Source organism: Xyrauchen texanus, chromosome 8, assembly GCF_025860055.1.
Source record: "Xyrauchen texanus isolate HMW12.3.18 chromosome 8, RBS_HiC_50CHRs, whole genome shotgun sequence".
NCBI classification, from domain to species: Eukaryota; Metazoa; Chordata; class Actinopteri; order Cypriniformes; family Catostomidae; genus Xyrauchen; species Xyrauchen texanus.
In genome coordinates this window covers 28,079,646-28,183,807 of record NC_068283.1, presented here as the reverse complement: position 1 = coordinate 28,183,807, position 104,162 = coordinate 28,079,646, and the positions used below count along the sequence as shown (strand labels likewise).

The following is a 104,162-nucleotide window of genomic DNA, read 5'->3' as shown; positions in this document are numbered from 1 at the left end:
TTCTGACCCACCCAAGTTTTTCCATGTTTCCATTGGAAAACAATTGAAATGCAGCACAAAAGGGCGCAAAAACGTGTTCGGTGCAACGGCCCCTTACAGCACCAAGCAAACCTTTTTGGAAGAATTGTATTAAGTTTTGTAGTACAAAGCTTTAAATGTGTTTACAAATGGCATTTGTCAAAACATGGCACAGGCAAAAGAGGTATGATTATTGTGTTAATACACAGACTGGAAAATATGGCGAATATAAGATCAGTAGTAGTAAAGGACTTCAATAAGCATTACAGTTCTGCTTTCAAATAAAAGTCAAGTAAAACAATAGGCCTATTGTTTTACTTGACTTTATATATATATATATATATATATATATATATATATATATATATATATATATATATATAATTAAATATTTTGTTTACATTTTTTTATTATTATTTATTTATTTTATTATTATTATTTACATTTCTTTGTTGGTCTTATTGGTCTAGGGTCCTAATCTTTGTTGTTAATGTTGTGATGATAAAATATTGGCGTCAGTAAAGGAAAGTCCCCAGGACATTTTCACAGATATTGTTTTATTTGAAGTTAAACAAGAGTGTCATCATGTCAATTTCCAGGTTTTTAACACAGCTGCTCATAGCCCAAAGAAACTCCTCCTCCCGTGCCGATTTTAATCTTGCGCTCGATCACCTGCAGCAAACATTCATACAGGTAAAGGTGCGGTAAGCGTTTCCGCCTCTAGGCTCACAGGTGAGCAGTTGTGTCCTGGAGCACCGCTGCCATGGCCGAGTCTCAGTTGATATGCATGGACGATGAACACATTAATGTTAAGATACCAGAATCCAAACCGGAATTTTATTACAGCGAGGCGCAGCGGGCCGCGCTCGAGCAGCTCTTGAAGAACGGTGATGGCGCTTTTAAGATGTGTCTCAAAGAGGATGACGTCAAGGACTTTCTTTCGGCCAGGGAAATCAAATATATGCGGGACACCTTTCAGGAATATGACAGTGACTCAGACACCTATTGCTCGCAGTCGCCCCACGATACGAGTGAAGACTCGGGTGTTCACTCGACTTACTGGCCGACAATGTCTGACACGGAGATCCCTCCGCTGGACATCGGTTGGCCCAGCAACAGCTATTACAAAGGGGTGACCCGAGTGTCGGTTTACACACACCCACCCAAAACGAACGGCCCACATATTAAAGAGGTGGTGCGCAGACTCATTCAAGAATCTACAAAGGTAAGAGGCTTCGTCAGACTAACTGATGCTGATTACAACGGGTTTCTTGGTCCATAAGCATGCATATAATTATGCATAAAAAATTTTATATAGAGATTTAATTATGGTGTGTATAATGTCAATCTGTTGGCCAACAAATTATTACCATATTCAGTAATGTAATTTTAATGATGATGGTTAGAGCCAAGGTCCTTCAAAGGAACAAGAAGTTGTTTCATGTTTGTTGTTATGGCCTTGACCATCCGAAAAGTCTCACGTTGGTCCATGTTTATGATGTTTGTTGAAGTCAGTTGTCAGTCATGTGATCTTATGTGAAATTTCCCAGTTGATAAATTTATTGATTTCGACTGAGGATGGCTGTATATCATTTAACCTCTGACTCACACTAAACTTGATTATGTTTCTTTCTTCTAGCCATACATTTGTGGGAATATTTATAGAGAATAAGGGAACAATGTTAATTTGGCTACAAATAAGGATTACGTTTAAAAATATAAATTTTGTGAAAAACTTACACCTGATATTTCCTAATTATTGAATAGGCCTAGTCCTTGTGGCACAGGGTTTTTTAGGGTTTATTTGAGGACTAGTTGTACTCACTTACCTGGAATATAACCTTGTATGTTTGAACATTGAACTTTAATCATGCCATTGACATACAGCACAAACACCAGGCCTTCAGTGTTAAAACACCATGATTCTTAAAAAAAAGATGATAAATGAAAAAGAAAATGTCATTTTAATTGTTTTTAATAATAATAATTATTAATGTTATAACCAATAATAATGAGAATAATAATACTAAAATCATTGAACTTATAATATTGTTATTATTTATAAAGTTTTATAAATTGTTATTATTATAAACAATAATTATAAAATTATTATCAGTACAAATAATTATTATACATATCATTTGTATTATTTAAATAAAATAGATAGGTCGTGGTTAGAGAAACTGAGATTTCCTAAATGATTCTTTCTGTAAAAAGCATATAAAGCCAGGATCACATTAGCAGATTTTTCTGATGATATTCATGTGCGAGCTTCATTAACATAATCGCCGGCCAGTAAGTTAGAGGCGAAGTATGCATTAGCATCTGTCAGTGGGAGGTCGTTAAACACTTGACCGTTGGGACTCCCTGCTGAGTTAATGGTTCAAGCAACGAAAAAAAGGATCAAACATGACAGAATTTGTTTTCTATCGACGAGGTTGTCACTTGTGTTCTCTTCAAGTGGCCAGTGAGCTTCTTTTTTACTGAAGATCTGACAACAAGCTTATCTAAACATTTTCATTGCACTTAGCTGCATATCGTCACAAATATTGATTGTAATCCATTGTGTCACCAAGTGTTTTTCTCCTACACTAAAATTCTGAAAGAAATTAGAAAGTAGAGCCACAACAGTCTTTTTCTTGAATGTAATTTCTTTACTCACTAAAAGCTACATATGGATATACGTGTTCCATGGCAAGCCTCGAGGGGACAAATACACAATCACACACTTCCACAAGGTAAAGTTACTCCATGATTCTCATCCTCAATCACTCTTCCCAATTGTTTCTGCTCAAGCGGTACTCCTGTACATCATCCTGTTGTTATTTCAGCGAGCTCCACATATCTCAGAATCACAGAGAGAGTTGCGGTGAATCGGTATGTTTGTCACCACTCCAGTCACCTTTCTTAATCGGCAAGTGTGTCATGCCTCCGACTGAAGAGAGCAAGATCTCAGCAAAACAGTCTGCAGCCAAAATCGAGTTGTTTGGTCTCTGCTAGTGTGACGCCGGCTTAACTTATCACAGATCAGGTGCTGTGTAAATAAATGTAATTTCTAACTTTTTGTATCTATGTGATACATACGTGTGATTTTGGATGGGTTTGTGTATGAAAGAGGAAGAAATAATCAGTCAAGAAATCACCCCTGCACAGCCTTGGGCTTTGTTTGTAAGTGCCTGTCCCCTCCTCTATCTTGTTTCCTTGTCATTCACACCACCTGAAGCCTCAAGTCATACCTCTCTGCTACCGGGTTTGCACACATGACTTCCTTACAAGGCAAATCAGTTGTGCTGTGGCTCTGTCAGCCTCAATTATATTGACACAATCCAGGCACGCACGATTCAGGCACTCAGCTGGCTTCAACAGACCTCCATGTACTGGACACGAACCCTTAATTAATATTAAAGCTGTAATAAGGAGTCATAGATCATATATTTAACCTCAAGAACTGGAGTCCTACTAAATATCAGTCTACCTTGGTACACGTGCCATCTAAATCTGTCATTTCACACAAGCTGACTCTTTGGGACTGGCCATTGACATACCATTTCACTTAAATGATCATTCTCATCAGTGTTTAGTGTAATTTATTACAATCTTTGGACCTGAAAACTAATGATGTAATGGGCCAGTTGTGATTGAAATACTGTATAATACAGTATAAAATATTACTAGGTTTTCACCTCAACTTTCAATAATGTATGAAAAAAAAAGTTTCAACCTCATCTGGAGAATTTAAAAGTGGATTTAAACATTTTGGAACAAACACACTTTTAATTCCTCTGTGGGTCCTCAGAAAACCAAAAATCCTTCTGGATTTAACAAGAAACAAAAAGTCAAAAACTCAAATGATTATCACCAACAACTTCTGGATATGTGTTCCCATTACAGATGGGAATATGCATATCCACTGTGGAACCTCTGGAAATGAGCAAGCAGATAATGCTTTCAAAGAAGTATTATCTACAGAACTCAATACCTTCCAAAGATCTGAAACCAATCATACATTTGTATGTCAAAAGCAAGTGGCAATCAGAATGGGATCAGTGCTTAACAAACAAATTACATGAAATAAATCCTGCTGTTGTGACCAGAAGTTTCTTCTCTTTTAAGAACCGGTGGGACCAAGTCGCTTATACACGATGACCGATAGGCCACTCAAGACTACATTTTTTAAATTCCCCCATAGGTGCATCATGTCAGAGCCCACTGTCTATCAAACATATTTTATTAGATTGTAATATTTCTACTCCTGTGAGAAAACTATTTTATTCAGTTGACACACTTGAGATTTTTAACCAAATTTGTTCAAATTTAGTTTGAGTTTAAAAAAAAAGTTTTAGTTTTGCTTTTATTATTTTAACCTGGTTTTCGCCATGAAAATAGCCATAATAAATATTACTAGTTACTGTAATTTAAATTGTCAGGGTATTTTTAGGTACACTTTTTGTGTGTGTCTATATAGTATCTTCCCTCTTTGCATTACACAATACAGTTTGAAGACTTTTTTGTAATGGGTTAAGCTTAGACTTTGGTGACATGAACAACTTGCCAAAATGAGTTAATGGCTGTGTTGTTAAGGTTTGTAGCCAGCTACATTCCCATTTAAACATCATGTGAGCCTGTTTATTACTTCTTTTTTTCATTCTAAATCATGCTACATTCTAAGTTTACGTTTTTGCTCTTAATGCTTTTGAAAAATTCTTGACATGTTTTAAACTGCCTTTATATTAATTTGGATATATTTGTTTTATAAACTTAACATTCTGTGTACATTGAGTTATTGTGTCATATTCTTTCCATGGGTGATATTTAGGAGTGGCTTAAAGTGAATACAAATTAATGCTGACTTGTGTTTTATTTAGGTTTCAGTAAAATTTGTCAATGTTAGCATTAGATTATGCCCTCAGGACATCATATTAACTTATTATTCAGGTCGATCCTGATGTTTGCTGCCACACATGACTATGATGTAATTTGCACTTCTGAAGTGTAAGTTACAGTACTACCTCCTGATGAACTGATAAGAAACATATCTTTCTTAAGAAAAACATTTCCTTGTACTTTAATTTCTGTATGAAGTTGTTTTTATCAAATGTTCCTTTGACATTGATACATTATTTTACTGTCAATAAAGCAGGTCAGGCTTTACAGCCTTTTGGAAATATTCTGGATTGTTTCTTATAGAAGTTGAAGAACAGAATCCTATGTGTTATCAAAATTATAAAAGCAGGCACACCTGTACTTGTGTTATCTAAATTGTATATTACATATATCTTGTGCCTGATGTACACACTGACATACAAATAGCCTATATTTCAAAGTCAACAAGTGTTTTTTTTTTTTTTCCCGTAAGACATAAATAATTTGAGAATGATACCCTGTTAATATGTGTCAGTGTGATTCTTTTAACCAGCAAAACGTGTTTTGAGTGGTATTGAGCACAACAAAAAAGTACCTTCAATGATTTATTTTTTTCTCTAATGCACATCACTTCCTTCTTTATTTACCTAGTGTTTTATGAGTATAGTGTGAATAGGAAAGATATGGGTACAAGGCCTTAACAACAAATTAACCTTAAGACTGAGCTCTACAGAAGCTCTGAATTGGCTCATTAAATTTAAATACTTTTTTCCAGATTAGTGGAATTTTGGCCCAACTGATGGAACGTGCCCTGTCAGGCCAGTTTTCTGCAAACTTAACATTTTATTTTCTGTAATATATTGAACATTATTGTTGTGAATTCTGCTGATTTAAATGAAATTATACAGTTGCTAGCTACCATATACAGCCCTGGAAAAAAATTACTATTTATATGTATGTGTTTGAGTAAAATGAACATTTTTGTTTTATTCTATAAAGTGCTTTCAACATTTCTCCCAAATTCCAAATAAAAATATTGCCATTTAGAGCATTTATTGCAGAAAATGACAACTGGTCAAAATAACCAATAAGATACAGTGTTTTCAGACATCAGATAATGCAAAGAAAACAATTTCATATTCATTTGTAAACAACACAATACTAATGTTTTTACTTACGAAGAATTCAGAAATCAATATTTGGTGGAATAACCCTGATTTTCAATCACAGCTTTCATGCGTCTTGGCATGCTCTCTACCTTTATGCCACTCCTGCTGCAAAAATTCATGCAGCTCAGCTTTGTTTGTTGGTCTTCCTCTTGATCAAATTACAGAGGTTTTCAGTGGGGTTCAGGTCTAGGGATTGGGCTGGCCATGACAGTGTCTTGATCTAGTAGTCCTCCATCCACACATTGATTGACCTGGCAGTGTGGCATGGAGCATTGTCCTGGTGGAAAAAACAAGCCTCAGAGTTGGTGAACATTGTCATAGCAGAAGGAAGCAAGTTTACTTCCAGGATAACATTGTGCATGGCTTGAATCATGCATCCTTCACAAGGAAAAATCTGCCTGATTCAGTATATACTGTATATATATATATATATATATATATATATATATATATATATATATATATATATATATATACAGCCAAAGGTTTGGAATAATGTACAGATTTTGCTGTTTCAGAAGGAAATTGATACTTTAAGTCACCAAAGTGGCATTCAACTGATCACAAAGTACAGCAAGGACATTACTGATGTAAACTTATCCTTGAGTAATCATGCTAAATTGCTAATTTGGTACTAGAAAATCACTTGCCATTATATCAAACACAGCTGAAAGCTATTTGGTTCGTTAAATGAAGCTTAACATTGTCTTTCTGTTTGTTTTTGAGTTGCCACAGTATGCAATAGACTGACATGTCTTATGGTCAATATTTGGTAAAAAATGGCAAAAAGTACATCAGAGTCTCTAGTTTGAGATATAGATGCCTCACATGTCCTCAGCTGACAGCTTCATTGAATTCTACCCACTCAACACCAGTTTCACGTACAACAGTAAAGAGAAGACTCAGTGGTGTAGGCCTTATGGGAAGAATTGCAAAGAAAATGCCATTTTTGAAACTGAAAACATTAAAGTGGGCAAAGAAAAAGACATTGGACAACAGATCATTGGAAAAGGGTGTTATGTATCTTAACCCCATTGAGCTTTTGTGGGATCAGCTAGAATGTAAGGTGCATGAGAAGTGTCACATTTATGGCAAGTGCTACAGGAAGTGTGTGGTGAAATGTCACGTGGGTATCTGGACAAACTGACAGCTAGAATGCCAAGGATCTGCAAAGTCGTCATTGCTGCACGTGGAGGATTTTTTAATGAGAACTCTTTGAAATAGTTTAATATTTTAATATTTTTTTTTTCAAATTGCATTAGTAATTATTCACGTTATTAATGTCCTGACTATACATTGTGATCAGTTGAATGCTGCTTTGGTGAATAAAAGTACCAATTTCTTTCCTAAAACTTTTGACTGCCAGTGTATGATAGCCAGCTAGATATATAAATTTATTTTATTTACATATTTGCAAAATGAATAAATATATATTTTTTTCCCCAGGGAAAGAATCTTTATGAAAAAACTAAACAAAAAAAAACTTCACATTTAATGAAAAATAGGGCAATACTATAGCGTTGTTGGCTATTTTTTAACATTAGTTAGATTCATTAGTTCATGAACAAACAGTTAATAATTTTTCAGAATTAACCTTGGTTAATGTTTATTTCAACATATAGTAATATTTTTTTTCAAATTAGAAGAAGTTGTATATGTTAACATGTAATGCATTATGAACTAACATGAACTAACAATTAACAATTGCATTTTTTATGATAAATAGAGCATTTAATGTCAAGTTTTATCAAGTTTTTCTGCCACATGAATTTGGTGGGGCCAGTAAAAATGTTGTCAGTGCAAGTTAAAACTACTACTACTAGCCTGTCTGGCCAGCATATAAAGAATTATACTGCAGCAGCTGAAAAAGTCCGGAATCATCAAAAATGCCTGATTTTCACATAAACAGCTCAAAGGCAGATGTGTCATGTCAGTAAGCTCTGGATGAATAAGCTAAGCTCTAAACTTTGGTTTGGCTTCACTTGGTTTTCAGGTGGTTGCTGTGGTCATGGACATGTTGACAGACCTGTTGATCCTGCAGGATCTCTTTGATGCTGCAAGTAAGAGAGGGGTGGCTGTATACTTGCTGCTGGAGGAGCACGGCTTGCCACACTTCCTGGACATGAGCAGCAGACTACAGATTTCTGCACAACACATGAGGGTGAGTGAGCCACCAGCCCCAAGCAATTATGATACAGGGAGTTGCTGTTAACCATTACTGTTGAGACAGTATAGTTTAAAGGGATAGTTCACCCAAAAATAAAAATGATGTAATTGTTGAACAAAAAAGGAGACGATAGGTATAATTTGAGGGACTAATTACTTCAGTCACTATTCAATTTTATAAAAAAAAAAATGTCATACAATAAAAGTAAATGGTGACAGAGGCTGTCATTCTGCCTAACATCTCCTAAAAAAAGACTCCATAAAGTCATACATGTTTGGAACACCATGAGGGTTAGTAATATAATTTTTGGGTGAATCTTTAAGACAAACTTATATGCATATATACCAGATGAGTTGCCTCACTCTTCAATGTCTAAATAGACAGCTGCCTTCCAAGGCAGTGTCCTAACATCATAGAACGTCATGACTGACTGAGATCAGTGTCTTATCTTAAACCTCATTTGACATTAATACTTAACATCAAAAGTAAACCAACATGACCCCTTTTGCCCTCTTACTCCTTAACTCTGTTTCTGATCACTCATCCAAGTTAAAGTGGTGAACACAAATTATATCAATACATCACAATGTGTGTATGTTCAGAAAAGTACAACATGCTGCATCAGTGCTTTTATATAAAATAGGTCAAATACTAACATGCAACTTACCATCTCACACTTACCGGTAATTGCACATGTTACCAGAGTGTCAGCTGCTCTAGAAGGGACCTGTGTGAACTTGAAAATCTCAATGATTGTCTGTTGCCACAGGCTTCAACTCACTTCTTGGTCCACTGTATACACACATAAAAACTCTGGTAGAATAAAACCCAGAACTTTCTGTAAGCCTGCCCTAAATAGCACCAATCTCCTTAAAATACATTGCCAACAAGTCTGATCTCCTGTATGTGTATTGCTTTTTTAATAGGACACTGGGGCTTTTCATCTGAGCAGCAGTGTTAGATAATTCAATATTGTTATTTCTTGAAAGAGGATATTCAGATTTCAGCAGAACTGAGAAAAAAGGCAACTTGATCTTAGTTAGGATGTTTGTGTAGTGCTCTCATCTCTCACGATTCTGCTTTTTCTGTGTCCGCGCCAGCCGTGTACTCAAAGTCCCTTTCTTGCTGCTGTATTTCTATCAGTATTCCGTTTGTGTCTTCATTGTGCAAATGAAATAGCCACACCTCTGTGTGCAAGGATTTATTTTCCATTAACCTCACACTGCTGAATTCACATTGGATATTTGCCCAAGTCAGGCGTTTGCTCTGACACCTCAGCCTTTTGTTAAATTCTAATCACCTTCTCTACTATAACTGGCATTGTATTTTATGGTGAAATTTAAATGTTAGGTTCTTTAAAAAAAAGAGGTTTATAATACATGGAGAAAGCTATCGTTAGCATCATTATAAGATGTTGAGATATACAGTATATGAAAGGGAGAAATCATAATTTTCAATATGGCAGCTCTAGTCACGCCAGAATTAAAAGAGGCAATCGTGAGTTTTTCTAGAATGTCCTCACACATTAGCAACTTGGTTTCATAGAATCTCATTACTATACCTATATGTTGTGTACTGTTTGTATAAGCAGTGGTTGATTTGTAAAAACAAACAAAGAATTCAAGGGGATGGTGTAGTCAAAGTTTTTTTTTTTGGAGGGGGTGGGGGGTGGGTCTAATACTTATGGGTCATTGACAAATAAGGTTGTTAAAGGTGTTATAATGAGAAAACAAAAAAAAAAATATATATATATATATTTTTTTTTTTATTTATTTAAAAATATCAAGAAGTTTTTTCAGGGTTACACCACATGAACAAAATATGCCTTTTCATACAAATTGGCAAAATAAAGTCAGATGTTTCTTTAAAACTTCACGCTCAGTCTTGAGAGTCAAAAGGTGTCCACACAGTTTTATGCTTTTTTATGGTCAACATAAACAACAAAATAGCTAATTATATGTTGGTTACACCAAATGACTTTGCTTTGGTGGACAAAAAGTGCTTTTTAATCATATTTTAAAACACAATTGTTTCACTCCTGATTTTTTTTAAGAAATAACAATAAAAGATTATTCTGCACTAATCATGCCAACATTTATTTTTCAGCAATTTCAGCTTTTAATGAGACATTTCTCACTTTTAAGCCCCAGAAAAAAATATCAATCTGAATTTAAACTCAGCAATTGAAAAATTATCATCATAGAAGAGGTCTATTCAAGTAAATGGTTTGTGAGTAATGCATTTATTTACTTATTTTTCATTTAACAGATCTGGACAAAAATGTGCATCACTTCATTGACCCTTAGAACACATGACCATAGTATGCACCTGTTCGCCTCTGTTATTGTATTTTATGATGCATCTTGTGTAAAGAATCCACATTATGATCATGAAAAAGGTTTCCTAGATCACTCGCCCACTGCAGACATGCATCTTTTCTACTCCAATTTATTATTTACTACTTGACCATGTTTGAAAGTGTGTGAAACATTTGAAAACTTGTGGCGTAAAGTTTCAACACTAGGAAGGACAAGTCGACCCATCACAATCTCAGACATATCTGTTTTGAAGTGTTTTCAGAAAACCGGCATCTTTTTCGCAGTAGAGAGAGAACTCACGCTGTCCAAGGTTGTCAGATAGCATTATTAAAGCGTGAAACTGGCAGAATATATCCAAACTGTACAAGTGTCCAGATCTGATTTGGGTATTTCACCTACAGAAATCTGGCAACCTCACACATGTCAAAATCAAATTCTGACCGGCTAATCGCCCTTATATAAAGTCTGTTATTTATCAGGCATATTAAAATTAAATATTAAATATTTTACTTGCATGATGAAATAAAACATGACACAATTGATGTAAAGGGGACATTAAGTTTAACAAGGGGGATGCTTTTTTAGATTTCTTGCAACAAGGGGGTTGGCATTGCCTCGCATCCCCCCCAACTATAGCCCTGTGTATAAAATGAGTTATACGTGGCATGTTGCACGTATCACGGCAGTTTTCTGGTAACACTAGAGGCGCTACAACAACAATGACTTTTACTTTCACACATTCATGATTAAAAGTGCAGATTATCAGTTCATAAACAATTACTTTTCGCCCTATTCCTCACACAATGTTATGAAAGGTACTACCTTTTTTAATATTCGCATTAAATAACCAACTACATTTACAAGCTTATTCGACAGTGATTTTGTGGCATGGTAGCTCAATGGATAGAGCGTTGCACTTGCAACAGGAATGACTGTGGTACGAGTCCTTATAAACGAATGAGCCGAAAGAGTCAAAGAAGCATGACAAAATGACATGGTTGCTTTTGCAATTGCGTTTTTATCTCACATTTGCTATTACACTATTGGTTTTGTTTAGATTTGAGGTTTAGAGTACAGAGGAACTGCAGGTTTTGTAAATTTTTTTAATTTGAAGAGAGCATTAATCTTAAACTCATCTGTTTTTCATCTCATATTTGGTAATACACTATTGGTTATGTTTAAGGTTTAGGGTAGGAAGGTAGTTTTGTTGATAGAGCATTCAGCACTTTAGGGTGCATTTTACCGTGATCCGATTGCTTCATCAATGTGAGTACAAGTGGCAGCACTTTTCCACTGTAACAAGGTAACAACTAAAGAAGACATGTGTTATTAAAGTATTCAACACTTTGGATTTACACCAAAATTTTACATGCACACGTATGCAATGAACTTGCAGTGATGTGAAGAATGTTAGCGCTTGTCTGCCATGAGCCTGTGGATGCGTTGAAACGTGAAGGATGTGAGATGCTCTGTGAAGAAGGATAAACAGGTGTGAGAAATGCATTACTATTATCAGCGATTTGGTATGATTGCGTTCACATCAACAGGGAACCGGGTGCGCACCCGAGTTCGGAAGACAGCGTTTACATTATTCAAACAAACTGAACTTTGACATCATTCGAACCCGGGTGCGCACCAAAAGTGTGAGTGTGAAAGAACCCTGTAATGTAATTTTTTTTAAATGTCGCCAGATATGCAGTTTTCATTAGATTAGGCTGGACATTAGCTAGACCATGTGATTTAAGGTCTGCCACCTTTGCTTATGTAAACAACTAAGATTTTTCAGCAATCACCTGAGCTGTAAGGAAAATTATGTCTTGATGATGCTGATTGGCGAATTACACCACAAGTATTTTGCACAGTCCCAAGTGATTATCCTGAACTGTCCCTTTCAACCAGGGCCGGAGTGTGACTCATTTTCAGCCCTGGAGTTTCATGCCTTAGACCGGCCCACTTTAGTTCATGACTGACTATTAAAATAATATAATTAAAACCTCAGTATATAAGTCTGCAATAGTACACTGTCCTCTACAGCCTAAAAATCCAACATATAAGTTAGACTTGATTTAAGAGAATTTATCTTAAATATACAGTATGTATTTTGTGTATAAGTGTATTTTTTACTTGGTTATACTTCTGCAAGTGCAGTAAACACAACATATAATTATATTCAAGGTCTATTCTCTAAAAGCAAGTCTAAATATCTCATATGCTGCTTCTCAGGTGAATCAATCTTTTTTAAAAGGATTTTTTATATATTTTTAAATATTTTTTAAATTTTTTATATTATATTCAACATTATCAGATTAAAAAAAAATGTCTTCTGCAGTATAGTTCCTAAAGTAAATGTACATTGTTGTAAATTAGTTTTAGATCTTTTTATTGGAAAACAAGCCAAAACAAAACAAATCAAAAACTATCCTCTCTCACCTTTCTGTTCACTTTAGTCCATCTTTAATTCACAAAAAAACAAACTCTCTAGTGTTAAATAAAGCTGCGTATTTAAAATGTTCTTCACGATAAGAAATGCACAGTGACACATATTTTATGATTCAATAAGTCGTTAGCCATCGCGTTATAATATAGCTTTAGTAATTGCGGGCTCGAGGGACGAGCGTCCCTGTGACAGTGTGTCTCTCAGCCGGGTGCAGTTTCAATTTCTCCCCCTTAAATCGGGACATTCGCGCAGCTCATAGAAGAGGTGCTGACCGCACCGAGAAATGACAGTTTCTGAGTTTTTAGTTAACTACAAGACCTGCTTCCGTATTATTTGAACTTTAATAAAGCTATAAAGCATTAAATATATCTGCATTTAAGATGTAATGCCAGGGTGTTCCCTTTAAAGACATCCGGCTCCACTTATTCCACAATGAGTGAATGAATGAATTTGTATTTACTTATTGGATATTTTTGTATAATTCCCCAATACTTTGGGATCTACATCATCTGAAGCTGGTTGGAAAGTTTAGAGTGCATCTGGACAGTGATCTGTGTAATTCTTCCTCAGTAAGGCTCAGGCGCGAGCTGCAGTGCTGCTCTCGCGAGTCATCATTAAAGTTTATTGTGATCTCATTTTACGTTAAATGAGGTCAAACGACTGTTCGACAATGACAATTTTTGTCGCCAATGTTTTATTGTCGATGTTGTCGATAACGTCGACTAATCGTTTCAGCTCTACAACATACTCTTCATTAATATTAATTCTTCTAATTCTTATATTCACTCAGTGAGCAATAGAGGCTGCTGCTGCTGAAGAACTACAAGAAAACATGAATAGTGGTTTGCAGTCAACATTGTTTTGCACGGCTGCTAGCATCTTGCACTGCTCCTAACTAGCTTAACGTTAGCTTACCGGCCTTCTCATCGTCTTAATTCTGTGCGCTGGTGAAAAAGTTTCTCAGTTTTGTACATCTGGCTGCGTCTGTTTGAAGAGTTTCTTTTTTTTTATCTTGCCTTTTCAGCGCCGCGTTTGCGCTTTCTATTGTCAATTTTAGCCTATATCCTCCATCCACAACCACCACTGACTGAAGTTTACAAGTGACGTTTTTATTTTTAAGTAAGGTGCCGATGTCGGGGGAGTCAAAAGATAATTACATCATTAACCTGCAGGCTGCACTCTGCGAGTGAGCTGCGGAAAAATAAAAAAGAGTGGGGCTGAGGTAAAATTAAAAAGAGTGGGCTGCTGTGAGTGCAGGCAGCCTAGGGACAGTATCCATATTTCAACCCAGTGCCATGACAACACCGGCCCTTGCGGCCAATAAAACAGACCGGGCCCTGGTAAATCTACTATAAAATAATTTATATGAAAATTGAGGCCATCAAGTCGCTTTTTCCAATTAGACAGTGTAGTTACACATTTACCAGTTAAACCTTGAACCCTTTGTTTTAGACATTATTTTCTCTCACCCTGATTTAGAACCTGCGCGTGCGAACTGTGAAAGGCTCTGGATTGGCTCTGTCATTTGGTCGTCTGCCAGGATCGCTGTGCTCCAAATATATGTTGGTGGATGGAGATAAAGTGATGTTTGGATCATACAGGTTAGTATATAGACCAAATGTATCTTTCACACACATTGTTTGTATTATAACCCACAATTGTTCAAACAGGAAACCTTGTTCACACTTCATATTGTTTTTTCGTCCACAATTGTGATGCGATTGTTAACACACTCTTTCATCGACACATTTTATTTACCTTTCCATTCTATACAGCTTTACATGGAGCTCCTCCAGAATGAACCGGAACACAATCACTGTGATGTCAGGACAAGTTGTAGACTTCTTTGACAATGACTTCAGAGAGCTGTACGCTGTGTCTGACACAGTGGACCTATACCATGAGTTTCATGTCACTAAGCCATCCCTGATTGTTCCTGTGCTGAAAATGCCAGCACAACCCAACATACATGCAGTTCCCGTGTCCACCTCTCGCTTCCAAGTCTCTCTAGAGGACACCAAACAGACTTATCTTAAGGTGCCGGCACATAAATACCACAATCCAAAGTACTCTTTGGTTGTTGGCAACAGTCTGGGTATGACTGGCTCCTTGCAGGATCTTTCTACGCTAAGGGACTGTGTTGACCATGGCACTGTGAATAACATGGAAAAATTAATCTACACCAATGGGGGCAGTATATGCCCACAGTCCCCAGTGTCCCCAGATAGGACAGAGGACAGTAAAGGTGATGAGAGGAAGCTTTCAACTTCTATTTCTAAAAAGCAGAGTTCTTCGTTCCTTACTTTCCTAAAAGTCAGGGCAAACAACCAGAGTCTGGACTCGAACTCAACCAATCAAAGCAAAGATCCAAAACAGGTCAATCATAGCAAGGACACTAAGGTAACCAATAACTCCAAAGAAGCACCTTGGTTGTCCAGTCAGATCAAGGAAGTACAACAAGAGGATGCATCCAGACACATAACTCCCATATCAGCTTGCAAGATCTCAGAGACTGACAGCACTGGTGAACTTGAGGACAACTTTGAGATAATAGAGAGTCTACCAATGGTGAAGTTTAAAGGCAAAAAGAGCAAAATGGGTCAGAGGAGTATATCTCTTCATGCTATTTCTGCAGATGGTGAGGATGGTATGTATATTATACATCTACAACCATATATGATTCAGTGGTGCAATATTTAAAGGCATAGTTCACCCCAAAATAAAAATTTGGTTATAATTAACTCACCCTCACGTCTTGAATATCTCTCTTGAATATCGTCTGATTTTTTCAATTCAATGGCTGTGGATAGTGACTCACTTTAAAGCTTAAATAAGGACCCAAAAGTATCATAAAAGTAGTCAATGTGGGTTGCGCATCATAATCCAAGTGTTCTGAAGACATATTGAAATTTGAATTGAAATTTACGCGAGAACTAACAACCTGCAATCCAGTTTAACCAGGGACAAAATGTGCTGAAACAGCACTGTGCCATGAATACTTAAATTCAGTCATTGTCATTCTTTTCAGCGCAAACACGCCCCCTTTCTACAGTATGTAAATTAGGCTTATTTACAAAATTGGGTGATATTAGTGTAATGCAGATAATATTGTGCTATTACCGCCAGTGAAAAGCAGGTGGTAAACTGAATTTTATGAGATGTTTCTGGACACTTTTATTGATCATGGCAGCAGTAATTCATCATATGATGATCAAATTATGAAAAAGAGTGTTTAAATCCAGATTATTTCCAGAAGGACGGTGTAGTCACAGGGTGAACTTTCACCATTTTAAAGTGCCAATTCAGGTGACCTGATCACAGTGGTAGAGTGATGTTGTGTCCCAGTAGTGTTTCCAGATTGTAGTAATCTGCTTTATCCTCCACAGCCAAATACTTGGAACTGACCTGCGAGATCAGGAATTGTGCCGTGCATATTGCCTTCAGCACAAAATGTTTGCCTGTGTTTACAGCATTACTCGATTTGCATAATTTTGGTTAAGTGAATTGGATGCTAAAATTCATTCTTAGTCAATTCCCCACTGATAATGTTTGATTTCTTTTGTTTCTTTTCAGGCCTGAGAGGGCGGAGGCGTCACCAAAAGAAGACTTGTATTCAGTCCTGAGATATCCATTCTCAGCGAGAGGCATCGACATAAACATGTGCTTACAAACAAGGTCTTTAGATACTAAGACAGGTTAAACAGGAATATTAAAGGGACAGTTCACCCAAAAATTAAAATTGTCATTTACTCGCACATGTTGTTTCAAACCTGGATGACTTTCTTTCTTCCATGGAACAAAAACAGAAATGTTAGGCAGAATAACTGCCTCAGTCATCTTTCAATTTTATGGTATGAAAAAATTATGAAATAAATTAAATGGTAAGAGACTTAACATGACGGTGAGTGAATGATGACAGAATTTTCATTTTTGAGTGAATTATCCCTTTAACAATATACTGTTTACTGTAACTTTAAAGAGGGAATTTCCTCATTATGGTAACATCCAGAAATGAGTAAACAATATTGGACAAGATGGGGAAAGTGATTATCCCTAAAATAATATTGACTGAAATTTGAGAGGAATGTAAGTTTGTTAGAACAGCCTACAGAATGCTGAAATTGCAAGGAGCTGGTCTCACAAAGAATGACTGAAAGATAGTGCTCACACAGAGATCGTGTGACATCCTGTTGTAAGATATAGCTCATTTGTGGACAGCAGTGTGCACAGTTTGAAAATGTGAACATGTAAGCTTATTTCTTTCTGAATGTCAGAAGTATTTCCTGTTCAGTAGATGCTTGATATTTGCACTACAAATCCTTACTGTCCAAATCAGTTCCACTTACCCAATGTTCAATTTTGTGTCATAAAGGAATGAGGAAAAAGTTAAAGTTGAAAGATGAGCAACTAAAGAAAACAGTGCCTGATCACTAACCGTGACTGTGCAGCTTGTTTGTTCAAAATATTGAAAGACCAAACCCAGCTATGTAAAAACCCATGCCACTGTTGCTTGCATGGAATCATCTGTACAGGTTTGATGTATTTTAAACATTGTAATTGTCATAGATGGTTACTTGAGTTTGTGAATTATTTCTTGTATCCAGCTTAATATGCAGAGTCAGCCATTAGTAAACCATTTGTAGTTTAATTTCACCATAAGTGTTACACTGTGACTCTTTTGCACTATGATAACATTCCTCTGCAACCAGCCTCAGCACTGAAACATTGCCTCAAGTTTGGGGCAGGACTATCTGTTTGTATGGAAGGATGGGGAGTTTTCTGGTATCTGTTTGAAAACAATGATTATTTTTAAAATTCCATTTGGTGCTTCTAGTAGCAAGCAGCACAGAAATAAAAGTAAACAGTGGACTTAACGGTGAACATGAGGCTTTAGTTCTACAATGAGAAATATTTCGCCTCAATATCATGACTGTTTAGATATGATAATTCTCTCATGGACTCTGTTGAGTATGTGCGGTCATTTGCTCCTGTAACACAAAGATAACAACTGGTTTACTGTAGTAAGGTTTAAAGACTTCTAAAGGATCAGACAAGTACAGCACACAACAAGCATGCAGTTTTTGTTTTAGATTTGACTTGTGACAAAAGACTTTGTATCAGAAACTGTCTGTTATTTTTACAATTCCTGCAACACTCTGTTCTGTTCCTTGAAAGAATGTAATTGCCTTATGGCACCTTGAATCTATAGATGTAAAGCACTTTTTTTAGATAATGATGATTGCAAATAAATAAAGGTCCATGCCCTTAAATTCATTCTTCCTTTTTTTTTTTTTTTTATTGAACCACAGATGAATTGTGATTTTACACAGCTAACAGCTGCCTGTGAGAAAGACAATGAGCCTAATTTGGTAATTGTGTGTTTAATCAGATGTAATTGCAAAGTGGCTAATGGCTACTTTTACACAAATTATTCTGTTTGTTATTATAAGAGATGTGAGCGGTCAAACCTCACATCAGGTCTTGATACATGTTTAAAATTACATTTATTGAAAAAACAGTATTATTATTAAGTATTATTATATCCTTTAAAAATTTACACACACGCATATATATATATATATATATATATATATATATATATATATATATATATATATATATATATATAACGATCAGCCACAACATTAAAACCACCTGCCTAATATCGTGTTGGTTCCCCTCGTGCTGCCAAAACAGTTCTGACCCATTAAGGCATGGACTCCACAAGACCTCTGAAGGTGTCCTGTGGTATCTGGCACCTAGATATTAGCAACAGATCCTTATAAGTCCTGTAAGTTGCGAGGTGGGGCCTCCATGGATCAGAATTGTTGGTCCAGCACATCCCACAGATGCTCAATCAGATTGAGAACTGAGGAATTTGGAAACCAAGTCAACGCCTTGAACAATTTGTCATGTTCCTCAAACCATTCCTGAATTTTTTTTTCAGTGTGGCAGGGCGCATAATCCTGCTGAAAGAGGCCACTGCCATCAGGTAATAATGTTACCATGAATGGTTGTGCGTGGTACATGTCAAAGTAACATCCACATGAATGGCAGGACCTAAGGTTTCCCAGCAGAACATTGCCCAGAGCATCACACTGCCTCTGTCATCCAGCCTTCTTCCCATAGTGCATCCTTCTGCTATCACTTCCCCAGGTAAACAATGCAAACACACACCCCACCGTCTACTTGATCTAAAAGAAAACATGATTCATCAGACCAGGCCACCTTCTTCCATTGCTTCAAGGTCCAGTTCTGATGCTCACGTGCATGGTCTGCAGCTATGCATCCCCATATGCAGCAATCTGCGATGCACTGTGTGTTCTGACAACTTTCTATCAAGGCAGGCATTAAGTTTTTCAGTCATTTGTGCTACAGAAGCTCTTCTGTGGGATCGGACTAGACGGGCTAGCCTTCGCTACCCACATACATCAATGAGCCTTTAGGTAGGTACTAACCACTGCATACTGGGAACACCCCACAAGACCTGCCATTTTGGAGATGCTCTGACCCAGTCGTCTAGCCATCAAAATTTGTGTCTTGCCAAATTCAGTCTAACACTTGCCCATTTTTCCTGCTTCCAACACATGAAATTCAAGAACTGACTGTTCACTTGATCCTAATATATCCCACCCCTTGACAGGTGCCATTGTAATGAGATAATAATGCTATTCACTTCACCTGTCAATGGTTTTAATGTTGTGGCTGATCATAGTATATATATATATATATATATATATATATATATATATATATATATATATATACATATATACACACTGATCAGCCACAACATTAAAACCACCTGCCTAATATTGTGTAGGTCCGGCTCGTGCCGCCAAAACAGCATCCTGAAATTATATTCATCTCACCACAATTGTAGAGAATGGTAATCTGAGTTTCTGTTTACTTTGTCAATTCGAATCAGTCTGGCCATTCTCTGTTGACCTTTCTCATCAACAAGGCATTTCTGTCTGCAGAACTGGCTTTCCTTCTTCAAACAGGGGAAAGACACTACTGTTGCCCCCGCGCTGCGGCTTCTACTCACGGGTATGAGTCCGGCCCGGCTTGTGCTGGAGAAGTTTTGGAGAGTTCAATGGGTGCTGTTTCGCCAGGTAATTCCCCGCGGACCTCCCATTCTCCAGCGCGCTCATTTGCCCCCATCCGTTCCGCCACCTGGCGGGATCGTCCGGCACTCCCCTCCATGGCGTGTAGGACTAAGTCGTCTCAGGTGACCAAAGCCTACAGTGCTACTGGACAGGCTGCCTCCATCCTTAATGCCATGGCCCTCCTGCAGGTACACCAGGCCAAGGCACTAAAAGAACTGCACGTGGGTAGTTATTATCCCGATCGGTGACTGACCTCGCCCTCCAGGTGACGAAGGTCACAGCGTGTGCACTAGGGCAGGCGATGTCCACCTTGGATGGTCCAGGAGCTGAATCTGGTCAAGATGAGGGACGCAGACAAAGCACACTTTCTCAACGCAGCCATCCACTTACACCAACTTTTCGGTGACACTGTTGAGGACTTCGTCCAGCAGTTCTCGGCAGTGAAAAAGCAGACGGAGGCCATCCAGCACATCTTGCCCTGGCGTGGCTCAAGCTCCCACACCCTGTCTTCTCGCCGAGAGCATACCCCTAGCGCCGGAAAGGCAAAAGAGCCCAGGTGGCTCCACCTCAGCCCGAGCCCATTTCTCGGCACCAGCGTAGAGCCCCCCCCACAGGATACCCCGAACTGAGGGGTATATCCGGGGGAGTGGCATTCAAATTCCACTCGCCAATTCTCATTTGCCTTTTCTGAAAAATCCAAGGTGATCTGGACTCTCAAGATCGATCACTAGTGTCATACATCGACACAACTCTATCAGGAAATGAAGGTTACTTACTTCTCTGTCTGCTCGTATGAATGTAACACATCTTAAGAAAGTGTTTCACTGCTGTTCAAATGCTCTTTGGATCGCATAGTTTATATGTATAAATGTTTTACATCTGAAAGGACTAAATATGAAATTAATCAAATGACAATATTATGCTAAGTAATCTCTTCAGTTATCAAAATACATTTTGAATGTAACTGTAATCTAATTTGAAACTATTTAAATTGTAAGTAGTGGAATACAGTTACTTATATTTTGTATTTTAAATACGGAATCCCTTTACATGTATTACGTTACTCCCCAACACCGTTGGTGCCATATGGGCTGGTTTGAGTATTTCTGTAACTGCTTATCTCCCAGGATTTTCATCCACAACAGTCTATAGAATTTACAAGGTATGGTGCCAAAAACAAATAAAAAATAAAACACGGTTCGAACTGACAAAGTCTACAGAAACTTCTAATAACCGACCTGTACAATTGTAGTGAGAAGAATATCATCTTAGAATGCTATTACACAATATTAGGCAGGTGGTTGAAATGTTGAGGCTGATCGATTTATAATATATATATATATATATATATATATGTATATCAATTCCAAATGAGGACATCCCCAGATATCTCTAAAGGGAGATTTTGTCTTAATTATTTAAATTGTGGGAAAACATTTGTCCCCATACTAATGCTATATACATAAGACAAGTTTGTTTCACTATATTAATGAGGACATCTCATAGACGCAATAGTTTTTATACAGAGGTAATGGTTTGCTATACCTTAACCCTGAACCCAATCCTCACCAATAGCAGTTCATTTCAGGTATTAAAGAAAAACATGATTTGAATGATTTATAAGCTATAAGTTATAAGTTTATTAGTTTATAATATAGTTTTAAGTAGTTGATTTTAATCATGTTCCATTATATTAGTGAGGACATTGTCACAAGTATGGCTTTCACAAGTATAGCCAAGCCTGAACACACATCCTTTGTCTAATGTAGCAGCTGTTAGGCTACCAGCGGAAAAGCAACAACACCTGCTTGATACCATTTAATGCTGAACTTGTATCGCAGAAAGAGACATCACAAACACAATTGGGAGAAATTGGGCCATGCATTGACAGTCATATCATTGTCAAAAAGTGGCCCAATATACCTGAATTCACCCTATGTTTATCTACTGTTGGAGGAGCTTTACATGCAATACAGTTATATTGAACATAATATTATTACTTTGCAAAAAATATATAATTTCTAAACATTCCCTTCACACTCATTCCATTCAAATGACAAATTTGACCACTGAAAATACGACCTAGTCTTGACTACATGGACAAGGCAGAATGGTCAAGAAGTACAATTGTTTATTGTTTTCCTTATTTTGAAGGTAACACTTCCACCCACAGAGAATACAAAAGTGCTTGATGAATAGTGCCTTGATCACAAACAGCAAAAAAAAGCAAATACAGAGCTGTGCCAGTGTGCTTACACTAGCATCCAAAATGTCAATCTGACATCAGAGAGATGAGTCAACAGCTCTGTTTGGCTAACGTAGGTGTCACTCACCCTCCCATGTTTGTTAAGAGTAATATGATTTGTGCTGCTAAGCATATAAAGTTAAAACATAATAAGAGAAATTCAGACTTGATGGAAGAGTATTTTTAAATATGAGCCAGACTCATGTTACTTGTCAACCAAATAGCACTCAACGGGAAAAGTATTGTATTATATGTTGCTTTTGAACTTGACCTAAAGTTTAATTCTTACAGTAAGTACCAGTGAGAGGATTTCTGTAATCTTGCTGGGGATAAGTATTGAAATAAAAAAGGGATGAACAGATGTTGAGTGAATTGAGAGAGATAAAGGAAATGATACACAGGAAGAGGGGAGTTTGCACTTGTAGACCACAAGTGCAATGTAGATTTTGCAGAGGAAACCACTTATGTATTTTCAATTAAAAAAAATTACATCTCAGGTGTATTAGTAAAAGTATGTAATGTTTCATGTATAACAAACTTGTAACTATACACTCCAATTAATTTAACATGGAGTGCAACCATTTACAATTATAAGTATAACATTACTAATAATAAAATAAACTAAAGTAATAAGATTATTTATAGCTTTTTATAAGAATATTTTAATACTGTATAATTTTTTAATATGGATGAATTTCTTGTAGCTCTTATGCATTCTGATGCCGTTCAAGGATGTTACTTTAGGAAAGATTGGCAAACAGCGCCATCTGCTGGACAAATATGTGTGATGCTTGATGAAAACAAGGCCTATAAAGTGCATCATAATGATTTTTTAATCATTAGTCAGTTAGTACCAAGGTAACACTTTACAATAAGGTTCTTTTTATTAACATAAGTAAATGCATTTGGTATCATGAACTAACAATGTATAGTATTGGTTTATCAATCTTGGTTAATTCTTTATTAGATCATGTTATTTCATAATTTATTAACTAATGTTTATGTATATAATATTTTTTATTTTTTTTTATATGTTTACATTAATATGAAAAGTTGTGCATGAGTGCTGTAATAGTATTTTTCAATATTACTATTACTAATTTTAATAAATACAACCTTATTGTTAAGTGCAACTGATTATTAAATGTTCTTAAATTACAAAATATCACAATCAAATAATGATACATTCATTAAATAAACCATTTATTATGTACAAAATATGGACAATTTCCACCTGATGAGCATTAATGCATCATTCGTTGGCATCAGAATTCTACAATATTTACAAGATAAACACAATATTTATTTGTTCTTTTTTTTTTCTTTTTGACTAATCATAGAATTAGGAAAAAATACGTATTTTAATTGAGTTAAATAGAAAAAACAAACAAACAAACAAACAAAACAGGCCAAATGATCCATCAAAAGACAACTAGCTTAGTAAATGTTTAGAAAATTAGCTTAATTGAAAGGTTGTTCATAGATGCTACAGATAAACTTTGTGTTTTAATCTCTCACTTAAACAGGAAAAGAACATTTATACAGTTATATATCCAATGGCCACTTACAAGTGATTTTTACTGTAACAATTCTCGTAAGTTAGAATAAATATAAAAATAGCTTCACACTGAACTCCTGACCACAACCAAGCCTTGAGGCTGCATATGTAGCAGCAATGACCAATGCGTGGTGAGAGGGAGGCGTGAGAATGACTGTAGCACCCTGAGGAACATCATTCATCATTTCCTGCTACTCACACGGTCCCCTGGTCCAAACTCTTGTAATGGCTCTAGTCTGTGAGCAGCATTTTTTAATATAATCAGACCTCCTTACTTCAAACTTTCATTAATCTGCCAGTCCTTTAAGTCTGCCTCACTCATGGTGTTCAGTGTGGTTTATGACCTTCTTCCTGCGTGCTGATACCAGGTCATAAAATGGGTCTTTTGTGATGCAGGCTCTGAGAACAAGAGAGGAAGCAGTTAGATTGAGAGATGCTGTTTTCTCAGTTCCTCTGTAAATGAACGGCTATTTTGAAAACATTGCATGATTAATTGAGTTTGCACACAGTTACTGCAATTGTTTTAAACATGCACATGCATGCACATGAATTCCTCTTTCCTCTTGACCTAGTTCTATACATTGCTACCCCCATGGAAGGTTTTCTGTACATACTGTACAGGCATGGTATAAAAAACAAGACTATATAGGGGAGAGCGGGGCTAGTTGTCACATGGGGAAGTTGTCATAAGGTTTTGAATCAAATGGCGAATTACACAACATTTTCTCAAGCAGAGATGGTGGTTTTAAATACCTAATTATAAATCCACTTATATTAAAATATTACTTATATTACTCTAAACTAAAATATTTATGTAATTATATTTGTGCCAAAGCTGTTGGGTATACAGTACAAGTAAGCACAATAAAACCAGACTAGCATATATTAAGGCATGTGTCATCTATATTGTAAAAGTAGTTTTTAACCAAAAGGTTGAAGTGTGTTGTCGGAATAACGTCTAGGTTACGGATGTAACCTCCATTCCCTGATGGAGGTAACGAGACGTTGTGTCGGAGAAGCGACACTAGGGGTCTATCTTGAGCACCGAATATATCTCTGATCTATGAAAAAAGGCCAATGAGAAGTTGGCAGCTAGTATTTGCATACCCCCCCACCCGGACATACGGATATAAAGGCGAGGAAATACTAGAGTTCATTCAGGATTTTTCTGAGGAGCCGGAAATGGTCCGGCCACTACAGCGGCTCGGCTCAGCGACGTGGCCGGGAAGACACAACGTCTCGTTCCCTCCATCAGGGAACGGAGGTTACAACCGTAACCTAGACGTTCCCCGTCTGTCGCTCTCTTCGACGTTGTGTCGGAGGAGCGACACTAGGGGTCCAATTTAAATCACGCCATGCGCTGAGCCGTGTACGTGTTCTGCTGACACAGGAGCGGGCAGGTGTTTTACGTGCCAACACAATCGGCTGTATCAGACTGCACGTACCCTTCCCCAATGCCCCAAAAAAGTCGACAGAGTCCTTCTGGTTACCCATACAGGGGAACAAGGCGACGCTTGCCAACCTGGGAACGGGCCAAGCCTGGCTGGAGGAGGGGCTCTGGCTTGATTGATCGTGTCTACGACGGTAGGTGGTAGACCAGCTAGATCTTCCGTGTCCCATCCAGGGACCAGACGTTGAGTTTCCAAAGGTCTGGATGCGGATGCCAGAGCGTGCCTTGCCCCTGAAAAAGAAGGTCCTTCCTCAGGGGAATTTGCCAGGGAGGGGCTGTCGCGAGGAGTATGAGGTCAGAGAACCAGGACCGGGTGGGCCAATAGGGAGCCACTAGTGTGACTTGTTCCTCGTCCTCCCTGACCTTGCACAGCACCTGTCGTGACATGTGGCATGAGCGTAAGCCACCTTGGTGATTTATGTACGCTACCGCAGTGGTGCTGTCTGACCTGATTAGGACATGTTTGTCTCGAATTAATGGGAGAAACTTCCGCAGGGCAAAGAAAACAGTCCTCCACTCTAGGCAATTGATATGCCAGCGCAGCGGGGCCCCTCTCCAAAGGCCTGCAGCTTCTTCGCAGGGGGACGCTCTCGGCGAGCAGACGGGGCATGGCCCATGGTGGCGGGGCAGGATGTGAGAGATCGCCTCTGTCTGTTTCTTCACTGTGGAGAACTGCTGGGTAAAGTCTTCGACGGTGTTGCCAAAGAGGCCGAACTGGGAGACTGGGACCCCAGGAACCAGTTATCCAGCCGCGATGGCTGTGGGGAGGACTTCAGCTTGGGCGTGCTGGCCCGAATTGCTGTCTTCCCGGCCACGTCGCTGAGCCGAGCCACTGTAGTGGCCGGACCATTTCCGGCTCCTCAGAAAAATCCTGAATGAACTCTAGTATTTCCTCGCCTTTATACCCGTATGTCCGAGGGCAGGGTATGCAAATACTAGCTTCCAACTTCTCATTGGCCTTTTTTCATAGATCAGAGGTATATTCGGTGCTCAAGAGAGACCCCCAGTGTCGCTTCTCCGACACAACGTCGAAGAGAGCGACAGACAGGGAACAGTATTTTTCATGAATGTTGTCACATTTTTTCAGGGCGGGTTGTCATATCTTTTTTAAATGCTATTAGAAATGTAAAGCATTTAATATAATATTATTAGGTGTCATGATTGTTTTACTTTTCCTTAAAAGCACACAATAGGCATTGGCAGGTCTAAATGTGACAACTTCCCCAGTAATAATGGTGGACATGTTCAATACATTTTTATTGTAGCCAAAGCTTTAAAAGTGTGTGCTTATCCAGAAATGTACTTTCAAAAATAAATCTACAATGAGAAATATTCACTGGATTAAAGAACTAGCCCTGGTGTCCCCTATTTCAGTATTTTCCATTGAACTAAAATGCCTGGCTGTGCTGTATGGTGTTGTTGATGGGTGAGTTGGCTGGTACCTGATGGCTTGGATCCATTCTGCTTGTTCCTCAGCAGAAGCAGCACAAAGCCTGTAGGATTGGTGTTTCCCCATCACAACTTTCCCGTCTGTCTCTGTTTTACATGCTTTTATTGTCTCCCCTTTACGATGAGGGCTAAATAGCTCTAAACAGAACTACACACACACACACACACACACACACACATAAGTTTCATAAGAGGAAATGTATTCATGTTACATTAAAAACTAAAAGCTGACTAGGTTTACGCCTCAAACATTTTTTTACTTTTTAAATGTCACTCTGAGATGCTGACTCAAAAAGGAACTGACAGAAATCAGGATCAGAGCAGTGACATTCTTCAAAGCAAATCTAGATTCAGCTCACAGAGGTACAGTTATAAGTCATGGTTGATGTATAAAAACTTAAAATCTAATTGGGCTAAGAGAAACATGCTATCTATTTCATCATTTATAACCTTTGGTAAATACAATATCATGAAAAAGTACCTGTTTTTGTGTGTTCTCCACCTCTCTAACACTTAAGTTCTCTAGAGGGATGATTCCTTTGGGCTCTTGGTCCTGAAGAGTGGAAAAAGACCCATTTATGTTTAATTATAATACTTTTATTTATCCAAATTGGAAAAACTATCTTTTTAAACTGATTTAAAAGACCCCATGAAATCAAAAATAGAGTTTTGTTGTTTTTGGTCAATGTGTGTTTGCTTTGAGGCCATCGACGGTATATGCTAGGGCACTCCTAGTCCTAATTGTTGACAAAGCTCACTTTAAGCACATATAACCAATTCAAATGAAAGGCGCACTCAGTAACTTATTGCTCATGTCATCTTGGACTTACAGTGACACCTAGTGGTGTGGACACAGAATCTTTTAAAATCAATAGTTTTCAGTTACAGATGACATTGTAAGAATTTACTATTCACAATCAGCAATGATTCCTTTAATCCAAGAGTGAAAAGGTGTGTCCCAAACCACTCACTTCTGCACTATTTGACGTAATTTTGAAGTGCACTGTAAGTAGTGCGAGTAGAATTTTTGCACTGAAAACGCAACAAAAAGAAGTGTACTACATGCAGTGTTGGGTACGTTACTAAAAAATAATTAATTAACTACTATTTAGATCTTCTACAGTGTAATTAGATTACTGTACTAACTACTCTGTCTGAAAAGTAATTTCATTACTTATTACTAATTCATTTCTAAAACCCTTATCAACCTCGACCAGATGAAAAATACAAGGATAGACATGAAACTGTTCTATTTATTCTTTCAAACAACTAATCTAAAATCAATATATTATTCATAAAATGGCCAAAGAATTTAAGGGGGCAACGTTAAATTAGAAAACATATATTTTAACATTAGATGTTACATTTATATTTTAAATTCACTATTGTTTTATATAGAATTGTTCTATAGTCTATACAGTATTTAACACAATTACATAAGAAGTAACTGTAATTAAATTACAGAACAATTAAGAGTAATCCTTTATTTTTTTAAATGAAAATTAACTGACTACGAGTACCCGGATGATGCACTTTTTCAACAGTCAAAATGGAGTGTGGAAAGTTGGACTCTTCTTACACTCAGCCTTACATAGCGGAAGGGGCGGATTTACTGGCAGCTATGGTGATCTGGCAAAACAATTGTGAATAATGGAGAATGTGACAACTAGCGAAACTTCTGTGAAGACAGCACCTTACAAAAGTGAGTTAAGGGTTAACTATGCTGTGTGAATATGTATATTATTGAGATAAACAGTAAGTAGTGTTGCAACCCATCCAGTAAAATATGGGATAGTCCCATATTTAAAGATAAAATTATGCATCCCGTATTGAATCCATATGGGCCGTGATTTGTCCCGTATTTAATCTGGTCAGGTGGCATCACGGTGAAATCGTTCCAGTTCGCCAATTTAACATTGATATAAGTTGGAAAATTTGCCTATGGTGGGTAAGGGACTGTCTGAAAAGTCCACAAATGGTGGTAAAACTGTGGAGTTTTTTATATATAAATGTTCAATAAGCTCAAACAATGTATAAATACAATCATAAAGACAAGTACAGGAAAAAATAAACAAATCAAATAAATACAAATTATTATAAAAAATACATATATTATTTTTTATGTAAGTCATGGGTCGGGAAAGTATATATTAAAAACGCATTTATTGCTAAAACTGTGGAGGATGTGGTTAGGGGCCGTGATACCCCCATTTAAGTGTCACTTATTTTAAAACTTCAAAAGTGGCAACCCTAACAGTAAGTGTTGAACTGAACAACTAGCTAGTGAGAAGCTAGTGGCAACACAGCTTTCAGTCAAAAAACTTCACTTCCGTCAGCTGTTAAACTGCGAACGCTTCCGTGTAGTAAAAAAACGTTAAGTGTTCCATTTAGGATGATTCTACACTTTGAAAATCCATGCACTACATGGCTGAGTGCATAGTACATTTTGTTATACTGTGTCATTTGGTACATAGATCAAGTGTAATTTTAAAATGGCAGCCACCATGAGGTACCTGCCACATGTAGAATAAAACAGCTTTTATAAGGTTACTGATATAACTAATGTTCATGTAAGTGCTCATGATTTTATACAGATTGTTTCAAAATTACAATTCATATCTTTAACTTTACAAAAAGTCTTGAAATTTTTTTCTTAGAGTACATACAGTTGTGTACTGGAAATAGTAGAGACAGCTGTCAGTCAAAATGAACCATCTTCGCTTCCAGGTCTTTATTCTGCCACCTGTGGATTACACAGAACAGTTACAAACATTCAGAATTCCAAAGAACACAGACGAACACTTGAAATGCACACTACAGAGTCTTTTAGATGCCACATAATACTTTTATCAGAGAATATTATGAGTCTGAAGAATAACCCACCCTCTTTTAGAAGCCAGCCCTCTCGATCAGGATTGAAGAAAGTGTGAGTGAGATCATTGCCATCATCTTCTGGGATCTTAAATGGTTCATTCTTAATACTCTCATAAAGTTTCTAGAAAATGTTTCAGACAAAGAGAAATGATCAACACTTGCTCATATTGTTGTAATTAGACAAAATCATCATTGGCGGTTTATAAAAGGTATGATAGAATGAACTATATTGTGTGTATACTATCCCTACAATTACAGTTTAAGGTCCTTGTGAGAGCCTAAAATCCCTTCAGCCATGACTATATTCACAATATAGCATGGCTTCAATTGCCTTACTGCTTTTTGAAAATTTTTACTAAATATATAGAAATATTAAGAAGCTTTTAATTTAAATGCTATTTCAATATGCAAATTTGTTGAGTTTGATCTTTTCACTTGAAGATATAATCCCTGACATGTAAACAAAAACAGAATGTCATTTTATGAGTGCTGTACAGTGATGCACAGTAGTTACACGGGTGTATTTTGCACCATAGCTGTTACAACTGTAAATTCAGGAACATAATTATCAATTTTATAAGAAAGAAAGGTGTTGTTTTTATGGCCTGTTTAAGATGGAAAGTGAGAGGAAATTAAACCTTATGACTGCTCTCACCTTAAGGAGTTCATTGGGAATGTCTCCCCCATTGTTGATTCCTCTGTTCATGTTGATGAAGCATTCTAGTGTGGTCTTGTCTTTCACGTTGGGGTTGTGCAAGCTTGTGTTGAGCATGATGATTGCAAAGGAAAGGATGTAACAGGTGTCTGTAACACACACACAAACAAACATACTTGTTGTACACAGTTGTGCACAGGTTTTGTAGCGTTTGGATTATAATTCAAAATGTCAAGTAAAGTCAATTTTTTTAGCCCATAGTCACACTATTTTACCAAAAACTAAAACTAAATTAATTCTAGATAATTTTTTGGGATTTTATTTTAGTTAACAAATATTATTTTTGTTCATTTTCATTTCAGTTTTTGTTAACCGTAATAAAACTGTTCACAATTATGCCATCTTTGATTTTTTTTTTTATGGGAACGAAAACAAGGCTGTGAGGGATAGACTTATCATATCATGAATGGTATGCATGGAATAAAACTGTATAAAGTAGTGAGACCGGCCAGGCCAATTAATCGGCCGATATTTGGCCATTTTACGATTATCTGCATCAGCTGATAATCGTGTTCGCCTGAATGATTAAAAGAGGTGTTAACTTTTCCTTGTGTTAGTTCCTAAATCTTCTAATAGATTTGTCAATGGATAAACAACACTTTCTGTTGTTTTGTCTTTTCAAGAGTATGCAATTGTGTCGACTGACCACTAGTCTAAAGCTCCTAGATCCCATCTGATTTGCCACAACTTTTTTTTATCAACTGAATGTTTTTGGAAAGATTTTAATTTTTTTATTTTGTGTCCGAAGAAAGATCCAAAAACACTTTAAAATGCAGTACAGCCCATTGAAGAGACCGTACGGCCCTCACAGCCTTGTTGTCATTCCCGTTAAAATCAAAGATGGTGCTGCTGTCAATAAGGTCTATGAGTTGAGCTTAAAAGGGTGGTGTGTTGTCACTTATACCTTTTTAAAATGGTTGTTTCATATCATGTAAGTAGTAGCTCAATGTCACTGGTTGATATAGTTTAATATATATATTTAATTCTGGCAATTCATTTAAAACCTTCAAAATATGTGAGATAGATTCTCTTCTTCAGAAACAGTAAAATTGTGATGCAGTCAGTGGTGTTTGTTGATGCTTTGGTTGGTTGGTTGGTTAACTTTATTAACCACATTGTTGAAAATTGTCTCTGGCTTTTTTAATGTATACATATACATTAAAAAAGAGCCATAAACATTACTATAAAATCATGCTTTACATTAGTAAAATTACTTTTCTCCAAACTACAGCGACCAGTGATGAACAACTATACATAAATATTTTAATAAGTTGTGGCCTGAAAACACTAAACCTATCCTCTTAATGCAGAATTAAACTACCTGTTGACTGAAAAACACCAGAGTTACAGGTGCAGTAGCGCAGAGCAAAAGCCTCCATCATACGGTCAATCTTCTGAGCCTCACCAGGCAGACGGAAACTCCACAGGAACTGCCTGCATCCATAAAAAACAAGATTCAGCCACCAAACTGTTTGTGGTGAATGAGTAATGTTATATCATCATGCATTCGAACATATGTTAATATGGTATAAATGTGAGAATGAAGGGGGAGACCTTCTCCACTGACCTCAGAGCCTGAACCAGATTAAGGTTTGAGAACTCATGAAGTTCAACAAAAGCTTGAAGGATCTGTAGGTGGATCTCCTCCCTGAGGGCATAAGAGCAAACATCTGACTGTTTCTGAAAACTCAAGATCAGAGTAAAAAGCCACTATCCATATTTGAAGGAAAAATACCATCATCACATCATCATCATACCATTCTCCTAAAAAGTTGCCAATAGCTGTTTTGTTGAGGCCTTCCTCTTTGTAGAGGAACTCTGCTACAGTCTCTGGTTTCCACTCCAGCAGGTCATTATCTACTAGGTACTGGATACCCTAGTAATAAACACACACAGTTGACCTCAATGTACAGTTTTAACACAGCTTTTGTACCACAGACCACCGGCACCACTGTTACCAACCATTCATTAAGAAGCAGCTTATAAGATAAATATCGTGCACAGAGGAGGGGGATGCATGTTTGGCTGTTTGTCAAATAGGCAACATAATGTTGAGATAATAGGTTATCTCAGTGGCAAGGGACTAATATTTACCTGAGAATCTCAGAAATATTGGAACACGGGAAACAATATATGCAGGTTGCATATGATAGGGTACTAAATAGTGTGTGTGAAGAGGGGGCTTCATTAACAAATTGTGGAGAATAATTAAAATTGGTCTATTGAAGATCTTTTTAAACATACTGACCATGCAGACTGAGCTACTTGGAAAATGCTGTGTGGCTTCAGCTCACTTTTACAGAAAACAGAGGATGTGGTTATACCTTTCTTTATCTGTCTCTCTCCACCCCCTCTTCCTTTAACCTAGTTTAGCAGTTGTAAAGCTGTTGCCTTACACGCATCACTTTGTAACATTGTATGCATTGTTTTGCCTCTCATCTTCCCAACAATTGATTCTTAAAACAATGATTGTGCATACCTTCTTTGGGTCCATGTTAAATTTCTTTTTTCCGCACTGGATTCTCTTGTTCTTCATAATATTTTTGCTAGAGGGGAAAATAATTGTCACAAAACTGAAATACAATCATTTGTTTTGCATGATCTAGAATTGAGTGTTGTTTCAGCTAATTCCTAACATTTATGTGCAAAGTGTTGTGTGTGTGTGTGTGTGTGTGTGATGTAAGTGTTAAGTGTATAAAGTAAATGTAAGTGTATAAAGGTTGACACGTATATCCTACTTTATAGTTTTCTGTAGCTAGCATGTCCATGTGCCGAATTAACAATGTCACATATAGGGCCAAACCTCTTCTCATAAAATTGATTCCAAGAAACAGGAAACAGTTACAAGCCCACACACATCATTGATGTGATGCGATGTGCACATACACAGAAACTCCAACCTTTAACTTTGTATTCATGGTCAAACTCAATTCAAGGAACATAAAGCAGCTACAATCCAAAATGTCACACATGCACACACTAGGATGCATTCCCAGAATAAAAGATTGAAAGCACCTTTTCCTGATGCTACTGGTGCATATTGGTGTGCATGGATTCCAATTACAAAGTAGAAGCAGGTGAATTAATCACATATACCCCAGTATGTTCTTTCTTTTTTGTCTCTACAACTTTGACTCTGTATTCTAAGCGGAGATGCAAACCAACCCAAGTGATGTATTGCTGATATGATCATTTTCAAAAGTTGATATGAAAATAAAACTATGATTAAACACTGTCATTTGAGGTACAGAAAGAAACGACACAGCAGATTATGTAGGAACTGGGAAACTAGTTCTTTAAATGTCCGAACATCAGGTTTATCAATTCCTGTCCTTGTTGCCATGGCAACTCAGACCTGAATGATAGTGGTGAATACTCACTTCTCATCATCAGCCTCCATTGTTTGAATTTCTGTCATCATGTTTTCAATCTCCAGTCTGAGTTTCTGCCAGAGAGAAAATACAGCGGTCAGTTAGAGCTTTGTCTAAATAGTATTGGTGTAATATAATGTATAAATAGTATTGGTGTAATATAATGTATAAATAGTATTGGTGTAGTATAATCCCAAGACTTTGATCATCTGTGATCTTTTTTATATGCTTAACAAGCCTTTATTATGTATGACATAAATATGCATGAATAAGTTGTTGAATAAGACTGAGGTGCCATATACCTGTATATCTTCTAGAATCACATGCTTATGGACATTGACGTCAGTCTGACGCTTCTCAGTTGGACTGAAAGCAACAGGAGCTGCAGATGACATAAGAACACAAAAAGATCAACAATCTCACATCAGATCCCTGATGACAAACTCATGCAGAAGAGGAACTGAATAGAGAAAGAAACTTAAAGTGCAAACACAGCCGAAATTTCTCAGCTCACATTAAAGAGCTAACCCACATAGAAAGTATTTTTGGCCTGTTAGTGGTTACATTGACACAACACTCAAATATCTCAATGAAATAGCACAAAATATGTATAATATTTCAAATTATTTCAGTTCAGTTCAGATGTTCTATGGCATGTGATTACCATTCTAAAAGGGTAATTCACTTCATCATGATTTATTTAATATTTTTTTATTAGACATCCAACAGTTTTAGACTTACAAATTCTGTCATCATTTACTAACTCTCAAGTTGTTCCAAACATTTAAGACTTTAATTCTTCTATGGAACACCAAAGGAGATGTCAGGCAGTATGTAAGTCTCAGTCATCATTCACTTGTTTTGCATGGAAAGAGATGCAACGAGGATACAAATAATGCATTATTCCAAAGTCACAAACTTCCCAGGAAATCGGTTTTGCGTTATTTTTTGCTAAATTGCTTAACAGGTCCTTCTTCTGAATGACATGAATAACCATAATATGTATGTCATACATAATAAACCTTTTACCATACAAAGAAAGTGAATGGTGACTTTCATTCTGATTAAAAACTAATTTTAAACTTGGAAGAAAGAAAGTCAGCTGGGTCTGGAACAACAATAAATGTAGTAAATGATGACAGAATTTTCCTTTTTGGGTGAACAAACTCTTTACATCCATCCATTATTTGATCACTGACTGCTGATGCCTGACAAAATAGTCAAAATGCAGCTTATCCACAGCTGAGCAGTCTCTAGAGCCTCAAGCTAATAATTAGGGAAGCATATACTGTACCTTTCCCCCAGAGGAAGCTGTCCTTTCTATGGGTTCCCATGCTGGCAGTGCTAGAGGGGGACTGCAGTAAACAGTAATATCAGAGTTAGTGCGAACTCTTTAAAAGGGAATTAAAGATCCACAGAATAGTGCTGCGTGTGCTATTACTGTATTAGATTATGATTTAATAAACATTTTAAATTATTATAAATATGTAAAATGATGCCAACATACAAATATACTATATAGCTTAATTTTTATCACAATGATATATGCACTGTTGAATGCATGCCAAACAAGTTGAAATAATAATAATCATAATAATAAATGGTATAAAGAGATAATCCTTTTGAATAAAAGACTTGTACTAAGTCTGATTAGGCTGGTGAGAGTTTGGAAGGCAAGGCTCATAAAATGTTTCTTGAGTTGATAAAATCAACGACATGATTCGATTTACATAGAGGCTAGAGCCTATATGAAAGTGGTGAAAAAGCATACCTTCATGTGTCTACTTCAGTGAGCAGGTACTCGGTGTAGGACGGCAAATAAATGTCAAGTGCGGTTCAACTGATGGAGAAGCCCTGAGTCCTTGTGCGAGGAGCGTGACGTCACCGTCAAGAATGACAGCTACTGAGTTCTAAGATTCATGTCAAAAAAAAAAAAAAAAAAGTTCTAAGATTCATGTCAGTTTATTTCCTCAAAGAAACCTATCTCGTTATCACACAACGTCAACAAACGTTACACTTATCTTTTGGGAGCGAACAGCGAAGTAGCCTATGAGTCAGTGACAGTCAGTGAGATTCGTAAAGTAACCTTCTTAATTTTACAAAATATCATCCTCCACTCGCAGTTCTTTCAAACGAAAGCAGATAGTGACTCTAAATGTTGGTGAACCAAAAAGTTATCTTCAGATTTGCACAGAATGAGATGAACGTCAAGAGCATGAGAAGTGTTCACTGAATATGCGCGTTCAATAATTGTTACACACCGCCCTCTGGTGGCCTAAGTTTGATACTGCGCTACCAATCATGCCTCGCACATTTAAAGTTAAACACCCGCACTTTCGACCCTATGCACACGTTCAAAACTGTCACTGCCACATGAGCGAGTGCGCAGAGAGAGAGAGAGAGAGAGAGAGAGAGAGAGAGAGAGAGAGAGAGAGAGAGAGAGAGAGAGAGAGAGAGAGAGAGAGCGAGCGCGAGCGAGCGAGAGAGAGAGAGAGAGAGACTCTGACTGAAGCAAATCTGTTTCCTGTATTACAACTTAGTTCCTTAACAGTTGTTTTACAGTGGTGGCCGGCAAAAATTGCTTAAAAGTTTCTGAAAATGCAAGCTATCAAGTGTGTGGTGGTTGGAGATGGGTGAGTGCATAAAGTAGATTTACTTGCTATTTCAGTTTTCATTATTTTACTTAAAACATTTTACTGTATGTAAACAATACAGTATTCACGAGATATAAACAAAAGTTGTTTGGTTTAGTTGTTTATTAACATCAAACACCTAATCTGTAAATTAATCTGGGTTTATAAAATGTGTTGCACTTTTCAAGGACAAATTGGCAATGTACTTATCATGTACTAAAGCTGTTGGTTGGTTTGAATTTCCTCATATTGATGATAACGTCACGTGATATACTTTGTATTAGTTTATAGTCTAACACTCAGCTGCTGAACCTTAAAAAAGGTCATGCCTGAACAAACTGATTGTGAGACTTCATTTAGAACTGATATCTCTCTTTATCTCTGAGTTTTAAAGTATTGAAATAATAAATAAAAAAAAAATGCTGTTGTCCAGGTATTGTGCTTTAAACTTAAATACAGTAGTGAGATGAGATTTATTTGGCTGTCAGATTGTAGGTCGCAAAGGTCCTTTGGGGCTTGTCATTCAGCGTTATGGTCAAGTTAATACAAAAACACAGAAGGCAGAACACCTTGTCATTGCAGATAGTTTTGTCATTCCACTGAGTTTGCAGGAAGTTATGCTGCATAACATGCTAACTGATTTTCATCAAAAAAGGAAACTGCAGTAGCACATGGGCTATGTTCCTGTAGAGGAAGTTATCAAGTGGCAAGAGCATAATGAGAATGCTATTGAATCACATCACATACACAATGCGACCCTTCATTAAGGTGTAAACATTTGGGCTGTTACTAGTGAACCAACCATGACTTCCATGAAGTATGCATTATAATACAACCAGTTTCTGTTCCTTCATTGTAAGAATGAGGCCATACAAATTCAGGGTTGGGAGGGTTACTTTTGAATTGTATTCCACAACAGATTACAGAATACATGCTGTAAAATGTAATTTGTAACATATTCCATTAGATTACTCAAGGTCAGTAACATATTCTAAATACTTTGGATTAATTCTTCAGCACTGGTATATTTTTTCAGTTATTTTGACTATAAAAACTCGTTAAAAATACATTCTCTGAAAAAACAAAATATTTTATTCAGTTGTTTCTAAAACAAGATAAATCAAATTGATCTTGTTTTAATGATTTTTACATATTTTTACAGGAAAACAATAAAAATATTATTATCAAGAATAAAATGTTTGCCCTAATATCAAAGGTCTTACTAGAAAAAAAAGAAGTTATGATCCAACGTGAATTTTCTTGATAAACAAATATGATCGTGCTTGGTAACGCGCCTATAAAATGGCTAGAAATAGCATTTAAACTTAGCATAAAGCTGACAATCAAACATTCTCTGTCTGCTCGTATGAATGTAATGCATCATAAGAAAGTGTTTCACTGCTGTTCAAATGCACTTTGAATCGCATCATTTATATGTATAAATCTAAAAGGACTAAATATGAAATGAAACAAATGACAATAAAATGCAAAAGTAATCTCTTCAGTAATCAAAATACATTTAGAATGTAACTGTGTTCTAATTATCAATTATTTAAATTGTAACTGTAGTGGAATACAGTTACTTATATTTTGTATTTTAAATACATAATCCCGTTACATGTATTCCACTACTCCCCAACTCTGTACAAATTATAGACATTGCAGCTGCATTATCATTGTGTTTTTAAGGTGACTAGCAATGCCATTGAAGCTAATTCTCATTTATTCAAGGGAGTTTTTAAAAATTAATACTATGAAATCAAATCTAGACCTAGATATGTCAAGTCTGTGGTGTGTGCTTTTCATCTGGTAAACATTTAGGTTTGTAACCATAAACATGGCTAAATAATTTAGATGTATCTAGACCATGTGCTGACGCGGAGACAGTGATGATTCAAGATGGATCATGGAATGAGATGTCTCTGATGTTGAAACATGTGAGACTGAAGCTGCTTTTAGACAGGGAGCAGGTGGATTTGTATAGGAATATACAGTATATGATGTTTGGATTCTGCGACATCACTACTTAATCTGCTTTATATAATTCAGTGGCAGAAACTGAATAAAAGCAGTGGTGATGCACATGAAATATAGGTCTGGAAACAGGTTCGAATGATGATGCTATAATTATAAGGGGTGTAGACTGTATGTTTGAAGTGTTTAATGTCTTATTGTGTATATATATGTATAAATTAGGTCTATTTATATTTGTCTCCAAGACTTCAATGGTATAATGTGATTATGCTATTCTGTTCTGATTCTGATGAACATCTCGTAGTGCAAATGGCAGCAGGGGAGAGGTTAGCTGCTTTCTCTCTGCGGATATCCTGTTCAAACCTTGTGCTCAGTTCTCCATTTTGAACTGGGCTACTTCATCTTGTGCAATTTTTTATGCTGTGACCTAACTTAGCTTAAGTTCCTCATTCGCCTAAGGTGAACATCCTATTCATCTATTTACAGTACTCTGAGGTAGCCTAGTTTCTTATATAATAACAATTTACCTTTCATCATATTAATTATAGATGCTTGCTGTTCAGGTTCACAGTTCACATACACTTGTCGTAAGCATTAGTTCACCCTCTCTGTCAGCTTGTCAGTGGAGGCAGACTACTGCACTTCATAGGATGTAGTCCAAGTTATGCTTAGTCGTTATTGTCGCTATAGACAACATTAAGATCCCACTGTTTGAAAAAGTGTTTTAAAATCCAGAATGCAATAATTCTCTGGGTTGACAGAATACCAGGGGAGCATTTTCAAAGACACACTTCAAAAAGAGGCTCGCTGTCTCTCTTCCTGCAGACACCGCCCTACTTCCTGCCAGGCCCCGTACTGAGCTCTCTTTCTCTCTGCATCTATCTTTCCCTCTGTATCTATCTGTATCTGATTCACAACACAACTTCAAAGAGCTTCAGAAAGCACCTCAGAAACAGTTATCTCCCACGGTTTTCCAATTAAGACTTCAGCGCACTGCCTCAAGTGTGTACTGGAATTTATGTAGATTAAAATTTAGTCAAGTATGCTCAGAGATGTTGGCCCAAATAATTTTTTGATTTCCACTGAAGCTGTACTCTCTGACAGAATTTTTTAATTTGTCATTATTTCAACGTGGTCTCATGACAAGTCATAATAATACTACTAGATGGCGAAATTGTACGAGTTGACCTCATTTTAAATCCTTAACCAAACTTAACCATGATTTTAATAAGAAAATAACTTGTGTGTACCATGAAAGAAAGAAAACACTAGGGTTTGGACTGAGACGAGGGAAGTGTGTTACAGGATATTGACATACATCAGTCATTTGTATTGCATAAATATGGAATGAGTTGGAGTGACAATGGAATGAGAACCACATTGTTTACAGATGTTTCCTTTCTTATAATAAAGTGTTGTATAGGAGGCTAGCTAAAATGTTATGCCTTATTCACAGTAGTGGCATCTTTAATTTTTGAAAATTAGGCTGTGAGTAATAGACTTGCAGTCTTTTCAATGGCTTGTTGGACTGTTCTTTTGACAAAACATTAAAAAAATACATATCTTTCCAAGAAATTTCAGTAGAAAAAAACGTGATTTGTGGAAAATTAAATGTGATCTAGGAGCTGTATACAGCTATAAAAAGTGCATGCCATTGAAGAGACTGCAATCTATCCCTCACAGCTTCATTTTCATTCACGTAAAAAATGAAATATGGCACTTAACTGTGAATAAGGTCTGTTGTAACGATATCAAATTCTGTTTGTTGATTGGTTTGTCTCTATGAGAATAAAATTGTTAGGGGTGTAACGGTTCGAATTTCTCACGGTTCGGTTCGTATCATGGTTTAAGGGTCATGGTTTCGGTACGGTTCAGTATTTGCTTTTGTTTATATAAAAAAAAAATATATATATATATATATATATACAGGTCCTTCTCAAAAAATTAGCATATTGTGATAAAGTTCATTATTTTCCATAATGTAATGATAAAAATTAAACTTTCATATATTTTAGATTCATTGCACACCAACTGAAATATTTCAGGTCTTTTATTGTTTTAATACTGATGATTTTGGCATACAGCTCATGAAAACCCAAAATTCCTATCTCAAAAAATTAGCATATTTCATCCGACCAATAAAAGAAGTGTTTTTAATACAAAAAAAGTCAACCTTCAAATAACTATGTTCAGTTATGCACTCAATACTTGGTCGGGAATCCTTTTGCAGAAATGACTGCTTCAATGCGGCGTGGCATGGAGGCAATCAGCCTGTGGCACTGCTGAGGTGTTATGGAGGCCCAGGATGCTTCGATAGCGGCCTTAAGCTCATCCAGAGTGTTGGGTCTTGCGTCTCTCAACTTTCTCTTCACAATATTCCACAGATTCTCTATGGGGTTCAGGTCAGCAGAGTTGGCAGGCCAATTGAGCACAGTAATACCATGGTTAGTAAACCATTTACCAGTGGTTTTGGCACTGTGAGCAGGTGCCAGGTCGTGCTGAAACATGAAATCTTCATCTCCATAAAGCTTTTCAGCAGATGGAAGCATGAAGTGCTCCAAAATCTCCTGATAGCTAGCTGCATTGACCCTGCTCTTGATAAAACACAGTGGACCAACACCAGCAACTGACATGGCACCCCAGACCATCACTGACTGTGGGTACTTGACACTGGACTTCAGGCATTTTGGCATTTCCTTCTCCCCAGTCTTCCTCCAGACTCTGGCACCTTGATTTCCGAATGACATGCAAAATTTGCTTTCATCCGAAAAAAGTACTTTGGACCACTGAGCAACAGTCCAGTGCTGCTTCTCTGTAGCCCAGGTCAGGCACTTCTGCCGCTGTTTCTGGTGCCTGTGCACAGTGGCTCTGGATGTTTCTACTCCAGACTCAGTCCACTGCTTCCGCAGGTCCCCAAGGTCTGGAATCGGTCCTTCTCCACAATCTTCCTCAGGGTCCGGTCACCTCTTCTCATTGTGCAGCGTTTTTGCCACACTTTTTCCTTCCCACAGACTTCCCACTGAGGTGCCTTGATACAGCACTCTGGGAACAGCCTATTTGTTCAGAAATTTCTTTCTGTGTCTTACCCTCTTGCTTGAGGGTGTCAATGATGGCCTTCTGTACAGCAGTCAGGTCGGCAGTCTTACCCATGATTGCGGTTTTGAGTAATGAAACAGGCTGGGAGTTTTTAAAAGCCTCAGGAATCTTTTGCAGGTGTTTAGAGTTAATTAGTTGATTCAGATGATTAGGTTAATAGCTCGTTTAGAGACCCTTTTCATGATATGCTAATTGTTTGAGATAGGAATTTTGGGTTTTCATGAGCTGTATGCCAAAATCATCAGTATTAAAACAATAAAAGACCTGAAATATTTCAGTTGGTGTGCAATGAATCTAAAATACATGAAAGTAAAATTTTTATCATTACATTATGGAAAATAATGAACTTTATCACAATATGCTAATTTTTTGAGAAGGACCTGTATATTATTGACACTCATGATAGATTACAGCCACGTGAGGAAACTGGAAGAACTTGCGTGTGCATTTTAAATAAGCCCTCACGTGCATTATTGACATGTATTACCAGTAAACAGCACTCGTGCCGAGCGATGTCTGCAAACAGTGCCTGTTGGTAAATTTATTTTTACCATCGCTGTTGTAATTGACTGCAAAAATCGTCTAGGTTACGTATGTAACCTCCGTTCCCTGATGGAGGGAACGAGACGTTGTGTCAGAGAAGCGACACTAGGGGTCTCTCTTGAGCGCCGATATTCACCTCTAAACTATGAAAAAAGGCCAATGAGAGTTGACAACCAGTATTTGCATGTCCCGCCCCCGGACATACGGGTATTTAAGCGGCGCAAATACGGAAGTTCATTCAGGATTTTTCTGAGGAGCCGGAAATGGTCCAGCCACAACAGTGGCTCGGCTCAGCGACGTGGCAGGGGAGACACAACGTCTCATTCCCTCCATCAGGGAACGGAGGTTACATAAGTAACCTAGACGTTCCCCTTCTGTCGCTCTCTCCACGTTGTGTCAGAGAAGCGACACTAGGGGTCCACTTATAAAAGCGCCACGCGCTGAGCCGTGTACGTGAACTGCTGATACAGGAGCGAGCAGGTATTCTTACGTGCAGGACGACCAACTGTATCAGGCTGCACGTACCCTTCCCCAATGCCCCATTTAAGCCATCAGGATTCCTTATCGTTACCCTGGAGGGGGGAACAAGGTGCTGGCCGCCAACCTGGGAACGGGCCAAGCCTGGCCGGGCCTATTTTCTCTCTATGTTTCTCGCATAGAGCAACTTAGGCCGGGGCCCTTACACGCATTGAGGGAAGGGGGTCTTAGCCCTTATTCAGGGCGGAGAAGACCCTGCGGAGGCCACGCCTAACCGAGAGGGGAGGCAAGTTTAAGTGGCAAAACCATCAGAGGCCTGACTTAGGGCCTATGTGGAAAAGTCGGTGCGGTGGTGGATCCAGCCTATAGAGGGTGGAACATACAGCACGGCAACCGAGGCAGCCGTGACTGCCTAAGGGAAGCACGGGAGTCCTCTCGCCAGAGGGGACAGAACCGTGGCGTTACACACAGGGGGAGTCTGAAGGAGGCCTTACCTGTGGAGCACCTATACCAGTGCAGGGTAGCTTGCGGTACCCGCAGTGGCTTGGGTCGGCGAGTTCCTCCGCTGAACTGTGACCCACGAGGGCTAGGGAGGAATCAACCAGTGTCCCAAACCTGAGATCTCCTGGGAATGAAGGCGCACTGTTTCCCCTGGTTAGGGAGAAGGGCGCTAGATGCAAGTGATTCACCCGGTCAGATCATGGGCATGCCACCGAGTTCTACGGGCTCGGTACCTGAGAGAACACGGGATGATACTGACTCAACTCGGAGATTGTAGAATCTCGCAAAAGTGTTCGGAGTTGCCCAGCCCGCTGCTCTACAAGTGTCTGCTAGGGCAGTGCCCATGAGGACGCAACACTCCTGGTGGAGTGGGCTCGGACCCGCAAAGGGGGGGCACGGCCTGGGTGTGATAAGCCAGGGAAATGGCGTCGACAACCCACTGGGCGAGTCTCTGCTTGGAGACAGCATTCCCTTTCTGCTGTCCCCCAAAGCAGACGAAGAGCTGCTCAGAGCGTCTAGTGCTCTGTGTGTGCGGTCCAGGTAGATACGTAAGGCACGTACTGGACACAGCAGAGAAAGGGCAGCGCTTGCAGGTTCACTACCTGATCCCTGAAGGGTGTGGTAGGAACCTTGGGCACATAGCCCGGTCGCGGTCTTAGGATCACGAACGTGTCTGCCGGACCAAAATCCAGGCAAGCGTCGCTAACAGAGAACGCATGCAGGTCCCCGACCCTCTTGATGGAAGCGAGCACGATCAGCAGGGTGGTCTTGAGAGAGAGAGGGCCCTGAGTCCAACTGAGTCAAGCGGCTCGAAGGGGGGTCTCTGGAGTCCCGTAAGGACGACCGAGAGATCCCAGGAGGGGAACAGGTTAGGCCGGGAGGGAGCTATCCTCCGGGCACCTTTTAGGAACCTGACGATTAAGTCGTGCTTACCAAGAGACTTTCCGTCCTCCGTGTTGTGGTGGGCCGCGATAGCGGCGACATACACCTTGAGGGTGGAGGGGGACAGCCTCCTTTCCAGCCTCTCCTGAAGAAACATGAGCACTGACCTAACTGCGCACTTCTGCGGGTCTTCGGCTCGGGAAGAACACCAGTCCGCGAACAGAGCGCCACTTTAGGGCGTAAAGATGCCTGGTAGAGGGGCTCTGGCTTGATTGATTATATCTACGACGGCAGATGGTAGACCGGCTAGATCTTCCGCATCCCGTCCAGGGGCCAGACGTGGAGGTTCCAGAGGTCTGGGTGCGGGTGCCAGAGCGTGCCCCATCCCTGAGAAAGAAGGTCCTTCCTCAGGGGAATTCGCCAGGGAGGGGCTGTCGTGAGGAGTGTGAGGTCCGAAAACCAAGTCCGGGTAGGCCAGTAGGGGGCTACCAGAGTGACTTGCTCCTCGTCCTCCCTGACCTTGCATAGCACCTGTGCAAGAAGGCTCACTGGGGGAAATGCGTACTTGCACAGCCCCGTGGGCCAGCTGTGTGCCAGTGCATCTGCCCTGAGGGGAGCCTCTGTCTGGGCATACCAGAGCGGGCAGTGGGAGGTTTCTTGGGAGGTAAACAGGTCTACCTGGGCCTTGCCGAACCGGTCCCAAATCAGCTGGACAGACTGGGCAATTGGGCCCCAACCCAATTTGGAGGCGTCGGTCGTGACCAGAACACGTCGGGACACCTGCTGCAAGGGTACTCCAGCCCTTAGAAAGCAAAGGTCTGTCCAGGGTTTGAAGGTCTGGCGGCAGGCAGAGGTAACTTTTACGTTGTGCGTGCCGTGGCGCCATGCTCGTCTCGGGACTCGAGTCCGGAGCCAGTGCTGAAGTGGTCTCATATGCATCAACCCCAGCGGTGCGGCCGCCGCAGAGGATGCCATATGCCCCAGGAGCTGTTGGAAACGTTTTAGCGGGACCACGGTGCCTGGCTTGAAGGAAGCAAGGCATTTCTAACTCCAGACCGAGAAAAGAGATGCTCTGGACCGGGGAGAGCTTGCTCTTTTCCCAGTTGACCTGAAGCCCCAAACGGCTGAGGTGCCTGAGCACCTTGTCTCTGTGTGCGCATAGTAACTCTCGAGAGTGAGCCAGTATGAGCCAGTCGTCGAGGTAATTGAGTATGCGTATGCCGGCTACTCGGAGCGGGGCAAGAGCTGCCTCTGCGACTTTCGTGAAGACGCGAGGGGACAGAGACAGGCCGAAGGGGAGGACTTTGTACTGATACGCCTGACCGTCGAACGCGTACCGTAGGAAGGGTCGATGTCGAGGGCAAATTGAGACGTGGAAATACGTGTCCTTCAGGTCTACCGCTGTGAACCAATCTAGATGCCGGACGCCAGATAGAATTTGTTTCTGGGTGAGCATTTTGAACGGGAGTTTGGACAAGGTCCGATTGAAAACTCGCAGGTCCAAGATCGGCCTTAAGCCGCCGCCTTTCTTGGGTACAACAAAGTAAGGGCTGTAGAAACCCTTCTTCGTGTCGGTTGGAGGGACAGGCTCTATCGCGTCCTTTAATAGAAGGGAGGCGATTTCTTCGTGCAGGGAATGGGCATGTTGCGGAAAAATGTACGCCCACGAAGGGGGGCAGAGACCTGGCAAACTGAATTGCGTAACCGAGTCGAATGGTCCGGTGCAGCCAGCGTGACGGGTTGGGCAGTGAAAGCCACGCCTCTAAACTCCGTGCTAGGGGCACCAAAGGGACGGGTTTTTTGGACGTACCCGGCGGGGCTTCGCAGCGGTGCGGAACAGGTAATGTGGCGTCGGGAGGCAACGTGGCGTCCCGAGGCTCTGGTGCTGAGAATAAACTCAAAGCACTTACCCAGCAGGGGGCGGGTTCGTGACTGAGGAGGAGGTCTGATGCTGGCGTCCTCTGGACTCGTCTGAACCGGCCGGCCAGGGGACAGTCGTGGGGTACCGCAGCCCCCGTTAAGGGGTGCGGCAAATGAAAAAACAAAGGATTCTCCTCCCGGCCCTCCACCGGGGGACGGAGCGGTCTTACCACCTCAGGAGCTAACTTCTTGGACTCTGGGTGCGTTGTCTCAGGAGCGCCTGGGAGCCTTCCAGGTCCTCGAGGGGGTCCGTGAGACAGGGGGCATGCGCTTCCCGCGGTTTGCTCGACGCTGGGGCTGAGAGCTGGGCCCGGGTTGAGGTGGAGCAGGAGCTTGTCTTCTGGCCGCGGGAGGACGCCCTCGGCGAGCAGACGGGGCATGGGCCGTGGCTTGCGGCGAGGCATGATATGAGAGATGGCCTCCGTCTGATTCTTTACCATGGAGAACTGCTGGGAAAAGTCCTCGATGGTGTGGCCGAAGAGGCCGAACTGGGAGACAGGGGCGTTGAGGAAGCGAGTCTTGTCGGCTTCACGCATCTCGACCATGTTCAGCCACAGTTGACGTTCCTGGACCACTAGCGTGGCCATCGCCTGCCCGAGCGCTTGCGCTGTGACCTTCGTCGCTCTCAGGGCGAGGTTGGTCGCTGAGCGCAGTTCCTGCAGCGTGTCGGGATCAGGGCCACCCCTGTGCATGTTGCGAAGTGCCTTGGCTTGGTGGACCTGCAGGAGAGCCATGGCATGCAGGGCGGAAGCGGCGCGTCCGGTGGCGCTGTAGGCCTTCGCTGTCAGCGAGGAGGTTGCTCTACAGGTCCGGGAAGGGAGTACTGGGCGACCTCGCCAGGTGGTAGGGGTACCGGGGCATAGATGGCTCGCAACCGCCCTATCCACATGGGGAATCGCCGCGTACCCGTGGCGCGCTCCGCCGTCGAGTGTGGCGAGGGTGGACGAGCCTGTGGCGGTGTGACGAGTGGAGAGGGGTGCTCTCCACGAAGACGTCAGCTCGTCATGCACTTCCGGGAAAAACGGAACCGGGGGGGCGAGGCTGTGAGGAACCAGTCATCCAGCCGTGATGGCTGTGGGGAGGATGGAGGGTTCCAATCCAAGCCCACGCTGTTGGCTGCCCGGGAAAGCATGTCGGACATCTGTGCATCAGCCTCAGCCTGGGCGTGCAAGCCCGAAGGTGGCAGCCCAGGGGAGTCCTCTGCATCAGATGCCGCGCCCTCCGATGTCGTGGCGAGCTCATCGGCTTCCATCGCAAGAGGGTCGGCTGACTGGCTGTGAGGCGAGTCGCCGCCACCTCGAGCACGGACGGGAATCAACGAGCGTGCTGGGGCGCGGGTGGTCCGAGGGGGCGTACCCGGCGGAGCTGCACCCGCAGCCATCCCCAAATCGCCTCCATCGCCAGCCGCATCGTCCTCAATCCCGTGGGAAGGAGCAATACGGCGGGCGGCTGGAGTGGCTTGCTTACGGTTGTAAGCAAGCCGCGACCGCAACGTTGTCATGGTCATGTTCTCCATCCACAAATGCAGCCTCGGTGTGATCGCTACCCAGACACACGAGACAGCGCCTGTGGCCGTCGGAAGCAGAGAGCACTCTACCGCATCCAGAAACAACACAGGGGCGGAAGGGCATCTTTATAAAGACGCGTCCATAAAAGGACGTTCAACGCCGCTGTGTTTTGCTTTTTTAGAGGAAATTACTCTTTTAAATAAAATCACTCTTTTAGGGAAAAAAATCGTGAGAGTTTTTAAATCTGCACTGTCGATGCGCCCAGGGGCAGGAATGCACAGCCGTGCAAACAGGAGAAAGCCGCTGTTGTGCGCCATGGAATCCAACAGTTATGCAGCAGAGGGATGACAGGAACTCGATGTGTAGTATGCAGCAGTTGCAGACACGACCATCGGCTCCGAAGAAATTTTCTGAATGAACTCCCGTATTTGCGCCGCTTAAATACCCGTATGTCCGGGGGCGGGACATGCAAATACTGGTTGCCAACTCTCATTGGCCTTTTTTCATAGTTCAGAGGTGAATATCGGCACTCAAGAGAGACCCCTAGTGTCGCTTCTCTGACACAACGTGGAGAGAGCGACAGAAGGGGAAAAAATGTTACCATAAATGAGCTTCTCTAGCAAGGGGCTTCTCTATCAGTGTTTCGTATTCTCCACTTGCCATTTTCTACTACACACAATGCTTGTAAAACAGTGATGTCATCAAGTTGATGAACTACAGGTGGCGCATATCCATTTACAGATCAATTCAGGGCATTAGCAGAGGATTGACACTTTGTTTTCTTGACCAAAACTTGTGTTCCAGATGTGTCATTAAATGTGAGGTGAACCGTCTGCGGTGTCAATGCTTCCCGAATCATGGGCGGCGAACTAAACGGTTAATTTTACCGAGAACCGTTATACCCCTACTTTTTGTTCAAGCCAAGTCGTACGATATCTTACGATTTCGCAATCTCAGGTGGCTTGTCATAATATATTACTGAAATGTTATCTGGACATTCTTTGAAACTCACTATATTTAAATGGCTGGAACCATCCAAGGGTTTTTGTTGTTGAATCATGGTGTACAATGTAAAGCCTCTTTTTCTCTACATGGGACTCCAGAGCCCAGCTCTGAATCAAGTGCATACAAACCTAAGTCCCAGAGTAGCGTGTGTTTGTTGCTGTGTGTGTTCGTATGTGTCTTTTCAGTATCGATATACACTCACCTAAAGGATTATTAGGAACACCTGTTCAATTTCTCATTAATGCAATTATCTAATCAACCAATCACATGGCAGTTGCTTCAATGCATTTAGGGGTGTGGTCCTGGTCAAGACAATCTCCTGAACTCCAAACTGAATGTCAGAATGGGAAAGAAAGGTGATTTAAGCAATTTTGAGCGTGGCATGGTTGTTGGTGCCAGACGGGCCGGTCTGAGTATTTCACAATCTGCTCAGTTACTGGGATTTTCACGCACAACCATTTCTAGGGTTTACAAAGAATGGTGTGAAAAGGGAAAAACATCCAGTATGCGGCAGTCCTGTGGGCGAAAATGCCTTGTTGATGCTAGAGGTCAGAGGAGAATGGTTCAAGCTGATAGAAGAGCAACTTTGCCTGAAATAACCACTCGTTACAACCGAGGTATGCAGCAAAGCATTTGTGAAGCCACAACATGCACAACCTTGAGGCGGATGGGCTACAACAGCAGAAGACCCCACCGGGTACCACTCATCTCCACTACAAATAGGAAAAAGAGGCTACAATTTGCAAGAGCTCACCAAAATTGGACAGTTTAAGACTGGAAAAATGCTGCCTGGTCTGATGAGTCTTAATTTCTGTTGAGACATTCAGATGGTAGAGACAGAATTTGGCGTAAACAGAATGAGAACATGGATCCATCATGCCTTGTTACCACTGTGCGGGCTGGTGGTGGTGGTGTAATGGTGTGGGGGATGTTTTCTTGGCACACTTTAGGCCCCTTAGTGCCAATTGGGCATCGTTTAAATGCCACGGCCTACCTGAGCATTGTTTCTGACCATGTCCGTCCCTTTATGGCCACCATGTACTAGGGATGGGCGATATCTTATCGTTTGCGATATATCGCTGAAAATTCTCCTCACGATAAAAATGTGTCTCCTCACGATAATAACGATAAGTCTAGTTGATGACGTAGTTTTGTGCGCGCGCGCGATTCACTGTTCAGGTGCGGACATTCTCTGTGCGGAGTGAAAACAAGCATGGCAGAAGGCGGACGTGAGGCTGAGGAGGAGCTTGTTGTTAAGCGAGGAGCTACCTCCACAATTTGGAACTGGTTTGGTTACAGAAAATCAGATGAGGCGCAAACTACCGTAATATGCAAAGTTTGTAGAAAAACGGTGGTTACAAAGAGTGGAAACACGTCCTATTTGTTCCACCATCTGAAACACAAACCAGAGTATGACGAATGTCTGAAGATACGCGAGGCAACGGAGGCGAAAACTACAAGTGGACCTAGGGTTAAGAAATTATAGAAATTATATTTACATTCTAAGAGTGTGTTTCACTCTGAACTTCTTTACTTTATCAGGATTTATTTGCAGTTGTAATTTTGAAACACAACTGAAGACATGGTTGGTGATTGTTACTTTTGCTGTTTGCTTTGCACTATTTTTCCACCATGAGAGTATAAATAAATAAAGAATCTGTGTTTACATTTTAAACTTGTAATTTATTTGAATTATTATTATTGTGTAATTGTTGTTGTGTGATGTTTTTCAGCACAGTCACTGAAACACAACTTCAACATAACATAATCTGATATTTTACAGAAGAAAATAATTTATCGTCATTTGTATCGTTATCGCAATAAATCCCTGAAATTATCGTGATAAATTTTTTAGGCCATATCGCCCATCCCTACCATGTACCCATCCTCTGATGGCTACTTCCAGCAGGATAAGGCACCATGTCACAAAGCTCGAATCATTTCAAATTGGTTTCTTGAACATGACAATGAGTTCACTGTACTAAAATAGCCCCCACAGTCACCAGATCTCAACCCAATAGAGCATGTTTGGGATGTGGTGGAACGGGAGCTTCGTGCCCTGGATGTGCATCCCACAAATCTCCATCAACTGCAAGATGTTATCCTATCAATATGTGCCAACATTTCTAAAGAATGCTTTCAGCACCTTGTTGAATCAATGCCATGTAGAATTAAGGCAGTTCTGAAGGCGAAAGGGGGTCAAACACAGTATTAGTATGGTGTTCCTAATAATCCTTTAGGTGAGTGTATATGTGAAAGCATATTAGAGAGAGAAGAAAAAAGAGACAATAACAGAAAGAACTGGAGTGTAATGAAGATAGATGATTGTTCTGATGTGACTGAACATGTGTTGCCTTAGGTGTGTATTTTTGGCCTTGCCCTTGAGTTCTGTAGCTCCAGTTCAAAGCAATGGAGATGTAGCCACAGGCTCCTGAATCCCAGCATTCCTTACTCTCGCCGCCTGCATGCAGCAACATACATTCTGTTGGAATTTTTCTTTCCTACATGCCTTTCGACCTGTGTACATGTGTTTGCTGCTTATCAAGTGACCTGTTTTCATACTGAATGTCATTCTCCATTGTTGAGACTATATATGCAAGGCAAGCACAACTGTTTTGAGTTGTTATAATTCTACTGTGTGCTGTCAAAGCATTGTATATAACGTAACTCTATCTGTTGTCAAATGATCTGGCTGTTTATGGTGTTTTAGATTGAATGCACTGACTGTGACAGTAAGTTTTTAACTCTAATTGCGTGAAATCAGGCCTGAGTACATACAAATTATTTTGCCCTGAGGGTACACCAATTAACTTCTCTTGTTGCCTTAATACTAGAGGATATTAAATCTGTACTTATATACTTTTATTTACATATATATATATATATATATATATATATATATATATATATATATATATATATATGTATGTATACACAAACTGTGATTAACAGGAGTAAATATGCATCACTTTGTTCAGCTCTTAACAATGCAAAGCAATTGACAAAAAGTGGGTACAGAAAGGCTTTCTCTCCTTTCATGTATGACATTGCTGTATGTGGCTAGTATTTAAACATTCAGAGTACAATCCTTAGTTCTTGAAATAGGGCCATGTAAACCACAAGAGTGTTCTTTGTATTTGAAAACAAATGGGTGGATTCACAATGGAAAGTACAGTACACCTGTTGACCTGTTGTTGGAGGATGGTTACACATTTTGAAAGTATTTTAGCAGCATATAGTGTATTTAACCTGAAATATGACTAAATTCCTACATTTCAGAGCTGTGGGAAAAACTTGTCTTCTCATCAGCTACACAACCAATGCCTTCCCTGGAGAGTACATTCCCACAGTGTGAGTACTGCAACAGAGAAAGAGGAGTTTAACATGTATTTTTACATTATGTTGTTCATGAACCTGACACTGATGGCAAAAGATTGAGTGAATGTGTGGGTTGTGTATTTTTCCCATTTCAGGTTTGATAACTACTCGGCAAATGTAATGGTGGACAGCAAACCAGTCAACTTGGGCCTCTGGGATACAGCTGGACAGGAAGACTATGACAGATTGCGGCCACTGTCCTACCCTCAAACGGTACACTCTCACATGGGCCATAGGCATCATAGACATTAAAGGAATGTTCGGGGTTTAGTACAAGTTAAGTTCATTCATCAGCATTTGTAGCATTGTTCGTTACTTCAAAAAATGTTTTTGACTGGTCCCTCATTTATTTTAAAATATAAAAAAGCAAGAAATGCAGTTACAGTAAGGCACCTACAATGAAAGTGAATGGGGCCAGTCCATAAACTTTAAAAAGCGCATTGGCACATGATTGTTGTGTGATAAAATCGCTTACTAAACTTATCACCTTATAAAACATATAAGCGATTTAATCACACTAAAATAATGTAGAACAGAGAAGATATAACACTTAAATCATGCTAACATGTACAGTACATCTTGCATGATACATGATTATGTCTTGTGGCCCTAATTCTGAAACAGTGTGCATTTTAGGGTTCCTGGATTAGCCCCTTTCACTTCCATTGTCAGTGCATTTCTGTAACTGTGATTTTTGCCCTTTATTTTATATAAAAGTGGGACAAGTCAACATTATACCACAAATGCTGTCGATTGAGCTTAACTTGTAATGTATTGAAATCGAAACATTCCTTTAAATTGCACATATTCCCTGTGTTCAAAATAGTGGTCGATCCATAAAGATTGTTCAATGACCAATTCTTAAATTTATACATTATATTTTGCAGGATGTGTTTCTCATCTGTTTCTCCCTGGTGAGCCCAGCATCATTTGAAAATGTCAGAGCCAAGGTTAGTCCTTAAAAATAGTTTGGTCTGGAATTTTATTTAATACAAATACATGTACATTCCAAGTACAAGCAATTATATTCACACACGCATAACAACCTGCCACCATTCCATGCATACATACAACTTTCACACATAGATATACACCTTTACATAGACCCTAATCAATGTACTTAAAAAATTTACCCCCCACTTCTAATTTCCCTATTATTATATTTAACACTTATTTTGCATTGCACTGGACACTAGATGCCACTATGCATCTTTACCGAAATTACAAAGTTGATTTGATTTACTGATGCAAATTTAAGATTCACATCCAACAGATGGTCATAAAAGGGACATGGTTTCAACGTCAGTCACTATTAAAATTTTTGGCCTTGTAATTATTCAGACAAACACAAATTGAAGGCTGAGTTCCATTACTGGCATTTAGCCATTTTGAAAGAGACAGTGATTTGGCTCAGGAAGCGTTTATTAAATATACCATTGTCTTTACCTGCATGTTTTTTCAAGCCAGCCACTAAGTTAATTCAATAAAAAGTCTATTAGTCTATTTAGTTTTTTATCCATCTTACACTCAATATCATAAGAGTGCAAGCAGCTAAGCTGACTGTGACCTGTTCTCCTTCAAATGCAACTGTAGGCATCTAAAAGATACATCACTTAGTGTCCTGCTACAGTTATCATGTTTAATCTGCTTCCATTTCACCCCAACAGACAGTATTTTCAAGAGTGATCCCAAAAGGTCTCGTCCCATGTTTTGACAGGTCCGAAAACGTAGAATTCGGTAATACGGTGAGAACAGCTGGCCGGGCGTATTGCTTGCGCACAGCGCCTTTCCCCTCCCCTCAAGTGAAGACGTGGACTCTACTCCCACAGTTGAGCCCACAAGTCACAGACCCTGGGTGTCCTTCCTCCCTAGTCCTCTGGCTCCGAACTCAGCAGAGGAATTTCGCAGACAGATCCACCGCAGGCACTGACTTGCCTGCGCTGGAATAGGTGCTCCACAGGTTCTGATTATTCCCCTGTTGGTGGACCCATGTCTCCCTTGGGCAGAGCTCTCTCTGACCCCCGGTCGCTGTGTTTGCAAAGCTCCTCCCCATCGAGGCAGGACCTACCACCGCGCCACTTCCATGTGTGGCTGATAAGCCAATGTGACCTATTTGCCACATGTTAACCTCCCCTGTTGTGTAGGATGTGGTCTCCACAGGGTCTTTTCCCCCTGAAAGAATGATTGGAAAATAACACCTTCCATGATGTGGGGAACTATATAACATCTCTTGGGGCGTTGGGGAAGGTTACGTGCAGTCTGATGCACCTGCTATTTCCGCATGCAGCAGCTTGCTTGCACCTGGATCAGCAGTCCACGTAATACATTCAGTGGTGTTTTTAGATAGGGACCCCTAGTGTCACTACATCGACACAATGTTGAGTGAGTGACTGAATGGGAACGTCTCGGTTACTTACGTAACCTCCGTTCCCTGATGGAGAGAACAAGACGTTGTGTCCCTCTTGCCACAACACTGTACTAAGCCGCTGAAATGGCCAGGACCTTACTCTCGGCTCCTCAACTCAAAACCTGTCTGAACAGACACATGCTTCCCTCCTTTTATACTCGTATGTCCAGGGGAAGGGCATGCAAATTCTGTTTGCTAATTCTCATTGGCCTTTTCTCAAAGATAAGAGGTAACCAAGGCTCTCAAGAGAGACCCCTAGTGTCACTACATTGACACAACATCTCGTTCCCTCCATCAGGGAACGGAGGTTACGACAGTAAGCAAGATTAATAACATTTCATTTTTAGTCCCTTTGTCTGGATCTGAATTAAGTTTACATTAAAGCACAGTTTGGCTCACTGATGTAGGAATTTAAGCAGCTTATATGATACACAATCTTTAACAATGTATTGCAATGTACATTACAAAGCAGCAGCCATGTTTTGAATGGAGAGAGATGTTTACAAGCTTGTATATACAGCACTGTTATAGATTGGATGATTATACCAAATTATCTTTATTGCTATGTTAGTTCTCCATCAGTTTAAGATTAACTTTGATGTCAACTGTGACTAACTGTATAGTAAGGGCATTGTTTGTTTAATACTTAACTAAATGAACTTGGATATGAAAATTTGCATTTGTGACAGGGCCATAACCACCATAGATATTGAGGGAGATGTGCTCCCCATATACAGATGAATCATCAATCCACCTAGGTTTTTCAATGACAGATTCTTAGAATTTACATTTGGACCCTCCTCCCCCATTTTTGAACATTTGTTTGCAGCTTTGATAAAAGCACAAGATTACAAAAACAAATTACAAAAAAAAAAAAATTATAAAAACGAAGAGATTCAGACTGATAAAAGGAATTTTAATCAACAAAGACAAAGATGACTCTGTAAAATTCTACCGCCATAGATTTGTTTTCATTAATGGAGATGAGGAAAAAAGGCCCAAAATAAATAAGCAAAGAGAAAGCATTTATTTTCTGCTAAGTTGTCGTTATTATGCTAGACCTAATCAAGGTCCCTGCGGCATGTTTAAGGTGCCTGAGATGGAATGGAAAGCAAATTGTTTTTGATATCAAAAGTTCCAGAAACACTCAAGGCCTAATCCATTCCAATTTACATTGTTTAAAATCTTACTGCTTGCATAAACAAGCCAACAGCCTTTTGATTTCTTATAAAGTTCAAACAATAGCAATCTCATCTCTGCCATTCCTTAATGGTCTTTGCTTTCTCTACCAATCAAAGATCTTCAGAAGCTTCTTCCACTCTTTTAGCTTTTCCAACCCTCTCTGTCTTTTCCTTTTTTCTACAGTATATTTCCAAGTAGTTACCATGGTAACACTGGCCATATGCAAATGCAGTCTTGATAGATTGTTCGAGGTTGAGGAGACAAATTAAAATCTATTTAAAGTGGAGAGAAAATCACATAGATGAAGTGGGGGAGTCGGTGGGAAGTCACATGGCCCATGCTAACACATCCACACTGTGGAAGCAATCACCTGTCACAGAGAAGTTAAGTGCAGAGAGATATTTTCTCATTACTGGTGCAGGCTGTTAGTGTGTTGAAATTGAGCGCAGCGATAATGGTTTGCTTTGACTGGATTAGAAAGTGAGCTACAGAGAAGCTGTGTTGCGCCCCACCCACCAGCCTATCATAAATGCCCATAAATGCCACTGGAGACATGCTGATTCCGATCGAAAGCCACCATTTTTATCACCTCTTATTATTATGCTTGAAGAGAGGAAGCAAAGATACCTTTAGTTTAATTCAAAAGCTCAAATAGCTTAGCTACTGTCGATCAGATGAATAACAAGTTCTCAACAACCTGAGTCATGAACGTAATAGTATTGTCCTGAGGGAACTAAGGAGATATTTGTTTATCACTCTTTTAAATGTGCTCTTGAAAAGATCTTTCATGTGCACTTTAGCTCACAGTACAGTGTTGGTGTTCTCTTTAATCTAATCTTAGTAGTGTTATCTATAGTTATGAAAATGTACATTCCCCAAAAAATTACAATTATTTTATCATTTACTCACCCTCATGTCATTTCAAACCTATGCAACTTTCTTTCTTCTGTGGAACACAAGAGGAGAACTTTTGAAGAGTGCTGACACTGCTTTTTTAATTAAAAAAAGTTCATCCATGCAATGAAAGTGAAAGGGGGACAGAGGCTGTCATTCCCTAACACCACGCAACTGACGCATCCAGTGTAGACAGCATCATTGATTATAATGGGAGTAATTTGCTCCGCACCACTCTCGTCTGGTCCAGGCTGGGTGTAACGTGCGGCCTAACTCCTCCTTTTGTGTTATACAGAAGAAAGTCATACAGGTTTGGAACAACAAATTTTCTAATTTTCATTTTGGATGAACTCATCTTTTAATTTATAAATGCTAACCACTATTTGTTCAAACAATGTTATAGCAAGGACACTGTGGGCTTAGAAATGTTCTAGAAGTACAAAGATTGCTGTGCCCATTGATCACCCAAGGCTTGATATAATGTGACTGCATGGACTGTATGGTAACAGTAGTGTTTGTGAGTGTCAGATTAAAGATCACATTCAGAAGGCAGGCCTTGGAAATGCAGCTGTCCTTGTACACCATAAGTTTTCATAAAGCATCTCTCGTAGCTGCTCTGCAATGAGCAAACAAGCTTTTTTCATCAGCATTTTTCAAATACTTTACACACTTTCTGAAATGCCATTGACATTGTTCATAACTGAGCAACTACTGATTCAGTCAAATTGATTTTAGAAAAAAAAAACTTTATTAAAAGGCTTTGGCACATCCAGATGTGGCAGATGTAAAGTCGAACGAAACAAGGACTTAAAACCTTTGTAAAAACAACTGATTTGAGGGCATGTTTTATTAATTAGTTTCTTTTTGACTTGCTACTCATAACTTAATATATCGAACGAAAAAGTATGAACAAAAAAAATCCTTTTTTTTGTTGTAGCACTCTTCATGTCAGTTGAAATAAAAAATTATTTTCTCTTCCTCAGACTCAATATTTCAATACGTCACTGAAACAGTATAAGGACGGGCAAGGATGAGGCGGGATCCGACTGAACAGTAAAAATAAACTTCAATGGTAAATTTAAACCAACATAAACAAATGTGTAGTGCGGCCGCATGTGTCCCTCTCTCTCTCCGAACCTGCGTCTCATGCTGCCCCTTTATCTTGCTCTCCCACCAATCAGCTGATTCTGATTCTGATTCTGATACGCCCTCCTTCTCATCACAATCACATTATCTCGTTAGGTGCGTACAATATGGCAAAAAGTTATCCCACATTACCTTTTGCATGAGCACTTTAATATTCTTTATAATTCCTGCATACATACTGTCAAGTAAATGTATTGTGCAAAGCACCATCAGGATACAACAGAGGCAAAACAGTCACCAGATGGACTGGAAATTAATAGTTATGTGTAAGAGAGAATTAAACCTTTATTTATCTGCTCCCTCTAGTGGTACCCAGAGGTGAGGCACCATTGCCCTTCCACTCCGATAATTTTGGTCGGCACCAAGCTCGATCTGAGAGATGAAAAAGAGACCATTGAAAAGCTGAAGGAGAAAAAACTGGCACCAATCACTTATCCACAGGGTCTTGCATTGGCCAAAGAAATAGGTGAGCTGGCATAGGTGGAATTCAACTATATATATTTTTTGATGACAATATTTGAGATACTGTACATACATCTGATAATAAGATAAAATATCAAAAACAACAAATATAATCCTTCACTGATTAAGCTACATCTGACAATAACACAAAAAATATAATCCTTCACTGATTAAGGATCATGCTTTATAGTTGACACAAAGATCCTACAGCAGATCTGTTCAGAGAAAAGTGAGAATTATCATTAGAGAAGTAAGGCTTAAGATGCGAGACAAATCAAAACACTGTTTCTTGTACTGTTTCTTTATAACATGTAATCAACAGGTAGTCTCGGAATACACTAAATTACAACGCATTACATATCAGGCTACAGATTTAGATGCTAAATGCAATTTGCTCTCAGTGTGATTTTTACAAGCATTTGGGAGAACACATGGGCTAGTCCTCCTACATGCTCAGATATGACAGATTTGTGCACACCTTCTACACCCAGACATCTGGTGCTAAGTATCCCACTTAGATATGTGTTAATGTATCAGAAATGCTTTAGTATGCCTGATAACAACTCAAGATACAGTACAGCATGTAAGCTATATCTTTTATAGATATATGAATGCTTTAATTACGTATAATGAGTGCAATATTACTTTTGAGAGGAGGTGCTATTGCTTGTTTGTTTTAATTTGTTCTTCCAAGAATAAACATGGTTATGTACTGTGTGTGCTTGTGTGAATCCAGATGCAGTAAAATACCTGGAGTGTTCTGCTCTCACTCAGAGGGGTCTAAAAACAGTGTTTGATGAGGCCATCCGTGCTGTGCTCTGCCCACAACCCACCAAGGTCAAGAAGAAGGGCTGCATGCTGCTCTAAGTATACATGGTACATTAGTGTCTGCATGTTGTTTCTAAATTTTTCTCTTGATACAGTAAGACAGACAGTGGGGAGAAGTGCAAGCATAACATTTCAGATGCTGCCTCAATTACTGTGAAAGGCTTTTGTTCTGTTGCTTCTGTGCAATTGTTGTGACTTACAATTGCATTTTCAGGTGCAAGTTAAAGACCATAATTCTGATTCATGTCAAAGGCTGTTTCTTTTAAAAGAATGGTACGGTATGCAAAAAGCAGAACAACCACTGATCCTTTGTTCTCTCTATCTGCAGATTATTTGCTGTAAAAGAGGTACTTAAGAAATCCACTGGTTTTCTCCAAAAACCCAACAAGGAATAAAAACAAATAATTGGCAGAACTTTTGCAGAACAGCTGCCTTCTCCTTTCTTTTTAGCCAAATACAGCTCTTGGATCCACCACATTGATGCCACTGAAATAATAATATTGTAACTATTTATTCACCTGCATGTTGTTCCAAACCCATATGATTTTATTTCTTTCTTCAGTGTAACACAAAAGGATATCAGAATGACAGCTTAAGTGACCTTTCCAAAAGTGCACTGAAAGTGAATTGTGACTGAGGCTGTCATTCTGCCTATCATCTCCGTTTGTGTTCCACAGAAAGTCAGAGTGGTTTGGAGCATGAGGGTGAGTAAATTATAACTTTTTCATCTGAATTTTAAAGTGTAAAGAACAAGAAAATATTTCATCATTATATTGGAACTGATGTATTGTGTGATATTGTGATGGATGTGATGTAGTTGGAATGTTTTATAGGAACACAATTATTTATTGTGGTCTTGGGTGAGAACCTGTTTTTTTGCTCTCCATTCTTAAGCCAGAATAAAATATATACAAGTGATGTTTTTTTCTAGACAAAAAAAAGCACAAGTACTTGTTAAACTAAGAGGTATTTTTTGGACCTATGAATCACATTCACATGTATGGCAAAAATAAACTACAACTCTGTTTCCAGATAGTTTGTTTTTCTCCATTCACCTAATTTCATTTCTTAATTTTTTTTTCCACTTGTGCCACTCTTGTTGAAAGAGATCACACATAGCAACAGGTAAAATAACTGGATAGAGTCATTGATTACACCCTACAGTAATAGTACAATATGCGGAGAATGAAACACTGTGTTTTCCTTATTGATAGCACAAGTACAGGATTTCCCTTTGAATAGCTTCTCTCTACAGCATAAATGTTAAAGAGCACCTATTATGCTTTTTCAACGTGCCTCATTTTATTTTAAAGGTCACACACAATAGATTTACATGCATCCAAGGTCAAAAAACACTTTAATTTGCTCATAATTTAAATTGCAGCATTACCTTTTTTCCAGAACGACTCGTTCAATGATCCGTTCTAAAGGATTCATACTAAAATTCCTCCTTTCAGAGAGTCTACTCTGCTCTGATTGGTCAGATGTCCTAGTCTGTTGTGATTGTTCTACCGCTTACAGTGCGTGTCAAAAAGGAAACGCCCACTGCCATATCCGAGTTTCAGCTCCGTCTGAAAAAAATTCTGTTTTACCTTACCAATTTGAGCCTCAGTCCGATAGTGATACATCAGAAGAACAACCCAAACCACCATCACAAGCACAATGAGAACAGGACGTTTCTCAGTGGAAAGTTTATTTGTAGTTTGACAATAACGTAAGTTAGTTAGTTAGCAGAGGCTAACAGCATGCACTGACTGTATACGTATACAGACTAGAGGCGGGTTTTTTGTAACCAAATTACATAGGTTAGTACAGGAAGTAAGTCTGGAATTACTAACGACTTGCTACAGGTGTTCAGAATTGGTTCTTCTGTTCAATTGGACATCTGTCATGCACTTTGATTTTTGAAACTTTGCATACTTTTTATTCACAAACAGCTACATTTATAACACACTACATGAAAGGTAATATTTGAAAAACCATAATAGGTGCTCTAACATTTGTCTAACTATGATGACAATCACATAATATGCACAAACCTCTTGTATTTGCCATGTGGACTTACTTTGAGACATGATGACATGCCAAGCATTGACTTCAATAGACCTAATTCCCGCTAGCACCATCTTTGATTTTTAATGGAAACTCATGTTGTCTGGAGTTCTTTGTATACTGAATGTTCTTCTAATGATATTTTATCAATGTTTTGTCCACGGAATGATCCAAAAACACTTTAACTGTCTATCCTCCTTGTCATTTCCATTAAAAATCAAAGATGGCAATAGCTTAAATAAGGTCTATGGCACTGTCATGAGCTTACATCAGAGTGTTGCCATTTACTGCAAGTCTTGATGTGGCACTCTCAGTCAGTCACATTTATTTATATAGCACATTTAAAACAACAACTGTTGACCAAAGTGTTGAATTTTCATTATTCACGCATTTATGTCTCTACCTCAACATTTTAAGAGTTCTTTTCATGAGTGGACTTTGCATTAAAATATCATTATGGTGTTATCAATTTAAGTTAACAATATATTTTTATGAGTCGGTTGATTGGTAAGTAGCAGCTTGTGGTAATTGCCAATATCGCTCACATTAACAGAAGGTTACAGGACCCTTTAATAAACCATGACACCATAAAGTGGAAAATATTACTAGATATTTATCTTTTTTCTCATGCTTCAAGGTATTTATTTCAGTGAATCACATAGTAATTGGGTATGACTCAAATATCATAGTGACTTACAAATAAAGCACTCTAAAATGCAGTGATGGGAGTCAGTGCAATGACCAAGGAATGGAATCAGATGAAAAAAAGCAGATGAGGGAGTGGGAGAGGGAAAGAGAGGAACACAAACAATCAACTAGAGTCAAGAGAGTTCAGCTTCCACACAGCCATCCGAGAGGATATAAATTATGTGCCAATGTGTGTGGATGTTAACAGACTTTCAGAGTGCGAGCTGTGAGATCTCGTGAGGTATTGTCTGATCTTCAGAACCCTCGCGGTCACTCAGAATGTGATGAGAGACAAGTGAGCAATCCAATCCAAACACTCCAGAATCTCAATCTACATTATTGTTTTGAACAGAAGAGAACAAATGAGAAAGCTTCTGGGCAGAAAGCTAGATAGCTATGCTACGTACAAAATTGACAGAGTCTGATGACTTGCACTGCATGTCTTCCTTGCTCCCACTCTCATTTGCAGTCAATGCAGTGAATGAAAGAATTGATTGTGATACAAAGGCAATCAGCTTCAATGGAATGTTGTTTCAATGTTTTTTCTATTTCAATGTCCATTTCAAAGTAGAATTCTAAGTTGAGTTTATTCATAGAGATGGTCTATCAAAAGTATCGATCGATCGATCGATCGATCGATAGATAGAATTAATTTACACAGAAAACATTAACTCAGCAGTCGGCACCATACATTAAAGTGAAGAAAAATCAGTGCCCTCTGTTGATGTGTCACTGTGGTAAGCATTGTTGCCAACTTAGCGACTTTGTCGCTATTTTTAGCGACATTTTTTCAAAAAAGTGACTAGCGACAAATCTAGCGACTTTTTGGACAAACCTTAGCAACTTTCCAAATTCCAAATATCGCCAGTACTGCAAGCGTGAGGTCTTACTTCCCCGCTGCGTCTGCTCTGTTCAGTAAGTGGCTGAGAGGAGCAGCACATTCCGTTGACTGCACGCCAGCGGACATAGACATGAATGAGCTGCGCATGTGCACGCTGTGTTAGCAGGAACCAATCAGTGATCACATAGCAGCTGCCTTCTCCTTTGTTTTAATTCAAAACATTTAATTTGACCATTTTTTCTTGGCATGCGCTTATATTCACTACTAATCAGAGTTTTAGTTCATTCCGGTTGGGTTTCTGAACTCTCCGACTTCAGATCGTATATTTACAGACTCTATACATTTTACTTATCCAAACACAACAATAAACATTCTTCAAACTCATAAAAATGTAACGTTAGCTAAGTTCCGTTCCATTCTGTTGTCTAACAGAAAATATGTAATTGAGAACCGTTTTACTGGACATTCGGCTATATACTTATATAAAAACAGTATGAGCACGGTTTAGGGGAGATAACCGTTATTATAAACTGAAGTAGGCTACAGTACCGACAAATTAGGCAGAATGCAAATACGACGCGATGACGTCATTAATATGCTAATGACGCATGACGTCATCTGGTGACATTTAGCTACTTTTCGAGCAGGCTTTAGCTACTTTCCATTGAAAATAGTTGGCAACACTGGTGGTAAGACTGGGTTAAATTATTGCCAGTGATTGTGGCTCATGCCCTTATGTCCTCCCTGCTCTCTGTAAGCTATTTCTAGCAGGAAAAACAAAATGGTTGTAGTCTTCTTACAGTCTTCATCAACTCATCTGTGCACTGGAAATCTTGTACTGAATTATTACATAACACAACAAATGAGTAATTGAATAGATGGTCATTTTATTTTAATGACTGTTCATGTCACATCTAATGACAATATAGCTATCCCCTTTAAAGACCATGTGACCTTTATCAAACTTTATGTATCCAGAGCACAAAGCACATTATAATTTAGATTCTGAGATTTGAAGAGGAAAAGGTTAAAGCATGAGTGCCTTTTCTCAATCCTTTTCTGGTCTAAAATACCTCCCATACAAAACAATAAAAAGGGTGACATTTTACAGTACACTGTCAATGTCAAAGTGTAATTAAGATGCATGTAATTAGCAATTATGTTGTGAAACAGCTTTCAGTAATTACAACAGATATCGTTGGTGCTTTTTTAATAATATCATATTACTAGTGTGTGTAGCAAGGACACTTCAATGTATAGTATTACCAATTATTTTTCTTTTTTTAATTGGCTATAGGATAATAACATGAAATTCACTGTTTTTCTAATTTAATAGAGTGCAACATTGAAAATATTGTTGATGCCAGTTTTTAACAGCTCTAGCATTTGGATCTACATGTGGAATGATTGTAAAGGTGTACATGTTATTTGGTGGTTGTATTGCAGTTTTTTGGACTGTGAATTGTTGAATTATATGGGCTGACCAAACCTTCTGATCAAGTAAAGGGGAAAAACTCTTCTTGAAGTCTGATTATTATATTTCTAAATCATCTTCTCTTTTCTCCTTCACGATTGCATGAGCAATTTCTTCTTCTTTGTGTTTGTGTGGGTATGATGGAAAAAATTAATTGTCTGTCAGCAAAAATCTTTATAACATTAAAGTTATGTTTTATAAGATGGTCAGATAACTGACTTTTTTAACATACTAATTTCCAAAAATGTATTCTTTAAGATTTAAACATGAAGTAAGTAATGAGAAATTATCCTTGTTGACATCCACTGGAGGGATGTCACAATGAGGTCATGACCCCAGTGAGATCCTTAACCATACACTCATTTGTGGGAAATACTATATTGATCAATGTGTCAGACTGATCTCACTGTGAATTTGGTAACAGTAGGTCAAAAGTTCTTCAACTGAAATTGGACTGTGCTTACCAAAAGTCGAACCAGTGGCTGAAGCGATTAGTATTTTTTAACGTATGGTTACGTGTGAGCTCCAGTTTTTAGTGAAATGTCTATAGAGGGGTGCCGAAAGAAGTTGATGGTAAGTAAGGTGTTGATACAATACAAATGATAATTCACTACAAAGGAATGCATATTGTTTTAACTCTCCCCCCAAATTTAAAAACAAACCATAAAGCGGTGGCACAGGACACAGCACAGGTATCAAACACATCACATTGATTCAGTTCAGGTGGCAGACAGAACACACAAAAGTTAAAAAGATGTTTCCCTTCTTCTTGAATGAACAATGCTACAGTAAATAATCTATGTCCTTTGATAATGATTTGGGTAAAATTTAATGGAAAATATGCGTGTTGTGCTCTGAAATCTGAGCAGCCTCCAGAGTCGTAGCTGGGCACTGCTAACAGACGCTGAGCAGTGGCGGCAGTGTGTGTGCCTTCATTGAAAATAGTTATTTTGAATTTTAGAACGTGCCATGTCATCCACCAGGCATAACCCCCTTAAACCTGATTGTCAGTGGAGTAAAAATTTAATCTTTGAAGGAAAATGCAATGTACAAATCGCTCTCATCAACACGTGATGAGAACCAGGTCTCTGAGGCTGCTGACACAACATGATATCAGTCACGACACAGAAAACAGAAAAAAAACTTCCCATGTGATGATGTTGAATAAGTCCCACCAACAGCAGGCATTAAACAAGACTGTCTGCTGAGATTATAGAGTATTAGAAATAATTGCATAGACTGGAGGCCTGTGTGGACTGCTCTGATATAACAAGGGTATATTACATCAAGTATTTTGGCAATGTGGTTGCCTACTGGGTCAACAGTATGTCTTTGTACACATGCACTTGTCAATCAATATACACAATAGGATTGTGCCGATAGACGATGATATCATGGATCGACGATAGTCAGAGATATCGGCAATAGCTGATGCCTTTGGCGATATCAAGACGATATTTGGCTCGTTTTTCCATTTATGTATTATTATTATTATTATTATTATTAGGCTATTATTATTATCATCAAATTAATATTACAATTAATTTGCCCTGCCATATTTTCACATCGACATCACCGCATATAACAGACACTTGCTACACCGACACACGCATCTGAGGATTCTAAAAATGAAACATTGAAAATGTTTTAAAAACAGACATAATTAAATTGCAAGGTGATAGACCTATATTCACAAATTATGTCAAGAGTGCTTGTTATAAAATAGATCATTCTTATACAGTTTTTGCTTGAGCGATGGCGAAAACGGCATCGTCATTCGTCTGCATTTTGTTTTCTTTGCATAGCACATTAACATAAAATTGTAATGATACTAATAATAATACTAATAACAATGCAATAACAAGTTGCTGTTATTATTATACGATTAAAAATTATATAACCATCCATACCTCTGCAGTGTGGTTCTCCGAGATGAATGTCGTTTCGAAACATTTTGCCTCCAGTTTCCAATCCTCCGAAATATAATGGACTGTCACAGACATGTAGGGGGTCATGTTTATGTTCGACAACATCTGTGGTCAATGCAACGAAGTCAGCCACATTCAAATCTTTATTTCCCTCGTTTTATTGTACAGATCGGGGATAGCAGTGTTAGTGAAGTACTTGCGCCCCGGCAGCTTACTGTTTGTCAAAGGTTTGAAGTAAATCTCTAAAACTCAACTGTATGATAGGAGACCATCTCCTTTGCGATATTATTGGAGACAGCTGCTGTTCACTGGGCCCACATTTCACTGTTTCGTTTGTACTTAGTGCTTTTTGCAAAAGCTCCGATGATAGATGGCTGACTTCGATCTTTGCCGACCACAGCTTTTCTTGGTGCTAGCTTAGCAGCATCAGCATTGTGGTGGGCATGCAAATGTATATATATGGTTGAGACTCCTTCACCGGCACAACTCTCGTGCAAAGTGTGATATCCACAGGCTCGCCTTTTGCGTCTGGTTTAAAACCGAAATATTGACAAATAGGTGACGGGACATTTTCTTTATCTTTGTTCGCAAAATGATGGACAACGATAAATGAGCAAAAAAGTAAATTATTGCCCCCCTCGTGATAATGTCGTGTATTGGCGATCTCACAGGCTGACGATAGGACGATCTGACAATGAAGAATATCACACAACACTAATACGCAAACAAATAGCCAGTCATAATTAAACTAGAAATCCGGCACTCTCTGATGTTTGTGACCCAGCAGACCCATCAAAAGAAGATAAGAGTGATTTTACTCAAATGATGACGCTCTGAAGCATAGCAGAGAGCTTCCTACCTGTTGACATTTACAAGCCTCATGCTGGCTTAATGATGCAGGAACAGAACCAGCCAGGGCACCTTAGCAATGACCTTTACCACACTGAGGGAATGGACCCACAAACCTGGCCAGTCAGGCTACACAAGACAGCTGGACTACCTCTGAACTAACTCTCTGACAAGACAAATGTCTAATGAGCCCTAATGGAGCTCATTTTTTATGACAGAGAGAGGGCATGGTTAAATTGGGATGGATGGTTTAAGGTATGATGGATGGATTTTCAGAGAGTACCTGTGGGATTTGCTGTGTAGGCTTCGACCCCTTTGAAATGCCATAGATGCAGCAAATAAACAAATCAGCGATCCCTAAGTCAAGTGCAAGTAATGACTTATTGATTTTCTGCATCCTGTGACATAATCTTGATAGCAGAACATCCGAGTCAGACCAAGTTTAGCTGATTTACAAAGGATCGATGTTCTTATGCATCCACCTAGAGTAAATAAACAACACATCTAAATCTATGGAAGAGAAAACAGACAGGTTTTTTTTTTTAAGATAAAGAAAAAAAGAAAAGTAAACTGACTACTGTCACGAACCCCGCTCCCTCGCTCCGCCCCCTCGAGCTTCCACGCTCGTTCCACCCCCTCGAGCTCGCATGCTCGTTTTGCTCCCTCGAGCTTGCACGCTCGTTTTGCTCCCTTGAACTTCCACGCTCGTTTTGCTCCCTCGAGCTCGCACGCTCGTTTTGCTCCCTCGAGCTTCCACGCTCGTTTTGCTCCCTCGAGCTCGCACGCTCGTTTTGCTCCCTCGAGCTTCCACGCTCGTTCTGCTCCCTCGAGCTCGCATGCTCGTTTTGCTCCCTCGAGCTCTCATGCTCGTTAGCAGGTCTCCCTCCTCGTGCTCGCAAGCCTGCTCTCCGTCACCACATTAGTTTCACCTGTACCCGTCTGATCACCCATCATTGTTTACACCTGCACTCGCCACTATATATATCACAACCCTTTCGTCTCACGCCTGTTGGTTATTGTGTTTAGTTTACCCCTTCGCGTTGCCAGCGCTAGTGTTCCCCTAGTTTCCCTTGTCTTTTGCCCCCGCTAGTCCCGTCTAGTTGTGTCCTGTTTCCCGGCTTCGACCTCCCGCTCTCGTTGACCACTCTCTCCCGGATTTGCCCCTTTACCCTACTTTGATTCCCCGGCTTCGACCTTACGCTCCCGTTTACCACCCTTCTCTGGATTTGCCCCTTTTGTACTGTTGCCTGCTTTTTCCAATAAAGCAGTTTACTCCGACATTGTGACTGTCTCGTCTTGTGTGTGTGTGCGTAACAGAATAACCAACCTCACCGAAGACAGTCACAATGTATCCCGCGGAGGATTTTTATCACAGCTCACTAGAGCGGATTTCTTCAGCATGCTCCGCAGAAGGATCTACCGTTGGGAGGCATGACCAAGCGCTCACGGCCCAGGGACAGCAGGTACGTGCGATTTTTGATTTGTTTCACCCTGTTCCGCCTGTGTCTGTCCCTGAGTCCGTTTATGCTCCCAACACATCCCCGAGCGCCGTAAGCCTTCAACCCCCTGAGAGGTTTGATGGCTCTTCGGGCGCTTGCCAAGGGTTGTTTATGCAGGGCAGCGGTTGTAGAACTTTAAACCGTGCCCTTAACATTATGGACCCAGCGGCCCAACTCTTGGTTTTGCATCAGGGGAGTCAACCCTTGGAGGCTTATGTGGTTGACTTTTGTGCCCTGGCTAACCAGGTGAACTTCGATGAGGTGGCTCTAAAAGACATTTTTCAATGTGGACTGAATGAGCCAACCTCATCATTTATGCCTGGTGGTCGCTGCTCCCTCGACCTGGCTCAGTTTATTGACCTCGCCGTACTGTTCGCTGGTTCCTCATTTACTGTGGGGGAGGCAGACTCTGAACCAGAGTTCCACGCCACGGCCTCAGCCTCGAAGCCTACCACGGCCCCAGTCTGGAAGCCTACCACGGCCCCAGTCTCGAAGCCTACCACGGCCCCAGTCTCGAAGCCTACCACGGCCCCCGTCTCGAAGCCTACCACGGCCCCCGTCTCGAAGCCTGACTTGGCCCAGTCCCGAAACCTGACACAGCCCCAGTCCCGAAGCCTGGCACGACCAGCGAGTCAACGCCCATGCCTTCCACGGCCAGCGAGCCAGCACCCAGGTCTGCCACGGCCAACGAGCCAGCGCCCATGCCTGCCACGGCCGGCGAGCCAGCGCCCATGTCTGCCACGGTCAGTGAGCCAGCGCCTGTAGCCTCGACCGCCCCCATGGCCATGTCCCCTGTTGGCCGAAGACGTAAGATAAGGAAGAGGGCCCCTTCTCCCCAGTCTCGTCTTGTGCTCAAGACCGCAGAGGTTCCCTCAGAGTCTTCCACGGCTCTGCCGGGCTCTGCTCCGCCCACAGAGTCTTCCATGTCTCTACCGACCTCTGCTCCGCCCTCAGAGTCTTCCACGGCTCTGCCGGGCTCTGCTACGCCCTCAGAGTCTTCCACGGCTCTGCCGGGCTCTACTCCACCCTCAGAGTCTTCCACGGCTCTGCCGGGCTCTGCTCCGCCCTCAGACTCTTCCACAGCTCTGCCGAGCTCCGCTCCGCCCTCAGACTCTTCCACGGCTCTGCTCCGCCCTCAGAGTCTTCCACAACTCTGCCAGCCTCTGCTCCGCTCTCCGAGTCTTCCACGGCTCTGCCAGCCTCTGCTCGCCCCTCAGAGCCCTCGCGGCCTCCGCCTCACGAGCCTCCCAAGGCTCCTCCACTCAAGCCTCCCAGGGCTCCTCCTCTCGAGTCTTTCAGGGCTCCCCCTCCTTCCAAGCCTCTCAGGGCTTCTCCTCTCGAGTCTTTCAGGGCTCCTCCTCCCCCCAAGCCTCTCAGGGCTTTGTCTCTCAAGTCTCTCAGGGCTCCATCTCTCGAGTCTTTCAGGGCTCCACCTCCTTCCAAGCCTCTCAGGGCTTCTCCTCTCGAGTCTTTCAGGGCTCCTCCTCCCCTCGAGCCTCTCAGGGCTCCGTCCCTCGAGTCTCTCAGGTCTCCTCCTCCCTTCCGGCCTCTCGGGGCTTCGTCTCTCGAGTCTTCCAGGGCTCCTCCTCCTCCCGAGCCTCTCGGGGCTCCGTCTCTTGAGTCTTTCATGGCTCCCCCCCTCGAGCCTCTCGAGCCTTCCAGGGCTCCACCTCTAGAGCCTCTCGAGTCTTCCACGACCTTTTTCCCCGAGCCTCCCACGGCTCTACCCCCAGAGACTCCAGAGCTTCCTACGGCTCCGCCTCCCGAGCCTCCTACGGCTCCCCCGCCAGAGCCTCCCATGGCTCCACCTCCCGAGCCTCTCACGGCTCTGCTCCCAAAGACTCCAGAACTTTCTAGGGCTCCGCCTCTCGAGCCTCCTATGGCTCCGCCTCTCGGGCCTCCTACGGCTCCCCTTCCAGAGCCTCCTAAGGCTCCACCTCCCGAGCCTCCCAAGGCTCTGCTCCCAGAGACTCCAGAGCTTTCTAGGGCTCCACCTCTCGAGCCTCCCTCGGCTCCACCTCCAGAGCCTTCCAGGCCTTCGCCCCTAAAGCCTCCTTCGGCTCCACCTCCAGAGCCTTCCAGAACCCCGCCTCCAGAGCCGCCTACGGTGCCGCCTCTGACGGCTCCGCCTTTCACGGCTCGGCCCGGACTTCCTGACCCTCTCCCTGTCCTGTGGCCTCTTCCCTGGCCTCCGGACCCTATTCCTGTCCGGTGGTCACCTTCCAGACCCCCGGACCCAGTCCCTGTCCTCCAGTCGCCTTCCAGACCCCCTGACCCAGTCTCTGCCCTATGGCTGCCCCCTAGATCTCCCGAACACCCGCCTGTCCGCTATGTTCCCCCTGACCTTGCCTTGAAACTGCCCATTGACCCCATGGACTGTCTCATTTCCCTCTGTGCCCCTTGGACGGCCCTCAATTTTGTTGATGTGTTTTGTGGGTTTTCTGTTCAGGGGTTTTTTGTTTGTTGGGATCGTCCAGCACCACTTCCCAGAGGTTGCGCTCCTCGTGACCTCGCCGTCAGGAGCCGTCCGTTATAGAGGGGGGAGTACTGTCACGAACCCCGCTCCCTCGCTCCGCCCCTCGAGCTTCCACGCTCGTTCCGCCCCTTCGAGCTCGCACGCTCGTTTTGCTCCCTCGAGCTCGCACGCTCGTTTTGCTCCCTCGAACTGCCACGCTCGTTTTGCTCCCTCGAGCTCGCACGCTCGTTTTGCTCCCTCGAACTTCCACGCTCGTTTTGCTCCCTCGAGCTCGCACGCTCGTTTTGCTCCCTCGAGCTTCCACGCTCGTTCTGCTCCCTCGAGCTCGCACGCTCGTTTTGCTCCCTCGAGCTTGCATGCTCGTTTTGCTCCCTTGAGCTCTCATGCTCGTTAGCAGGTCTCCCTCCCGCTCTCCGTCACCACATTAGTTTCACCTGCACCCGTCTGATCACCCATCATTGTTTACACCTGCACTCGCCCCTATATATATCACAACCCTTTCGTCTCACGCCTGTTGGTTATTGTGTTTAGTTTACCCCTTCGCTTTGCCAGCGCTAGTGTTCCCCTAGTTTCCCTTGTCTTTTGCCCCCGCTAGTCCCGTCTAGTTGTGTCCTGTTTCCCGGCTTCGACCTCCCGCTCTCGTTGACCACTCTCTCCCGGTTTTGCCCCTTTACCCTACTTTGATTCCCCGGCTTCGACCTTACGCTCCCGTTTACCACCCTTCTCTGGATTTGCCCCTTTTGTTCTGTTGCCTGCTTTTTCCAATAAAGCAGTTTACTCCGACATTGTGACTGTCTCGTCTTGTGTGTGTGTGTGCGTAACAACTACAATCGCATGTGTCAGTTTAGTGATAAATAACTAAATAAAAAAGTAACTGCTGTTTGACAAACTCCTCTCATGGAATTGTTACTTTACCTAGATTTTTGCTTAATTCTTTTTATGTGCACTCATTGTACAAATCGTAGCACCTTCCAGGTTACACTGTATGAGCACTAGAGGGGAAAAAAAAAAAAAAAACATAAAAACCTCATCTGTTGAGGAGAAAATATAACTTGCTTTTAGTGCCACTCATTTCACCTTGGAACTGCCTCAATAAGCGTAAGCAAACATGTAATATATAGTAATTTTGCAAAAAAGTCCCCATAAAAAGATCTTACCAATTAGTAACCTCTCTGTCCTTAGAGATAATATGGGTTTTTAAAGATCTCTAAACAGCCATGCAATTAACAAGACAGAGTGCTTTCATATGTATGCATTACATACATTGTTGACTCTTCAATCAAAATCCTTTTTCCTTAACCTTTTGAACTGATCAGTCTTCCATTAATTGTCCGATGGCCCTCTTACTCGCTGGTTATAATCAATGTTACAAGAACTTTGTAAAATTCTTTGAAAATTGCTGCATTACGCAAGCATAACTATATATGTCAGTTTATTAAAATATACTGAGAAGAACTAATAGGTTTCAAAATACCCCTAAAATACTATGGCAAGCAAACAAAAGAAAGACCAGAGAACTTCAAGCAAATATAACTTTTTAAGGGCAAAGTATCCAATGTAGTTCTGAACCTAAGGCTTCTTTAGGTTTCCTATAGTATCTCCCATCTCCTAAGGCACTCTCAGATTTTCAGAAGTATGTATTTAAGGATTTTTAGCAAGAGTATCAGCCTAATAGGGATAGTACAACCCAAAATCAAAAAATTTTATTTATTTACTCACGGTCAAGTCACTTCAAACCTGTATGAATTTATTTTCCGCTAGAACACATGAGAAATTCTGAAGACTTTTGTTATTATTTTATCTAAACAACAAAAAAAAAGTGAATGGTTGGACTGTCAGTCCAAAACATTCATCTTAACATCTCCTTTTGTTTAGAAAGACAAGAGGATTAGGAAATGTTGACAGAATTTCATTTTGGGGTGAATATCCCTTTAATACACCTACAGTTGATGTGGTAGGAAATACTAAGGGCAGCTATGGGCCAAAGATCAGCAGAGTAAATTATTGGTCAGATGTGATATTTTCTCTCAAAAATCATGTTGTTGAAGCATGTCTTATATCAATATGTGCGTGTAATCTAACGCAGAACCAATGGGAGTATGCTCAAAATATCAGATGGATAATAATAGCCTTGTCCTTGTTTTACCTGAGGGGAAATTATGACGCATCCGTAACCATTATAATCTGTCCAGTGATCTTGTAATGTTTTTTAGGCGTGCATACACTGTGCACTGCAGCTTGTACCTCAAGAACGACTAAACACACATAAACACAAGCTAACAGATACCGGAGTGATATATATCAACGCCTACCTTCCGTTTGAGTGTGCTTGGGGAAGAGCCGTTACCTGGTTACAGGGGAGTGATGGAGCACGGTAATGTAATGTTAAGGACTCCCCGTTAGGTCGCCACACAGTGCACTGAGATTTGAGAGTTTCTCCCGCGCTCATTCATCACGCGCGGTTCCCGCCGCATCTCCACAGCGCTCGACCAACGGTTATTCAAGGAAAGACGACGTAAACTCCGAATTAAGTTACAAATAACGCCACGGGGGTCTTCGTTCTCCATATTCTCCAACTGTAAGGACCAAGTCGGCCGATAAAGATTGAACTGAGGTAGGAAAGTTTTCAAAGCGCAATATTGGTATTCTGAATGCAGTTAATACATTTTTAACCTTGTGGTTTAGTCTGTATTTGCACGAGCGTCAGCTTTGTGTATAAAGAGGATATTCAATAAATTTGTTTCATTCTGCTAAAAACTATTTGAAAAACTTCTATTTTGATAAAAGCTAGGGATGGGCGATACCACTAACTTTATTTTCGATTCCTATCCCAAGTATGCTTTCAAGGCATCTTCTAATCCGAACCAATAGGCCTACATTTGCTATTTTTTTCTGTAAAATCTTGATACAAAATTGGTAATTTTAACTAATATTTTAAACAATATTTCGTTTTTTATACATTTGTAGGCTTAGACTGAATATGATTAGACTTCTGTTTTATCATTTGTCAAACATGTGCTGAAAATAATCAATTCGTTTAATAACATTACATTTAAAAATGACTTATGACAAACATCACTCAAACCCATTAAAATAATCTCGTTTACAAGTGTTGTTATTTTGTGTAAATTAACTCCAGGTCCAATTCGAATCTTATGATGCGATTTTCTTCATGGAAAATAAAGAATAAAATCACATTTTAAACATAGGATTCGATATTTTCAGGTGAGGATCAGTGTTGTAGATAAAACATCCATATCGGAAGAATACTTTAGGATCGATCTGCCCATCCCTAATTAAAACATGTGTTTGGGTCTTGAGTGTGGGACTCGGGTAAAATGCCGTTGGCTCTAACCTGTCTTCTAACCGAATGCATGGTTCCAATGCTTGGATGTATATATAATTCTGAACAAGATGTGACTTCATTCATGGAGGAAGACGACTATGAAAACCGTAAGTTTGACCATCCTTAGGGCGCATTCGCTACAGTCTGCAATAAACACCGTTGTGTTGTAAGACAGCTACCACAACAGGTGAATCGCAAGTGCTATTACAGTATAATTACTTGATGTCATTTGAGCGTTAATGTTTCCTGGTAACTTGGTTATGTCTGCAACCCATTAATGCAATCCAGTAATGTTGATTATAATTAATATGTTGCCTACTTATTGATTTTCATGTGCAAGGGTACTGGAGTGGAGACGGGGGCTTGATACAACATAGATATAAATTAATTTATTCATTATTGTGTCCTAAATGGTGAGAATAATAATACTTAATGCTTAATCCCGTTCTACAGGTTAGTTAATTGCAGTCTGATCTTTAATGCTCCAAACAAATGTCTGTATAGCAGGGAGGCACTTTTTTGTTTTAAAAATAATCTTTATCTTTACTTTTAAAATGATTTAAGGAGTATTCCGACCATCTGTCTTTTAACCCTTTTATTTAAGTATTTCATGTAAAGTGAAAAACATCTAAACACCTCTAAAAACGACAGTATGCTACAATATCATCTAAATAAACATAAAAAAGATTGTGAGCTAATCAATGTTATTTACTATGGCCCTTATGAGTAATATTCATCTGAAGTTCTAGTATAAATCTACCCACATATGTTGGAATAACACATAACTGCATACTGTTTACAATATACAGTATGTTCCCACTTTATATGTGTCTTTAACTACTATGTACTAACATTACATAGAATGTATTTATTGTGTAAAAACATGATTTTCTGCAAAAGTCTCTCACAAAATTCACATTGGCATTGGATTAGTTGAGTTGATTAATTGGATAAGGGTTGAGTTTTGTTAAGGTTTATGGGTTGGGGTAATTTTAACTTTGTAACTACCGATGTATTTAAATGTACAACATTTCTGTACAAGTACATTATATTACATTATTACAGTAGATAGACACCTATTATAAAAGTGGGTTCCAAAATAATAATAATAATAATAAATCCTTTCCACATAATAGAATATAATATTACTGTGTTCTTATGTTCTGAAACTTCAACAAAAATACTAAAAAAGTAGATTCAGTTAGTTTAGGACCATGACAGTTTCTGTAGATTTATGACCTAAAGGAAATGCATGCAACTGCAACACTATTACTGAACAGTAACAGAAGCCCTGACTGAAAAAACCCTCTGGGTGTGAGCTTAGTGGATAGCACATTTCTCTGGGAGGAAATTGAATTCATTACTACCAGTAGAGTCCATGCAAGCCAGAGAAGAAGCCTACCAAAAAGGCAGGCATACAAGCCAGTGAGCCACCAGGACTGTTCAGTTCTCAGACGAGATATGTTAATTTTGATAGGCTACACAGTGTAACTGATGAACCGGCTCTGCTTATGGAGCCAGTTGAGAAAAATCTTGACCAGTATCCTTCATAATCTCTCTCTGCCTGATCGTATTAACCCATGATATTATATATGTTTTTTTAATCTTAAATGGATGTAAATTTCATAATCTTTTGTGCTGTTGGTGCCAAGCAGTTTGTTAAATAACTGAAATAACAGTGGTTATTGTTTTAACAGACTCCCAAGCAGGTATGCAGGTGGTCTGTCTTCTCTACATACGTATATTAAACAGAGAGAGAGAGAGAGAGAGAGAGAGAGAGAGTCTGATTGAAAAAGTGAGAAAGGGAAAGAGATAGACAGAATGAGAGTGGGAGGCCGGAAATGATAAATATATGTCCCTCTCCATTGACCAATTAACAGCTCCTCACTAGTCCAGTTCTCTCTGAGCTGACAGTCCAGGCAGCTTCTCTCTTTAAATCAAACCCAAATAGTTTTGTCACATGTCATCATTTGATTCTCAAGTCTGTTGAGCTTAAGCCATTGACGTGTTTCCATTACATTCTTTTATTGTTTTCATTTGTCGTGGTTGCACGTGATCATGCAGGATAATTGTTAATGTGCTATAAGACTTTGTATCGGCCGTGTGTGCTAAAACTCAGAAATGTGTGTGTGCGTGTGTGTTAGTTTATTAGGTTTTATTTTTGCTCACAGAACATGTCAGAGCCTCTGTCAGCAGCCTTTCCACTTTTCTCAGTAAGAGTGTGAGTATGTGAGCAACAGTGGAGACGCATTGTCTTATCAAATGCCTCTCTCCAACCCAACACTGGTCCAACTGTTCCACCCACATGCACACTTTCATAACAATACGTCATTAAAGTGACTTTTTGCCTGCATCATCAATACATCAACCCTGGTCCATTGCTTGCACCCCTAGAATGTCACCCAAAGGGAGAATTACAATCAAAATAATTCTCCATTTGAGGCCGCGTGATGCCTTTGTGCAAGGAACATATCTAAATCTAAGTCTAAATCTTCATCATTCCCATCCACCCTAAATGTCAGATCCCGACCAGCACTCATTTAAACATACAAAATTACTGCCCCAAGTAATCGTTTGGGATAATATTTTATATATATTTTATTTAAATAAATTATGGTAACTGTACTTGTAGCTAGTTTTGTCACGGTACCAAAGTTTCAGTAATCAGTACTGATATTTTAATTATTTTAATAATTATAGTTTAATAATTAAAGTTTAATTTCATCATCAAAATGGTGTCTAATCAATACATTTTTAAAACATTTAACAAAATTGAACTTTTCAACACGTCATTGCATTTTATTCTTGCCAAACCTTTAGTCTTTCTTGTGATATTTTGATGAATTATTATTATTATTATTACTACTACTACAGTGAATATTAAATTTTACTTTGCAGTTGTAGTATATATTTATTAAATGTATAAAATAAATAATATTTGTATAAAATACAAACATTTCAGGTATCTAGATTTTATTTTGAATCTTGTGTTTCTTATGACGTGTGTTTTTTGCCAGAAGCTTCACTTTTCAGATAAAAAGTTAGGGACATCCCAGTGTGATCACTGAAGACTTTTGAGTCACATCTGAAATCTCATCTCTTTACACTGGCCTTTGAGTCTGACAAATGAAATGTAGGACAACGTTTTGGAGCATGTGTATTTTAGATTACTGGTGTTTGTGTATGTGGTAATTTTGAAATGTTGTAAATGTTATTACTGTGAAGTGCTTTGGTCAACTCAGTTGTTTTAAATGCAATATAAATAAAGCTGAGCTGAGATGAAAGTTCAAATGCTGTAATTTTAATTATATAAATATATATTTTACATGTGCTGCGTGGTTCACAATGGATAAGTGCTCTGCTCTGTCATCTCATACAACGTGAATGATTCTCAATGTCTGTGGAGTTTCTAGTGGATGCGCGGTTGGATTTATTTAAAGTAAGCAGCTCTTCCACAGTAAGATTTCAGCCTTTAGCTTTTAATAAATCACATTAGGACATTTCATGATTTTAATTTGATTAATTGTCCATTTAAGTGTACAGGGAGTAACAAAGCATGCATTCAAAATAATCATGTGAGCATTTTAAAGCTGCCGTGTGTCAGTCATACTGCACGCTGGTACCGGATAGAGTCAAGTCAATTTTATTTGTATTGCACAACACACATCATTTCAAAGCAGCTTTACAGGCAATCATGCATTAACAAAAAATTAAACTGTAATATCTATAAAGTCTTAAGAGTGATCATTGATTAAATATGATTTTAAATTGTGTATAAAAATGTAATAATTAACCAATAATTGTATTTAAATCCCCTGTGAGAAAGCTGAAGTCGACTGTGGCAAGGAACACAAAACTACATAAGATGTTGGTTAATAGAGAAAGATAACTTTGGGAGAAACATAATTAATATAATGCCAGTATTAGTTATTTGTGTGTAGTTCAAGTCATTGTTTAACATTTGCAAATTAAGTAAGCGTTAAGGACCAGTGTTTAAAAAATTTAATATTTTTTTATGAAAGATTAATGACTAATGTCTTTGAAGTCTATCCTAGATTAACTGCAGATGTTCACATACATGCATTGTCCTTGGTTAGTTGGCTGATTAAGGCTGTTTTGGCAATTAAATTATTGTCTAATTAAATGATTGTCTATGTATACCATTTCAAGAGTGTAGTCCATCAATAGACAAAGGTGATGCAGGCAGAGGTCAATGAGGAGCATTGCAGTTCAACCGGCAGGTCATTTCGGTGATTTTCGTGGGGTCCATCCTAAATCCAAGGTTCAGGCAGTGGCATATGATGTATCGAATGTCTTACAGTTGGAGTTGGCATCAGTTCATCCTCTGAAGTCAAAAGATTGAAGTGATGGGGGGCCTGGGTATTTCAGCAAGTATTGACGCTGACTACGACCCCTTGACTCGCGAGTTCGAATCCAGGGTCTGCTGAGTGACTCCAGCCAGGTCTTCTTAGCAACCAAATTGGCCCAGTTGCTATAGAGGGTAGAGTCACATGGGGTAACCTCTAAGTGGTTCTTGCTCTCAATAGGGGCGCGTGGTAAGTTGTGCATGGATCGCGGAGAGTAGCATGAGCCTCCACACATTGTGAGTCTTGCTCCTGCACAGCAAGCCACGTGATAAGATGTTTGGATTGACAGTCTCAGAAGCGGAGGCAGCTGAGACATCTGATGTTTTCAAGTGAGAACTAAGCGGATCAGTATTGGTGTTCTTAGTGGCAAAGAAAGAAGGTAGATTTGATCTGCTGATATGGATGGATTTTGTTGGTGTTACTGAGATTAGGTTGAGATTGTAAGCCTTTGAGAAATAAGAGGCCCCTCAGTTTAAAAACAGCATGACAGGGATGAAGAGTGAATTTGTGGCTCAAAAGACCCATTTTACAGTGCTGGTTCTTAACCATCTTGGGAGGACATAAACTCTCTCTCAGGACTGGTTACCACAGCTTTTGTGGGAGGAAATAAAAAATAACAAAATTAAAAATAATATAATAAAATATTGTAACAGTGGTTCTCAAATGTTTTTAGGTCAAGGCTAATTACCACCATTGATCAAAAATGAGAACATCCAAATCTAGGTAAATTAAGGCTGTAAGAGCCTCATTAATCCAACATGGTCACATAGAAACACATAACTATACCAACATTTTTGCTAAATTATTTTTACATTGCTCATTGTATGTAGCATGACAGTTTTCTGGTAAATTGAACACTAGAGATGCCACAAAAATAAGTAATTTGTATTCCCTTTCAAACAAATCACCAGTAAAAGGGCAAATTATGAGTTCATAAACATACTTTATGTGGCAGGATTTGGTGGACTGGCGGACACAGACCCTACGTAACTGATTTTGGAAGTGCAAGTAACAACATATATTTATTAACACATATTATGATAAATATATTATTATTATACATAGGCCTATATTAAAATATAAAATATATTTATTTTCCCATTAGGTGCAACTTGTGAATGAAGGAAAAACAATGCAGGGAATTCCCTTTTTGATAATGTTACGAATGAAGACGGAGGCTGACAAAGGTTGAGGATCCAAATGCGGGTTTATTGATAAACGGACAAAACAGGAGCAAACAAAAGAACCACGATGGGTAAAAATGAAAACAAAACACAAAAACGCTGGAACACTGGAACTAGGGACACGGGCAACACAGGCATGGGAGCGAACATCAACAACATTCAACAAACGACAAGGTAATGGAGGAACGGGCAGGGTTATATACACACAAGGCAGGATGATTACAAACAAGACACAGGTGAGAACAATGACAGTGAACACGAACGCTAACAAGGAGACTATGGAGTTAAATAATGGACAAAAGTGAAAACTAAGGAGCAAGGTGAAACACAACAGGGTAATACATGACATAGCCCCCCCTCAAAGGATCGGATCCCAGACGATCCTAAAAACAAACAAACAAAAAAAAAAAAACAGAATCGTCCAAGGAATGAGGGGGGGACTGGCAGACCACGGAGAGCACAAGGGGACACCAGACAATCCAGGGGGGGACAAGGGGCAGATAGGCAGTCCAAGGGGGCACAGAGGGCAGGCGAGCAGTCCACGGGGGCACAAGGGGCAGACAGACAGTCCAAGGGGAGCACAAGACGGGGACTGGGTCAGGTGGCCTGGGAGCTGGCCACAGGACAGGGACAGGTTCAGGGGGTCTGGGAGGCGGCCAAAGGACAGGGACAGGTTCAGGAGGCCTGGGAGCTGGCCACAGGACAAGGACAGGTCTGGGGGACCGGGGAGGAGGCGCCATAGGAGGCTCTGGAGGCGGAGACCTGGAAGGCTCTGGAGGCGGAGCCGATGGAGGTGGTACCATAGGAGGCTCTAGAGGCGGAGACCTGGAAGGCTCTGGAGGCGGAGCCGATGGAGGTGGCACCGTAGGAGGCTCTAGAGGTGGAGCCGATGGAGGTGGTGCCATAGGAGGCTCTAGAGGCGGAGACCTGGAAGGCTCTGGAGGCGGAGCCCTGGGAGGCTCGAGAGACTTGAGAGGCGGAGCCCTGGGAGGCTCGAGAGACTTGAGAGGCGGAGCCCTGGGAGGCTCGGGAGACTTGAGAGGCGGAGCTCTGGGAAGCTCGGGAGGTGGAGCTCTGGGAAGCTCTGGAGGCGGAGCTCTGGGAAGCTCGGGAGGCTCAGGAGGCGGAGCTCTAGGAAGCTCGGGAGGCGTTGGCTCTTGAATGGTCATGGCTGCTGGCGCTGGCTCAGGGACATTGGAGGCTACAGGCGTAGGTTCACTGCTGTCGGAGGCTACAGGCGCTGGCTCACTGACATCGGAGGCTACAGGCGCTGGCTCACTGACATTGGAGGCTACAGGCGCTGGCTCACTGACATTGGAGGCTACAGGCGCTGGCTCACTGACATCGGAGGCTACAGGTGCTGGCTCACTGACATCGGAGGCTACAGGCGCTGGCTCACTGACATCGGAGGCTACAGGCGTTGACTCACTGACATCGGAGGCTACAGGCGCTGACTCACTGACATCGGAGGCTACAGGCGCTGACTCACTGACATCGGAGGCTACAGGCTCTGGCTCACTGACATCGGAGGGTACAGGCGCTGACTCACTGACATCGGAGGCTACAGGCGCTGGCTCATTGACATCGGAGGCTACAGGCGCTGGCTCGGGGACGGTCGAGGGCTCAGGCTCGCTCACTGTGGCATGCGTGGGCTCTGGCTCGCTCACAGTGACATGTGTGGGCTCTGGCTCGCAGACCGTAGAAGGCGTGAACTGGGGAGCGGAAGCCTTTCTTCTCCTCCTCCTCCGGGCGGATGAAGCTGGCAGCATTGGCTCCTTGATCACGGCAGGCATGAAGGTTGGTTCGCTGGCAGATGTGAAGGGACGAACCACAGGCGAATGGAGGGTTACCACTTTGGGAGGAGCTACGGGGTTCTCCTCGACGATGTCCACGGTGAACGAGGATACCGCAGGCCAGTAGGGTCTCCTCCACGAACGCGCGGAGCGTCCAGCCGCGCGTTGCCGGTGGCAACCGCTCCTTGAGCGCACTGTTCAGGTTAGCCCGGAAAAATACGACCAGGGAGGAATCAGGGAAGTCGGAGGCACTCGCAATTGCGAGAAAATCGCGGATGTGCTCCTCGACCGGACGATCTCCCTGCATCAGGCTGAGAAGATTACAGTTGGCCTGTAAAACCGCTGGATCCATGTTCGTTGGTCGTTTGTTCTGTTACGAATGAGGACAGAGACTGACAAAGGTTGAGGATCCAAATGCAGGTTTATTGATAAATGGACAAAACAGGGGCAAACAAAACAACCACGATGGGTAAAAATGAAAACAAAACACAAAAACGCTGGAACACTGGATCTAGGGACACGGGCAACACAGGCATGGGAGCGAACATCAACAACATTCAACAAACGACAAGGTAATGGAGGAACGGGCAGGGTTATATACACACAAGGCAGGATTATTACAAACAAGTCACAGGTGAGAACAATGACAGTGAACACGAACGCTAACAAGGAGACTATGGAGTTAAATAATGGACAAAAGTGAAAACTAAGGAGCAAGGTGAAACACGACAGGGTAATACATGACAGATAACATTAAAACAACTAATTTTGTTTTGCACTTACATCTCTATACTCATCTCTTTAAATCTTTACACAATATACATTAACATTCAATGACATTTTGATAAAAACAGAATTTTGGGGGGACACTTTGCCTCGCACATCCACAAGAGTCTGACTGGCAAGTTTCTAACTGTTTAGATGAAGCTAACTGCAGCAGGCCTACCACTATGCTGGTGTTTGCATTTCATGATTTTGTTGAAGCAGTGTGTGATATTTATCTTGTTGAGCTTCAATAATTATTAAATTCCACCATATAAAGAGTGCAAATTACATGTTTATCATCCCATCCCGCACACACACACAAGTGAGTGAACATGCAAGAGAGAGAGAGAAAGAAAACGAGAGAGGGAGTGAGCAGCACCGCTGCTCTGACCTGATCAGCTCCGATCAGATTTTCGAACATCAGACAGAGAATGAAACATTTTAATGTCAAATGTAATGTGTATTACTACATTAAATAATTTATGTTGTATTTACTTAATCACACGATTTGCACAAATTAGCTTTCTGAGACCCCCAGTAATTTGCACTATGGCTACCTTAATGTTTAAGGTTTTTGGTAGGGAAGTAGGATGATTCTAAGGGCCCTGGACAGCCAGAGGGCCCAACAGAACCCCGAAGACTTTTGCTGCATGATTTTGTCATAAATGGCTGCTTTGCACTGCTTAGCTAAAATGATGACTGCTCTACTTGATAATAAAAGATTATCTAATGTTTGGGATTCCACATGCATGCTAATTAGTTATATTATAAAAAGGCAGTTTTAATGGGGGCCTGGGTAGCTCAGCAAGTAAATACGCTGACTACCATACCTGGAGTCTTAATTTCAAATCCAGGGCATGCTGAGTGACTCCAGTCAGACTTCTTATGCAACCAGTTGGCCCAGTTGCTAGGGTGGGTAGAGTCACGTTGGGTTAACCTCTTCGTGGTTGCTATAATGTGGTTCTCGCTCTCAGTGGGGAGCGTGGTGAGTTGTGCGTGGATGCCACGGAGAATAGCGTGAAGCCTCCACATGCGCTAGGTCTCCGCGGTAAGCGCTCAAAAAGCCACGTGATAAAATGCGTGGATTGACAGTCTTAAACACAAAGTCAACTGAGATTCGTCCTCCACCACCCGGGTTGATGCGATTCACTATGCCACCATGAGGACTTAGAGCACATTGGTCATTCCAAATTGGGGAGAAAAGGGGAGAGAAAAAAAAAGTTAATTATTTATTTTAAATGTTTAGGCTTCCTTCAAAGCAAAATGTTATAGTTAGTTTTATTGAAACCTAGTTACATTGACCTAATCAATAATGATGAACTATCCATGGTCAAACATGTGGCAGTTCTTAAAAATAAAATTAGTAAAATCAAGGGCTTTAAAGCCTGGGACAACCAGCCAAGGTTCACGATAGGGGTCGTAGGAACCTTGGGCACGTAGCCCGGTCGGGGTCTCAGGATAACGTGAGAAATCGCCGTACCGAACTCCAGGCAGGTGTCGCTGACAGAGAACGCTTGCAGGTCTCCAACCCTCTTGATAGAGGCTAATGCAATCAGGAGGGCCGTCTTAAAGGAGAGGGCCTTGAGCTCGACTGAATCAAGCGGCTCGAAGGGGGCCGTTTACAACACCGGAGCAGGAAAGACTTCACGGATTTTGTCCAGTCCGAGCCCTTCAGACTTATGTCCACCGCACTAGCCAATGGTGTCAGTCAGGGCAACTATTGGGGCTGCATAGGTATAGGTATCAGGGCTCACTCTACCAGAAGGGTCGCCTCCTCTAAAGCCTTGGCTAGAGGTGTCCCTCTGCAGCATGTTTGTGATGAGGCTGGTCCTCTCTGCACACATACATAAGCCACTATTTTATAGCCACTCCGGACTCTTATTTCCTTGAGTCAACATCACAAGCTCATGTCTGAGAACTCTCGCACTCTTGTGAGCACAACTACACAACTGTAAGGGGTCCAGACATCCACAGTGTAATGGGGATGTCCCCATTAAAAGCGGAACGAGATGCTGCGCTTCATTGCCGTACTGGGATGCCCCAGGACTGCTCTTCAGGCAAAATACCTGACGAGGCACCTGTGACGCATCTATTTATAGCCCTGTTACAGGTGCATCCAATGATGTCATCAGCAGAGGCTATAAATTCTGGTCAATTTCATTGATGTGTTGCACACATATTCACAGCTGGTCACACCTAAAGTTGTTCCCAAAGCGCTAAATCAGCGCAGCATCTCGTTCTGCTTTTATCAGTGAACAGGGGTTACAGTTAAGTAACCCGAGACGTACTAATTATTGGAACAAAAATATAAAAAAAATAAGAGGCTAAAATTTAATTTGACCCTTGGTGGATGTAATGTAATGATAACTTCTACAGCCAAAACTTTGGTGTTATATTCGATAGCAGTCTAATCTTTGAAAATACGAATTTCCAATATTTGTAGAACTGCATTCTTCCACCTAAGTTACGACACATGCTATCTCTTTCTGATTCAGATAAACAAATTAATGCATTCATGACCTCAAGACTAGATTATTGTAATGCATTACTAGGTGGATGTCCTGCAGGTTTAATAAATAAACTTCAGTTGGTTTAAAATGCAGCTGCCAGAGTTCTGACCAAAAAATATTGTTATATTAGCCCAATTGTATCATTGTTACATTGGCTACCTGTTAAATTTCATATTCATTTTAAAATTGTTATCTACATACAAAGCTTTGAATGGTCTAGCTCCACAGTACTTAAGTGACCTTCTGACATGCTATCTTCTGTCACGTTCATTACAATCAAAAAATTTTGACTTGTTAATAATTCCAAGAATATAAAAATCCACAAAAGGAGGTAGATCCTTTTCATATTTGGCTCCTAAACTATGGAATGGTCTCCCTAACACTGTTCGGGATGCAGACACACTTACTTAGTTTAAGTCTAGACTAAAGACTCATCAATTTAGCCAGGCAGACAACTAATTTATCCATCAACTCACAATTAGGCTGCTTTAGTTAGGTCTGCCATAACCAGAAACATCTATCATGTTCTATAACTGCATAAAGTTGAATGGCATCTACTTATTTTTCTATTTGTTTCCATGTCTAAACCTCAGGATTATATCTCAAGGTTACCAGAGCCTGTCAGATCCATCTCCAGTCCTGCCTAATGTCCAACTCCCACTGTGTCATGGTGTAATGATAACAAACAGCAGCATGTGTCAGCCAGACTTCACTTCAGTCTACTAGGATGGACTTCACAACGTATGAATTGATGCAAACTCATAGACATGGGATTCTTCATGACCCACTGTCTGAAGTATGGTCTCAGCATGTAGTTCACCAAAATTACTTGCCATAAGCTTCCAGCCAGACTAAGATGCGCCGCACCCAATGATTCCTATATCAACTTGGTCAAAGGAAGTACAACGCCCTTAAAAGATTAACAACATAGAAAATGAATGAACCACTAACAAAAGCCTTCATCAGCCAATATCAAAGGATAATGCATCTACGTGTATTTTCTCAGTTAATCCAGGATGACTTCAAGGACTTTAACACTAAACAATTACTTAGTTTACAAATTTCATCCAATAAAAGTTCTAAACATAAATGACTAATATTGGCATTATATTCATTCATTTTCTGTTATAGCGTAATCATTTCCTGTACAGCTGCTTTGAAACAACACCTGTTGTGATAAAACGCTATACAAATAAATTTGAATGAACTTGACTTTACAAGACTTGGAATATTACAGCACAAGTCAACTGGATTTTATTAGTTGTTTTGTCCTTTTTGGAGTATAGAAGAATTGGTCTCTATTATCTGTTGTTGTTGTTTGGAAAAGAGTGAGTACAGAATGACCAAACCATTTTTATTTTATTTTTGTAAACTTTTCCTTAAATCAGCTTCTCGATGTTGGCTGATGCTCCACAAGTTCTTCTTACTGGTATTCAATATCTTCCATTATAACAACAAACCCTTACCCTACTGATTACCAGGGTTGGGAGGGTTACTTTTGAAATGTATTCCATTACTGATTACAGAATACATGTTGGCGGCTGTGGCTCAGGTGGTAGAATGGGTCGCCTGCTAATCGCAGGGTTGGCGGTTCGATTCCCGACCCACATGACTCCAAATGCCGAAGTGTTCTTGGGCAAGACACTGAACTCCAAGTTGCTCCAGATGGCAGGCTAGTGCCTTGCATGGTGTGTGTGAATGGGTGATTGGGACACAGTGTAAAGTGCTTTGGTAACCTCTAAGGTTAGAAAAAGCACTATATAAGTACAGACCATTTACCATGCTGTAAATGTAATTTGTAACATATTCTGTTAGATTACTCAAGGTCAGTAACATTTTCTAAATACTTTGGATTACTTATTCAGTACTGGTACTATATTAACAGTACAGTAAGACAAAACACGTTAAAAATACATTCTCTAAAAAAAACTAAATATCTAATGCAGTGTTGTTTCTAAAACAAGATAAATGAACTTGATCTTGTTTTAAGACTTTTTAGATATTTTTTACAGGAAAACAATAAAAAAATGTTTTAAAGATTTTTGCCCTAATATCATGTCTTATTAGAAACAAAATAATTATGATCTAACGTAAATTATCTTTATAAATAAAAATGTTTTGCTTAACGTTATGCTGACAATTTGCACAAGGTTTATTTCTATTTCTTCTGCTTCAAACCTATTCAAACTTATTTCTCTGTCTACTTACTTTTTTGGCGTGCATACCACATGTGGGAACATGCAGTGTTTAAACTGTTTGAGGAGTACATGTACAATAGAGGTCGACCGATATGGGTTTTTTCAGGCCGATGCCGATCTTTTGAAATCCGGGTCGGCCGATGGCCGATTAATGCTGTCAATTTATTTTGGCCGATGTGTGCTTGTTTTTAACCACTTATTTGAACCTTTTATTTGAAAGATAAAATGTAACACAAATAATTACTTAAGATAGACAAAATTTCTCAACAAATACATTTATTGAACACTTGACCAATCTGCACTTGTACAGTTAAATTAAAAATGTATAATGTAAAAACATATTTTATAAATAATATATAACAAATATATTAAATAAACAAAGCAGGTGTTACGAACTGCTCCGAGACACGAAGGTTGAGATCCAAATGCAGCTTTAATTAAGGGGCAATCCAGACACATAATCCAATATTCAGAGCATCCAAGAGAAGCACAGGCATAACTAGGGATGGGTATCGTTAAGGTTTTAATGGTATTACTATCTTATCGATACTGCTTATCGATCCAGTACTTTAACGGTATTCTTAACGGTTCTTTTTGTTATATATATATATATTAAACAAATGATAAACAATTACACAAGTTAAACGTTATATAGGCACAGTGATTTAATTTCAGGAAGGTCTACTAACATTACTGTTCAGGTGTGGTCTAAAAAGAAATCTAATAAATTAATCAATTGTAAAATAACACTGCATAGTTTATCATAGATAGATTAATGCTTATTAATGCAGACGTTATTCGTTCAAGAGCTGTAAGTAATTTTCTCTTTGCCTTTTGTTGTTTGATTCGCAGTAATGGCTCAATCGTCAGCATGTTTATTAGACTGCTTCCCCTTTAAGACCGAGTGCAGATCTAATAGGCTCCTGATGCACACTATTTCCATAACTACGTCCATTTAAGACATAAACTGTGTTTAAGTGAATCTCCAAGAAGGTCGTTTTGACATATTTTTGTGTATAGTTGACAGATTTGCGATCTGTTTCGGAGCGCGCGCCGCCTTGGGAACGGTATCTCTTGCGCTCTTTTTATTATTAAACGCGTCCCGCAATTTAGCAACAGTAGCTAGACTGCATTTTACAACAATCACTGATCGTGCTGATTCTGACGTTAAGTTTGAGTTTTAGGGAGAAATGTCAGTGCACCGCTGTGAAGGGAAGGAAGTTGAGCTAGACAGAATGCGGCTTATGTATAAATATTCTTTTTATAATCTTTGGAAGGCGAAATCTAAAATAAATTCAGACTAATATCACAGATCTAAAGTGTAAACAGGCTACGTTTGAATGTTTAGTTCTGTCACTCATTAAGCAGGGCTCGTGTTGTGCTCGCTGTGAGATCTCTCTCTCTCTCTCTCTCTCTCTGACTGCGAATAGCCAAATTGCATCACAGACAAATGGTTTCATATTATTATACATAGAAATGGCTGGCGAGATAAAATAACTTTCTCTTTATAGCAATAATAAATGTATTTTCTTAAATTCTCCAGTACCGACAGCAGAACCGATAGCGTCCGAGCTTACCAAAGCCAGTCCTTCAATAGCCTATAGTGTGTTGGTATCTTTATTACTTATTTCTCTGCAATGAGTGACAACCCTTTCAAATATAAGACACACAAACAGAACAAATAAAAGTCTCAGATTCACTGTCTGTAACTGCAAAATTCTTGCTTACTTATTGTGACATGATAGCAACCCTTCTGCTGTGATAATGCAACTTCAACTACGCTATCAATATCCAAAGTAGCCGAACGTCATGTCGAAACACATCGCGTTTGTCGCGTTTTTTCTTGAAGTTGGCAGTAACATATCAAACGTTTTTAATTAAATATAAAGGAGTTATACAAATTTAATCCTTACTGTTTTCTCCAAGGAACTTAGCTCCTTCCTTAGGCACTGGATGAGGTCTGCTCACTCTAGGGGAAAATGACACTAGGGGCAGCCACAACAACACTAGGCTGCCCACAGATGCGCCTGCCTAATAATCGGCTTGATATACTTAGATATTGGCCGATGCCGATTATGTAAAAAAATGCAAAAAATCGGCCGATTAATCGGTCGACCTCTAATGTACACCACGACAAGCCAAACAAAGACATCCCAGCGGGGTCGGTCTCTTTGCCATTCACGTCACTGCAATTGTTTCCCATCTAGCACATGTGGGCACTGTCACAGCTCTCGCACTAAATTCCTTCCATCTATTTTAATTACAATGGTGGCCAAAAGCTAATATATTTAGCTGTTTCAGAAGGAAATTGGTTCTTTAATTCAACAAAGTGCCATTCAACTGATCACAAAGTACAGTCAGGACATTACTGATGTAAAAAACAGCACCATCATTATTTGAAAAAAGTCCCTTTTGTTCAAATCTAGACAGGCCCCATTTCAGGCAGCCATAACACCTTATGCTTGAGTAATCATGCTAAATTGCTCATTTGGTACAAGAAATAACTTGCCATTATATCAGACACAGTTGAAAGCTATTTGGTTTGTTAAATGAAGCTTAACATTGTCTTTGTGATTGTTTTTGAGCTGCCACAGTATAGACTGGAATGTCTTATGTTAGGTCAAAAATGGCAAAAAGAAACAGCTTTCCCTAGAAACTCATCAGCCAATAATTTTTTTGAGGAATGAAGGCTATACAATTTGCCAAAAAAAAAATGAAGATTTCATACAAATGTATTCAAAGACAAAGGACAACTGGCTCTAACAAGGACAGGAAGAGATGTGGATTGCCAGATGTACAACTAATCAAGAGGATAAGTACATAAATAGAAATAGATGCTTCAAATAGATGCTTCTCAGCCTATAGCTTAATTGAATTCTTCCCACTCAACAACAGATTAATGTACAACAGTGAAGAGAAGACTCAGGGGTGCAGGCCTTATAGGAAGAATTGCAAAGAGAAAGCCACTTTTGCAGCAGTAAAAAAAAAAAGGTTAAAATGGCCAAAGAAACAGACATTGGACAACAGATAATTGGAAAAGAGTGTGCTGGATCTTAATCCCATTGATCTTTTGTGGGATCAGCTAGACTGTAAGGTGTGTGAGAAGTGCCCGAAAGACAGCCACCTCTATGGCAAGTGCTACAGGAAGCGTGGGGTGAAATGTCAACTGAGTATCTGGGCAAACTTATAGCTAAAATGCCAAGGTTCTGCAAAGCTGTCGTTCCTGCATGTGTAGGATTTTTTTATGAGAACACTTCGAAGTATTTTAAGAAGTTCTGATTTTTTTTTTTCAAATTGTTAATGTAATTTTTCATGTTATTATTTCCCTGACTATGCATTGTGATCAGTTGAATGCCGGTTTGGTGAATAAAAGTACCAATTTCTTTCCATAAAAGCAAAATCTATAATTATTCCAAACTTTTGGCCGCCAGTATATGTTTAAAAATTACTATTCCTCTGAAAACCAGCCATGCCTTTTCCCATCACTAGTTCTTTAGGGGTTTCATTATCGTTGCCCTTGTTTGTTTTTTTCACATTTCAAGTGTTGTCATGGTAGATTTCTTCAACACAGCAATCAAAGTGCAGTTGAGTAAAAGATTTCTGGAGACACAAATTTCTGATTCCAAAATGTTTTATTCATACCACCCGGCCGAGGGAGAAGTTCCTGTCTTCTTCCCTCCTTACTTTATGACAAGCTTATATAGGATGTACTTATTTATAGTTCCTTTGTTTATTAATATGTTACATGTGATTTTCTCCTCAGCAGATTTCCATGTGAAATCACCTAAATATATTTTAGGATGCATTTGTATACATTCTATGTTAATCCAGGTTTGTCATATGATCAGATAATAAGGAGCATGCTCTTTATAATAAAGAGACATTTGTCTTTTGTTCAAAAACAGGATGTTCCATTTGAACTTGTGATCACATAATGCTTTTTCTAGCTGCAAAGTACCTAATTGTTATATTTTCTTTCACAATGGCAAAAGCATAACTATTTCAATTTATATGCATAAAACACACTATAATCACTTCATATAGTTACATACTAAATTATTAAATGAAAATATACCATAGTGTATAGAGTGTTAATATTTTGCAATGCCACAGTTCTCACACAGTACAAAGTGGTAATCTGTAATTGTTACTATAAAACTCTATTTCTATTAGTATAACCCTTAAAATTACATTTGTTGGTGTAACCTAATGTTTTCAGGTTGATTCAGTCATGTTACATTTTTTTTGACTTGGACCCCATTTACATGCATTGTATGGAGAAACATATATCAGATATCCTCCAAAAGAAGCTTCATTCATGTTCTACAGAAGAAAGAAAGCCATATGACATGACATACTGTAAGGATGAGTAAATTATGAAAGAATTAGCATTTTTAGGTGAACTATTCCTATAGATGAGATGTAACCCACGTGAAACAAATGTCTGTATTTTCAAGGCATTTTCTAGGTTAGATGATATTTAATTTGTTTACACCAATAAAACAAATTTTATGGGTCATATCAGGTAGAAATATTTCCTTAAATTAACAAATGCAGGTTACCACTTTTTATAGTGCGCTGTTCAGCAAAGCACTGTTGAGGACTGTTTTGAGCACCACACAAATTATGGATATCTGGCATGTCTGAGTACCTAAGGAACAAAAATAGCTCCATGAGTCATGTTAGATTTTACAAATAACTGTCCTTTGCAATTTATTCATATAAACTGACCAGTGTCAAGTCTCATTCAGATTTGCATGTGAAACAAACGTCTTAACAATGGTGCTTTTGTCTGTGAATTATGCATTTATTACATGTAATTTATTGCATGCAACAATATACTGGGAATGTTAGTGCATTGAGAGAGAACTGATAGTTTGTTGTTGTTCTCTGTACAGGACGATGGCCCCCAGCTGAAGGCTGTGACGGAAAGAGACTGAGATGGAGTTAGACGCCACTGCTGCACTGGGCATATGGGGCAACAGCTCCATTCCTGGTTTCCTCCTCAGCGAGAACATTCTCAATGACACCTGCACTTTCAACACTTCAAACTGCACCAATGGGACAGATACTGGGAACCAGTCAGGAACTAGCATGGCTGGAATCCTTATTCCTCTCATTTACATAATTGTTTGCATCGTTGGCTTGGGAGGAAACTCTTTGGTCATCCACATTGTCCTGCACTACTCCAAGACAGAGTCAGTGACCAACATCTACATCCTTAATCTAGCTATAGCTGATGAGCTTTTCATGTTGGGCCTTCCATTCCTAGCTGTGCAGAATGCCATGCACTCCTGGCCCTTCGGCTCCTTCACGTGCAGACTGGTAATGACTGTAGATGGCATTAACCAGTTCACCAGCATTTTCTGCCTAACTGTGATGAGCATTGATCGCTACCTGGCTGTAGTTCAACCTATTCGATCATCTAAGTGGAGGCGACCTCAAGTGGCAAAGGCTGTGAATGGGACAATCTGGGCATTCTCCTTTTTGGTAGTCTTGCCTGTGGTGATTTTTGCTAACGTGCAACGAGAGGGAGGAATCTGCAACATCATTTGGCCAGAGCCAGCCAGAATCTGGGGAGCAGCATTTATCATCTACACCTCAACTGTTGGGTTTTTCTTTCCCCTGTTAGTCATCTGCATGTGCTACCTCCTCATTGTGATCAAGGTCCGCAGCTCGGGAAAGAAAGTTCATGCCACCTCTACCAAACGACGCAAGTCAGAACGAAAGGTCACACGAATGGTGGTGATAGTGGTGGCTGTGTTTGTTCTTTGCTGGATGCCGTTTTACGCTCTCAACATCATAAACCTGGTTGAATCACTGCGTGATGAGCCACAGGGTCTTCACCTTTTTGTAGTAGTTTTATCTTATGCTAACAGCTGTGCCAACCCTATCGTTTATGGCTTTCTCTCGGACAACTTCAAGCGAGGTTTCCGGAAGGCTCTGTGTCGCTCCTCGCGGAGGGTGGAGAACCATGAGCCCACAGAGCAGCAGCATCAGGAGGAAAGAAGGAGGGTGCTAATGCCCAGGGAAAGTCTTAGAAGAGCAGTGAGAGATGATGAAGATGAGGAAGAAGAAGAGTACAGGGAGGAGGTGACAGAGATGACAGAAATCTGCAGGATTACTCAGAATGGAAATGGAAGTGGGCAACCTGAAAGCACACGTTCCCTTTTCATGGAGAGACCCTCAGCTCCAGGGGTTTCTGAGATCTGTTCCCCAGACAGGAGAGGCTCAGGTGGGGAAGCCATTGGAAAAGGGATGGGCTTTGGGCCTGCTGCAACCCTTTTGAATGGGGCCAAAAATGGGAATGTGAAAACACTGCCAGAGGAACCTGTGGAAAAGAACAGCTCATTGGAAATTAGCTACTTGTAAAATAGCTGACAGGATTTATCCTAGCTGGAAAACAGTATTATTGTACAAGCCTGCCTACTTCAAAAGAGCACTTTGTACCTTTTCTATCAACTCTTCTCAATGTAAGAATGGCTTTTCACACTTGAAAATGGTAACCCCAGGTCATTCTTAACCCAGCGTATATGGAATCCTATCATGTTTCACACTGCTTATACTTTACTTTAGAGTTTTTATGTTTTGATATTTCACACTGTACATTTGTTAACCCCGGGTTAAAATTCTTGTTTGCATATTTGCAGTGTCAGTAACAATGATTGGACAAATACATCTTGTGCCAGACTAGGGTTGCGCAGTATAACGTAATAAAAAAATAAAAAGCAATATTTTATGGGATGTGAATAATTTTTTGATTAAATCAATGACAATTTGAGAATTCATCTAATTCATAACTTGACATGGCCAAGTGTGCTCATTAAACAGAAGGATGTCATTTAATTAAATAATATGTGGTCTACATGCGCTTTATGCTTCAGAATGAACAAGAGGTCATGCACATGATGCACGTAATGCGTTGTGTTTAGTGTATGAGCAGCTGTGGACACACACAATCTCGTCCGGTGCTGTTCTGAGATCTCAGCTAATGAGTATTTCAGCATTTTATTTAGAATGTGGACCTTATTAAAAACTACCACACAACATCTACATTTCAAATGTCTCAAACAGAGTAAAGATAAATTAGGAAGAGTTATTTTAGTTTTAGCTGAAATTCTGACATTTTTATTTTGGCTAATATTTATGCAGCTAACGTTGATGATCAGGGCTTTTTATAGATCTTGAAGGAATGTTGCAAGCCGCTTGCACCCCTCATGATATAATATTGGGAGTGGACTTTAATCTTTTGAGTCATTGATCATAGTGAAGCAAAAGTGTGCAAGCCCCCTAGAGCAACATTTACACTTCACAGGATATGTAAAAATCTTGGTCTTACAGATATTTGGAGACTTTTGAACCCATCTGGTAGGGACTAAATATTTTTTTCATTAGTCCCTCATTTCATCACTTGTTGATTGCTCAATTTAGAAAATAAATGATCTCAGATCATGCCCTGGTGTGTTTAGAGGTGTTGCCACATACAGAGAAAAATAAATAATATAGTTGGCGCTTTAATGTGTTCCTTTTGCAAAATCCTGTATTCCAATAAATCTGGATAGATATATAAAACAGAGAGAGTCTTTTTCTATAATTCCCTCAGTGAAATCTGCTGGTGGTAAAATATTTACCTCAGCCATTGATATTAATAATGCTTTAAGAAATTATATCTTGATCTTCAAGTTCCACATCTTCATCTAATGATGATGATATTAGAAATTTGTGAAACCATTTAAACTTCCTAAACTGACAACTGAGCAAAGGATTTCTCTTGATTCTGAGATAACCTTGGAGGAGCTTGGTGAGGTAATTAAGGCCTTGCCTACAGGTAAAGCTCTGGAGCCAGATGGCTTTGCCGCTGAGATTTTTAGATCTGCTACAGAACTGACAACATGTAGAGCGGAGGAGGGCGGGGCAGGGCTAAAGAATTTAAAGAATTTAGTCCTGGATTAAAGAATGGAAAGATTTTTCCAACCATGATGCAGGCCAGGATCAGTCGGATTATTAAAAAAGACAATGATCCAGCTAGACGATAAAATATGATAAAACAAATTAGGCGAACCGATTAAGTAAAGTTATGACATCTCTTGTACATATAGATCAGGTGAGGTTTATTCTGGGCCGTAACTCCTCTGATAACATTAGGCGTTTCATTAATGCCATGTTGGCAGTGGCGAATGATCAGACTCTGGTCGCTGCCATCTCACTTCATGCTGAAAAAGGGATTGATATGGTAGAATGGGATTCTTTTTTTATGACTTTGGAAATGTACGAGTTCGGAAATAATTTTATTGGGTGGATTCAGTTACTTTATAGACACCCGGTAGTGGCGGTTCAAATTAATGGTTTCATTTCAGATAATTTTACTCTGGATAGGGGCACCTGGCAGGGTTGCCCTCTTTCCCCTTTATTGTTCTGTCTTTCCCTGGAACCATTAGCAACCACGATAAGAAAGGAGGATGATTTTCCAGGGGTGTTGGCAGGAGGCATGGTGCATAAGCTTTTGCTTTATGCAGATGATATTTTATTATTCGTCTCCGACCCTGCTAGATCTATGCCTTGCCTCCACAGAATGATTAATTCCTTTTTTAAATTCTCAGGATACAGAGTGAATTGGTCTATATCTGAAGCTTTGGCTCTGACAGCGTACTGCCCAGGAACAGCTTTTCAGCCAGGTGCCTTCCAGTGGCCCAAACAGGGTTTAAATATTTAAAAAAGTATTTATATACTAAATAAAGTATTAAGGATTTGGGTATTTTATTCCCAGCAAATTTATGTTATTTAGTTAAGAGTTTATTTTGACCCTTAAATAAAAAGGTTTTCGAGCGATGTGGGTAGATGGGCTTCATTACATTTATCTATGATTGGGAGGGTTAATGTTATTAAAATTAATTGTATTCAAAAATTCAACTACCTGCTACAATCTCTCCCTGAAGATGTCTCCCTCTCTTATTTTAAGCAATCTGATAGCATGTCGAAGTCCTTCATTTTAAATGGTAAACGTCCCAGATTACATTTCAGTAAATTGCATTTGACGGTTGACAATGGTGGGATAGGCCTACCCAAGATTTTGTTTTATTATTATGCATTTGGTCTCAGACATTTGGCTCATTGGTCGCTTTCCACCTGAGAGAGCCTCTCCCTGGTTTTGTATTGAACAGGAAGTTCGTGCCTCTATTTCGCCATTGCAAAGCCTTTCTATCAAACCGGAGAATTATGTTACACCCCGTTATCTTGCATTTGCACTCAGTATGGACAAAAGAGTTTAATTCAGACCTTTATTTAAATGTTGCCTCAAACATATGGCTGAACCCAAAATTATGTAAATCCCCTTTTTGCAAGTCAGAGTGAATTGTGAGGGAGGTTAATATGCTCGATGAACTATATGAGAGTGGAGTGTTGAGATCCTTTGAAAATATGGTTCAACATTTTGGGATTCCCAGGTCTCAATTCTTCAGGTATTTACAGCTGCACCACCTGCTCTGTACTATTTTTGGGAGTAGCATAAACCCCCCTAAAGCGGCAGTGTATTACTCCCTGTTAATTCAGAGTCTGAGGGATAGAGCTTCAACTTCTCTCAAAGAGATTATAAGAGAAAGATTTAAACTTGGTATTGGAAGAGGTATATTCGGGGGAATTGTTTAATTTTATAAAATTTGATTCAGTATTTTCAGTTATGTTTATTTAATTTGTTGAAGGAAATCAATAAAAATAGTTAATAAATTTTTTTTTTTAAATAAGAACTCTAAGGTCCGTCAAAATAAAAGTTTCACCAAAATAAAAGCTCTGTTTAACTGCATTATGACACAAAAATATTACTATTGTATAGAACATTTTAATATTCAAGGTAATAGCAATAATACTACTAATAACAGTAATTTAATAATACATGGTTTTATTATTATTATTTACAATAATAATTATCATTATTACAATTATTATTATTACATGTAAGCAATATCACAAAAACAAGTGTCCTGAATATCAGCACACTGTGATTCAGCTGTAGCTACCTTGTGCCACAGGTAATCAGATTTTGTCATGAATGTTTTCATTTATACCATGAAGCTCTGTGCATCATTGTATTTGACCAAAAGAAAATGTTGTTTTTTGGTCAAAATAAATTATTATATTATATTTTATGAAAACTTTATGTATTTATTTGATTAAACACTATTTTGTTAATAACATTTAATTAAAACATAAAACATGGAATCCAGAAAAAATATTAATGGAATATGCAGTTCTTTTAATCAATTCCTTTTCACGAAAACAACGTATGAAAGTTTCAGTGACCACACAAAGTGCATGAGTATTAAATGTGGTAAGCACTGAGGCATTATATGATTGGTTGTCTGTTGCTAAACAACTTTCTGTAACATTCTAACACCAAATCATTTCAGATTGTGTACCTTTGGCACCAGAATGCGGGGTTAACCACACACATGCAGTGCTTACTGCTCCAGAGCAGGGTTTAATAACCCCAGGTAAAAGCAGTGTTAACCCCTGTTGAAAATGTCAAGTGTGAAACTTTATCCCGGGGTTAAAAGCAGGATTTTAAAAGACATTACCCTGGGGTTAAGTGCAGTGTGAAAAGGCCTTGAATGTACCATGAAATTTACTCTTATTAATTAGTAGTATGGAAGTCTAAACTTTGGAAGCTGTCGCAATGGATTTTGCCTTAAGGTTGTCAGCAGCATGAAGTATCAGTAAATATGAAAATTTCATGAAAATTATGTGACTGTGGTGACATTGTTGCAAAATGATATCACATGGTATCTAGCACGGATCGCTGCAGTTCTGAGGTAAAATATTCATTGTGTGGCCCTGAAAGCTAGTTACATTTTATCCCAAACTGACAAAGTTTTCAAAGGTTAATACTTTATTGAGTTTTAAATAAAATACCTACCTCCCTACCCTAAACCAAATTCTCACCTATAATGTCATAAAAACAAATGTGACATAAAAAAAAAAAACAATCGCTGAAGCAACCACATCATTTTGTGGTGCTTCTTTGACTCTTTCAGCTAACACTTTTGCATGCTCTCAGGACTCGTGACCAGGACTCTATGCCGCGATACATGCATGGAGCCAAGTAAAAATTATGTTACTTATAGGTATAGTAATGTGATTCTTTGAGACCAGGTTGGAAATGGGACCAAGGCCAAAATATGTGAATTATCTACGTGCCTTTTTCTAAATTTATATAGGGGATTTAATCAATGCAACGAATCTAAGCCTAAGACTAGGCACCAAAACAGTTAGACTTCTAGCACATTAAAGCGATAAGCTAACGAAGGTCATTTTGTATACAGTATGTACACAAAAATCAACCACACATTTTGTTGACAATATTCAAATGTAAGATTGTACTTTTCTGTTACATCTTTTTCTGTTTTTTTTAAGTGTGTATACTAATTGAAATCTGTGGCAAACAGGTCTTCAACTCGGTTGAATGTACATTGTTATATCACATGCCAATATCAAAGTTGTGTGCTTGTTGGCATTCTTACACAAATATTACACAAATATTTAACGTGACAAAATCAGCAGCCCTGAAGCTGAACATTCATTATCCAGATTGACATCCATTGACGAGTAACTCACATACAAACTGGCTTGCACTGTTTTTGCTCCTCAATGTCACTCACTGTCAGATTGAATGTCCAAAGGAATCTAGATTGTGCACTTTTGCATTGGGCTTAATGTAAATCTAACAAAAACATCAGATTTTGAGTCTGACCTTTGAGCCACAAGGTTTCTCTGACACCAGCTGATAAGGTTTAAAGGGATACTTCACCCAAAAATTCTGACATCATTTACTTACCCTCGTGTGTTCAAAAACCCTTATGATTTTCTGTCTTCCAATGAACATAAATGATGTTTGGGAGAATGTTAGCAACATTTATTTTAATTGCATCCGTTTCCATTCAGTGAAATTGAATGGTGACTGAGGCTAACATTCAGCCTAAACTCCCCTTTTGTGATAGTTAGAAGAAAGTCATTTAGGTTTGGAACAAATGAGGGTGAGTATATGATGACAGAATTGTAAATTTGGGGTGAACTAACCCTTGAAGTATACCTCAAATTATAATGTTCTTCATACTCTCTTATTCAACCAGTTCCACTCTCTGAAATGTGTAAACAAATATTAAAATTCCAGATTGTCTCTGCCCAGCACCATAATATGCTTATGTGGCATTCAGATACCCTTTTTTGAATGTTATAAATAACTATTCAGATCATAGCAAGCACTAGCAGATCACCTACACGCCTAGCCATCCTGCACCACCTCCTCCTACGCAAAAGCTCACACTCAGATGGGCTTAAGGGCATATAGAAAGCCATTGCAGACACATTACAGAGAGAGATCTACTATCATTTAATGACTGCACAATATGACTGTGGATTTCACAGCTTTCATTTAGAACAGATTGCTTAAACATTTAAAAGGAATGTGTAAAAAGCTGTGTTAAATGTTATTCTATCATTGCAAAACACAACATGTTTACTGTGGTTATTTTTAATTGTTGTGTTATGCTTATGTGACATTTATTGTATTTTAATATCAACCCTCTCGGAGAAGCTACCATTTGTGGCTGTGGGCAGAGAGGCAGCCATCCTGACCTTGTGATTGGACAGCTCTCTATATCAAAATGAATCTCTGTGATTCACTGGACGCTTGACACCCACTGATGCCCACCCACACACGATATGGATGCACAAAGGGGCAAAGAGTGCTGCAGGCTGCTTGTGAACACCATGATATTATTCATTTCTTGCCTCAGACTTATACGGGATTCTTGTGCAAACAAAGCTATTTGCTCAAGGATAAAAATGTGAAGGTGCCCACGTGTCCTTAGTCAATACATATTCATTTTTGCCAGTGTAAAGGACGTTTTTTTTTGTAACGGAATTGTATAATCTGTTTTCAGCTGTATAAAACATTATGAATCCAGCACTAAAGGCTTTTGTTCCTGAGGGTGTTTTGTTTTGTTTCAATTAGTTTTTTTGGGATGTCTTCTGAGGTGGTTTGTCTTAAAAAAAAATAGAATAGGATGATATAGCTTGATTGTGCTCTTCAAAGGTAATAAATCCAAAGTTCTTGACAGATTGTTATAATTCACACTGGATAGCGAAATTGTGAGAAAGTGTACAACTTTTTGTGCCATAAAGGGATTTTTGTATTAAAATCATGGTTAGGTTTAGAATTTGGGTAAGGGGTTTAGACTTCGGATTAAATTTAATAACATTGTTTGATGGTATGTTTATTTTTCTTTAAAGGACTAGAAGTCTTACGATTTTGAGCCAGCTTGTTCAGTTCCTTACAATTTCACCATCTCATTCTAATTATAACGACTTTTCAAAAGAATCGCCTCCTGCTGAGGTGTGTGTGCGTGCGTGCGTGTGTTGGAAAGTTACCAAATAATTTGCTGAACTTAAATAAATATTCTGTCTCTGTGAATGTGTTTCTGTTGCTTCTTTTTGCTGCAATGTTTCATCTTAAATCTAGAATTTTGTTCTGCCAGGAGGCCCAGGGAGACATTTCAAAACTAGTGAACAAACAGCTGGTAAGTTAGGTAACCTCAGGGAATGCAATCATGGCTGATGAATTTTTTGGTTGTTTGCATTTGATTGTTTTATTGAAGTAAGTCATAATTATCATAGTGATTAGGAAAGAGAACCGTAACAAACTGGATGTCACTGCTTAACACAGGAGCACACAAATGCTATGCCTAAACAACAAGATTGCAAGCTCTGAAAACAGTCATAATTACATGGAACTTGGATCCATGTTCTTCTTTTGTAATGGACCTGAAACTAAATTTAGCTTGACATGATATAACACAAGTTTGAGCACAATGTAATGTTATTCAAAGTGAAACAAAATGTTTCCATGCCCTTTTGAATTTGTTTGTGTGTGTGGTGATGGTGGGGCACTTGAGACCCTTGAGGCCTGTCTTGATCAATTCAATGATTGCAAAACATCAGCGATCAAGGAGTCAGTTCAGAAGAAAATCCAGTCCTTTAAAGCTCAAGTGGTGATGTGAGAGGTAAGAGAGCTAAATACTCCTTCCTTTGTCTTAGCGTTTACAAGAGCAGTCAATGTCTCTTTTTAATGCAATAGCACAGCATGTTGAACCACCTCTAGAAAATCTGAACTATGCAGTGAAGTTTTGCATGTTTTTTTGTGTGATCTTTTTGAAGTGATCTTTTACAGTGGGATGGTCAGCTACTGCCTTTAGCAATGTCCTTTACTGTAGGTTTGTCCTAAGAAGACTATAGCCATCTAATGTCAACACTCATTTAAGATTATTGTTTAGACACCACATTGTTCCTAATAATATATTTCCTGATAAATGTATGCATTCATTTTTCAGTGGGGTGACTCATTGTCCAATTAAAGTAAGGCTACCATTGAAATGGAGAATGAGGGCTGCTTTATCAGGCAGCAGAAAAGGTCTAGACATTTCCCTTGCAATTAAATGCTCACCAACTCCCTGAATCCCTTTTCTTTAATTTCCACTATGGCGTAATGATGTTCATTACTCTGTTTTTGGAACACAAGCATCACAGATGAAAAGAAAATGAGGATGAAAAAAAAAGATATATGAAGAAACATGTAGTGGAAGGACATACAGGATTCCTAAACAATCTGAAGACTGAAGGTCCACACAATTCCTGAAGCTGAAATATGGAGCCAAGGTAGAAAGCGGAGGAGTGTAGAGGAAAACAGCAGAGCTTGAGGTCAAACACTCAAGCTGAGAGCTGAAGTGTATTGCGTGGAGTTGAACAGGTTCAAGTACATATGGATATGATGGTTGACATCTCCACCTGTATATTTCATAGGTCTGATTGCCAGTGTTTATCACACGTCCTCACTTCCCTGAAATAGAACACATAAAATTACTGCATTGATTGATATCACAGATAGTCCTGTTCTACAGTAGGTGTGCCACATGGACATTTTCCATAACCTTTCCAGGCATCTATGACAACTAGTTTTAAGATTTATATTTTTAAAATTTTTAATCCAGACCAATTTACTGATTAATAATGTATACTGATTTGCACAAAATACATTGAAATATTTGACTTAAGCAAAAAACAATTCAATAAATCTGATATCTGGATATCACCAGAACTCTGTGGATACATGTGGGGCCATCCGTTGATGAAAAATACACTTTATGATAAAAAAGATTAAACGTTACATCTGTGGTGTCATTTAAATGAAGCAAGTCTTAAATAGTAGGCTACTGGAACTGGAACTAAAACTAAAAGGTTCCACCAACTATATGTCTCAGCCTCTTGTCCCTCAAGAAAACAGCCACCAGTGAGTGAATGGGTACCAAACTGACTTGAAAATTGATATTATTGATATTGTGTAGAGACCTGTAGCATTACATATATAGTACAACGGGGCTAAAGGCACCCCTTAAGGAAACTTTGCATTTTTCTGGTCACAAAATGTATCAAGGTCAACATTTTGTATTTATTTTTATTGAATAAAATGTATTGAATTGGGCAACATATTTTGTGTGAAAAGAAATAATAACAGAAGGTTCTTTTGATTAAACTTTCTTTTTTTATATAAAACAAAAAGTTTTTGGCTCAACATTGAAATCAGTGATCCGGGGACAGCACAGCAGTTCTCGAGTCAACAGTACAATGAGCCACTCATAATAGTTCTCGAGTCAACAGTACACTAAACTGAGAATCGCCTTTTTCGGTGGTGTCCGACATACTGATAAACGATGAGCTGCTGACATTGAGCATGCCTGTGATTAAGGGTGAATGCATGTTTCAGGTGTATTTTGCTAAACAGCAGAAAGTATAAAAAATGTATGAAATGGAAAATAACTGATTTCATTACCAAGATCTAATGATCTTGCTAATTTCATTACCAAGATCATAACTGGATGCCACTCAAATGCAACGTTTCTGCTTGCACAATCCCAATAGACAATATAGCCTAGAGTAAATGCTGAACACTATTCAGTAAAAGGTTAGACAGTATTTCATTCCAAACGTAAAGCCACTCACTGAAGAGGAAAGAATGTGCTAAATTTTGCTAAAGGAAGAAAAGACACGGAGGCCTTTAATACACAGCAGCTGTTAGTAATTTAATTTCCCAAATATTGGAGTGCCGCCAACAACTCAATTAGTCTTTTCATTTGAATAAAATTCTTACATTTATGCTAAAGCAGGTGTAATACTTTCAGGATGTTAAGCCCTGAGAAGATGTCACCTCCAAGTGTCAGTCTTAGCTCCTCTGCCCTTGTTTTCTTAAAGGTGTAGTAAGAGATAGTGATGTCCAGTTCGTGAACGAATTGTTCTTTTGTACCGGTTCTTTTTAGTGAACGATTTGAACCAGTTCAACAAATCGGACTGAATCGTTTGAAACAGTTCGCATCCCAATTCAACACTGATCCACAAGTTACTCTCTTAACCTGTCTCTCAGATGTGCCTGACACTCAGAATCGAAATGAGCCAATAACCGGGAGTAATATGATACTAGAACTGGTGATATCTGCTTTTGCCAACACTTTGCAATGAACCGCTCCAACTAGTTAACAAATCTGAACGCTTGGGTCGCAACAGTTCTCGAGTCAACAGTACAATGAGCCTCTTGTAACAGTTCCCAAGTGAGAATCGCCTCTTTCGGAGGAGGCCGACATACTGAGAACAGCTCCTGACATTGAGCATGCCAGTGATTAAAGGTATGTTTCAGGTGTATTTTGCTGAACAGCAGAAAGTATAAAAAATAAAATATACTGGAAATATGTTAATGACTTGCTTTAATTACCATTTTATCAACGTATGGTGATGATCTGGTCGCAACTGTTCTCGAGTCAACAGTACACTCACTGATCCCAGGACAGCAGCTTCGAGTCAACAGTACATATTTCTATTTTTCTCTGTGGCAATTCCTCACTGAAAAAAAACAGTTGAATTAATATTAATTTGTCAACTTTTTTGCAGGTGTAGCCAAGATATCATACTTTGCAAGCCATCAATTATGCTGCAATTATGCCATTATGCTGCATTTCTGCACAAAGTTTAAAAAAAAATGATTACGGTCTATTAAATAGGTTTTGGTGCAAAAGGTCTAGTTGCATATGCAGACATGTAGCCAAATAAATAAATATGTTTACCCCAACTCTAAATATCATTCTCATTACAATGTGATACATTTTGATATGGATTATTTTTTATCCTTAACGTGTCAGAAATCGTAATAACAGGCTCTGCAGCTGCCTTGAATTTTAGCAAGGTACAGCATACCACTGTGAACCCATGGATGACCTAGAAATGAATGACATGCCAAAATGTAAAATGCTGCAAGATGCTTCACCAAAGAGCCAAATTAAACATCACCACCCCTAATTTCCTGCCTCTCAGTATCACATACTGAGAGAATACTCAAGGTTTCTAGTCACCCAGCAACTTGAGTTTTTGCACACCCTAGCAACTAATTTAGAATAGAGATAACAGATTGATTTGTCCTTCTTTAGAACTGCAAAGGCCAGTAGCTTTTATGAAGAGACTTCCAATGTATCACAGAGCAGAGGAATGCTGGGAAGTAAATCAGAAGGGTGAGGGTCTACTC

General features: G+C 39.8%; 4 protein-coding genes across 5 annotated transcripts; 3 read left to right on the top strand and 1 right to left on the bottom strand.

Moving 5' to 3' along the window:
• Positions 1-510: 510 nt before the first annotated feature.
• On the top strand, positions 511-18,229 carry LOC127647346 (protein FAM83F-like). Of its 2 annotated transcripts, none has more exons than XM_052131536.1 (5): positions 511-1,243; positions 8,044-8,211; positions 14,452-14,573; positions 14,748-15,610; positions 16,546-18,229. In XM_052131536.1, the coding sequence occupies exons 1-5, from the start codon at positions 782-784 to the stop codon at positions 16,593-16,595; spliced, it is 1,665 nt and encodes a 554-aa protein (XP_051987496.1). In that variant the 5' UTR covers positions 511-781; the 3' UTR covers positions 16,596-18,229. The 2 variants fall into 2 exon arrangements, with proteins under 2 accessions (XP_051987496.1, XP_051987495.1); XM_052131535.1 differs by having other exon boundaries at positions 14,748-15,619.
• Positions 18,230-23,536: 5,307 nt separating this feature from the next.
• Positions 23,537-35,807, bottom strand: LOC127647351 (cytohesin-3-like). Its single transcript, XM_052131541.1, has 14 exons — positions 35,515-35,807; positions 35,038-35,098; positions 34,046-34,125; positions 33,753-33,817; positions 32,852-32,918; positions 32,130-32,248; positions 31,940-32,020; positions 31,694-31,806; positions 30,313-30,461; positions 29,667-29,778; positions 29,450-29,526; positions 27,265-27,336; positions 26,777-26,931; positions 23,537-24,283 (listed from the first exon to the last, which is right to left on the bottom strand). Exons 1-14 carry the CDS (start codon positions 35,518-35,520, stop codon positions 24,199-24,201), a joined length of 1,242 nt encoding a protein of 413 aa, XP_051987501.1. The 5' UTR covers positions 35,521-35,807; the 3' UTR covers positions 23,537-24,198.
• A 413-nt stretch (positions 35,808-36,220) lies between these two features.
• On the top strand, positions 36,221-59,606 carry LOC127647361 (ras-related C3 botulinum toxin substrate 2). The gene is made up of 7 exons (XM_052131552.1): positions 36,221-36,376; positions 51,562-51,633; positions 51,756-51,873; positions 52,548-52,610; positions 57,596-57,755; positions 58,488-58,627; positions 58,908-59,606. The coding sequence occupies exons 1-6, from the start codon at positions 36,342-36,344 to the stop codon at positions 58,616-58,618; spliced, it is 579 nt and encodes a 192-aa protein (XP_051987512.1). The 5' UTR covers positions 36,221-36,341; the 3' UTR covers positions 58,619-58,627; positions 58,908-59,606.
• Positions 59,607-85,914: 26,308 nt separating this feature from the next.
• On the top strand, positions 85,915-93,041 carry sstr3 (somatostatin receptor 3). Its single transcript, XM_052131539.1, has 2 exons — positions 85,915-86,038; positions 91,447-93,041. The coding sequence occupies exon 2, from the start codon at positions 91,490-91,492 to the stop codon at positions 92,918-92,920; it is 1,431 nt and encodes a 476-aa protein (XP_051987499.1). The 5' UTR covers positions 85,915-86,038; positions 91,447-91,489; the 3' UTR covers positions 92,921-93,041.
• Positions 93,042-104,162: the final 11,121 nt, after the last annotated feature.

Bases quoted from the DNA above. Each gene is read 5' to 3' on its own strand.
- sstr3 (XM_052131539.1), top strand. From the start codon at position 91,490: ATGGAGTTAGACGCCACTGCTGCACTGGGCATATGGGGCAACAGCTCC.
- LOC127647361 (XM_052131552.1), top strand. From the start codon at position 36,342: ATGCAAGCTATCAAGTGTGTGGTGGTTGGAGATGG. The intron at 36,377-51,561 runs GTGAGTGCATAA...CCTACATTTCAG, and splicing joins TGTGTGGTGGTTGGAGATGG to AGCTGTGGGAAAAACTTGTC. The intron at 52,611-57,595 runs GTTAGTCCTTAA...TGCTCCCTCTAG, and splicing joins TTGAAAATGTCAGAGCCAAG to TGGTACCCAGAGGTGAGGCA.
- LOC127647351 (XM_052131541.1), bottom strand. The intron at 34,126-35,037 runs GTACAGTATATG...TGTCATCTGCAG, and splicing joins CAGCTTCCTCTGGGGGAAAG to CTCCTGTTGCTTTCAGTCCA. The intron at 31,807-31,939 runs GTCAGTGGAGAA...TTATGGATGCAG, and splicing joins AATCTGGTTCAGGCTCTGAG to GCAGTTCCTGTGGAGTTTCC.
- LOC127647346 (XM_052131535.1), top strand. From the start codon at position 782: ATGGCCGAGTCTCAGTTGATATGCATGGACGATGAACACATTAATGTT. The intron at 1,244-8,043 runs GTAAGAGGCTTC...CTTGGTTTTCAG, and splicing joins TCATTCAAGAATCTACAAAG to GTGGTTGCTGTGGTCATGGA. The intron at 14,574-14,747 runs GTTAGTATATAG...CATTCTATACAG, and splicing joins GTGATGTTTGGATCATACAG to CTTTACATGGAGCTCCTCCA.